The sequence below is a fragment of the Palaemon carinicauda genome, chromosome 15 (assembly GCF_036898095.1).
Source record: "Palaemon carinicauda isolate YSFRI2023 chromosome 15, ASM3689809v2, whole genome shotgun sequence".
Lineage (NCBI taxonomy): Eukaryota > Metazoa > Arthropoda > Malacostraca > Decapoda > Palaemonidae > Palaemon > Palaemon carinicauda.
In genome coordinates, this window is record NC_090739.1 from 16,534,090 (window position 1) to 16,678,268 (window position 144,179).

Consider the following 144,179-nt stretch of genomic DNA (forward strand, 5'->3'; position numbering starts at 1 on the left):
TAAATGTTTTAGCTTGGATATAATTTTACCTATGTTGTGTTACAGACCATACTAGGGGGAGAGTGGCTTGTATCAGAGGATGATAATTCAAAACTAGTTAGTTAGTCAACTGGAGTTGTAACTGCTTTCAGATGGCATGCACACAAAATTAATTTTGTTAATTTGCTAGAACTGTATGTTGTGTAATTTTAAGGTGAGGTGCTAATCTAAAACTCTTGAAGCTGATTCCTCGGATACGAGTTGTCTTTTATGTATTATGCTTATGACAAATGGGTAGTAAGTACTGTATAGGTCTCATTACTTTTTGTCCATCAGAGGTTAGGAGCTTGACATTGGGATAAAAACTTGGCTCTATCCTAAGATAAGCTTGACAATTTTGTCTCAATCATAAAGCACCAACCCTTCAGATAATCTTGAGTTCTTTACTAAATCACTTATCAGTTTTCAAGGAACTAATGAGCCTTTGAGTAATATTATGAAAGGACTTAGCCTCACAGGAGCTGTATTAAAGCTTTGTGCTTATTATCTGATGAAAACTTGAACTCGACAAACTAGTTTTTATTCAGATTGAAGTTATATATGTAACTTTAATCTTTAAATTTCTGCTCTGCATTAAACACATGGGACAAAATGATGAAATAGAATGACAAGTGATGAAAAATTATAGTGATGCTTTGTTTTAAATACAAGATGTTATATTGATTACAAGGGTGTTACTGTCATGTTGGCTCTATTATAGGGTATTCATTACTTATCAGGAAACCAGCCCTATCAACTGCCCATCAAATTGAGGCACTAGTACTAATGAATTGCTATTTTTACCATCCATACTTACATTCATTGCTCCAAATTCCTAATTTAAATGTACCCAAAGACCATTCCTCTTGATAAAATTTACTCTAATTTGTGTTGTGCAAACATTTTCTCAAGTAATAGGTAGAAAACTAACAACCGTTTGAAACTAGTTATGGAAGTAATATTACACAATCAAATATGTAATGAACATTTGATCTCATGAAGTCTAGTGTGTTTGCTATTAGCTATTGCTGTTTACTCTCATGCCTTTGTTTTCAACATAGTGCTGTTTGTTCATGAATGACTTGAAGTTATATAAAGCCACTTTTTTTATAGATTTGTTAAAGATTTAAACCCATAAGAATCTTATTTTTGTTTACTTATTTTACTATAGAAACCAATATATTTTATTGTAATAATACTTTCAAGGACAGTACATAGCATTTTAGAAGGTAAACTATTACGAAGTCTGCTGTGGTACAAATTTTGTTTGCATCAGTATCAACTGCTCTCGTAATATGTATGAGAGCATTTACTTTTTATTAGGAATTATTTTTTGTAACTATACATATCTTATCTTTTCTTTTAGGTCTCCTTAACTCCTCATGAGCCTCCTCAACCTTACATACCACCACCTGTCCAACGATATCCTTTGAATCTCCAAGAACGTCCATTTCGACAGCCCTCGCCTGGTCCACAGGCATGGAAACAGTCCTATCCACAACAAGTTAGTCTTGACAGGGATATACCTACTAGTCCTCGACATCGTGTAGGACACTCGACAACACCCAGTACATGTAGAGTTCCCTTTCATCCAAGATATGCGAATACCATCCCTCAGTCCTCTCCAAGAATTCTTCGAAAGAACCTTCATGAGAGAGTCGGCAAGCCAGACTTTACTATGAATGGGATTGGTACGCAAAGTCATGACTCCTCATTGTTTTCCAAATATAGCTCTGTGATAAGTACTGAATCAGTAGTTGTAGATGTACCTGTCATAAATGAGAAAATTGCACATAAAAGAAAGTCACCCACCCCAGATATGACTCCTCAAAAGCTTGAAAATGCAAGTAAAGCTGAAAAGAATGTAGTTTACAAAAGCTCTTCTAGCATTCCTGTTTTCTCTCCTGGGAAAGATGTGACAAGGCGTATAATACGCAGCACTGTCGATAGCAGAAATTTGAATAGTGTTTTACCACAAATTCTTTACCAAGATAATTTTTCTTCCAATGATAGTCAGGCTTATAGAAGCAAAGGCCTTAATACTGGAAGAGAGCCAGCCAATAATAGTCCATTGCCTCAGGATAATTCTGAAAAAGAGGCTTCTTCTAATACTTTTACATTCAATGTGAAGCATTCATCTGATTATGAGAATACCAAGGCATCCACAATGGCCAATGATTCTCAACTACAGAATAAAGACCAAGGTACAGAGAAAGTTCAAGAAGAAAGGTTGGACGGTGCTACCCATTTACCATCCAAAATCAACACAAGTATAGACAAAGATATTACTAAGGAGCCTCAATCAAAAATCCCTTCTTTACCAGCTTCTGGACCATCCGCTGTAAATGTAAGACCCAATTCCTGTCTCAAAGTACCTGGCAGTCCATCTTTGAGGGCAAAACATGTAACATTTGCTAATAGATTAATACAACAGAAAGGGGCAGATATCAAAACTGGAACACATTCCCTCCAAGATAGAATTAATCGTAGCCCATCCTCACTGCCCAGGCTTGCTCATAGCAGTACTCTTCTCCCATCTCCTAATGTAAATTCTCATGGTCAAAGAGCAGAAGATAATGCAAGCAGTTCTCATCGTAGTAAAACACCTTCAGAAAACCGATATGCAGATGGATCAGATTTACAAGTTGTGCCATGCCGAGAAGGCGATATGCAGGTTGTTACAACCACTGTGAGTGTTCCAGGTAGCAAGACAAAATATTCTGTATCTGGAGATAGTAACAGAGGATCAAGTGCTTCGCAGTTGTCATATGATAAAAGTAGGTCTGATCTTATCATGTCATTTTCATGGATGAATGAGACTCAAGAATGTGACACTCCCTGTGTCTCCTATATCGAATCAAAACATGCTGTACATGGTGCAGTTGGAGCATCCGAAAATGGAGATCTGAATACAGTTCACAGAAAGAAGGACAAAGGATTTAGTGAGAAGTCGCGTAAACTTCGAAGCAGACTAGCAGCAAACTTTCCTCTAAAATGAGAACTAAATATTAAGTGTAAGTATTTTATAAAAAAGAAATTCTGTAGTCCAGATTTATTGTGCAATAGACTTGTGTTTTATAGTGATCACACCAGAAACATGAAAGATAAAATCAGCTCGTTGCCTTAGCCTGAGAACTGAAAACTAATTATTTACTGAAACCTCATGTCCTGTAATGTCATCTTAGACTTACTGTAGTATTACATTTTGAAATTTTTGTGTCATGTCAGGAATTACTTTAAAAAAGCACTTTCTTTATTCACCATCTGTAAAAATTAAAAACTACAGTAGTTAGAAATTTTATAGCACAGTTTATGGATATTGCCTTAGTCGTGTGGGTTATTAAATCTGTGGTAAGTTTAATGGCAACATTCCTCTTTAAATTGCTAGTTTAAGTAATAACTATTGAAATGTGTTGGCAATTTTTTTAACATATTGGTACTGTATTATAGCAATTATAGGATAATTTTATCCATGTTTAACTGTGCTGTCAGAAACCATTTGTTTTCTGCTTGTTATTGGATGCAATCCTATTTAGCCCTCTGAGGATCTGATGATGTACTTTGCCATCATCTGTTTGTGTAACCATAAGTGCTTTATAGAAAATTTATTCTGCTTTCCATTTAATTTCAGTTTCTTTGTAACTTTATTCCTTTGTTAGTTACACTACAAAATGTCATCACATAAAGTCACTGATCCCTGGCCATAAGTCATGAGTCTGACAGCAATTTTGTCATGGCTGGGATCACCAGAGGGTTAATGTCTTTTCCTTAAAATTGTGTGATTATGATATATTCTTCAAATTTAAGTACAAATTAATGTAATATTTTCCATTAATTAACCTCTTGAGAGGTTAGGGTTATGAAGCCCTCAAGAGGTTAAACATAGCAACTTTTCTTTTTCAATATAGTTTTGATATATTTTGCCATGGTGCTTTTCTGTGAGTACTATCACAGATTTGATATTCGTACAAGACAGTTTACTCTAAAAGCTGTTTTTTTTTTAAATGTAACAATGATAGCGGGAGGTTAGTACTGTTGTGAGGTGCACTGTAGGCATTACTAAAGTGGGTCTTTGCAGTGTCTGTCTGGCCTGTAGCTGCACCCACTTTTTAGCCTTCTATTTTATACACATTCCAGCTTCCTTTCTTCCAACTTGCTGTCCAACCCCTTTTAACTTTCGTTTCATAGTACAACTTAAGGGTTTTCTGCCAGGTTGCTCCTTATTGCTGAATAGCTTCCCTGGTCCCAGTGCTGGGGATATGTTCTAAATACAATACAGTAAATCAATAATAGGAACACATTCCATCTCAAGGAATACTATATTATGTAACTTAACAGTGCTTTTGTGATTAGTCACATGCAAATATTTTCCTGTAACCTTAGTATGTACTCCCCCCATTATGTAGCCAAAAATTTCACATCCTAACATACTTTGCATGTACTGTACAGTACTGTTGAATAACAAATCTAGAAAGTTATGAATGTTGATGCATGATCTATTGTATTAACCATGCACTCTAGCATGGATGTATTGTGAACACTAGACAAGCAATGATAGCCTAATTTAAAATTGTTTTGTATCACTGCCAACTAGGCCATTAATATTTTTATCTAGACTTGGCGCTTTGAATATTGTGTAATGTCGAGCAGCTGCATTTTGCGATGACATTACAGTTTATTACTGCACTAAGAAGTAATTGAAGTAAAATAAGCACTTTCCTAAAATGAGAAACTGTCAGTATTATTCTCTTTTCTTGTTCAAGTTTGTTGTATTGCTCAATTAAGAGTGGAGGTAGGTAGAGTACAAAAAATAGCTGCCTCTTGCAATGAGATTGAAGTTTCCAAGGTAAGGTTGTAAATGTGAAAATGCTTTTTCATGTTTTTGTGATATATACTGTACATATATATCTTTATTAATGGAATTTTAATAATAAAATTTATTTCTATACTTATCTGATGTTCATATTGCTTCTTCTCTAGAATACTGGTTTACTGTATTACCATTTACCCATAAAATTTTAGAATTTAAAAAAATTCCCACTTTCCATTCATGCATGTCTACACTAAAATAATGAGACACACTAGTAGTTTGTGGCAGGAAGAGATATACCAGGAGCTCTGTTATTTCAGTCTCGAATTCAAAACTATTCCTTATCCTCTTGATATCACAAGTATGTGAGAAAGAGGGTGAGCATATCTAATTTTATTTTCTAAATTTTATTTGTTTGATGATGATGATTTATTTGTATGAATCTACCCTGATGTTCATATTGCTGATTCCCTCACTCTGATGGAGGTGGGACACTAGTGAAGGAAAGAAATAGGTCATTTATATAATTGAAATACAAAGTATTAAAATTATCTTGGTCTCAAAATCCTTTTTTTTTTCCTGAAGGAACACAACACAATCATCTTATGCTCCAAAAACCCTTCCTTAAAAAAGTAGTACTTAAGGGATATTATGCATTTAGCTGAAGCCTGTCAATAGGAATAGGGTTTTAGCCATGAAATCTATTTTAAGTGAAAGATTTTCAAAAGGTTCAAAAGCTGAACCTTTTAAATAATGTAAAACCACATGAAATTTTCAAAATATTGACCTTAGTACTGATGGCCCCTTAAATACTAAATACATCTGCTATAATACACTACCTGAAACTGATACAGTACATCTAATCCCAGATGCTTGATTCATATTCCGCAATGAAATTGAAAGGTCCTTTTCATAATAAAAGAGGCGTAAAGATTTAACAATATTGTCTTAGCTAGTTCTTGTCATTTATTCATTTGTAGACTGGCACCACTAAAAATAATTATTCCAGTGTCTTTGATAGAGGATAATGGTAGACTATCTTTCATAACCTATTAAAGACAATCTAGAGGGCTGTGAAAAAACCCTTTGTTTCTGAGAATACAATGGATAGTTCCATGTGGCTAATTGTAGCATGGATGTGTTTAGATGAATCACCTTTGAAATTGGTTATCTGAGATATCCCAACAAGGTTATTGAATGAACGTGTGTCGCTACCTAGAAATCCCAAACAGACAAATATAATACTCAACTTGGGAGCATGGATCTCCAAAACGCCTGACATCTTCAAAGCACAAAATAACACAGACCTACGAAAAACACGACCGAACGTTCACGGGTGCTAACAAGGAATGATAAGAGGTTAGGTAGTGGTTGGGGGGGGCAGTAGCTGTAGTGAACAACACCTTGTAGTAACGGGGGACTTTGAGGAGGGAGAAGTCTAATTGGAAAGGGATCTCTGGTAGTGGTATCACTCGCCCCAGTTTTAATACCGACACCCTTTTAGGGGTGAGCGAGCTGGATATATTCCTAGCATTCCATGCAACTTTTTTCTCTGGTATATTTAGCAGCATTTATACCTTTGAAATGGTGCTTTAAGGAGCATTTCACGGAGCGACACAGGTTGAGTCCAGAAATAGATTTTTCCTTCGTCAAAATCCCTTTTATATGGCAACCTTATCGGAACATCCAACAAGACGCCACAGATCGTACACCATTCCCTTTGTGGCCAGAACTGGGCTGTTAAGAGTTATCTTGTTTGTAGAGATCCTGTAATTGCTTCACATCTGCCGAATCAGGGTAATCGATAGGAATGCATAAAGATCTACATATGGCCAGAACAACTTTATTCTTTTTCAATGACATAAACATGTCTACAAATGGGTAGTCCCATTTTACAATTCATAGATATACTGTACTTACGGATGTGGTGACCAATAATTTCTGCTTAGCTAATATCCCATACAGTTAGGGAAGGTGACCTTGTAACTCCTTGATTCCAGATGCAGGTTTAAAAAAAAACACTGCCATGGTCTTCCCTACCATCAATGGTTCCTGGTCCGGAAGAGTTTTGAATATTGCAGATGATGCTACATTTTTTTTTTTGCCTCAATTCCATCTCCTTAATGTAGATCTATGGTTGCTGAATCCCTTATAGAGATGTAGCTAAAATTAGTGCATGGTGCAAATTATGGGGCATGAAGTTGAACCCTAACAAAGGATAGTGGCTCCTCAACATCCAGATCTCTGCATTGATAATATTTTAGGTGTGATTCATGAATGCAGATTTACTTTTGAGAAAGACATTTTCTGTTTCTTTTTCAATTGCACGAAAAAATCTTTTATTTTTGTTGATCAATCTGTTCAGAAGTGTTTTAATTCTTTCTTTCTACCATGTTCTCCAGTCTGGTCTAAAGCTGCTAAATGTCATCTTAATTTGTTGGACAAGAACTTGCAGTCTATTAAATTTCTTATTCCTGATCTAGATATTAATCTCTGGCAGAGTCGTTCAGTTAGTTCTAAGTTTTATTCCAGCTGTGATCAGATATTGGAATGATCCTCCTAATCAACCAAATAAAATAGTGGAACCTCAGAGGTTCAAACTTGTAGCAAATGATTTTGTTGAACAGGCTGACATAGGTCTTTCTTCAAAGTTTACATGTAACAGATTTATTTTAACGTTACTTATTACTTCTCGTAGTTTATTTCCATTCCTCACTGGGCTATTTTTCCCTGTTGGAGGCCCTGGTCTTGCTTTACCAACTAGGTTGTAGTTTAGCAAGAAATATGTACGGTTGACAGATTTAAATGATCCGAAGTTACTCTTCAACAAACCTGTGAAGCATCTGCAAACAGATAAAGGTCTGTGATTTATTATATCAATTCTGTGAGCTAATTGCCTGCCCCCTGTGGCCGCGGGGGCAGCCCCCTGTGGCCGCGGGGGCATAAAACAATTAGAATAGCGCCAACGTTATCCCTGCGTGTCGTAAGAGGCGACTAAAAGGGACGGGACGAGGGGGCTGGGAACCCCCTCTCCTGTAAAGGTATCCTGTGAGACAGCAACAAAGAGATGGAGCTGGGGGGAGAGTGACTGCTCCCCGCACTCTAGTTTTGGGGTGTTTGAATGTGCGTGGATGTAGTACGATAGAGAGTAAAAGATGTGAGATTGGAAGTATGTTTAGAAGTAGAAGGATGGATGTATTGGCCTTGTGTGAGACAAAGATGAAAGGAAAGGGTGAAGTGATGTTTGGTGAAATGTCTGGTAGAGTGTCTGGGATTGAAAGGGGAAGAGCGAGAGAGGGTGTGGCTTTATTGTTGAGTGAATGGATGACAGGTAAAGTAGTGGAATGGAAGGAGATATCATCTAGGTTAATGTGGGTAAGGGTTAGGTTGGGTAGGGAATGTTGGGCGTTTGTCAGTGCGTATGGGCCAGGTAGTGAGAAAAGTGAAGAAGAGCGGAATGAGTTCTGGAATGAATTAACTAGGTGTGTAGAAGGACTGGGTAGAAGGAATTATGTAGTTGTTATGGGTGACTTAAATGCTAGAGTGGGTGCTGGAGAGGTAGAAGGTGTCATTGGGAAATATGGCGTACCAGGTGAAAATGAGAGTGGTGAGAGACTGGTAGATATGTGTGTTGAACAAGAGATGGTAATAAGTGCTAGCTTTTTTAAAAAGAAAGATAAAAATAAGTATACATGGGTAAGAGTGGCAAATGGAAGAGTAGTAGAAAGGGCATTAATGGATTATGTGTTGATAGCTAAAAGAATGTTTGGAAGATTGAAAGACGTGCACGTGTTTAGGGGTATGGCTAACGGTATGTCTGATCATTTTTTGGTGGAAGGAAAATTAGTTGTAGCAAAAGAGTGGGGGAATAGAGTAGGTGGATGTAAAAGGGAGCTAGTGAGGGTTGAAGAGCTAATAAAACCGGGGGTAAAAAGTAAATATCAGGAAAGGTTGAAAATGGCATATGACGAGGTGAGAGTAAGAGAAACTGGTAATTTAGAGGAGGAGTGGAAGTTAGCAAAAGAAAATTTTGTTGGGATTGCAAGTGATGTATGTGGCAAGAAGGTTGTTGGAGGCAGCATGAGGAAGGGCAGTGAATGGTGGAATGAAGGAGTGAAGGTAAAAGTGGAAGAGAAAAAGAGGGCTTTTGAAGAATGGCTGCAGAGTAATAGTATAGAGAAGTATGAAAAATATAGAGAGCAAAAGGTGGAAGTAAAGCGCAAGGTACGTGAGGCAAAGAGGGCAGCTGACCTGAGGTGGGGTCAGGGACTGGGTCAGTCATATGAAGAGAATAAGAAGAAGTTTTGGAAAGAAGTGAAGAGAGTAAGGAAGGCCGGCGCAAGAATTGAAGAGACAGTGAAAGATGGAAATGGAAGGTTGTTAAAAGGAGAGGAGGCAAGGAAAAGGTGGGCGGAATATTTTGAAAGTTTGCTGAATGTTGAGGATGATAGGGAGGCAGATATAATTGCGGTTCCAGGTGTTGAGGTGCCAGTGATGGGAGATGAGAATGAGAGAGAGATTACAATAGAGGAAGTGAGAAGTGAGGAGAGCACTAGATGAAACGAGAGTAGGAAAAGCATCGGGTATGGATGGTGTGAAAGCTGAGATGTTGAAGGAAGGGGGTGTGACTGTACTTGAATGGTTGGTGAGATTGTTTAATGTGTGTTTTGTGTTGTCAATGGTACCAGTAGATTGGGTCTGTGCATGTATTGTACCACTATATAAGGGTAAGGGAGATGTGCATGAGTGTTGTAATTCAAGAGGTATTAGTTTGTTGAGTGTAGTTGGAAAAGTGTATGGTAGAATACTGATTAATAGGATTAAGGATAAAACAGAGAATGCAATCTTGGAGGTACAGGGTGGTTTTAGAAGAGGTAGGGGTTGTATGAATCAGATTTTTACAGTTAGGCAGATATGCGAGAAATATTTAGCAAAAGGTAAGGAGGTGTATGTTGCGTTTATGGATCTGGAGAAAGCATATGATAGAGTTGATAGGGAAGCAATGTGGAATGTGATGAGGTTATATGGAGTTGGTGGAAGGTTGTTGCAAGCAGTGAAAAGTTTTTACACAGGTAGTAAAGCATGTGTTAGAATAGGAAATGAGGTGAGCGATTGGTTTCCGGTGAGAGTGGGGCTGAGACAGGGATGTGTGATGTCGCCGTGGTTGTTTAACTTGTATGTTGATGGAGTGGTGAGAGAGGTGAATGCTAGAGTGCTTGGACGAGGATTAAAACTGGTAGGCGAGAATGATCATGAATGGGAGGTAAATCAGTTGTTGTTGCGGATGATACTGTACTGGTAGCAGACACAGAAGAGAAGCTTGACCGACTAGTGACAGAATTTGGAAGGGTGTGTGAGAGAAGGAAGTTGAGAGTTAATGTGGGTAAGAGTAAGGTTATGAGATGTACGAGAAGGGAAGGTGGTGCAAGGTTGAATGTCATGTTGAATGGAGAGTTACTTGAGGAGGTGGATCAGTTTAAGTACTTGGGGTCTGTTGTTGCAGCAAATGGTGGAGTGGAAGCAGATGTACGTCAGAGAGTGAATGAAGGTTGCAAAGTGTTGGGGGCAGTTAAGGGAGTAGTAAAAAATAGAGGATTGGGCATGAATGTAAAGAGAGTTCTATATGAGAAAGTGATTGTACCAACTGTGATGTATGGATCGGAGTTGTGGGGAATGAAAGTGATGGAGAGACAGAAATTGAATGTGTTTGAGATGAAGTGTCTGAGGAGTATGGCTGGTGTATCTCGAGTAGATAGGGTTAGGAACGAAGTGGTGAGGGTGAGAACAGGTGTAAGAAATGAGTTAGCGGCTAGAGTGGATATGAATGTGTTGAGGTGGTTTGGCCATGTTGAGAGAATGGAAAATGGCTGTCTGCTAAAGAAGGTGATGAATGCAAGAGTTGATGGGAGAAGTACAAGAGGAAGGCCAAGGTTTGGGTGGATGGATGGTGTGAAGAAAGCTCTGGGTGATAGGAGGATAGATGTGAGAGAGGCAAGAGAGCGTGCTAGAAATAGGAATGAATGGCGAGCGATTGTGACGCAGTTCCGGTAGGCCCTGCTGCTTCCTCCGGTGCCTTAGATGACCGTGGAGGTAGCAGCAGTAGGGGACTCAGCAGTATGAAGCTTCATCTGTGGTGGAAATGTGGGAGGTTGGGCTGTGGCACCCTAGCAGTACCAGCTGAACTCGGCTGAGTCCCTGGTTAGGCTGGAGGAACGTAGAGAGTAGAGGTCCCCTTTTTGTTTTGTTTCTTGTTGTTGTCGGCTACCCCCCAAAATTGGGGGAAGTGCCTTTGGTATATGTATGTATGTATGTAATTGCCTGCAATAATCTCACCAATTTGACAGTTGAACTTGGTTTTTCATCTCTGGAAGTTAGATTGTCTAGATCAGATATTTGGTTCCAGTGTACATTGAGATGAAATCTTAAAACACTTCTCTTTAAGAGGTCTTATTTTAATGAATTTCTCTTAGGAACCCATGGTACACTTAAACCATACAATCTGGATGCTGGGGAACCGATGTTTGTCCATACAATATGACAGGCACCGAAATAACAAAGAGTCCCTGTCATCTCTTTTCTTTGCTTCTTGCCATTAACCGTTAGAGAGTATCTCAATACTTTACTAGAGGTTGTCTCTATTAAAAGGAAAAATAAGAATTATAGTTTTATGAGTAATGTCAATAAACCAAGCTTCTAGAGAAGAAGCAATATGAACGTAGGGGAAGTTTATAGAAATAATACATACATATTTAGTTTACCAATAACTTTTATCCCAGTCTCTGCTGAGAAAAAAGTTAATGCACAAACAGGTGAAATTCCGAGTTTCCATAAAAGAACCAAAAGTTCAGTAAAATATAGTATATGTGTTGGGGAAAGAATGTTTAACTAAATGGCATGAAAATTGTACCGATCCAGTATTAGGTCAAGGGGTTTCTCCCTTACACTAAGGCTCGTGGTTGTATGGAGTAAGGATAAAATGTTAGTTTATTAAGGTTAGAACTTAGGCCTTTGGAAGTTCCAGAATACAGATCCATTTTATTTTGTTACTTTTTTGTTTAATATTACGGTTTTGTTTTTTCGGTTATCCATTACACTTCATTATACCTTATTTTTCTTTCACAGAGAAATTAGGAGAAAAGCAGGAAATTCACCATGTGAAAAGCCAATTATTAAAGTAGTTGATCATACGGATAAGTTATAATTCAAGTGAATTTTAGTTTGTTGTTCAAAATATAAATGGCTGGTTTTTTGTTGTTTAAAATATAAATTGAAAAATTTCCAAGTAGTAGCTGTAGGTTCAGAGTTTTGGTTAGTAACAAGCATAGTGATTGCCAATTATTTTGTAAGTGCAGCATATATTTGAGAAAAGAATTAACTACAAACTATTGTTTAAATTTTCTGCATATTTCATATATCTTTCGGGAGAATTAGTTGCATCCAAATGGGAAATTTCAAGAATGTTAGTTGAAGGTCAAGTAATATCCTAAAGAGGAAGGATACTGGAAAGATATAGATGCAATATTAGGTATTCCTTGCCTTGATTAACAAATCCTATTACATGAAAAATTCTACTGTGGCATTTGAGCATACGTCAAATCAAGATTATTTTTGAGATTGAATGCTGCCAGTATTTACATATGGTATTGGAATACAAAATACTTTCACGATTTTCATTAGTGTGTGGAGTAGTCTTTATGATGGTAGGTTTCATGAGATGCCTTAAAACTTGAGCTTAAAGAGTAGTAGCATTGAAGTCATACCTTAATGTTGTGATTTGCATTTGTCCTGTTAGCTTAGGTTTTAGAAAAGGTCAGTGGAAACCACTCAAGTTGCTCTGATGTTACAAATTCACACTCCCATAGTATTGTTTTGAGAATTACTCTGTTGCATCGTTACACTCCCATAGCATTAAGAGACATTTAACCACAAAAATGTTATTGATCTCACACCTCTTTACACATTTGCATGTAGTCATGTCTTCCTACTTCTGTGCTTACATCTCTGATGGTGCTCTTTCCCTATTCTTGGGCTTATAAAACAGTAATGCGTAATTTCTTATTGTATATAGTCCACAGTAGAACAATTTTAATTTCGTATGAGCTGGGTTCATTGCTTATACACTGAGTAAAAGAATTAATGGTTTAATATGTTTTATTAAGTGAGCAGATTGAAAATATTTAATTTTGGTACAGATTTTTATAATGTCTTCCTTGTGTTGTAAACATTGTGTAATGTTAAATAAATATGTCTAGTCCACCTTATTTTACTAAACTCCAGACGAAAGTTGAAAAAAAAATAATTGGTTCTTATTCTAAATTTACTTGTACATTGTCTATGGAAATAGGAAGGTATCTAAATAAAAACATATGCTTCAATTGAGGTTCCTAAAATAAAAAGATAAAAGACAAATTTAAATAACAGTAAGCTTCAATATTTAGTAGCACTAACACCTTTGTTACCCAAAATCCAACATATAAAACTTTCCACACTATATCAATTTCTATTTGAAAATAACAGTGTCAAGCATAGCACCAAGACACTGTACAATATTCGACGTCATCAGAACTTCAACTTTATCTTCTAAATGCCTCTTGGGGTCCAATTTACCCACATTCTTGATGGCTAGTTGTTCTGGTGTCATTTTCTCTTCTTCCTCCAAACTCTGAAATAAAAAGAAAGTATACAGTAAATAGACAATATAGTAGTCTAGAAAATAGGAATTATTGTACACTGTTTTGAAAAATTCCACATGTAAATCACCTAACAGTTTTTATACTTTTTAAGGTCATAAATGAGCAGTAGAGGCAAAGGCACATCATTGTCCTAAAGGACTAAACAGGCACACAAGATCAGAAACCAAAACCCTTCACACACATACTGAGGAAGAAGGGCATTGAGGTTTCCAGTTTCCTCTCTAGTCTTGAGACCAGTCCTGGACAATATCCTGAGGAAGTCAAAGCAGATGCTTAAGTGCTTGTTTCTCCTTAGCCCTAGAGGTGCCTTTTGTTCTGCATGCCTTTGATGACAGGCTAAAAGGCTGTACCACTGAAGGGATCATGGGATAACAACCGCATGTATGTCTGAAGAGGTGAGAAGACCTTCTTGTCTTTTCCAACTGAGAAGACAATAATTGTCTTCCTTGCCTGTTTATTGTTGATCTCCCTGTCACTCCAATGAGTACCTAGGGACACAAGACAAAGGAGTCCACCCCTTAACTCGACATGGTCTACGAGTTCTGTCTCGTGCCAAGTGACTACTGCAGGTTCTCACTAACAGAAGTCGAACAATCGTATGATGATTGGTCATAATATGCCCTAATGCGAATTGGCCTAACTGGAGGAACAAGAGCAGAACTTTCGAGGACTGTCTAAGATCTAGCACCTGGGCACCCAGTGTGTATGGCTTTGGTTTGTGTAGATCTAGCACATAGGGATAGTTAGTAAGGTTCTAGTTCATGAAGATGTAACATGTACGGTCTTGCTTGAGGAGATATAACACACTTTCCTCTTGGTAAGGGTAGAAGAGACTCTTCAGCTATGGTAAGCAGCTCTTCTAGGAGAAGGACACTCCAAAATCAAACCATTGTTCTCTAGTCTTTGGCAGTGCCATAACCTCTGTACCATGGTCTTCCACCGTCCTGGGTTAGAGTTCTCTTGCTTGAGGGTACACTCGGGCACACTTCTATCTAGTTTCTCTTCCTCTTGTTTTGTTAAAGTTTTTTTTATAGTTTTTATAGGAAATATTTATTTTAATGTTGTTACTATACTTAAAATATTTTACTTTTCTTTATTTCCTTTCCTCACTGGGCTATTTTCCCTGTTGGGGCCCCTGGGCTTATAGCATCCTGCTTTTCCAACTAGGGTTGTAGCTTAGCATTTAATAATAATAATAATAATAATAATAATAATATGAAGTCTCAAGACATGAGGTTTTTTTGTGTCTAGATTGTTGAGACCTAGTTCAAGATGGAGCTACGTATGGACTTACTACCTGTGCGTGGGGATTGCTCACGCAAATCTCTTGTATGCAGGGATCTTGCACATGAGGATTTGGGAGCAAGAAGCTCTAAAGTATGTATAACCTTACTAGAGATCATGTGTGTAGAGGTGAATGTGGGTATCGAGACCTTGCGTGTGAACTCGTAAAACGTTCACAAGACAATCGTGAATGCGTATGGTTATCCTCAAAAGATTGTGCGCTTAAGGTACTCTTGTAAGTGAAGAATCCTCACAAGAGGATCTTAGGCATACACAGGTTATGCCTGAGAGTGAAGATTTAATGAACAGCAATCCCTTTGGGCATTGTGATCAGGTTTCTCTCATCCTCGGCGATAAGAATCACTCAAGTCTCATCGTCTGACTAAGGAAGTGCAAGGTGTGTGTTTGAAGCTTGGGGAACAATGCCATCCCTATTACCATTACGTAAAGGGGAAACAGAAGCAGGCTGGCCACATGCAAATATATGTACTTTCTTCACTTTTTGGAGACAGGAGAGGTCAAGGTTAAAGGATTAGGCTGGGAAGAGAGGCAGGGAGAGGTCATTTCCTTTTGTCACAGATTTCCTTGCCAAAGGCAATGAGGTGAGGCCACAGAAGGTGAGAGTCGACAATCAACTACACCTTCAGTACGCTGAGCCTGAATGGAGGGAGACCACATCAGGTCTTCTGCAGGGATGGCAGAGGAAGAGGGTGAAGCAGCAAGAGACTTTGGTGTCCTAGCACAGTTAGAGTTTACAACAACCTTCTCTGTTGACAGAATCCCCTACACTCCTAAGGAAGGCCTTAAGGTCCTTAGAAGTGTCGCCTTTGTCGATTACCAGGCCAGACTTACTACAAGAAAGGTGATAAATACAGTACCTCCTTAGCTGAGGGAAGGAGATAAATCTGCCTTAGCTTCAGCTTGCCCTAAGGGCAGGTCTGAGTTATCATCCTTCATGGGGTTCAGTGCTGAGGAAAATGGAGGAGCAGAAGCTTGAGTACCAGAGGGTGAGAAGTGAGAGCAAGTGGACCTCTTCCAATTTGAGGAAGACCCTGAAGGCAAATGATCCTGCTTAGACAATGTTTTCCTCTTTCAACACTCATCACATGGAGATAACTGCACAGTCATGCCCCTGGAAAAAGGGCACAAAGAATTGGGATGACCTCAGTTCTCCTCATGAACCTGGGCAGGATTACATGGTCAGTCAAGCACAATAAGTCTGAATGAGAAAAAAATTAAGGTAGACAGCCAAACTATAGTCAAAAGTGCCTACTCAAGTGTGCTTGCAGGAGCTGCAACTGCCAGTAGCTACCAACACCTTGTTCTAAATTTTAAAAGCAGGGTTGCAGCTTTATTGAAATCATAATCCTGATAGGGAACGAGGGTTTATATTCGTGTGGAAACAAATTATATATGTAACAAATAGTTAATAAGTAATGCCTTACATACCTTATTATAAGCAGTAGCCAAGTTCAGAATTTCTTTAACAGTATCTTCATTCAGACTACTGTGTTCATGATAATTTTGCAGCATAAGCCCCTCCATCCAAGATTTCTTATGTAGATTTAAGAGCATTTGTTGTTCTCTGGAAAGTAAATGTAGTATTCATTGGATAAATCATGGTACTAGAGACACTAATTAAAGAGGTATACTGTATGTTCTAGATATAAATTATCAAAACCTTTATATTATCGTTATTTACTTCTGACAAATTACCTAATTCCAATCTTAAGAGGGGTGGAAAATAGAAACAAGACAATATTATGTAATTAAAGGCTAAAGTTTACAGCTTCTTGAGAGAATGCACTACAGATTTGGTAAAAGGGATACTGCAAAGAACCTTCACTATTGAGTACAATATACAATGCACAGCACGAGTAGACAGTGTACAGTACATCAAGGCAGTCGAAAACACACAGAAAATATAAGAGGCTATACAAGAGATGATACGTGGAGGGACTAGCATTTTAATGGTTGTACTTCAGTCAAATCCTCAAATCTGAACTTTTAAAGTATCTGAAGACCGGATGCAATCACAGTTTGCAATTTGGGCTGTACAATAATTGATGTCGGTGCACCCCACGTAGTGCTCTGTGGACATAATTGAAGGGCTTTAGCAAAGTCCATTTGGCCCCTACCTGCACCCACATTTTAGCCATCTACTTTACCTACGTCCCTATTTTCTTCCAATTGTAGAACCTCTGTGCCCCCCCCCCCCCTATTAAATAACTTCCCAGTTCATATCATAAATGTTGAGAGATCAGTAATACTGCAAGTACTGTATCCTGCACATGAATCCAACATAATCACATAGTAAAATTTATATGACAATAAAACATAAAAAAAAACAAAAATATATAGAAAAGGGGATATACGTAAATCTCCAAAAGAACCAAAACTGTCAGCAAGTATTTATGAATAAATAAGGAAAACCAAATGGAAAACAAAGATACTGTAGTTGTAAAAGTAAAATGAATGGAGATAAAAGATGAAAACCACCTGCAATATCATCCCTACTAATGAACTAACCTTTCATTCATTCTGTATTTAATCGGGATAGAATAATAGTGACGATTCAAACCATGGATCAGTGCCTGTAAAATAAAAGATTTTGGATTGGGTTTCCCAAAAATTACAGTAGCTAAAAGCATTGTAACACACTAACTGATAATTCAAAATAGGTATGCAAAACTTTTTATCCATATAAATCATATATAAAAGTCATATGGGCAAGTAATCAAAACGTCTGTAAAAGTAAAGACAAAATATACCTGAATCGAAGGCTTTTGTAAATGGCCAAGGTTTGACGTGGTCTGTCTAGGCTCTTGGCCCAATACCATCATATTTGGATTAATGAGGCGGAAAGCGTCAATAACAACCTTACCTGAAAAATATTAAGTGTCATCCATGAGAACCAAAGTTTGATTATTATTCTTATTCAAATAATGAGAGCATACCCAACCAACTTCAGCTAAAGGACATAACACTACTATATATACAGAATATTTGCAATAAACTTGGCTTTCTGCTACATGTTTCTCCTTATTCCAGTGAATCATCAATTTCAATAAAATACCCAACAAGAAACATTAATAAAGAAAACAATTAGACAGTAAAAAAATCTACTGGAAAGAATCAAAACAATGGCCAAGTTAATGCCGGGATTTTAGTGCCGAGTCTGTAGTTATTAGAAATCTAAAGTGGATAAAAAAGATTACAGGAGCTTATCTAGCTCAGTGTAGTAATCATTGGCAATGTGTGGGAGATGGAAATTCTGGATATAACATAAGCAATAAAGAGGTATGCAGATTTCAATAAAAAAAAAAAAAAAAAAAAAGATCAGTAATACAATCCTTGTTAAGGGCTAAGACCAGTAAATAATTCCAGAGAATTCATGGCTCTGCAATCTGTAGCCGAGCACTTTAATTCATTTTTACATAAATAGATGTATACAATATAAGTTTTAAAAAACTATGCTAAAATAAAATGAAATATAAAGCAACTAACTTACAAATATACAAAATACGATATAATATACACCACTTAAAATCAAGCAACATGAAACATACCTTTAACAGACTGAATAGGATCAACTACAACAGCTACAGCTCTTTCTGATAGAGCCTCAAAACTCTGCTGTGTATTGATGTCAACACCTGACAACCAGCATCCAAAACCAGGATGTGAATGATACCAACCAACAACCATTTCTGGACGACCGACTTGTTTCAACATATCCAACATCTTGGCTTGAAAAACTGGATCAACAGCTTCTACTGAAACACCCTACAAAGAAAATTATGAGGATTGTAATATAGTATTGATGTGCAATAAGTTCCGTTGGAAAGAGATTCATTTCAAGAGAGGGTTTTCTAAATTCGATATACTGTATTTGGCATAAGCATCCAGCTCATAATTCCAAACTCAATATTGATAGTGAGCTAACCTAGATATGTACTGTATCACAAATTTTTACAGATACCAATCCATAATAAAATGCTCTTATAAAAGACACTCATTGATTTGCTATGTATTCTGGACTGCAATCATGTTTAATTTTTTCCACACAGGTTTTGATCTTAAGAGTTTTCAAGTAGGGGACTTTATACAATTTAGAAGGAGGAAAACTTACACCATCCAGATTAAATTAAACTGTTGTAGTGCTGTATACCAAGTGTGTCTGATTTTGTGAAAATGAGCTAAATTCCTATGAAAAACATACCATGTAATTCAATTAAAACTAGCAAGTCATCCAGCTGTTCAAAAAAAATAATCTACATTGTTAATAAACGAGCTTTTAAGTCCTCCTCCTACTATTTAAAAATTCTGAAGGCCAGGAAAAAACAGCAAATTACGACTGGTAAAGATATTCTGAACATCGTTTTGTCCTCAAGTCAACAGACATCATAAAAAAAGTTTTTTTTTTCTTTTAACTGAAAGAAGTTACAAATAAGGGACTATTTTCAATTAACACTGATCCATCAAAGCAGAATAAACAACCTAAACAATATCAACAAGAAAATAAAGAATTATTGTGTAAAAACCTTTAGTATTTATAGTAAGATAAGGGTACTCACAGCTACAATATAAATGAGCTGTTATGGCAATACTGTAAAGGGTATTTAATGAATTATTTCTTAGTTTTACTGCACTTCAACACATTATCTGTTCCTTTACTCTACTCATTCTATGTTGAAGATGATTAATAAACAAAATTCAATTTTTCTTTTACCGTTCTATAATTTATAAACATAATCAGTGATATTAACCAACCAAATAAAATTATGCAACAAATTATTACAATATTCCAAATTACAAACATTACAAAACAGTATTTAATAACTACTGTTTTCTATACAATTTAGCAAATATGAATTTCCATAATAAATAACAGTTCAGTATTTGAGCATTTAGCTATCCAACTAATTGGCCTCAACATTTTTTAAAGATATCATGATCTAATTTTCCTTCCTGTGATACAAATTACTCACTGCAACCAACTTTACCTTACACAAATCATGTGTTGCACAAACAAATACATACAATAAAAATAGCAAAAACGTACGTACCGTTCCGCTCTGAGGCATGGCAAACACATCTATTACCCGAACCGTATAGTCATCGACAAATTCACCAAGCATGAGACCCATTACCTCCATTGGTACACCAGCTCTCCCATGCTTCAACATTTTCAAGAGAGCTAGGGATGAAATATAAACCTGAAAAAGATAATCACAAAGATTTGTAATCACCTTTACTGAAAGTTCAGTTAAACATTTTACTAATAAATTTTACTTTACTACCTATGATGTGTAAATAATAAAAGCATAAGACTTCTGTATAAATTTTATTCTTTAGTGAGAGAATACTTTATGAGAAAATGTAATTCAATAGAAACTCTACATTATCCACTATTTTATAAAATTATACATTTCATAAATGATTACCTGTTCTGCTGTGTCAGGAACTGGGGCATCATTTGGCGGAGGACCTTGGCCGAGGTTAGGTAACCCTCCACCGAGCCTTAGTAGACGATCCATTTTCAAGCTTCAACTGCGGAAAAGAAAGGATAATGAAAATAGGAAGGTATGAAAATTCAGCGTAAAAATAAATTTAAATAAAAACAGCAAAATATAAGGTTCACTGATAAAATAGTTTTCCAAAATACAAACTTTTGTTTGCCAACATTTCATTATTTGTACCTGTTAGGCATATAACATACCAAATCCTGAAATCAGCATCATATATGATTTTACTTTGCACACAATTGTCAACTGGTAAAACTTCTGCCGGGACATGATTTTCGACAGATAGTAGTATTCAACAGGATTGGCAGACAAAGACATATTATTTAAATAGAAGGGTAAGTTTGGAAAGCATAAATAAAACAAAGGTCATAGGGTTAAAGGTTCTTGGGTGTTTGGAAGGTTGAGACTGACCAGGACACACAAGACCTTTTTTTCATGGTTGTTAAAATAGTTTGGCAGAGATATTGATCCCTTTAATATTATTCTTTAATCCCAAACCTACTGTAATTTTGGACTGTTAGAAGTCAAATAATAATACATTATATCAAGAATAAATTTCTCCGACATTGCACTGTTAATCATAGTATTAAGTTTGCAAGACAATACAAACTTAAAGTATAAACTAAGTCATCATAGTATCACATACAAAGAAGTGGGCTCCCAAAAATATTTTACAACGGCTATTTTTCCATGTACCATATAGGGTAGAGGACAGACAGGGGGCATTAATGGAATTACATAATCATGTGTCTACACGCTCAAAATTCTTCAACGCCACCAAAAGCAGTCTTTCCACCCTATTCCTCGCCACCAAATCTTCCTCATCCTAATCCTTCATCTCTTCATCCTTACCCTCCAAAAATTCTCAAACTCATCCCCCAATAGTTCATCATGTTTCCCTATCTATTCAACCATTTACTACTCTAGTTAATTCCACGGTAAAATTATAGAACAAGGAACTACATTTCAGAGAGAAAAGACAACTATTCCTTCATCATATAACATGCTTTCAACGAATTTGGCATTCATTTCCACCACAAATAAGCCGTTCTCCCATTATCTCCCCCTTCCCGACAGACACATGTGGGAACATGGGACTTTGGGTGGGCAAATACAGTAAAAAAAAATGTGATTTAAGACTTGAGATTTGTAGAAGGCCACAGAACCTAACAAACCTACCTAACCTAACCTAGTAGTTTCCACGTCACAGACCTAGTCGGAGGACATGAGCCTCGGACCATCTTCCCGGTCATAGACATAGCCATGGGGGGGGAGACCCCCTGGACCCCCCTTTTCCAGATCACAAACTTTCCCAGATCACAGACCTAGACAGGGGCAAGCCCCCGGACCCCCTTTGCAAGTTACAAACCTATCCAAATCACAGACCTATCCTGGGAGCAAGACCCTAATACCCAGGTCACAAACTCAAGGTAAATCACAAATAATTATGATTGACACCTATGTGTCTTTTTATGTCTTGGCAATCTTTACAATCGAGTTACAATAGAAAATGTGCTGGTCTCCCCGATAAGCTAACTTAGAATCGCACTTAGAACACTTTAAACTTTGGGGGATAACACAGAGACCTTTTAAAAATTTCCTACACTAGGTGTACCGTAATAATCAATGTGAAACTTGGCTAAGGCATCCACATAGCCACAATGGCAGCCATTACACTTTGTTACATTGGGTTCCATAATGCACAACTAACACGTAACAAAACTACAAAGGAACTGAGGATTCGTCCTATAAAACGGGGCGTGCCAAAGAACTGCTTACGTCACTCAAGCATACAAACATGTCTAAATATAGTAAACTTGTCACATGGTAAAGGAAGGTAGGGGGAGGAGCTAATATAAATGATGGAACAGGAGTAATTTCATTGGTAGAAAGTGAAAGGAGGGCTATTATGCAGGAAGTATAAAGTCGTTATTGTGCAACAAGCTATGCACAAAAGAATAAACAAGAGCAAATACCTGTGGTTTGTAAAATATAAACAAAAGAGTGAAATAAATATTTCAGGGGAAGAGATGCCCATATTTTGTGTAATTTTTTGTGGATTTATTATGCGTCCCAGAGAATAATGTAGAGAGAAGAAAAAATTTAGTTTTACCATTATTCACAGATTCCCCAGTGAAATTTTCTGCACCCAAAACACCCTGTTCTCACTAGGTGGCCCCCATTACTGTAGGATATATTACGGCATATCTTATTAACCATTTATTTGTGATGGAAATAAGGGTAATTTTTGAAGAAAACAGAAGTTTATCTATACAGTATAAATATGAATCCCTTTATTAGTAGAGCTTGTATATCTTTTACTATAATAATACAAATTCCACTTCATCAAGTTATGATCCATTCAGTTCTATTTATTTCTCTTCACCAAGAAAAAATTGTCCTTTCAATAGAAGATATTGCAACCACAAGATTATGAATTCAACAACTTTCAATCCTGTAAGTACTCTAATACAGCATTATCTATAAACAGTCATTGTAAATAAACTACCTTTTAAATATTGTAGGCAGGTTGATTTTAATGTTTCTCATATGTGAATTCTCATTTCTAATTGTAAATAATTCTGACCTAAATGTTTCTAACGTGCACATTTGTTTTCTCATGTAAATAAATGTTTTAAATATTGAAGCAGTCATTGTGTGGAACTGAATATTTACACATAGAAAATAATAAAGATAAAATAGAATAAAATCAGTGGAGTTGTCTTGAAGGGACGAGTTGTCTCGATGTGGGCTGAATTGCCTTTGGGAGGTATTGTTATTGTAGCATCCTGCTTTTCCAACTAGGGTTGTGGCTTAGCTAATAATAATAATTATACTCAGAAAATGTCGATTCTTATGCCTAGCCAAACTGGTTTTATTTTAAATCTGAAGAAATTTCCCAAAATGATTTTAACCCGTATATTTCAATATGTAAATTAGTTTGAACCCCATACCAATAATTTGTCGGGTAATAATAACCAAGATAATGTTGAATTGCAAGCAAATTGAGGTATGACTGAGCAATACCTAGTGATTAATTTAAATAACTGAAGTAACATGTAAACACATTATGCGCTTACTTTAGTGAGTGACGACCGACACAGCTAGGAAGGATCCTTAGAAAACGGGATGGAATTTCCATCTTCAATGATAGCGGCTGCTTGATTACGCAAATCTAAAAAGGCTGCATGCATCTTTTTTTGGCCTTAGTATAGTTCGGTAACCTATAGTTCCGGTTGGGATAACGAGGTGTATGTACGATAACGGCTGGCTAAGAATATGACAGTCTGAGGGAGGGGGTTGTCGAAGTCCCCACTAATAAGTTGGTAAGGACACGGCTTGTGGGTTAGGTTAGGTAGGGATGTTTAAGTTAGGCGGTGTTCTTGTGTAAAAAAAAAAAATTAAAATTTTTTTTTTTACAGCAGCCACGTCTTATGAACGACTAGAATAAGGGAAGAAAATTCCCATTTTCTATGTAAGAGGGAGGAACTGGCTGCTGATATACAAAGGCTCCGGGATAACATTCTCTATTTTTTCCGCACTATATCACATGCCTATGACTCACTATCATACACAGGATATACTTCTCATTTAAAAGAATTAAAAGTAAGGGTCTTTAGCAGACCAAGGGATACTTGGAATATGAGGAATGATACGTGAAAGGGACTTACTGTGCTACCAGGTGTTCAGAAGCAGAGATAGAAACTTAAAACTGTAAGATTGTTATCTTGGATCGAGTATAGGATGTGGATACCCCAAAATTTGGAGGTACCCAAATAAAAGGAATCCAACAAACAAGGAGATAATACGGTCCATTATTGTAGGGTATTTTTGTAGTGAATTACAGGGCAATGTGTAATTTTTCCTATAAAAAAAAGTAGTAGTTTTCCTAAGATACATTGCCCTGTAATACACTACAATGAAACCTCGATCCCCGCCCGGGACCGTGAGTTTAAGCTGTTTACTGGGGAGGCCACTGATGTGGTTGGGCTAGTCCGGCTGACGTTCTGGTGAGTATCTATCGTGATGAAATTGTAACTGAAACCAGACACCTTTACCGATAGCCTAACTCTACAATACACTCCATGGTCCTGACAAAGGTAAGATATCGTTACGAATATCCAAATGTATATGTTTACCGTAGCAGTAACTAAATAAAGACATTTTAAGTCTAATATCCCAATAAGTTTAAGCTTACACATACCAACCGGTGTAAATAAAGCTATAAAACCGAGTTTTAACAGCTTAAGAAAGCATAATTACAGCTAACCTTACCCTATACTAACATACAAAGAGTGAAGGTTAGTCTAGATTTTAAGTAATTTTCGAATGCTATGCTTGCTTAGACTGGTCTCAATCAGTTTATAAAGTGATCTGACAAAAGAAAATTAATTTAATTCATCACAAAGAATGTATTACTTACAAAAACGAGAAGTAATGCTCACACAACAACCAGAAAACTTCTTTCAAAACTAATGTACGAAATCTGAGTTTCAGAAATCTGTCAACTGTGTTGGACTCTCGACTTAATAATATTTATTAGTTAATTTGCAGTCAATAAAATCTTCTGAATGTTTTATATAGTTATTATTTAACACAAAATTAAAACATATTGACTTTCTAATATTAAGACTCTTTGCTGAGATAGATAAATGTATAAGTCGAGTTTTTACACAAACTTTATGGCCCCTTCCCAGATGACATCATTTTTAGAAGAGTACAAAAAGCCACATCGAAGGGCAAAATTATTATTATTATTATTATTATTATTATTATTATTATTATTATTATCATCATTATTATTATTATTATCCAAGTTACAACCCTAATTGGAAAAGGAAGATGCTATAAGCCCAAAGGCTTCAACAGGGAAAAATAGACCATTGAGGAAAGGAAACCAGGTAATAAATAAATGATGAAAACAAATTAACAATAAATCCTTCTACAAACATTAACAACGTCAAAACAGATATGTCATATATATAAACTATAAAACGACTTATGTTTATATTTAGCATATTACCCAAAGGCGAGCAGGTTAGGATCTTTACACACATTTAATTTATTTCGTCATTTATTTTTATTTTTTATAAATCTGTCTTAACGTGAACTATTTTCATCTCTCATAATAAACTCTTTCGTGCCTTATAGAAACCAACCATTCAAGACGAATGAAACAAAAAAAAGAAATCTGCAAGTTAATTAATTGATACCCTTTGGTCTTATATGATATTACGTGGGGTTTTTTCAATTATTTAGCTTAAGCCTAAAACACTCTTGTAGTATATGGGGTTTCAAACTGCATTGGTTCTGAAGAAAACTTCCTTTCTATACTTGGAAATCTTATAACATCAAACAATAAATTGACTTAACATTTATTGTGCTAACAAAAAATATAATTCTAGTTTTCTTTAATTTTTCATAAATAAAAACAAGTACTAAGGAATTGAAGCCTTTGTCCTTTAGCATTATATTTCTTGTTTTCGTTAATGGAAGTATAAAGGTGTGACAAAACTATATTAAGCCAGTAAACAAAATGCTAATCCCGAAGACATCTTTACATGTGATTTGAATTCAAGATGAAATCGTTTGATACTAATATTCAATGTCATAAACTAGGTCTACATTATAGTCAGACTGCCTTGCATCTCCCATACACAGTTGAGTATTGAACTTTATTTTTCATAGAGCTGGTCCTAATAAATTCGGAAGGAAATAATGTGATGTCAACAAAATATAAAATCTATGTAATTCAAAATAAATTTGTGATCAAAATCGGCTATAAAGGGAAGTTTAAATGTTATTTAATAAATGCGTGCCTCTTAAAAACGTTAATATCTTGAAAAGAGACACCCAGAATTCGATAAAATATCAGTTTTCTGACCACCACGGATTTCTTTGTCTTCTAACAAATGCAATCGTAATAAATATCTTAAGGTTAAAATCCTGTCACATTCAGTACATTCAGTATGTGCACATTAAAAACCCATGGGGTTCGTCAGTAACTTCGAGAAATTTATAATTTTCTTGAATGGTGTGTTCTGTGTACTGTCTCATTTTCTGCTGAAGTAAGCATATCGTCTTAGTTCCCTGTGCAACTTGCTATTCTGGTTACCGTGCATTTAAATATGATTTCACCGTTGACTTTGTTACGCCATGACCATTTCAATCTACATTATTTTTGTCCTTGATCTTATTTGTGCTGTCACTATATTTCTGAAGGATTTTTTCATTCTTAGGATAGTTCAAATTGTTAAGATTTGATATAATACGCCGCCAGTGCAGTTCAATAACGGTTTTTAGTTTTTTTTTTTTTTTCATTATTGATATGGCTGCTATTTTCATAGAACCAAAAATGTTTTTTAGTAAATCATCCATGAGACCATTATAGTGACTTTTATAGCAACCATAACTAGTGATTACAACGTTTTGTACAATTATTTTTAATTTAACCATGTTTAGGAATCAAGCATTTCTTGGCGTAGGCTTGATTTCATGCTCCATTTTCTCACACAATCTGTCACACTTGTATTGATACTATAAAGTTTCTTATTCTTTTTATGATTTGTTCTTTTGCATGAATAATCTTTACAGGCTTAATATCAAGATTTTTGTTGTGTGCCTGTCTAGCGTATTAATATGCAATCTCATTATTATTATTATTATTATTATTATTATTATTATTATTATTATTATTATTATTATTATTATTATTATTATTATTATTATCATTATTAAAAGATCAACAACATATAAATTTATGTTTAAAAGTATGTTTAAGATGATGAAACTATATGTCCAGTTAAGATGATAAAATCTTGATTCACGCGCTTATCAATATGGACAGAGAGAGAGAGAGAGAGAGAGAGAGAGAGAGAGAGAGAGAGAGAGAGAGAGAGAGATTTGATCAACGGCATAAAATGTTAAGAGAATCATTATTAACATGATTGAGCAATGAAAAAATATGAAGACGTGTACCGTATGACATTACATGATGAAACCGTACGAGAATGAACCATATCCGTCAAGTTATGGTCAATATTTTACAGAATTGCTTGAAATAAAATTAGCTTACCTTACGAGAGCGTATAATCAGAAAAATAATTATCAAGAATATAATGAGTTACCACTGATAATATGAACACGTCATGTAGCCTATAAGTAAGTAGCCTACACCTGGTATCACGGACTCCATATTTGTAGCTGCTACCAAAGTCTTGGCTCCAACCGTATACATTGAATGACAATCTGACAGATCATGTTTCAGCAATATTATCCACAAGAATGATTGGAAGCTGAATCAATTATGATGAAAATGGATTTCAACTTCCAAAAAATCGAGGTAGCCCAAATCAAAATAAATAAGTGAAGGCATTAAAGGTAAAAGAGATGCTGATAAAAACAGACGAAAAATTTTGTCATGGCCTAATGAAACAAATCAATTCTTAAAAGTATTGAGAGAACATCAGTATAGGCTTCCTGGTCTTAATGTAAGTAATATGGCTAGTTCCATTTACTCCACCTTTCAAGTTGAAGACTTTTGTGCTTCGATAATGTGAATTTGACAAATAGCGCGGATTAAGCTGTGTGATACTCAAGAATGAATATGACAAACAAATCTTGTAAGACACAGAAATTTAACGCGTGCGACGGGACAAAAAACAATTGAAATACAGTCACGTAGGATTTGGGAATAATTTATGTAGTAAGATAATTTTAATTGTTTGACTTTCTATCGAAAATTCGACATGATATGATTCAACTCATGGACATTGTAAATCTACAAGACTTTACACCGTAGTCTTAAACATAATAAAAGACGATATATAATCTAATCTCACCCTTTTTAAGAAAATGTATAATACGATATCACGTCATTTCACATAAAGACGAAATGCGTGGGGTTTACCAAATTACTTTCCTCACTACTTGCACAGTTAACTATTTCTTTTATTCGGTACTTTATATATAAAATATGAAAATGTGTCATTTCATTGGAGCATATTCGTTATCAAAGTCTTTGTTATCCAAGAGTTTTTATTGTGTAGAGGGAGAGAACAAGCATGCTTTCCTCCAACATTCTCGGGATAAAAAGTAAGAAGTGGCTTTTCATGGTCATCACAATATGCCATCCTTCAAAATTAGATTCTTAGCCAGAACGGTGACCCGTTCTTTGATTTTTATATCCCTCATTATAAGAATAGTCGGTACAAGTTGATAATATAATTAAAACGATAGCTCAAAATTTTTTTTAAGTTAGAGGAATTTCAATGTATGATCCGTTAGTGATTATTGTGGACAATTCGCATTAAATAAAAGTTGAGAGTCATTACTACTAGAAGCTGTCTCCTGTCTCCTCAGTTGACAACATGGGCGATACCGAGGTATGGATGGTGTGTTATACTCATGTCATTTAATGTTATAATGAGTTGTCAGGACTGTAATCTTCATTACTCCCCGAAATCTTGATTTTTTCTTCAGGTAATTGAGAAGTTGAAAGGCCTTCCACAGCTGTTAGGCTCTACGCATCGAGCAAGCAGAACTGCCGGTATCAACACAGTTCTTGAGGTTGTCAACAGAGATGGTTAGTAAAACGTTGATTAGCTTTCTTATTCAATTATATTCTCGACCAGTCAAGGGGAAATAAAATTGTGTCTAACACCACACAAATGAATTAATTATTGCCACTAAAACTAGGACTATTTACCAATATTTTGGAAGAAAAGCATTTGGCGATCTACTAGGCAGGTTTAAACTTAACCGAACACGGGAAAAGTCGAATAATATACATAAATCTATATATTTTTATTTTAAATATATATTTTAAAGTTAATTGGCGTAATTGGTATATATCCAGTACAGCTATAAATGAATGCAAATTCCTTTTAAAGAAAGTGATATTTATATTCTTAAATGTGTTACTTCGTGTTATTTTATACCTTTTATCTTGTAAAGGCCAACTAGTTTGGTACTCTTAATTTTTACGTGAAGAAGTTCAATTTTCAACAGTTCCATTTTAATGCAAGAAATTATATTGATTTTTATAACAAATATTAACACAAAGATTTGGGTATATGTGAGTATTTTGCCATGTCATAATATTTCAGTCACTTATATATTATTATTACTAACCAAACTACAACCCTAGTTGGAAAAGCTAGATGCTATAGGCCCAAGGGCTCCTACAGGGAAAAATAGTCCAGTGAGGAAAAGAAGGAAATAAATAAGCGATGAGAAAAAATTAACAATAAATTATTCTAAAAACAGTAACTTCAATACAGATATGTTAAATATAAACTATAAAAAGACTTAAATCAGCCTGTTCAACATTATAACATTTCCTGCAAGTTTGAACTTTTGAAGTTCTACTGATTCAACTACCTGATTAGGAAGATCATCCCACAAATTGGTGACAGCTGGAATAAAACTTCCAGAATACTGTGTAGTATCGAGCTTCATGATGGAGAAGGCCTGGCTAATAGAATTAAATGACTGCCTGGTATTACGAACAGGCTGGAACTGTCCGGTGTGACGGTCTGAACGATCCCCCGGTCTCAGAATTCTCCTTGATAATCTGCGCATGCGGGAACATTACCGTTTGCAAGTGCATACAAGGTTGATGTTTTATTTTATGTAATGTTAGCGTGCGCAGCTCAACATTACCGCTTGCCAGTACATACGAGCTTGATGTTTTATTTTCATGCGAGCGAAGCGAGCTAATGGCGGAAAAGAACCATTATACAATGTCAAGGAGAATTCTGAGACTGGGGGATCGTTCAGACCGTCACACCGGGAAGGTCTGAATGTAAAGGATGGTCAGAATTATGAAAAATCTTATGCAACATGCATAATGAACTAATTGAACGACGGTGCCAAAGATTAATATCTAGATCAGGAATAAGAAATTTAATAGACCGTAAGTTTCTGTCCAACAAATTAAGATGAGAATCAATAGCGGAAGAACAATACTCGAAACATGGTAGAATGAAAGAATTAAAACAATTTTTCAGAATAGATTGATCACCAAAAATCTTCTAAGACTCTCAATAAGCCTATTTTTTTGTGCAATTGAAGAAGACAGACCTGATGTGTTTCTCAAAAGTAAATTTGATAATAATACCTACCTGAAATGATGCATGATATAAAAAGATGCAGTAACAGCTTATAGTGGAGTATCTTTAAAAACGTAAGTACAGTATATCGTTTGCGTTCATTTTTTAGATGGTACAGATATAAGTGTCCGCAGTTTTTGATGCAGTCCAAAAATTCAAGGAATCCAGGGCACCAGCCACCATTGAGATACTACCGCTAGAGAGTTACGGGGTCCTTTGACTGGCCAGAGAGTACTACGTTGGATCCTTCTCTCTGGTTACGGTTAATTTTCACATTGCCTACACATACACCGAATTGTCTGGCATATTCTTAACAGATTCTCCTCTGTTCTCATGCACCTGACAACACTGATCATCAAACAATTCTTCTTCACCCAAGTGGTTAACTACTCTACTCTAATTGTTCCTCTTGGTAAGGGTGGAAGAGACTCTTTAGCTATGGTAAGCAGCTCTTCTAGGAGAAGGACACTGCAAAATCAAACTATTGTTTTCTAGTCTTGGATAGTGCCATAGCCTCTGTACCATGGTCTTCCACTGACTTGGGTTAGAGTTCTTTTACTTGAGGGTACACTCTGGCACACTATGCTATCTGGTTTCTCTCTCTTTTTTTTAAAGTTTTTATAGTTTATGTAGGAAATATTTATTTATATGATGTAACTGTTCTTAGAATTTTATTTTTAAACGTAAGACTTACCCGGTAGTTATATATATAGCTTACGTCCCTGACGTCACGGCAGAAAATTCAAAAGTTGCGCCAATCGCCGATTGGATAGCCAGGTGTACCACCCCTGCGCTCTAGCGAGGTACCTAGGAACCATTCCAGGAACTCTCATATATTCCCTGCCGTCGCTAGCGGCAACGTGAATATTCTGCTCGTCAATTTATTGATTTACTTTGGTGAAGTACAAAACTTTGGTTGTTGACTCCCACTTGTTTGATTTTGCTATTGGATATTCTTTGATACGATTGGATTTAGAAATTTTTGACCCTTGCTTGTTGATTTCTCTCTAAAATTTTTCAAAATGGCCACCCCCCCTATAACTTTTAGGATGTGTGTGAGTGGGTGTAAGACCCGATTGGCTGAAGCTTCTCTTGATCCCCATTCTCTCTGCGTTAATTGCAGAGGTAAAGATTGTGATTTGGGTGATCGATGTGATGAGTGTGTTCTTTTGTCAGAGCATGAATGGATTGAGTTTGATCGCTATAAGCGTAAACTTAAGGGATAGATTAAGACGAAGTTCTTCTCGTTCTTCAAAAGACTTTTCCTCTTCCCATGTCACTGACCCTATTCCTTCCCCTGTAGTGGTAGATCCTGATCCTGCTACTGTAACTGCTAATGAGCCTACGCTCAAGGACATGTTAGTAGCAATTCAAGCGCTGGGTGCTAAAGTGGAATCACTTGTGGTGGACAGAACGCAGCTTATGTCCGACGTTAAACAGTTAAAGGGTGAAAGTGCAAAAAGTGCAGTGAAGTTAAGTGTTGTGGAGGGTGCGCCTGCTCGCGTCTGTCGTTCTCCTAGTCTTAGACCTCTTCCAAGCTCCCCAATCCCTGGGAGAAGGAATGTCGAACGGCGAAAGGAGACGAGAGGCTTTAAAACACGATCAGACGTTCCCTCGAACGTACCTTTTTAAATATTAAACTTAGCCGGTGAATATATAATAGCTGACGTCTCGGACGGCTCGACAGATTCCAAAAACTCGCGAGCGATCGTCGTGAAGGATGCGGGTGTGACCACCAGCGCCGACTATCGGCCAGATACCGCATATACTTGTCAATTTCTCCAGTTCTTCTCTGTCGGTCTTGTCGACAAGTTGGTTCCGCTCGCTTATGACCTTGAGTTTTCGACCGATTTGGTGAAGTTCTTTATTTTGGTTGTTTATTGGCTTTCGCTGTGTCGGGTGTTTTCTTCAATTAAACTCTTGAAACCCTTTTTTTGGCTGGTGTTCATTGTTGATGAATTTGGTTTTGACTTGGATTTTCTCTGATTGTTCAAAATGGCTGACCCTTCTCCTGTATATCGCAAGTGTGCGAGGGATTGCAATAAACGTCTTCCCAAGGCCTCTATCGACCCTCATACTGTTTGTTCTAATTGCCGGGGTAAATCCTGCCAATTAGGAGATCGGTGTGAGGAGTGCGTGGTCTTGTCGGAATTCGACTGGCTTGCGTATGACAAATATACTCGTAAGCTTGAGAGAGATAGGGTGAGGAGAAGCTCCTCTAGATCTTTGGAATTTTCCTCCTCCCATGCCCCTGAACCTAATCCTTCCCCTGTAGTAGTTGTTCCTGAACCCCCTACTAGCACTCATGAACCGTCCATGCGGGATATGTTTTTAGCGATTCAAGCTTTAGGCGAAAAAGTTGAGTCCTTAGCATCGGACAGAAAACAACTCATGTCAGATGTTTAGTTGTTGAAGTGTCAGAGTGGTAAAACAGAAAATCTTAGTGATAAAGTGATAAGTGCGCAAAGTGTGTTTAGTGTTGCGACCGAGGGTTCGTCTGTTCGTGCTTGTCGCTCCCCTAGTCCGAGACCTCTTTCAGGCTCCCCTGCACCAGGGAGAAGTAATGTCGTAATACTTAAGGGGGCGAGAGGCGTAAACCAACGTACAGACGTTCCCTCTTTGGTATCGGACGTTTCTCGTCAAGATCGTCCTTACCATAAGACGGGTGAGACTATGTTCTCCTCGTCCTCCGAAGACTTATCGCACAAGAAACCTTGGCGCAAGGTTTCTAGACCCTTGAAGCGAAAGTCAGTCCCTTCAGGACGGGTCCAGCGTCCTGGCTGTAGCCATTGGGGCAGCTCTGACCTTTTGCAGTCGTCGGATGACTGTTCGCCTGTTAAGCGCAAGCGTAACACGGGGTCCGAGGGTCGCGGTAGAGGCAATGTTTTGCCAACGCAGACGTTACCGACGTCACGGCCCGTTCCGACTCCCGTTGATCCGAAGTGGGTTGTCCTGCGGGACATGCAGTCTAAGCTTGCCTCCCTTATGGAAGAGTATGACTTTGAGCAGGTTCGCGATGATCCTTTGCTTACGAGTCGCCAGTGCGCTGAACGTGACTCTAGCCTTCAGCCGCCCAAACGAGTGTTCACTCGTCCGTTTGACGTTAGTGCTGACGTTTCTAGTGCTTTGAAACGCGATGCTAGTCGTGTGCCTAGTCTTTCACGTCAGTCACGTGACATGGATCCTCCTTTGCTGCAGTCTCGGACTGACGTTCAGCTGCTGCCGCCGCAGCCCCGCACTGACGTTCGCCGACCGGCTCCGTTGCCTCGACGTCAGTCACCGCAGTCGGAGGTTGTTTTGCCTGCTCAGACTCTGCAGTCAATGCAGGTCCGACATGACGTCGAGGGTCAATCAACTTCAGCTGTTGTTGTTGGTCAGTCACAGGACTTTCAGTCCTTTCAGCAGCGTCGTGACGTCGCTTCCTCTTCTGCTGCTGCTGCTCCGTTGCTTGTTGACATTGCCTGTCAAGCGTTGCCTCCTCGGCATGTCTCTCCGTATCATGAGACTCGGCAGTTGTCGGACGAGGTTCCGTCGGATGAGGAAGTCGCTGATCCCCTTCCAACTGATATTCCTTTGGGGACTTTGTCAGACGGAGAGGAGCCTAGAGCTGCTCAGCCCTCTCTTGATTTTAAAAAGATCATGCTGATTTTTAAGGAACTGTTTCCTGACCATTTTGTAACTGCTGCTCCTCGTTCGCCTCCGTCAGAGTTTACGCTAGGCCTAGCTACTTCGACGCCGTCGTTTACTAAGCTAGTGCTCTCTCGCTCTTCTAAGAGAGCTTTGCGTTTACTAGGCGATTGGTTGATCACCAGGAGGAGTTTGGGGAAGACAGCCTTTGCTTTCCCCCCTTTTAAACTGGCTTCTAGAGCGAGCGTCTGGTATGACACGGGAGAAGTTCTCGGCTTGGGAGTTCCTGCCTCTGCCCAGGGAGACTTCTCAAGCCTCGTAGACTCTCCCCGTCGCCTGGCCATGAGACGCTCTAAAGTTTGCTGGTCCTCTTCGGACCTTGATCATCTCCTCAAAGGGGTTTACAGGGCCTTCGAAGTTTTTAACTTCTTGGATTGGTCGCTGGGAGCCTTGAGCAGGAAGATCTCTTCGGCCGACCGTGATGTATCCGTGCTAATTATGTCCTGCATGGACAAAGCTATCCGTGATGGCTCTAATGAGCTCGCTGCTACCTTTACGGCAGGAGTCCTTAAGAAGAGGGAGACTCTTTGCTCGTTCCTTTCGGCAGGAGTAACTCCCTGCCAAAGGTCAGAGCTTCTCTTTGCCCCGTTGTCATTTGCCTTGTTTCCTCAGCAGTTGATTAAGGATATTGGAGCTTCTCTGGTGCAGAAGGATACCCACGACCTGATGGCTACGTCGGCGCGTAAGGCTGCTCCTTCATCATCTTATGTCGTAAGACCCAAGCTCGATACTCCAGCAACGAGGTTTATCCCGCCCTTTCGTGGCAGAGCCCCCAGTAAGGGAGGCGCTCGTGCCGATAGTAAGAGAGGCAAGAGGAGAGGATCCAAGTCCTCCCGTGGCAGAGTCTGACTGCCCACGTCCTCAGACAGCGGTAGGGGCCAGACTGAACAACTTCTGGCAGGCCTGGGAGAAGAGGGGTGCAGACCGAGAGTCTGTGTTGTTGCTAAAGGAGGGGTACAAAATACCTTTTGTACGGAGACCTCCTCTGGTAAAAGTTCCTATAGACCTCTCTCCCAGGTATCTAGAGGAGTCAAGGAGACAGGCACTACAGCTGCAGGTGTCTCAGTTGCTAGAGAAGGGAGCGGTGGTGAAAGTCTCGGACCTTCAATCACCGGGATTTTACAACCGTCTCTTCCTAGTCCCAAAGCATACAGGAGGTTGGAGGCCGGTGCTGGATGTCAGTGCGCTCAACGTTTTTGTTGTCAAAACATAATTTACGATGAAGACCACGAAGTCCGTCTTAGCAGCGGTTAGAGAGGGAGACTGGATGGTCTCTCTCGACCTGCAGGATGCGTACTTCCACATTCCTTTACACCCGGATTCTCAACCGTATCTGAGGTTTGTATACAGGAATGTGGTGTACCAATTCCAAGCACTGTGCTTCGGCCTCAGCCCTGCTCCTCTTGTTTTTACGAGGCTCATGAGAAATGTGGCAAAATTTCTACATTTATTGGGGATTCGAGCCTCCCTGTACCTGGACGACTGGCTGCTCAGAGCGTCGTCCCGTCATCGCTGTCTGCAGGACCTTCAATGGACGTTGGATCTTGCAAAGGAGTTGGGACTGTTGGTGAACTTAGAGAAGTCTCAGCTGACTCCCTCCCAAACGATTCTCTATTTGGGGATGGAGATTCACAGTCTAGCTTTTCGGGCTTTTCCGTCTGCCACCAGGATAGATCAAGCCTTGCTCAAAGTCCGCCTCATGCTGAGAAAAGACCGTTGCTCTGTGAGAAGTTGGATGAGCCTCCTAGGGATGCTGTCATCCCTGGAACAATTTATCTCTCTAGGGAGACTTCACCTTCGCCCTCTCCAGTTCCATCTAGACTCCCATTGGAACAAGAACAAGACTTTGGAGGCTGTCTCAATCCCGATCTCCGAACCAGTAAAGACGTGCCTGAACTGGTGGGACAGCAATATAGGTCTTCGAGAGGGTCTGTCCCTGGCGGTCAAGAACCCAAACCACGTGTTATTTTCAGACGCGTCGGATTTGGGTTGGGGAGCGACTCTGGACGGTCTGGAATGTTCGGGTCTTTGGACGTCGGATCAGAGGAGCCTTCACATCAACTGCAAGGAGCTGTTGGCTGTTCACTTGGCCTTGACGAGTTTCGAGAGTCTTCTCCGAAACAAAGTGGTAGAAGTGAATGCGGACAACACCACAGCCTTGGCGTACATCTCCAAGCAAGGAGGCACTCACTCTCACACACTGTTCGTCATCGCAAGGGACCTCCTCATCTGGTCAAAAGATCGAGGCATCTCACTGTTGACGAGGTTCGTCCAGGGAAAATTGAACGTCTTGGCGGACTGTCTCAGTCGGAGAGGTCAGGTGATCCCTACAGAATGGACCCTCCACAAGGACGTGTGCAAGAGTCTTTGGATGACTTGAGGTCAGCCCACCATAGACCTCTTTGCGACCTCATTGACCAAAAGGCTCCCGACCTATTGCTCTCCAGTCCCAGATCCAGAGGCGGCCCACATAGATGCCTTTCTGTTGGACTGGTCTCACATGGACGCTTACGCATTTCCGCCGTTCAAGATCATCAACAAGGTTTTGCAGAAGTTCGCCTCTCACGAAGGGACAAGGTTGACGTTGGTTGCTCCCCTCTGGCCCGCGAGAGTGTGGTTCACAGAGGTACTTCAATGGCTGGTAGACGTTCCAAGGAGTCTACCTTTACGGATGGATCTCTTACGGCAGCCCCACGTAAGGAGTCTTCATCAAAGCCTCCCCGCGCTTCGTCTGACTGCCTTCAGACTATCGAAAGACTCTCAAGAGCTCGAGGATTTTCGAAGGAGGCAGCCAGAGCGATCGCGAGGGCTAGGAGATCATCTACTATCAAGGTCTACCAGTCGAAGTGGGAGGTCTTTAGAGAGTGGTGCAAGTCATCCTCTATTTCCTCTTCCAGTACCTCTGTAGCCCAAATTGCAGACTTTCTCCTGCATCTGAGAAATGTTCGCTCCCTCTCTGCTCCCACTATTAAGGGCTACAGGAGTATGTTGGCGTCTGTGTTCAGACATAGAGGCTTGGATCTGTCAAATAATAAAGATCTCCAAGATCTCCTTAAGTCCTTCGAGACCTCTAAGGAGCGTCGTATGTCAACTCCTGCTTGGAACTTAGACGTGGTCCTAAGGTTCCTAATGTCCGACAGGTTTGAGCCATTGCATTCAGCCTCCCTGAAGGATCTCACCCTCATGACGCTTTTTTTGGTGTGCTTGGCTTCGGCTAAAAGGGTCAGTGAGATCCATGCCTTTAGTAAGAACATCGGCTTCTCTACAAATAAAGCCACATGTTCGCTTCAACTTGGTTTTTTGGCCAAGAATGAACTGCCTTCTCGTCCTTGGCCTAAATCTTTTGAAATACCTTGTCTGTCAGAAATCGTAGGCAACGAGGTTGAAAGAGTACTGTGCCCAGTTAGAGCTCTTAAGTTTTATTTGGCTCGTACTAAACCATTACGAGGTGGTTCTGAGGCCTTATGGTGCTCCGTTAAGAAGCCCTCATTGCCCATGTCTAAAAATGCTTTATCGTACTTTATTAGATTTTTAATCCGGGAGGCACATTCTCATTTAAATGAGAAAGATCGTTGTTTGCTTAAGGTCAAGACGCACGAAGTGAGAGCGATAGCAACTTCGGTGGCTTTTAAGCAAAACAGGTCTCTGCGAAGTATTATGGACGCGACCTTTTGGAGGAGCAAGTCGGTGTTCGCTTCATTTTACTTAAAAGACGTCCAGACTCTTTATGAGGACTGCTACACCCTGGGTCCATTCGTTGCAGCGCACAGGACATTAATCCACTACGCACCAGCATCGATAATGCAGTGACTATTTAATGTGCTGCCAGCTCATCTAAGAAACATACCAGGAGTGAGCGTAGATGTGTTTAAGAATAAGCTCGATAAATACCTAAGATGCATCCCAGACCATCCAAGACTGGAAGATGCAAAATGCACCGGAAGATGCATTAGCAACTCTCTGGTGGATATACGAGGTGCCTCACACTGAGGGACCTGGGGGAACCCAAACACAGAATAAGGCAATAAGGTAAGCCCTTTCGAGGAAGGTCTTCCAGCAGGGGTAGCTCCAGACCCGATGCAAGAAGAAATAAGAGGAGAGGCTTCAGATCAGGGCGAAGCAGAGTCTGACTGCTTTCGCCTTCAGGCAGTAGGAGCCAGACTACTCAAATTCTGGCAAGCGTGGGAGAAGAGAGGAGCAGACCGTGGTCAATACAGATCTTGGAGGGTTACAAAATCCCCTTTATAGGGAATCCTCCTTTGGTCCTAGCTCCAGTGGATCTCTCCCAGATACAGAGGAGGCAAAGAGACAAGCATTAATTATTCAAGAGTCTCTCATGTTGGAAAAGGGGGCCACAGAAAGAGTACAGGATGTTCTCCAGGCTTTTACAACCAACTGTTCCTGGTACCCAAGAACTCGGGGGGGATGGCGTCCAGTCCTGGACGTAAGTGCATTGAAAAAGTTCGTCCAGAAGACGAAGTTCTCAATGGAGACTTCGAAATCAGTTCTTGCTGCAGTAAGGAAAGGCGACTGGTTGGTCTCATTAGACCTCCAGGACGCCTATTTACACATCCCAATTATCCGTGCTTCAGGCCTTATTTAAGATTCGTATTCAAGGTCCCGCAGAAGACACTCCCATTCTCGCTCCCGCTCCAGGTCCCGCCACGTGGTTAGACGGTCCCGATCCCCCAGAAGAAAATATAGGAGAAGTGGCTCCCCGGGGGAAGGGTGGTCATCCCACGCAGCAAGCTCATCGAGTTTTTGGCACTGCCGGGCTCCTCAAGTTGGCACCCTAGGACTCGTTCGACGGAGGGAGTCGTCGCTTCAGGTCCCAGCGGACAGGCATAAGCCCGCGAGGGTTCCGGCATCATCCGCCCAGCGGAGAGAGTCGCCCCCTCGGTCTGGCAGCCTCGTCCCGACCCCCAAGTTATCTTCGAATCGGCAGGATCGTGAGAAGTGACCCCTCGTTGAGTAGATCCGTGGATGCCTGGACCTCCGCGAGGAAGGATAGACCTAGTACGGAGGCCCCCGTCTTGATGGCGATGCCCGCTGTACGTCCAGAGCCACAGCAGTTGGAGCGGATCAAGTCGCCTCCTTCCCCCCGTACGGAGGCCTCCGCCGGAGGGACCTCATCTCAAGCAGTTGGGCGTCCTACGGAGGAGCTGGACGACCATGCAGAGGGTTCGGCAGCGGAGGTGTCAGCCTACAGGAGGGTGATAGGGCTCATCAGGAGACATCATAGGTTGGACGAGCCCGAGCCTTCTTCCGAGGAGTTCTGGCAATCGAGTCTCAGCAGGCTAGTGGATGCCCCCGTCCAGCAGAGACCCTCTCTAGCTCTCCCGTTAGCCAGGGACGTTAGGCTAGGTAGGGCCCACGTGAATAAAATCGTGGCCAACCATGCCGAAGCCCCCAAGACCCAGAGTTCCTCCAAGCTGCTTCAGGGCCTGAAGTCGCAGAGCAAGTTCTACCTGCCGGAAGGACATCATGCAGGGGCTTGTACGGTGGAGCCGGCAGTCGCTGTTTTAGGCCAAGGAGCAGCGGAAGAAAGGGCCTCTACAGCACCAGTCTGTTTCTCTCCGTCAGAAGCGACCATGATGGAGGAGATAGCTAAGGACCTTGTAAACGTATCTTCTTGGCTGGACTGGTGGGCTTCCACGCTAGTAGGCGTCCAGTCCTCCTATAACCTTACTATCCCGGAGAACCAGGCCTTACTGAAGGAGTTGATTAGTTCTGGAGGTAAGGCCCTGAAGTTCTTGTCATACTAGTCCCTCGCACAGGCCGCCAACTGGGTTCTACGGAGGAGAGACACAGTCCTCAATAAGCTCACCAGGCGCCTCCCCGACAGGGAAGCGAGGTCTCTGAGGAGCCTACCCCTGTGGGACGATTCAATTTTCCCCCTGAAGGCGGCAGAAGAAACAATCGAACGGGTCAGGAAACTGAAGGACATGGGAGATTCCAGACCCCCTCCAGCGAGAAGACCCACCCACAGAAGAACCACCTCCGACGTTCCCCGCCCTCCTTGGGCTTTGCCTAGCCAGCCCAGGAGAGATGTCCCTACTACGGCCTGGTCGCAGCCACTGCAGGCCGCGCCTCTAGAAGAAGATAGGGGGAGAGGCCCCCTACTCCTGCCGAAGCCTCAGGTGGGGGGATGCCTCAGACATTCTTGGCAAGCATGGAAGGACCACGGGGCGGACCTGTGGACCGTAGCAGTCTTGAAAGAGGGGTACAGGTTACCCTTCCTAGCAGACCCCCCCACCCCTAATGCCAGATCAACAGGCAGAGTGGTTGGCTCCCAAAGACCCCTTGAGAAGGGCAGCCCTGCAAGAGGAGGTCTCAGCGATGATGGCGAAAGGGGCAGTAGAGCCAATCAAGGATCCAGGCCCGGGGTTCTACAGCAGGCTGTTCCTGGTGGAGAAAGCCACAGGGGGTTGGAGACCGGTCATAGACCTCTCAGCCCTCAACAAGTTTGTGTACAAGACCGACTTCAAGATGGACACCACGAAGTCAGTCCTAGCATCCTTGAGGGAAGGGAACTTCATGATGTCCATAGACCTTAAGGACGCATACTTCCAGATTCCAGTTCACCCCTCCAGCAGGAAATACCTAAGGGTGAAATGGGGTTCCCAGAAGTTGCAGTTCAAGACCCTCTGCTTCGGGTTGTCAACGGCACCTCAGGTCTTCGAGTGTCTTCACAAGGGTCTCAGCCTGGGCACACGAACAGGGTATCCGCCTGATTCGGTACCTGGACGACTGGTTGCTACTTTCAGCCTCAGGGGAAGTACTGAGGGAGCAAGGCGCGAAGATACTGCGGTTTTGCAACGTCCTGGGTATCATCATCAACCTGGAGAAGTCCCAATTGATACCCTCCACCAGGATGACCTACCTCGGAATGGTCCTAGACTCCCGGTTGGCGAGAGCGTTGGCGAGAGCCTTCCCTTCCGAGGAGAGACTAGGCAACTTAGACCAGATCCTCCGTCCCTTCCTGTCGGGCCAGCCCAGGAGAGCGAAGGACTGGCAGAGACTGATAGGCCACCTAGTGTCATTGGAGAAACTGGTCGCCCAGGGGAGACTCAAACTCAGGGGTGTCCTGTGGAATCTGAAAGAGCTCTGGAACCAGAGAGACTCCCCCCACAAAGTGATTCCAGTTTTCTCGGAGACGAAAGGAACCCTGGAGTGGTGGTGCGTCAGATTGAACACCCTCAAGGGGATGCCCTTCGCAGCCGACCCTCCGGATATGCTCCTGTTCACAGACGCATCCAAGGAGGGTTGGGGTGCCCATCTCCTCGGAAGATCAGCAAGAGGAAGTTGGACGGACGAGGAGAAAATCCAACACATGAACGTTTTAGAAATAAGGGCAGTACAAAGGGCATGCCTGGAGTTCGCCCATCTACTCCGGGGGAACACAGTAGCACTGATGTGTGACAACGCCACGGTGGTGGCCTACATATAGAAGCAGGGAGGACTAAAATCGAAGGAGTTGTGCATCCTCACGTTGGAACTTCTGGAATGGGCCGAAGGGGAGCAGATCAGAATTTCAGCAAGGTTAATTCCAAGAAAGAGGAACGTCCTGGCCGACGGTCTCAGCAGGATGGGACAAATAGTAGGGTCCGAATGGTCTCTACACCCGAAAGTGGCCAAAGCCATCATTCAGAAATGGGGATCGCCAGTGATGGATCTCTTCACAACGAGACTGAACGCACAGCTCCCCGTGTTTTGTTCTCCTGTGCCAGACCCAGAAGCGGCGTCCGAGGATGCCTTCCAACACCCTTGGGACAACCTCGACGTGTACGCCTTCCCTCCCTTCGGGATGCTCAGACAGGTCCTCAACAGAGTACGGCGGGCAGACAACCTGTGGATGACTTTGGTAGCGCCCTGGTGGCTGGAGAGAGAATGGATCGTGGATCTAAAGGACCTGGCGCGCCTTCCACCTTGGCCCCTTCCGGACAGACCAGACCTTCTCCGGCAGCCCCACTTTTAAAGGTTCCACGAGAACGCTCGGTCCCTCCGTCTTCACGCGTGGAGGTTATCGAGCGTCTCCTGAGGAAGGAAGGCTATTCGTCGGGAACGGCAGCAAGGATGTCAGGCTATCTGAGATCATTGGCAGCGGTCTACCAAGCAGTGGGCCACTTTTACTAAATGGTGCGTCTCTAAGAACATCAAACCACTGAGGGCCTCTATCCCAGAGATAGCGGACTTCCTGGTCTATCTCAGGGTCGTGGTTAACATGTCCATCCCGGCCATCAAAGGGGTCCGGGCTGCGCTGGGCCAAGTCTTCCTCCTGAAGGGCATCAACCTGGTTGCTTCTAGACACATCTCGATGCTCATCAAGAGCTTTGAGCAGTCGTGCCCCCCTCAAGCCGTTAGGGTGTCACAGTGGGACGTGGCCAGAGTCCTGAAGATGTTGTCAGAACCGCCCTTCGAACCCCTAAAAGACATCGTGGACAAGGACCTCACCCTCAAAACAGTTTTTCTGCTGGCGTTGGCCTCAGCAAAACGAGTAGGGGAGATTCATGGACTGTCTTACGAGGTCTCGCACTCGAAGGGTTGGCGAGAAGCTACCTTCAGGTTCGTGCCATCCTTCGTAGCAAAGACCCAAAATGCAGCCATGTGGATCCCATGTTTGAGGGCTTCTCAGTGCCAGCAATCCCTCGGTCGGACAACCCGAGGGACTTGCGGCTGTGCCCGGTCAGGGCAATAAGGAAGTACTTGGAGAGGACAGCCAGACTTCGACCCGGGATCAAAAGTTTTTGTTTCCACGGGCCCAGTGAAGAAGCCAGTCTCGAAAAACACCATCTCCTTCTGGTTGCGGCAGGTGATTATCAGAGCCTACAGTAGCGCAGGAATTCCACTGCCGGGCAAACCCAGACCCCACGACATTAGGGGCCTAAGTACGTCGTTGGCATTCGAGAAGATTATGGCAGTGGGCCAAATCCTGAGAGCAGGCACCTGGGTTAACCAATCAACCTTCACAGCTCACAACTTGAAGGACTTTTCGAGGAGGTCCCTGGACGGGTTCTCAATAGGTACCGTCATTTCCGCGCTCCAAGCGATTTAAAGGTACTGTATAGCCTCAGTGATAACCGCGGGTAGTAAGTCCAAGAGACACAGGTTCGTTTCCTAACCCCCTTGTTCTTCCTTCCCCTGTTTCCGCTCAAAAATTGACTCCGATAGCCCCCTGAGTCGGCTACAAGATATACTGTCATTGGAATGACATGTCTCTGAGGATTTCTTGCAGAGGAGAGTTACTTAGACAGTAATTTAAGGTTTTTGTGTAGTTTTACCTTTTTCTCGTGTTTATTGGGGTCAACAGAACCTAGCCTCCTATCTAGGTTCCTTGGATATGCTTCAGCACGGTCTCTAGGTCTGGAAGGCCACTCCCACCTCCTAAAGTATAAGTCTCCTAAGAAAGTAGTTTGAGGTAAGTACTCCGTGTTGGAACAAATCACAAATTTTAAGTACAGTAATTTGTATTTTTCCTAACAGTACTTACCTCGAACTACTTTCGGGTAATGGCCCACCCTTCCTTCCCCAAGTGCCTTACTGGACTTCTTAGAAACCTAAGCAGCCAAGAACTTACTGGAGGTCGAGACCTGAGCAAGCATGCTCTCTGACCCGGGGTTAGCCTAAGGGCGCGTATCCCTCCGCCTGAGGTTACCCCTCATAGAAAACGGGAATAGGGCAAACCACACAAAACTCTGGTTGGATGGGAGGAGATCCCAGATACTCCTAAGAAAGTAGTTCGAGGTAAGAACTGTTAGGAAAAATACAAATTACTTAAAATTTGTGATTTCTTCGCTTTGCTTCAAAATCCGTTTGTTCCGACACAGATACAAACCTTCGCTATTTATAGGGTATTACTTTCGGCAATGCTGAAAACCAGCCAAGACAATTTTAGTGAGGGATAATTACCCCATCCGCTAGTTAGCGGGAGGGGGTTGGGGTAGACTAGCTACCTGGCGCGTATAAGGTTGCTCGTGCGCATGGCGCGCAGTGTGTTGTTTGCGCGCAACAGGATGTTCGCGCGCATGGCGAGCAACAGGATGTTCGCGCGCATGGCGAGCAACAGGATGTTCGCGCGCATGGCGAGCAACAGGATGTTCGCGCGCATGGCGAGCAACAGGATGTTCGCGCGCATGGCGAGCAACAGGATGTTCGCGCGCATGGCGAGCAACAGGATGTTCGCGCGCATGGCGAGCAACAGGATGTTCGCGCGCATGGCGAGCAACAGGATGTTCGCGCGCATGGCGAGCAACAGGATGTTCGCGCGCATGGCGAGCAACAGGATGTTCGCGCGCATGGCGAGCAACAGGATGTTCGCGCGCATGGCGAGCAACAGGATGTTCGCGCGCATGGTGCGCCATAGGATGAACCGCGCGCCATGTTTGCCATTTTGTTCGTGCGCGCGAGAGCTCTCAGGTTGGTGAGAGAACTCACTGCTACGCTTACCCGAAGGTTCACAATAGCTTGTGTTGTGTGAGCGCGAACGATCAACACAACGAGAGTTTGAAAACACTCTTGTCATAAAAAGAATGACTCTGGTCACGAGAACCCGAAAGTTCAGCGTGAACTGTGTTGCGCAAACCTGAAGGATCAACGCAACGAGAAACCGGTGTTTCTCTGTTACGATACACCAAAGTGTTAGCGCGACTAAAGTTACGAGAGCCCAAGGGTTCAGCGTAACTCAGGTTACGAGAGCCCAAGGGTTCAGCGTAACTCGGGTTACGAGACCCCGAAGAGTTCGGCGTAACTCAGGTTACGAGATCCCGAAGGGTCAACGTAACGAGGAATCGAGGTTCCTTTGACACGAGATCCTGAAGGATCAACGTGACTGACGGTACGAGAACCCGGAGGTTCAACGTTACCGTCGTTATGAGAGCCCGAGGGTTCAGTGTAACAGAAACCCAAAGTTGCCATCTTGCAGTAGAGATACTCAGATGGGTAGAGGACAACTCGGTGACTCTATCAGCTCGCTTGCCTGTGCTAGCAGACAAGCTGAGCAGAGCGACTCTGATAGCCAACAAAGTCCTAACTTTGTGGGGTTCCCCGACTGTGGATCTGTTTGCAACGGCCCTGAATTTCAGGCTCTTTGGCAAGATGCTTTTCAACAGCGGTGGATAAACCTGGATGCTTACGCGTTTCCCCCGTTCTGTCTAATGAGAAAAGTCCTCAACCAGGTACGAGCAAGCAACAACTTGCAAATGACCCTCATAGCTCCGCTATGGCATCACGCAGAATGGTTCCCGGACCTTCTGCATCTCCTCACGGAGATCCCGAGGGAGCTTCCTCCACAGCACGACCTCCTCAAACAACCACATGCCAACATCTTCCACAAAGCCGCAGCCTTGCTTCGACTTCACGCCTGGAGACTATTCAGCACCTCCTTACACAGAGAGGCTTTTCGCAACCGGTTGCGAAAAGAATGGCTGGACACCTCAGGAGATCCACAGAGGCAGGCTACCAGGCGAAGGTAGGTGTCGTGGAAGGAGTATCTCTCCCCTCGATGCCTCTGTTCCAACTATAGCGGAGTTTCTTGTATACCTACGGGAAGAAATGCTTCTCTCGGTATCGGCAGTCAAAGGCTACCGCTCAGCCTTGAGTCTTGCCTTTAGACTGAAAGGAGTCGATATTTCCTCCTCGAAACTTTCTTTACTCATACGCAGTTACGAGCTTACTTTTCCCCAGGCAGAGCTAAGACTTCCCCCTTGGAACGTGGTTCAGGTCCTCAGGTCTCTGAAGGGCTTCCCCTATGAACCACTACGCCAGGCCTCCGATCGCCACCTCACGTGGAAGACGGTGTTCCTGCTTGCTCTGGCTTCGGCCAAGAGAGTCGGCGAACTTCATGGTCTATCTGCTGATGTCTCCCACTCTAGGAGGGGGGGGGGGGGGTAATCCTCAACTACATCCCTGAGTTTGTAGCCAAGACTCAAAATCCGAGTGTGCCGGACTCCAGGTTTGGCTCATTTCGGATAGAGAGTCTTCGTTCTGTAACCGATGATCCAGACCAACTGTTACTATGTCCAGTAAGGAGTCTGAGGTGTTAGTTAAAAAGAATAGCAAAAGCTTGCCCCCATGTACGAGCACTTTTTGTCAGCATGGGGAAGGTGAAAAGGGGGGTGTCACGAGGAATTCTATTTCCTCCTGGCTAAGGAAAGTAATCGAATACGCTCTATATCCAGATCCTCCTCTGTCCAACCAACCCAGAGCTCATGACGTCAGAGGCATTGCAACGTCTCTGGCGTTCAAGAAGAATTTTTCTGTGGCACAGGTATTGTAAGCGGGCGTGTGGAAGCGTCAGACGACCTTCACAGCCCACTACCTGAAAGACGTAACCCACAGGGGCATGGCCTTGGTGGCCGCACAACAAGTGATCTAATGCCTTAGGCTCCTTGATGGACAAGTAGCAGAGGGTTGAGGGCTGAGGTTACCCGGGTTAGTCTGGGGTGAATGAAAAGAATGTCTGGCTCACTTCTTTCTTTCTCCTTCTCCCCCCTGGGGAAACAGCTCCGCAAGACCGAAGCATAGCTGACCTCACCCCTCTGCAGGCAAGATTCATTTCCCTTGTGCATCCTGAGTATGAATGAATACTTTGTTACATCACTAATACCTCGTGAGGGAGGGTATTGGATATGTTTTAGAATCCTCGAGTTCCTACGTAAAGACAAGCCATAAGTCTCTCTCACACAAGCTTCTGCAGGCCGCTATCATCGAGTTACCTTGTAACTACAGTACTTTGATTTTAGCGAGGGTAGGGTTCCTACTAATTAGATCATAATCAATTAGAAGGAACCCCAGGTCATGACCAAGGCCAGTTGGTAGAACTTCCTCCCTCCTAAGAGTAAGTCACCCTATAGATAGCGAAGGTTTGTATCTGTGTTGGAACAAATAACAATTTTTGGAAATAATTTGTATTTTTCCTAACATACAAACCTGGAGCTATTTAAACAAATTGGCAAGCCACCCTGTCCCCCGAGAAGTCCTACCAGAAAGCAAAAGTTGTTACTCAACCGACAGGTGTGAGTGAGCGGGGTAGCTAGTCTACCCCAACCCCCTCCCGCTAACTAGCGGATGGGGTAATTATCCCTCACTAAAATTGTCTTGGCTGGTTTTCAGCGTTGCCGAAAGTAATACCCTATAAATAGTTCCAGGTTTGTATGTTAGGAAAAATACAAATTATTTCCAAATTTGTTATTTTTTGGGCTCAGTCATGTCGTCCTGATGGAAGCTTACCAGAGAATTACTTGAAAGTACTATATCTGTGGGTTTGTATAAGTGCCTTAACCTTGAGTCAGCTTCTATATGGTCACCCAGACCACATAAATATATGACGGTACCTTTATTCGTCATATCCGCTAAGCTTGGAACAATCTTAGGGCTTCCTGCCCCTTGCAGGGAAACTTTCAACTCTGACTGTAGAAGCGAAAAGGTTTGTATATGTGTCGGAACAAATGTAATTAACTTGCCATAATTATGTTCACACGTATAGGTACCTTCAAGTGTTTACCTTATTTTTAGGAAAAATAAGTAAGAAACTCTGTCTAGTTTTATTCAGCTACTTATGGGGCGAATAAGATGCAAATACATTTTTTATATTTGTATATACAACATAAATATAACTACGAATGTATTAAAATAGAATCATATCCATTACAGTCAACATTCTAAAGGTACATATATATTTATCACCTGTAAGGGAAGAAATATATTATTAAAACATTGCCACTCGAAATCATTGTAAAATTATTAAGATAATTTCACTGTAAATGTTGGATGAGTTTCAACACTGCGTACGAGTGTACACATGGCTTTGGTGTTATTGGTTTGATTCTACACCTATAAAGAACAGTCCCAGGGGCACCAGGGTGACCCTTAATAAAAGGCATTACACTGAAAGGTGTTAACACCTTTACACCCAAACTGAAAAGTCCCAAACAGTTCACTGTTCATTGCAGCACTAGACGACAGGTTTTATAACACTACCTGCCGCCACCGCAATGTGTTTCAGCTCGTGCACTTGTTTCGCATAATGTTTATAGAAGACTCTAGAGGATTTCCAACCCGTGGATGAGCGGAGTATATCAAAGTCCATATACTGAAAAAAGTTCAGCGAGGAAGCAATCTTTTTCGGATCATGACATGCGGGTGTACTGTCAGGATCCGCTCTGCAAATAAAGTAGGTGAGTTTCGCCCTCAGTTGTTTCAGGGATAAGTTTGATCCTGAGGTTTCGCCTATGAAAAGCTGTCCTCCCTTGAAGTCTGGAGTTCTTCGAAGATAGACTTTAAGACACTCTACTGGACATAGAGAGACATCTTCCTTCAGAGGGCAGATTCTTTTGGTGGGTAGCTTGTTTTTGGCGAGAAAGGTAGGATCGGGAAAGAGATTCAGTTCTCCCACTTCTGTGACCTGAATTTGGCCCTCGTCTCTTGATAGGGCTACTATTTCACTAACTCTAGCCCCTGAGGCTATAGCGAACAAAAATATAACTTTTTGTGTTAGATCCTTTAGAGAGCAATCTTCATTGTTCAAGTTTGAAGCATAGTGCAAGACTTTGTCCAAAGACCATGAATTGGGCTTCGGAAGGGCTGCTGGTTTAAGTCTAGCGCCTGCCTTCAGAATCTTGTTGAAGATTTCGTTCGACAGGTCCACCTGGAAGGCGTATAGAAGAGGTCTAGTCAAAGCTGACTTACACGTAGTTATCGTGGTGGAAGCCAAGCCTTGTTCGTTAAGGTTGCTGAAGAAATACAGGCAGAAGTTTATCGAGATTTCCGTCGGCTTTTTTGCTTTAACAAAGGCGACCCACTTCTTCCAAGACGATTCATATTGTCTTCTGATTGATTTTGACTTGTATTCTATAAAGTCGATACTGTATTTCGAGATCCCAAATCTTTTCTTGACTGCTAAGGCGAGAAAATCATGAGATGAAGGCTTTAGGTTCTCAGTGATGAAGCGAAGACAGTCGACTTATGAACCAGTTGGGATAGAACTGGGTTCGGTAGAGGAAACAGCCTCAACTTCAGTTCTATCACCAGAGGGAACCAATTGCTCTTGGGCCATTTAAGGGCCACCACTGCTGCTGTTCCATTGAAGGATCTCAGCTTATTGAGGACCTTCAGCAGGAGATTTATTGGCGGGAACAGGTAGATGTGAGTCCATCTGTTCCAATCGAGGGACATGGCGTCCGTCGCTTCTGCCCGAGGGTCCTCGTATGGGGCTACGTATCGAGGTAGTTTCTTGTTGTCGCCCGTTGCGAAGAGGTCGATCTGCAGTTCTGGGACTTTTTCCAAGATGAAGAAGAATGAGTCTGTGTCTAGGGACCATTCTGACTCTATCGGCTTTAGCCTGGATAGAGCGTCCGCCGTCACATTGCGGAACCCTTGTAGGTGAACTGCTGATAAGTGCCATATTCTCTTTCTTGCCAAGCGAAAGATGGCCAACATCACTTGATTGATGTAGGGCGATCTCGAGCCTTGTCGGTTCAGACATCTCAATATTACTTCCCTGTCCAAGACCAGCGTGATGTGGGCTGATCTGTGAGGGGATAGCTTCTTCAATGTCAGGAGGACTGCCATGGCCTCCAGAATGTTGATGTGAAAGGTCTTGAACAGGGATGACCAGGTCCCTTGAGCTTTCCTTTGATGGGAATGACCTCCCATCCTTCCGTTGAGGCATCCGTGTGGATGATTACCGATAGTTGAGGTGGTTGTAAGGGAATAGTCCGTGCTAGGCTCTTGACCTTCGACCACGGCTTCAGAAGCGATCGCAGTAAGGTCGGTATCGGTCTCTGTAGATCTCTTCGAGCGTTTGATGCGTATCTTCTCCAGACTCCTGACACATCTTTCAGCTGTGCTCTTAGCATTGGGTCTGTTACTGCTGCAAACTGGAGAGAGCCCAGTACTCTTTCCTGTTGGCATCTTGAGATCCTTTTGGATTTCAGCAGTCTCTTGACAGAACCCGCGATCTCTCTCCTCTTCTTTGGTGGAATGGAGAGGCGGTGTGACTGCAAGTTCCAATGAATTCCCAACCATTGAAACTCTTGAGCTGGAGAGAGGCGAGACTTCTTGTAGTTGATCTTGAATCCCAGATGTTCCAGGAACTGGATCACTTTCGTGGTTGCCTGCAGACAAGCAGTCTTGGATGCTGCCCACACCAGCCAGTCATCCAGGTATGCAACTACCTGAACGCCTTCCAAGCGTAGCTGTTGTACGACTGCGTCCGCAAGTTTCGTGAAGATCCTTAGGGCTATGCTTAGTCCAAAGGGCATGGCTCTGAAGACATACTTTGTCTTTTGTAGCTTGAATCCAAGGTAGGAGGAGAGGGGGCGACTGACTGGAAGGTGCCAGTAAGCATCTGCCAGGTCTATTGAGACTGTGTACGCCCCTTTCGGTAACAGGGTCCTTATGTGTTGTAGGTTTAACATCCGGAACTTGTTGTTCTCGATGAACTTGTTGAGTGGAGACAAGTCTAGAATGACTCTGAGTTTGTCCGAGTCCTTCTTGGGAACACAAAACAGCCTTCCCTGGAATTTGATGAACTTTGCTTTCCTTATAACCTTTTTGTTCAAGAGTTCTAAGGTATATTCTTCCAGTAAGGGGGTGGAGTATTGGAAGAACTGAGGAAATAAAGATGGAGATCTGTTCTATTTCCATCCTAGTCCATTCTTAATTAGGCTGTGGGCCCAGGGATCGAAGGTCCAACGATCCTGAAAGTGGAGGAGTCTCCCTCCTACCTGGAGCATCTCATTGTTTGGATGATCCGTAGGGTTTGACACCCTGACCACGTCCTCCCCTACCTCGTGAGGGGTTTCTTGAGGAGCCCCGTCTAGATCCTCTTCCTTTCGGTCAAAAGGTAGTGGTTTGCCTCTCAAAACCTGGGTTGAAGGTTGGTGACTGGGCTACCAGCTGTTGAGGCACCACTTGGAAGGTGGTTTATGGTTGAGCAACCAAACACGGTGACCGTGGGATGTTGCACAGGTCGAGAAGGTAGTCTTGGCTTCTTCGTCTTCCTCTTAGGTTGGGGACCAGCATCAGGGGAAGATTTTCTCTTGGTAGACATGCCCCACTTTTGGAGAAAATTCCTATTCTCCGTGGCGGCTTTGTCGACTACTTCTTGGACTACTTCCTTTGGGAAGAGGTCCTTGTCTCAGATACAAGAAGTGATCAGCTTCCTGGGTTCGTGTTTGACCGTTGCATTGGCAAACACAAACTCCCTGCAGGCCCTTCTAGCCTTCACAAAAACGTACAAGTCCTTAACTAGGGTGGCCATGTGCATCTTGGCCAGGACTGTGTACATGTCTGGGGTGCTAGCAATGCCTGCGCACATGTCCATGCAGTTCTGGAGGGAAAGAGAGGCGGCTAGTCTCTCCTTTGTCTCCTGTTCTCTTCTCAGGAGAAAGTTCAACAGCTTCGGGAGGTTCACACTGAACTGCTGTCCTGCGATGTCTGCGTAGAGCTTCGAGACTGAGAAGGTTAGGTGGCCCTTTTTCCAATCCTTCTCATCCGTGGGCAAGGACAGAGATAATGGCCTACACTCCTCTAGCGTAGGACATGGTTTGCCTGCATCAATTGCCTTCAGCACACTATGGAGAGCTTTCGACGAGAAGGGGAAAGCTCTTGATGAAGGTGCAAGAAAAGTAGGGTGTTTCTTGCTCAGCACAGAAACTCTAGAGTTGGTATACCCTGCCTTCTTCAGGCTACTCGTCCAGAGAGTCTGTGCCTTTTCGTGGTCGAAAACCATGACTTCCTAGGGTTCCGTCTCTTCCTTAGACGCCGGCTCACTCTTCCGCCGGGTGAAACATTCCGGGTAAGCTGCCAGGTTTGGCCAGAATTGGATGTCGTCCAGGGGGATGGCCCCCATCTTCTCTGAAATGTAGAGTTTCCCATTCATCATGGGCATGAACTTTGCACACCTCCAGGGATTGGTTTCGGAGCATTTTGGCAGGTCAGACACTTAGGTCGCTTGTAAGACCTACGAGAAGTGACTAGGGCGGGTTGCTTCACGGAATTCCTTTCGCATATCTACGTTTTCCTTACGTAGAGAGTCCACTAGCATCGTGATCTGGGCCATAACTGCTTGGCCCAGCGGGTCTAGTGGAGGGGTAGGAGCCAAAGACGTTAACGGCACAGGCTGGAATGCTGACATAGACAGAAGGGGATCCTCCGCTTCCGTCGACTCGAGATCTTCGTCTCCTCCAGGTGGTTGGGCCTCCTCTTCGTTAGGATCCTCTTGAAGGAGATCCTTTTCGGTGTCCGAGGACACTTCAGACATCCTCCCGTGATGGATGTCCATGCCTTTTAAAGCCTCGTTGATATCGGCCTCAATTGCAAGATGTACGCAAGGAGGCCAGGGTCATGCCTGAGGTATGACGGCATCAGCTGTTGCCTTCGGGAACAGCAGGCTTCTCATTAGCTCGCTTGGTAGGTACGGTCCCGGAGAGTTCTTCTGGAACCCTCGTACCCACTTCCGAAGCTTTTCCCTCACAGCATCCCTCGACTCCGTCGACTTGGGATCACCGAAACCCTCGGTCATCAAGGCCGAGCAGACGTTGCAATCCTTGGGATCCCAATATCTCAAGGTTTCAGTTGCGATGGAGCAGGGGCCATGAGACCTACACATGGAGTGACCACAAAAGTTCTTACTCTTGTGGTTGCAGTAGATGACCTCACATTTCACCTTGGTCTCCTCGTGTAAAGAAAGGAAAAGTGAAATGAGTATGGGGTAATTTATCACACTGATAGATTTATGTTTATGTATAAAATTAGCACTACTATTATCATTATAGCTTAGGATAGTAAACTAGAAAGAAAATAGGAAAGACACATATCTGCGTCTCCTGTCCAGACAATTGCTGTGACTTCCCTCGATATTAATATTTAGAATTTCCTTATTAGGGAAAACTATGGTGGAAGAGCTCTAATCTCTAGAGCTAAAGTTAGTGTATACTAGCACTAACCCTTCTATAATGAAATATTAATATTGTAGGGTAAGAAAATCAAGTTCTGATGACCTATCGCTTATCAGGATATTGAAGGAATACTTCACTTCAACATTATAATTGGTCTCAACAATGGACTGTGAAAGGACACACAGAATATGTTGGAAAATATAAACTACTGTATATTATATACTATAGTTTTCTAACTTCAGTATGTACTATACTGCAGAAATACTGGCTACTGTATAATCTTATACTGTAGTTCTGCCGCAGCATGCCGGCTAGGCTAGTACCTGACGGCACTAGCCGACAGAGAGAGGGAAAGCATGGAGAGAAGGGCTACTTTATTATTATAGTTTAGTACAATAAATAAAGTTGTAGGGACTACTATCCCTACTGCCTTCTTCCGGAATGAGGATTCAAATGGAAGGGGGGGAATGTAATCATTTTAGCTTCCATCCAGCCACAGAATCTGTTGCCGGCTGCTCTGCTGGTTCCAGGGTCTGTGGATGGCAGTCCAAGAGAGGACTGAAGAACACTCAAAGTCATAAGGGTCTCCCACTGGCAGCCGTCATGGCCGGCACAACCTTTCCCGGAGCCTTGCGTCCGTTGGGGGAAGGTCGAAGCGGCAATCAAATCGCCTTTGTAGGAGCCCGGCCGGCATCACAATCCACTTGGCAAGCGGTGAGATTGTAGTATACCGGCCAAAGATAATGCGGCGGCTAGGCCATCACTAAAAGACAGAGAGGGGAAGGGAAAAGGGTCTTATATTTTGTGTCGGAAGAAGGCGGCACATTTGCCTCCCACTTTCGGTCACAAACGCAGAAACGTAGTTTCTATACTGGCGCCGTCTTGGGCAGCAGAAGAATATCAATTCCTCAGCCCAAGACCTTGCCGGATATAAGACATGTCTTCTAGACCACAAGGGAGAAGGTGGTGGTAATTGTACTACCACTTTCGGTTGTGGACTAGGGAAGCCGGGCTTCCTATGTCTGCAACTGTAAACCGGCAGGGTAGTGACTAGTCCCCCGTCAGTAGAGTTGCCGACATCAAGACTGAATAATCTGAGTTATTGTCGTAATTCAAAACCGGGATACTCACCGGCAAAGAGGGAAGACAGAAAACACTAGCCTAGTCAAGCTGGAGTACAGTGAGCCCTCGTTTATCGCGGTAGATAGGTTCCAGACCCGACTGCGATAGGTGAAAATCCGCGAAGTAGTCACACCATATTTACGTATTTATTTAACATGTATATTCAGACTTTTAAAACCTTCCCTTGTACATAGTACTGTTAACAAACTACCCTTTAATGTACAGAACACTTAATGCATGTACTACAGTACCCTAAACTAAAACAGGCACAAATATTAAAGGAGATTTTATATCATGGGTTTCCTAAACACGTTAAAAAGCACGATAAAAAATGGCAACCAATGTTTTGTTTACGTTTATCTCTGATCATAATGAAGAAACAAATGCATTTAGTGTACACATCTGTGTATAGGTTAGTTTTTGCATCGATTATATTGATTATACAGTATGTTGATTTTGTTATTACCAATGTTTTACTTAATTTTTCTCAGGACTTCCAAATGAAAGGTTTTTCTTTATGGGCGGTGTCATAAAGTCCGCTCCATCTTCGATCGTAATAAACAAATGAAGGCATTTAACGCGCATGATGAAAGTGATAAATAATGATATTACAGTAAAAGCTTTTAGAAAATATATTACAAATATTATTTACCGTATCTATATAAAATCATACATACATAGCAAAGCAGGAAAACAATGAGAGAGAGAGAGAGAGAGAGAGAGAGAGAGAGAGAGAGTGTGAGTGTGTGTGAGTGTTGTTTTACGTACGTAAATGTAAATTTTAAACAAAAAAATAGCCCCATTTCATATAAAATAGGTTATTACAAATATTTTACTTTATCATATTACAGTAGTCTGTATAGTACTGTAAAGTTCAGTACAGTATGTTGTTGTTAGTCGTGGCGATGAAATTCTCACGAAACAAAAACACGGCATTCGATTACAACAGCTGATTCATTCTCTCTCTCTCTCTCTCTCTCTCTCTCTCTCTCTCTCTTTCTCTCTCTCTTTTCTCTCTCTCTCTCTCTCTCTCTCTCTCTTTGTGTTATACAATACTTACATATAGATGAAGAAACTGAAATTAGTTTTCTTAGTGTCAATTAGATACGAAACAAAAAAATTATGCCGAGTTTACATCCATTTCAATCGTTGCTAAAAATACGGCATCCGATTTCATCAGCAAACCACTATTTTTTGGGAAACGTCATTTTATTCTAGAAAATTGCTACTCTTTAAATAGTTAATTGTACATTAAGAAAGCGTGTACTTTTGTTTTTAAATTTCGGGTGTGTTTTAAAAATCGAGTATTGTTGACTTCTTTTTGTTTTACCTTTGGCTGTGATCAGATCAGCTGACGTCTAGCTGCCGCTCTTGAGAGCGTACGAATACACTAACAAAGTATCGTTAATACCATTTCTTAACTTATTCAAACCGTTTATACAGTTGATATTACATAAGCACTAATGTGTTATAACCTATCAAATTTTTTTGTTTATTACATTTAAAACAACACACACACACACACTCTCTCTCTCTCTCTCTCTCTCTCTCTCTCTCTCTCTCTCTTTTTATACAATACTTACTTATAGATGAAGAAACTAAAATTAGTTTTCTTAGTGTCAATTAAATACGAAACGAAAAAATTATGCCTAGTCTACATCCATTTCAATCGTAGCTAAAAATACGGCATCCGATTTCATCAGCAAACCACTATTTTTTGGGAAACATCATTTTATTCTAGAAAATTGCTACTCTTTAGATAGTTAATTGCATATTAAGAAAGCGTGTACTTTTGTTTTTAAGTTTCGGGTGTGTTTTAAAAATCGAGTATTGTTGACTTCTTTTTGTATTACTTTTGGCTGTGATCAGATCAGCTGACGTCTAGCTGCCGCTCTTGAGAGCGTACGAATACACTAACAAAGTATCGTTTATACCATTTCTTAACTTATTCAAACCGTCTATACAGTTGATATTACATAAGCACCAATGTGTTATAACCTATCAAATTTTTTTGTTTATTACATTTAAAACAACACACTCTCTCTCTCTCTCTCTCTCTCTCTCTCTCTCTCTCTCTCTGGGCTATTTTTCTCTACCTCCCATTCCTTACCTCTCTCTATCTCTCTAACAAATGATATCTTTGTTGCTCCTCACAGTTTCATTTATATTGAAAATCAATCATGATTCAATTTTCCTTACTTTCTCCAATCTCGCACTATCGGTCACATCGCGGTATTTTCGAAATTTCCGGAAAATTCGCGATACATGTATATACATGCGTTATGAAAAAAATCCGCGAAGTGGTGAATCCGCGATGGTCGAACCGCGAAGTAGCGAGGGATCACTGTACACTACTCTATGGCAAGACCAAGATAGGGTTGTCGCCTAATGGCGACACTCGAGGGAAGGTAGGGTTTACCCTTAAATCTCGAAAAGAGACGAGTATCGAATTATATAAGTAATTCTAGGAGACTATCTCCTACTGAATTGATAAAACGATACTAGAGGGTAAACGGGGATAATGTACGAAAGTATACTAAAACGCATTAGGCTAGCCTAGCGCGAGTCGAGATCTCAGCTACGCTACATCACTGAGAGACTATCGTATACGATCGAAACATTTCATAGAAGAGAAAATATACGTGCATGATCTTATCTTCACTAGTATAATTTTGCCTAAATAGCTATAATTCATTAAAGCTAAATACCAGGAACGTCGTTCTACTGACTAAATAAGGCATATATGGTGAACGACAGTGTCCAAAATGGCGCCTTCGGTGGACAGCTATGCTCCGATAAACACATCTAAATTATGCTAATTCAAGTGTGAGAAGGGAGCTAAAAATTATACACAGGAAAGATTAAATGCTCAACTTTCCAGAGGCTGAAGATGCTGGAGAATGCATGATAAATCCCAAATATTAGTAACACAACACCGAGAGCAAGCGGGAGATACACCGTGCTTAATTCGCTACTAACAAAGGAATGGGTCGCCATGTTGGGCGCTGTAGTAGTACGGGAAGGGGATCCACCGGGTAACTTTGATGAACGAAAACTCTATTCGGGGTGAAGATTGCCATGTGTCGTATCAAGAAATACGTCCCCTAATATTATGCGATATCCTTAAGAATTTTCTTAAAGGATACAGTACTCGCGCGAGGAGTTAGAATTCTGGAGACCTAATGATCACTGTAGCTAAATATCTCTTAGGAAGCTACCTAAAGGAACCTCCCATCAGGACGACATGGCTGAGCCCAAAAACCTTAGCTATATTTATACAAACTTGCCCCCCAGCCGTATCCCCCTTGAAGTCCTACCTCCAAGCAAGCTGAGCTAAATCACTGGTGTGTGAGTGGGAGTGGTAGCAAGCTACTCCCCCTACCCCTACTAACTAGTGGTATGGGCAGTTATCCCTTGCTAAATTTTAATGGCTCGTTATTTCTGCTACGTAGAAAGTAATACCCCTAAATAAATAGCTAAGGTTTGTATCGTTAGGAAAATACAAATTATCTACGAATTTGTCATTTTTATTTTCAGTGTAGAGTATTCGAGTGATAGAATACTGCATGTTTTCATTACACTGGTACTTATATGTAAATTTATTTGTATTTCAGAATTACCTGAATTGGTCGTGAAAGGTGTATCCAGACTGGTGGTTCAGGTTGTGCAAATTTACACTGACAACTCATCAAAGAGCAAGTTACGAGATGTCATCATTAAATTATCTAAGAAGCACCCAGCTTCCATTTCTCCACTTGCTGCTGCTTTTGCCCTCCATGCCCAGCCTCATGCGAATTCTCCACATTCCTCGTAAGTTTTTTGTAGTGATGCTTTGGTGAAGCAATTGTTATTGTATGACTATTGAGATCAGTCATATTCTTCTCTATGACCCCCTGCTGGCAAGACCTTTGAATCTGAATATGTAGTTCTGTGGTGAAGTTGAAATTTTTATAGTAAATTTTTATAGTAAATAAACTATCACTCATTTGCTTTTCTAAATTACTTAGAATAAATTGACCACTAAAGTGTACCTTGTGTGGTGAACCGTGGGCAGCACTAATTATTGGTTTTAACTCTCAGGGTGTTGCTATGTTTATTCACCTTATAAGAATTTAAGGGAAAAATATATTTGGATACCCTGAGGATAGAAATTATTACAGCACTACATATTGATAGCAGTCATTTTATGTGCTATTTTGGAAATTAACCCTTTTAATCCCCCCCTTGCACAAATTTATTTGTCACTCAAGTCCTTTTTTTTGGAATGTTAACTGTACGTATCTCATCTTGATATAAAAACTAGTAGTGTTAATAATTTAATTTGTTTTTAATCAAGTAGCTGAATACATTTCCTTTCCATTGGTATTCTATACAGTATAGTTTTACATGTTTTGTAAAATGTTTATTTGCACAAATGATAAAAAAAAAAAAAACTCCTATGGGGCTGAAGGGGGTAAAAATCACTGGACGTAGAATAAGTCCTTTGAAATTCAAAGGGTTAATCTCTTGTACTTCAAGATTCGATTGAATTGAAATACTACACAGCCCTACAGATGAAGAAGAGAACCAAGAGCTTTAACAATTTATTGTGGTACTGTATATCTTTATAGGGAAGTCACTTTTTTTCAATACTTGGTTTACTTTTATTAGATAATTCAGGTTTTGTATGTGAAACAAAATGCTTACTCAAGTTTTTAGTTTCTGTGTATGTATATAGTAGTGGAATGATTTTAATGCAATTGCTTGTTAAAATTTCAGCCGCGCTCTTGCTCGGATCCATTGCTATCCAGCAGAACTGGCAGCCAGAATCTGGTGCATAGCTGTAACATCACAATACCCCATTGGTTCTAAAGAAGCTACAGCCCTGACTGAAGCAATGGCCATTCATTTTACTCTGACTGTAGCAGCAAAGGATGCCGTAATGACCAGGAGAATGGATAACGCTTTAAAATCCATACTGAAAGATGAGAGGATCCTTAAGGAAGTGTGTCAGGTAAGCTGCTGTTTACTTAATGGCATTGATAGGATGAGATTACAAAGTATGAAGACCAACAGGCGAAGGTTTAGCCTTGAAATCTAATGCAACGTTCCCTCCCTGGATGGCTCTCTTGATTGGAAAGTACTGTGTAGGTTGTTTAGAGATAAAATTTTGAATTTCTATTTTAAGGCCAAGAAGCTCACACTTAGTAGATACTGTGTTTAATGCTCATTAATACCGTAAGTATAAAAGTAATGTGTTTTATGATTGAAGTTTGGTTGTTGGTGCAATTGATCATGTGAAATTATTTGAACGATAAGCATGCGTAAATGTACTCCCAGTAATTAATTTGAAAAATGTAGTGATTCATATGATAGATTTTGCTTGTTCAATATAGCAGATCATATGTTCTTAGGAAATTACTATGCTTATTAATTGCTGAATGTTTAACGTGAATGTCAATATGTTGAAAGAAATAAAATTAGAAAATATAAAATAGTTCATAGATGAAATACCTAGTTGCGTATTTCCTGTAATAATGAGTTAAGTGTGACATGTCACCTAGGTATAGAACTAAAAGTTTATCATTATTATTCAAGAATATTTTATAATTACTGTATGTATGTGCCAATGATATTTACACTTCAAAGACTTTTTAAGGAAACTTATAATCTGCGTTTGTTCCAACACGGAGTACTTACCTTGAACTACTTTCTTAGGAGTATCTGGGATCTCCTCCCAACCAACCAGAGTTTTGTGTAGTCTACCCTATACCCATTTTCTATGAGGGGTAACCTCAGGCGGAGTGATACGCGCCCTGAGGCTAACCCTGGGTCAGAGAGCATGCTTGCTCAGGTCTCGACCTCCAGTAAGTTCTCTGGTCGCGTCGCGATATCATCTTGCCGCTCTCCTTAATCCCAGTGTGACTCTTTGTGCCCCGACCCCTTTGTGTCTCACGTGGTTCCTTTGTTCTTTTCCCTTTGCTTTCCCTGTGCGTTCTTGTGTCTCGTAGTGCTTCCTACTGCGTTAAGGAGCATCTCCGCTGTTGTCCTTGGCCTATGGCTGGTAAATCGTGTGGAGCGTTTCTATCGAAACCGGAAGTAGACCCGCACTCCTTGTGTTCTTCGTGTAGGGGCAGTGTGTGTTCCCCTACCGCCACGTGTCCGGAGTGCGTGTCCTGGAACGAGGTGTAGTGGGTGCGTTATGGCACCAAAAAGAAGAAGGCAACGAAGAAGTCGCCTAGGAAGTCGAGCATCGCTTCTCCCCTTGCTTCGCCGGGCGTGTCGTTGGGCTGAGCTTCCCTGCCACCCTCCCCTACCCAGAGTAGGGGACGAGGTAAGTCCGTTGCGGGGAAGAGGCCCGTGGCCCTTCCCCAGGAGTCTGATCTGCAGGATAGTGGGGTTGTGGCGTCTTTCCAGGCAAGTGTGGGGCCTGAGGGAGGGTCGGGAGTGTGTGGGAGACGGAGTCCTGGTGCAAGCAGGGCACATCTCCTCTGATGAACCTATGTGGGGGAAAAATGTCCCTAATTCTTCTCCAGCCTCCTGGGCTTGTTTTTCAGGAACTTCTGCAGCCGAAGGTACCGCTGAGAAGGAACACTCGCCGACATCAGACCCCTTGCGTGGGTACCCCCGAAGAACACCCTTCAGGTCCCCGCTGAGAATGGAAGAGGGCTTCGGTTCCTGGTCCCCCACTGAAGAGCGTCCGCGCTCCCCTCCAGCGCCATCTGCTACGTTTCCGGATGTCTTCTTACAGGCCCCGCCGTCGGTCGAGCGTCGAGGGATCCCTCCTACGTCTTCACGTGAGTCGGGCCCGCCTAAACGGGCCTACAAGTCCTCAGGTTCGTCAGTCGAAGCTTTTTCCTGCTCCTTGGAGGACGAAGCCCGTAGAAAACACAGAAGACATTGAGAGAAGTCCCGCAGGAGGCACTCCCGTTCGCGCTCCCGCTCCAGGTCTCGCCACGGGAGAAGACGTTCCGGATCCCCTAGAAGGAAATGGAGGAGAAATGGCTCCCCAGACGAAGAGTGGGTGGTTATCCCTCGCAGCAGACTGTTGTATTTAGCAGCGGTCCCAGGATCTTCAGGTTGGCGCCCTAGAGCCCTTTTCACCGAGAGATACTCTTCCAGTAGCAGATTCGACCAATAGAGGGAGTCGTCGTTCCAGCTCCCAGCAGACAGGCATAAGTCCGCGAAGGTTCCGGCTCCATCTGGCCAGTGGAGAGAGTCGCCCCTTCGGTCTGGCAGCCGCGTCCAGACCTCCAAGACATCCCTGAGCCATCAGGATCGTGAAGGACGGCTCCCCTCGTCGAGTAGACCCGCAGACACGTGGTCCTCCGTGAGGAAGGATAGACCGAGGACGGAGGCCTCCGTCTCGACGGCTATGCCCGTTCTTCAACCAGAACCCCAGTAGATGGAGAGGACCAAGGCCTTGGCTTCTCCCCGTACGAAGGCCTCCGACGGAGGTGCCCCGTCGCATGCAGCAGTTCGTCCTGCGGAGGAGCTGGACGATCAGGGGGAGGGCTCAGTAGTGAAGGTATCAGCCTATCGCAGAGTGATAGGCCTCATCCGGAGACACCACAGGCTAGACGAGCCCGAGCCCTCCTCTGAGGAATTCTGGTAGTCCAGTCTCAACAGACTGGTAGATGCCCCCGTCCAGCAGAGACCCTTCCTGGCCCTTCCCCTAGCCAGGGATGTGAAGCTAGGTAGAGCCCACGTAGACAAGATTGTGGCCAACCACGCCGAGGCTCCCAAGAACCAGAGTTCCTCCAAACTACTACAGGGCCTGAAGTCCCAGAGCAAGTTTTACCTACCGGAGGGCCACCGTGCTGGCGCATGTACCCTGGAGCCTGCACTCGCCGTTTTGGGACGAGGAGCTGTGGAAGAGAGAGCCTCGTCAGCACCAATCTGTTTTTCTCGTCAGCACCAATCTGTTTTTCTCCTGCGGAAGCCACCATGATGGAGGAGATTGCGAAGGACCTGGTGAACGTCTCCTCGTGGCTGGATTGGTGGTCTTCTACCCTGGTGGGCGTCCAGGCATCGTACGACCTCACAATCCCAGAAAATCAGCACAGGCCGCCAACTGGGTCCTACGGAGGAGGGACACGGTCCTTAACAAGATAACCAGACGGCTCCCCGACCTCTAGAGAGGCGAGGTCCCTAAGAAGCCTAACCCTGTGGGATGACTCGATTTTCCCCCTGAAGGCAGCTGAGGAGTTGATTGAAAGGGTCAGAAAACTCAAGGACCAGGGCGATCCCAGACCTCCCCCAGTGAGGAGGCCCGCGCACAGAAGGTCGACCTCCGATGTTCCTCCGCCATCTTACTTTTCGGATATACTGTATCTCAGCACGGTCTCAGAAGGTTTAAGGCCACTACCACCTCCTAAAGTATAAGTCTCCTAAGAAAGTAGTTCGAAGTAAGTACTCCGTGTTGGAACAAATCACAAATTTTTAAGTAATTTGTATTTTTCCTAACAGTACTTACCTCGAACTACTTTTGGGTAACGGCCCGCCCTTCCTTCCCCGAGTGCCTTATGGAATTTTTAGAGACCTAAAATTACCAAGAACTTACTGGAGGTCGAGACCTAAGCAAGCATGCTCTCTGACCCAGGGTTACTCTCAGGGGGCGTATCACTCCGCCTGAGGTTACCCCTCATAGAAAATGGGTATAGGGTAGATTACATAAAACTCTGGTCGGTTGGGAGGAGATCCCAGATACTCCTAAGAAAGTAATTCGAGGTAAGTACTGTTAGGAAAAATACAAATTACTTAAAAATTTGTGATGTTTGTATGACAATACATCCTTGTGGTGTAAGTGCTGTCATTGCACCTCACACGGTGTACTGTAGGCATTACATAAAGGTTTTTGCAGTGTCCTTTTAGTCCCAAGTTTTAGTCTTTGCCTAAGTTTCAGTTTTTGTTCTTCCATCTTGCTGTGTAACCTCTCAATTTTTACTTCTTTGCAACTGCTGGAATTTTCCCCTATTGTATAACAATACTGAATTTCCTCCTTTATGGCCCAAAGTCACATATTCATCCCATCATTTCCCCTTAACTAGATGAGATTACTTATTAAAAAGTAAGCTCATGATTCGCAAAATCATATAAGTTTCTTGATTTTTACCTCTGCCAATGAAGTTGGAGGGAGGTTATGTTTTACACCCGGTGTGTGTGTTTGTTTAGGAAATTCGTGGCCACAATTTTAATAGTAATGAAACTTGCAGGGATTAAAAGTTATGCAAAAAGCTGGAAATTATGAAATTTTGGAAGGTCAACGTCACAGTCAAGCAAAATGTCCAATTCACGTAATCAGCCATAAGTTTGGACATGATTGTCACAGAGACTTCAAACTTGGTTCATATTTGAATTTATGAAAATCCACCCCAATTAATAAATGGTAAGGTCAAAGGTCAAGGTCAAGCAAAAGGTCAAGTTTTGGTCATTAACTATACGGCCACAATTTTAATCGTAAATGAAACTTGCAAGGATTTTGAAATGTTTTGTAAAGAGCTGGAAATTATTAAATTTTGGAAGGTCAAAGGTTAAGGTCACAGATGAGCTAAACATCCAAAATCAGTCCAAAAGGTCGAGAAATAAGCTGCCCTGGCAGAGGTCTGCGCTCTACTGAGTGCCCCATAGTTTTTTCTTTAATGCATTACTGTGCATTATCTGTTTCAAATAGTATTAACCTGTATCATGGAAAATGTTAAAAGATATATTCACAGCCAGGACTTCACTTTTTTTTTCCAGCAAAGTAAAGAAATTTATTTTACTTCTTTGATATGCATCTGTAAAGTTTGACTACTTTAAAAGGATATCAACATATGTAAACTAAAGAAAATTACTGGACAAACAGCAACCAGTTGAAAGTACATAAACAAATCTGAGTGTTTGGATGTGGTATGCCTCAGACTCGTTTCTCTTGAGGCCAAGAATTTCAAATGGTTAACTGTACAGTATAAAGGCATGTTATACCATTTCAAGTTTTTGAAGAATTGTCAGTACAGTGTTTTCAGTTGCAAATTAGGATGAGTGGATGAGTGGTTTTAACATATGCTGATGCTGCTGCTGCTGTTTTTTTTTTTTTTTTTTTTTGTTTTTTTTTTTTTTTTTTGTACAGTTTTAGAAAACAAGAGGTTTAATTTGGAGAAAAGTATGAAAAACCAAGCCTTGCAAGTTTGGTTGAAAACAATATAATTTTGTAAAAGTAAGTCAAGGTGAAAACCATACAATATTACAATAAAATATTTTTTAAGATTAAAGTTTTTAGTTTTGAAAATTTAGTCCATTAAATGTGCATATCTCCAATCCATGTTTATTGTTGGGTACAATACTGAAAAATGAAGTGTATGATAAAATTTGAAGAAAAGATAATGCTCAGGAATTTTGTAGGTGTGTTGAGAAAATTCTCTAGGTTTTACTCAATATGAAATAATGTTAAGATATTGATAGTTGTGGCATTATATTTTCTTCCTATTTTTTCAGTCTGTTGTTAGAGGAGAAATAAGCCTTCATTGCATGATTCTTGGAGGCCATTTGCTACAGAAGATGGCTGAAGCCAAATGTTCCCCACCAGTGGAAAACTTCAAGCAAGCTCTAACAGAAGCCTATGTCAAGCATATTCTCCAGTCTAAAATAAAGGTAAATAGATCGAGGACAGTGGCTCCTCAACATCCAGATATCTGCATTGAGGTTTCTTTAACTATATACAACTTTGAAATTTTAGGTATGATTCTTGATTGCAAATTTGCTTTTGAGAAACATATTGGGCCTATTTCTTCTTCAATAGCCCCCAAAATTGTGTATTGAGAATGTTTTCAAGATTTTTGGTGATTAATCTATTCTGAAGACATTTTTTATTGTTTTGACTATTGTTTTCCTGTCTGTTCTTCAGCTGTTGACTTTCATCTTAATTTGTTTGACAGAAAGTTATGGTCTGTTGAGTTCTTATTCCGGATTTTGTAATTAATCTCTGGCACTATTGTTAAGTTGGTTTTTTATTCATGTTACATAAGATTTTTCATATTTCCCACCATCATTTTGCATTTAAATCTTCCTAGACAAAGTAATACTAGGTATGCAGTTAATTCTAACAGTCATGCCTTCTTCATTATAAGGCTCAACTCTAGTCCGTATTCTAGAAGTTTTATTCCAGCTGTAGCCAGATTGTGGAATGATCTTCCTAATTAGGCAGTTAAATCAGGGAACTTTAGAAGTTTAAACTTGAACTGAGGGATTTTATGTTGAACATGCTGACATAAGTCTCTCTTCATAGTTTATATATGATGGATATATTTTGACATTGTTACTGATCTTAAAATATGTTATCGTCTTTATTCATTACTTCTCATGTAGTTTATATCCTTATTTCCTTTCCTCACTTGGCTATTTTTCCCAGTTTGAGCCCTTGGGCTTAGCATCCTGCTTTTTCAACTATGTTTGTAGTTTAGCTAGTAATAATGATAATAATAATAATGATAATTTTAGGATTGAATACCTTTTAAACTTTTAAATTGATTTAGAACCTGGACTATTGTGTTCTATATTAAAACTAAATTTTGAGTCAAAGTAGGTATTCTAATTTAGGGGTAATTGCACATACTATTCTCCAATTGCTGTAGTAGCCAGTACTTTGCTGATTAAATAGAAACTGTTTAGTTCTTCTAATATTAAGTTGATGCACTATTGATACAGGATTGACAAGAATTTTAGTTTTCATTGTTTTCAATATAGTTGGATAATAGAAAATGATATTGACTAAAAAGTGTACAGTATACAATACTTTAGTTTCAAAAAATGAAGCAGATGCATTGGGCTATCCCTCCCTCTCATCCCTGTAAATGGGGGAACCGCTTCTACAAAGCTGTAGCCACTGTAGATTGTGCAAAAGGTTCTTAGCAATATCTCTTTGCCCCCAGCTTTATTACTTATACGTTTCATCTTACTTTAATTTTACCTTGCTTCAATTTTTAAATCCCATTTAGGAAACAATCTTTCAGCCTATCCTTGTGAGAGAATATTAATGGGACACAATGTTCATGTTACATTAATTTATAATAAAGTACAGGAATGTTTTTTCCTTGGAATGTAGTTACTAATGCTATCCATCTTTTGTCTTTACTCTGTTTTGTTTCTTAAAAGAAAATCATGCTTTTTGGTATGCTCCCCCAGGGGTTATGTTGGTTTTGAATAAGTGATCTTCCTTTTCAGCCCCGACCTTTCGCACTGGAACAGACACGGCCACTTCTTCGACAGTTAACTCATGAAGACTTCTCAGAGATATTACTACCAGCAGCCAAGAAATTCTTATTAAGAAATCCGGAGGTCATCTTGTGCGCTGTAGCCCATTTGTGTTCTGGACTCAATCTTGACCTTAGTAAATATGTTACTGAAATTATCAAGACACTTGCAAGTAAGTATAATTTTTTATACTTTGTTGATTTCTGTATTTACCAGAAAAAATAGTATTGTAAAGGTTTGCAGTTTCTTTAAGGCAGTCAATGCATTGACAGTTATAGTTTGCATTTCTGAAGTAAAGTTAGTTTTATACTGGATTTTAGTCAATATTTGGATGTAATATAAATTTACTGTATTTTTTCTTGCAAAGCATGTTTGTTTTATGAGGTATTTACATTTGTTAAAGTTATATTTATTAAACAGTAGGTAAGATTTGCGAGTTATATTTATTTGTAAAGAGCATTGCATGCAGTGCTTTTAGGAGGATCAAGTTATGTAGAAAAGAGCACCAAGAGGGCATTGTGACCAGAGACCCTTGATCTCTCTCTGTTATCATCTCATTTTCAGCTAATTAGTACTTAGTTTAAGGAACAACATGTATTCTCCTCGATCATTAGAACCAAGAAACATTCTTTCAGATGCTTTTAACCATGGCAAAGCTTGTTCATCATTGGACATCTCATGTTTTTCTTTATTTATCACAGAAAGACAACTAACATTTTTGATTTTCGGGTTCTCTCAGAGTTCATTTTCAATTTAGTTATCTTGTCATTGTAACTCCTGCATGGTAGCAGGAATTTTGGTAAAAATTGATATAAAGTAGACCTTCATGTTTAGATTTACATATTTCTGTCTTTGGATGGTCTTATCATGCTTACATTATCATCACAACTTCTATGTGGTTGAAGAGGTTTCATTCGTACTAGGTACAAAGGTAGACCATTATGCATAATGTGCATAAAAGGAAGTCATTTTCTTGTCCATTAGTGTGGCTTGTCACTTGCACCTTGCCATTGCAACTCTTACATAGTCATTGGGGTTTCAAGTCAAACTTGATAGTACAAAGTTATGTCATAATGTATAGATTATTTGCTTGAATAGGTGTCATCTCCATTGATTCTTAATGGTTGAAGTGATATCAGTCCATGTTTTTAAGGGCTTTATCCAAATGTGTTGTTTTAGTTAAAAAAAATCACTAATGAAGTTCTAATGGCAGGTAACAAAGTAAGTGACTTTGATCATCACTTTTCTATTAAAAATAACTCCTAGTGGAGTCGGTTACAATTTCTTTTTTATTTTTTGCAGGCCCACTTCATGCCAAGGAGGACCAAGTGCGTGATGATACTGTTGAAGTATGTCGCCAGCTTGCTAAGCAGTGTAGTGAAGCTTCTGCAATAGATACATTTATTAAACTTCTATTTGACGTATTTTTTGGGTCTGATGGAAAACTCACTGTAACTACACACAAAATGTCTGTTTTGCAGGTACAGTAATAGAATGTTTTGAAAAGTTTTTATTTGAATCTTTATGCAAACTTAAATCTTGTTAGGTTCTTTGTACCTTAGATAAGGTTTCCTTTTATGGTTTTACATAGGTAATGAATTCTCTTCTGCCTTGGCCCAGTTGGGGCTTATTTGCAAGCCACATATTGATGTATCTAAAGGGTCTTTGCAACATCCCTTCAGTCCAGGTGCACTATTTTCTACTCTTATTTTCCCATCTCATCCTTTTGTTATTTTCTGAGTTAGTGATAAAATTTCTTTCAACCTTATAAAAATAGAGCAATGTGACATATTTTTAAACAAAATTCTAGTAAGATGATAATAGTAATTACTATTGTTCTGCCTTGTGCATTTTTGGCAAATATTTCTACCCGGTCAAAGTGTTCTTTCAAACCTATTTCCATGATTTTCTAACCCTTCCACTGGTTTTGGTACTGCTGTTTTTTATCAACTGACTTCTGGCTAGCTATTCTCCCTTTTTCTTCATATGTCCAAATTAGCTCAGTTTATTTTTGGTACAACACTTCTCTCCCACAAGTGTGTTACTGCTGTCAGAGTGACTGGTCTGTCACTCTGGATGTGACACTAAGGTTCTTTGTGCCTATGTGTATACAAGCCTTTTGTCCTATAAAATAGGAAATGTGTCCTCAGTGAAGCTGGAACGGAATTTGAGATTATTAATGAGGTAGTTAATGACAGGTGATGAACGTGTGAGTAGCCCTTCCCCAACTTGTCGGAAGCTCTTCACTTCTGTCTTTGGCTGAAACGAGTAAGGATGTACTGTTGCAGCCTTTTTAAAGTGAATGCTGGTCTAGTTCTCAATTATTGATTTGAAACAGGAAATTTATACTTGCTGGAGAAATGATGGACATTGCAACCTATTTACGGCTAAAATAGCTCTAGATCGGAGACTGTGCTCCTCGTAGGGGCCATGCTTGTTTGCGATCATCCCCTTGTGCTCATTGTAGGTCGTAGCCACTTCTGCGGTGGTAGGCGTATGCCTTGAAACAGGAGCAAATGAGCTAAGTCTTCTCCGGATTTTGTCTTGGCAACGCTCAAGAAAGCAACATCGAAGTCATTTGCCTCTTCTGTTCTCTCATTGAGTGCATCTGCTACCGCTGCTTTTGGCCATACCCACCTTGAATAATCCTTGGGAAGTACTGTATGTGTCAGGAGCAAAGAACCCTCAGATCTATGTTGGCGGGCTTTTCAGGTTCTGCACCCCTTTGGAAGTTGGAGGCTATTCTCTAGTTGCCATGAATACTACTAAAGACTAGTTTGACCTAAGGAAGGCTTGGTTCTCCTTAGGTCTATCAGATAGGTACTGTATGTATGACCTTGTTGAGGGAGCTGGTAGCAAAGGCTACCTGGTCCCCTGTTTCCCTAATGCCAGTGTCTCCTTCGGTGATGCCAGAGCTGAAAGGCATGGTTGGTGTGTCCCCTGTGTCAGTGTCCTCAGTGATTTTCCCAGTGGTGCTCCCTCCTAAGCCTAAAAGAACTGTTAAAGTTTGTCCTTGACACCAGTGTTGGTGAGAAAAGCTAAGCTTCAGGCCCAGATGTGCTGGTTGCTCCAGCGCTGGGTGTTGCCCTCTTCTTACATCACCCCTGACCCAGTCACCCTGTGTATGTCACCCCTACCCCTCTGCTCATCACCCCAACCCTTGTGTTTGTGGTTTCGGGGTTATTTGTTCCTGCGCTTGTGTCACAACCCACTGTGAGTGTGACCACTACATCTCCTGGACTGTGTTAGCCAGTGTTGTGGTTCTTTTTGGAGAAAATTGCAAGGTTTCTCCCCTCAGGAGCTTTATCACCATTGCCTGCTCAGATCTTAATTCCTCTGCTTGGAGAGCTGGAAACAAGGTTGTGAAAGAGGAAGAAACGTGCTTCTTCCTTTTCTGACTCCTCTTTGACTTCTGACTCGGATTCTGACGCTTCTTTTGAGAAGAAGAAAAGGAGGAAGAGGTTGAAGTCCAGGAAGAACATTCACAGTATTATTATTATTATTACTTGCTAAACTACAACCCTAGTTGGAAAAGCAGAATTCTGTAAGCTCATTAGTATGGAAATGGCTCCTTATGACACGATCTCTCTTTCTGGGATGGGGAGGTGATCAACACTGATGCAAGGTTCCCATGTTCTGTCCCCCATGGGGATGTGCACAGGGTGTTGGGGCCATGGTTCATGTTACCCTGGTATAGGCTATGGCTACCATATATTTTCTGTTCCTCAATTGATGGAGGAACTTTGCTGCCCTTGAGTGCTTCCTATCTGGACGATGGACTTCTGCTCCTCCATCAAGTTGCGATATTCTAGTAGAATGGATTGAGAGGATAGCACCACTCAATGCAATAAAAAACAAAGAATTGGGGGCTGAAGGACCTTTTTCCAGGGCCTCGGGGCATGGGGCCCTTTGGGTTCTATCCCCAATCACCAGATGAAAGGGTGCGAGTTACTCGTGCCAGGAATTCTTCCCCTGCTGCTGTTGGATTTCCTGGGCCTTCTTCAGCCCTCGATTACATAGCTGGTTTTATCCTTAGGGTAGAGCGATCGTACTTGTGGGAGGAAGTGAATCTCAGGAACAACTTTCTGTACTCATTACCCCAGCTGGGTATGAGGGTTCTTGGGATTTGTCTGCCCCTAAGAATGATCTTGGACCGGTGCTGATATAGGCAGACAGTTGTGAGGTAGAGTGTTCTTTCGTGAATGTCCTTGCACTCGTTTGATAGTGTAAGTTTGGGAGACGTGACATTGGCTGCGCCTTCTTGGAAAACTTTGGTGCCCCTCAAGGGCTGAGGCCCTCCCTGGAGTTCGTCTGGTCAGATGTGGCTAGTTTGGCCTTGACGATCAGGTCGATGTATCTGAGAACACACTAGCTTCCATCCGGTTAAACAAGATCTTGCTCCCACCTACTCCCAGGGCAGAAAAGGTTCTATGCACCAGAGCTTGCTGCGTCATCACCTCTTCAGGTTGACCTGTCAGTGTGTGGACTGATAATAGGACTATCCTTGGAGAGACTCAAGGCAGAAGGCTTGTATTCCATGGCCTCCCTTCAAGATGTCTCTTGTTTTGACCAGTGGTTAGGTTTAGTGATGTCTACTGCCAAGTTGATGGCATTATCAACCCTGGAGTATCTTGCTGTCCGGTGGGAAGGAAGTGACCTTCCTGACACACCATACAGCAAATCATTGGGCCAACTGAGTTTTGAAGGGGAGAGATGCTTTCGTGTCCCAATTCTCAAAGTAAGTTGGCTCAGAGATAGCTCTGACACTGAAGAACAAGTTGGTGCAGCAACCACAACTCTCCTTCCAGGGTGTCGATGCAGGCTGGGGTTCAGAAGTGGAGACTACTTCGTAGGACGCAGTGATCAAGCATGCAGTCTCTTTTAATGGCCCAGCCCTTTGAAGGGAGCATTGCCAAACCCTCAGGTTCGGCCATGCTTGAGAGACCGAATGCAAGGAAGGCCTCAGGAACTTTTCCTAGATAGGTCCTAATCAGGACTGCTTGCAGCCTCTTCTGAAAGGAGTACATGCACAACCCTTTTGAACCACCCAACCTGGTCTTTCCAGGAAGGGGGCCAGCAAGAAGAAGGAAGGGAGAGAGAAATGCTGATGCCAGTGTTCCCTCTCTCCCGCTGCTGAGGTTAGGTGATGCTTGTCGTGTCATTGGGCACCCTGGCAGAGATGCGGGGCCGAATGTTGGGTACCAAGTGTCTATCAAGACAGTTACTTATTACTCTTTTAGGACCATCTGCCTCCCTATCTCTGGCCATGCTGACAGAAGTAGAGGAATGTTGAAGACTGCACTCAAAGTCGTTCGTGAAGTCTCTTAGCTTCTATAGTCAACTCTTCCTGGTATAGAAGTAATCTGGGTGCTGGAGACCTGTCATTGACCTTCCTCTAAACAAGTTTGTGCGTCAAACGAAGTTCAGATGTAAACCGTTCTCTCTGTGGCAAGTTTCAGGAGAGAGGGAGACTTCATCCTTTCGATGGACCTGAGGGATATGTAGTTTCAAGTACCCATGCATCAATCCTCTCATAAGCCCTTTATGAAGTGTACTGTTGGGTTTTCTTGCGTGCGCTCACCATCTGTTGTCAGCTACCTTGTTAATGATTTCAACTGCTGTTCCAGCTCTTCTGAGTTCATGTTCCTTATTTTAGATTATGCTGGTTTTGTATAGCTATAAAAAATAAAAATTTCTTTTAATTTATTTTTTTTTAGTAATTAATAATGTTTTACCTTATGTTCATAGGAATTGGTTTTCAGTGTCCAAACTCTTAAGCTAGTTTTGATTAATGAAATATTGTTATTGTTTGATTACAGCTTTATTGCTAATATTTCTGATATATATTTTCACTTGCAGGGTGTAGAAGCTGTAAGTGAACACAGTGTTACTGGTAACAGTGCATATGGATTGTCTGTCACTGTAGTTGAGAAGATGATTAAAGTTCTTGAGACTGAGAGTCATGAAGGGTCTCTTATCCAAGCGCTGTCTGCCCTTACTGCTTGGTCAACAAAATTCACAAATGACATACCCCAAAAACTTTTAGATTTCATTCCTGTGAGTATGACTAAATTGACTTGGTTCCTTAGATTTAGGTTTATGAGTAAATTCATTTGGTTCCTTAGATAAAGGTTTACTGTAAACTACCTTGTAGTGTGACACACAGTTGTATGAGTGATACACACAGTTGTATGAGTGGCACACACTGTGCTATATGAGTGACAATTCTGTGAGTGATGCACATACACAGTTATATGATGGACACACATTCAGTTATATAAGTGACACAGTTATATTAGTGATACACAGTTAGAGGAGCAACACACAGGCAGTTATAGTAGTGACAGTTATATACAGTTTATACTTTCGGGAAGAAAATATTTACTTTAAATAAACAACAGAGCTTAAAGGCGTTGGAAATATTGAGTATTTTTATTGTAAAATTAGGAAGGAGAGGAAAAGGCAAAAACAGGTTTGGGAATAATAATTGCCCAAGAAAAATTATTTGAAAAGAATATATGAGGACATTATAAAAGAGTAGAATTATAATTCATTGAAAGAAAAAATTAAGTGATGGTGGCTGGGTATATGTGAAGCTTCCAAAATGTCCTCTGATATCTGTGGCTTGGCACCTACAGTACAACCAGAGTGTAGAGTACTGTACCTTGTATTATGCCTGAGAGATAATGTCCGAGCTGTTAAAGAAATGAACTAGTGTTGTTTTGTCATTTCAGAAAGGCATTTCTTTAAAAACATCTACAACTGCTGTTAGAGCAGCCTACGTCCGTTGTCTACAGGGCTGCATAACCACATCCAATGCTCATAAAGCTGCTGCATTAATTCCAAGTCTTCTTACCAGCGTAGAGAAAGCCCTGACCCAGAGTACCCAGGTAGGTGGTAGTGCTCTTTCTTTAAATTAGTGTCCATTGATGAAAGATGAAGATGGCTCATATGCAGTCATAGTAGTAGCATGCCTTGTTATGCCTTGTGATACTCTTTTAATAAAAAAGGTAGAAGATTTTCTAATAACCACATCCATACATAATGTTTCTGTATTATGATTGTAGTAGGGGGTATTGGAAAGTTCATTATATTAACTTGATTCAACTTTTAATTTATAGTGTACAGTACTTTTATCATCTGAGCTGGATGAAGATTTTGCTTATGTATTAATGATATATTTCTCTTCCAATGTCAGATTCCAATGTTGATGGAAGCTTTGACATCATCTGTGTTGCTTTTAAAACTGGGTTCAGCAGATGTCTCCTTAGAGGATAAAGTTGCTCCGGTATGGAACACAGGTCTTGATCTTCAAAAAGGACATTTCACGGGAGAAAAGTTTTTCACACAATCGTCAGAAGATGGTAAAATGTTTTAGATAATTAAGATTTTATTCATTGGCTATATTAGAATGTTTTTCATGAAAGAATGGATCATTGTTTTAGTGTTCATTTTGCCAGTCAAGATATATTTAAATTAGAAATTAGTCATTAATGGTTCAATAACTAGTTGAATAATGCTGTGTTCCTGCTGGTGAATGCACTCCCTAGGATTTGAAGTTTTGTATTGTTTTCTGCTTGGTCCAGAATTTACTTATACTATTTGATCTTTCTTATTGTATCAATATGTTTAGTTTGGTCCACTCTTTAAACTTATTGCTGCTCTATATTTTGTCAACATAGTTGAGCCTTTTTTAGGGGTTTTAGGATGTCTTCACTAAATGAATATACATTTACAAAAAAATCATCAGAAGTTGATGTTGTAAGTAGCTGTGTTTAGAACATAACCAGTACATGATTAAGGTAAACCATTTTGTTTAGTGTTTAATTTTTGTCATAACAAACCAATTTAGGGTTGAAAATTGTTTCAATCCATGCAGATTTGATAGATAGTAGTTAAGTCAGTTACAGAGACTTATGAAAACACATTGTTATTTTTTTTCAGGTTTATTACAGTTGGTGACCTGGTCTGAGCTACTGTTATCACAGCATGTGGGACAATTAGGTAACGAAGCTTCTAGTGTACAACAGGCGTTAGTTTGGTGTCTTGTATGTCCACATTCCAAAGTTAGATTAGCAGCTCAGGCATCAACCAAGAAACTTGTGTCTTCGTTAGGCGGAGCTAAACTGGCATCCGAGATGCTGACGACCTTGGCAAATATGATGCAAGTCTGCAAAGTTCAAGTGAGTTGCAATTTATATTGGTTTTGTAAGGTAGTTTATTGTGAACTTTTACATTTCAAGGGACATTATGTTGATGCTATTAGTGTGTAAACGTGTATTTAAATTTTTAAGTGTGGCTTTCATTTTTTAAAAGAAACTTCATGAAGTGTTTCACTTTAAGAAAATGGGCACTCAACTACAGTGGTACATGGTTTATGAGTTTAATCCATTTTGAGAGTGAGCTCACAACTCAAAATGTTTTTAAATCAAAACAGCTTTTCCCCATAGGAAATAAAGGAAATACACTTTGTGTTCCATATGTCCATAAATATACATGTAGTACTCATTTTTAAAGGGTTGTAATATTATTTAAGGAACAAATTATAACCCCTAACATCAGAAATTAATGATTCACAAAAAACAGGAAAAATATTGACAAATTAACTCTCATTTTACCTTTAAGGCGAGTTGTCGCTTGTGTTAGGGAAATAGAGAAGAGGTGGTACTGCTTGAATGGAGAATCTCTCTCTCTATGAGAACTGGTAAAAGATATCAGCAGCTCTCTCGCTTGAATGGCTTTTACTATCACTAACTGAATCACAATTTATGCTTTTTGGACACTGTTGTCTGATTTTACACGCTTGTTCAACTTTCAAAAAACCTTTCTAAAGACGACTGCTTTTATTCTAAATTGTTTTGAAATGCCTGATCACAGTAGATCAATAGATTTGTTGCTCGCTTTGTCAAAGCCTTATCTGGGTGATGCGTTTCTACAAAATTTTGCAGGGTTTCCCACATCTCCCTCATTTTACTTGAAGCAAGATATTTGTTACTCTTTCCCTCCTCCTTAGATGAAATCTCTACAATCTCTTGTTGCTACTCCTTATGCAACTCCACTAGCTTCTTAGTTATCAACTGTTCACTATGCTTGTCTAGAAGATCGTTGACGTCATCGTTGTCCACTTCCAACCCCATAGTCTTGCCTAAGGGCATAATTTCATCATTAACTGCCCACGGGATACTGGATAGGTTGGAATCCATTGAAATTGCGTTCAGGAACGCATTCATGCCACAGTGTCCTCTATGCAGATATGAGGGTTCTGTTGGTGACCCCTTCCCAGTCTTTATCAATCATTTTGAGGCAGCTGATAATGTGGAAATGTTCTTTCCAAAACTCTTCGTTGACCTCAAAACATTGCTGGAACATTGCCTTTTGTGTAAAGCTTCTTGAAGTTCGAGATCACCTGCTGATCCATGGGTTGGAGGGGTGTTAGGCAATTTAAACTGCTCCATTAGGTAATTTTCAATGGTTGGAGGATGGGCAGAAGCATTATCTATAAATGACAAATCTTGGAGTGGGACGTTCTGCATAAAGAACTTTTTAATCTCAGGACCTAAAACCTCATTGACCCATTCCACAATCAAAATATAAGTCACCCAAACCATCATAGCCAAGTTAAGGCAGTTATCTACAATGTGAACAGGTTTTTCTTGGAAGAAAAAGCAAATAGAGAGAGAAATAATTTTGGAAATAAAATACCAGTTTATATAGAAACAGATAGAAAGAAATATAGAGACAGAGAGTAAGAGGAAGGGGTTGGAGAGCGGACCTGCGACGACGTTGCATCAGTGGTGAAATCTGCTTAAAATCATGAGTCTCTCCTATCGGCTCTTTATCTCTGTGTTGAGCTTAGTTACCAAAATAGAACTATTAAAAGATTATAATTGGAGCAGACTTGATAATGTATTTTACCAGATAAGGAGGAATTTATACTTATTTTATATACAGAGCCCTAAAGTTTATGATTTTGAATCAAACCGTTGTCAAAAAAATTCAAAAGCTCATGAAAATACACCAGAGTAATCAGGATTTTGCGCTGTTAGCCACACACTATGAATTTTATCCCTGTTAATTTTTTATGAACACAGAAACATAAAGGAAATGTTTATAAATTATTATTCAGTATAAAAGTACTGTTATAGATAAACATGAAATAATGTTTAGTTCTGTTAGGTGCTCTGTTAACCCTTTTACCCCCAAAGGATGTACTGGTACGTTTCACAAAAGCCATCCCTTTACCCCCATGGACGTACCGGTACGTCCTTGCAATAAAATGCTATAAAAATTTTTTTTTCATATTTTTGATAATTTTTTGAGAAAATTCAGGCATTTTCCAAGAGAATGAGACCAACCTGACCTCTCTATGACAAAAATTAAGCCTGTTAGAGCAATTTAAAAAAAGTATACTGCAAAATGTGATGGGATAAAAATAACCCCTTGGGGGTTAAGGGTTGGAAATTTCCAAATAGCCCGGGGGTAAAAGGGTTAAGAGTTTCTTACTTTTTGTTTATGGGGTTTCCCCTCATTATGCAATTTAAAGGCCTTTTGACTGTAAAAAAGTGTGTACAGTATAGTAGTTGGGTAAGGAAGTAAAAGATAAATTTTCATGGTGGTATTAATTTACAGAAAGCCGATGACCAAGATGGCGGGGGTGGAAGTGGAGGAGGAGAGCTGAGCCCTGCTGGGGTGGCTCAAGCTCTCATTGTCATTTGCTCTCCCAGCAACATTGATCAGCAGCAGAAGGAGAGTTTAGCTGTGCAGGCATTGTATTGTGCTTTCCATCCATCGTTAGGTGAGACATTGTTGATGAGTATGCTAATTTATAAAAATGGATACAAAACCATATTAGTGTACTTCCAATAGCTTCATTATATTGTTTATGATTTAGTTGTATCAGTCTTAACCAAGTTCTCTCCTTTCTGACATCATGGAATGAGCTCATTACAATACTCTAGTAGTTTTGACATCTTAACAGTTGGTCTCTTAAAGATCATTACATTTACATACTGTAGTTAATTTTCATAGACTGGTGTGAGCGTCTTGATATTCCAAAGTTTCTTCAGCAATTGATATTTCAATTTGGCCATTTGGAGTTAGGAATTTTAGCTTGGTGATTTTATTAAATTATCCCCTATACAGTAACTATCATCATAAAATGTTTCAAGTTAAAAAGTGGGTTCGAGTGAAAATGTAATCGAACTGTTACCTTCCAAACATCAGCACATGACCTCATGCTAAGATATTTATAAATTCAGGTTCTACATAAGTTGTCACAATTTGAATTTTGTTACCTTATTAAGCTTTTCTTTATTAGAGCCTATGGACTTGAAACTACATGTTTGTGTTAGTCCTCACATTCTTGTGACATTTGTATTTATTCATTTGAATTGTTAAGGAAATTTGAGGTATTGAATTTTTTTTTTTTTGTATTTCACAGCAGTTGAGATGCCCAATTTGTGGGAGCAGGTCTGTCGATCTCAAGGCCTTGTTGCTTCACAGGTCATTTCATCTCAGAAGGAGAAATTAGTCCAACAGTTTACCATAAACTACACGCCTTCATCTCATAACGAGCAGGTATTGTTTGTTGTTGTCGTTTTTTTCTAAAATCGTGACACACTGCAGTCAAACAGTTGGATAAAAATCTGTAATACCTTGGTGCATGTGTCACCTGAGCCACAGATACCTGTTATTTACATACCTTACTCTTATAATGTGTCTGCAATGCCGTTAGTATTGAAACAAAATTCCCCAGTCCACCATATTTTGTTTATTCTAGTGTACTATAATGTATTTATTACTTTATTTTTTAAAATCCCTTTTATTCCTTTTTTTCACTTCTCAGTGATGAAAATTATTTATTGCTTGTTTCTATTGTCTGGGTTGCCATCTTTGAGGCAGGTCTTAGTTTTAGGTAATATATGATTTAAAATAAACTTCCCGGGTTTTCTTTATGCTTTAACTATCGAAGCCACAGGTTTCTTGACTTATAACAGAGAAAAATTTTCTACTCTGCTCTTACCCATATCCCTCTCCATTTTGATGCCCTAAACCCAATAGGAGCCACTGAGCAAATACTTAACTGGTCACTACATCTAAAGACATTCAAATAATTGTCATCCGTTCTCACCATCAGGTTCAGCTTCTTGCTCCAATTTATTTTTAGATTGAAATTGGTAATTTCTTAATAGAATCTAAAGACTTTGAAGGCTATCTCTTAAGTCTCAAGATTATGTATAGTGTGCCAAAGTGTTACAAAAAACATATGGCAGAAGTTAAGATACTACAAGTTAGTAATTAGAGCCAAGTGAATTGGTAACTAATGGGAACAACAATGGAGTCTTTAATAAGGTAGTTGGTTAGTGGCGTTTTGTAAAAGAGGTAAGCTTCACCTTTAAAGCTGCTTAGGCACTTTGGCATTTAGTCTAGTGAGTTAGGGTTTGAAACAGTTCCCTAACTTAATGCTAAACCGAATTGTTAATTGCAATTCATAGTGATATTTTTCCTTGATCTTTTTGTTAAGAAAGCATGGAAATGTTAAGTGATTTTTTGGTTCTTTACCAGTCATCATAGTTCCACCCGCTACTACATAGCCAAATGACTACTTGTCAATATTATTTATACTTTTTTAATATCAACATTGGTAATAATTGTAGCTACTTCTTCTAGTGATAGCTCTCTTATGTTTTTGCTAAGTGGGTCATACTTTTTATTCTTGTATTTATAATGCTTCTCTGACTGCATTAATTAAAGTTGAAAAGCTTTTGGTATTTTGGTAATTATTCCTTTATTATTTTAGAGCCATAAAACTCATAGTTATGGTTATAATTACGGAATATTTTTTTTATGTTTGTGATATTCATGCTATGAAAAATCTGTTCCCAGGTCTTTTCTGGACTTGCCAGGCTTGGCAGTAATTTCATCCTGCCTTCAGTTATAGCATTTGTTTTGGAGAAATTGAATGACCCAAGGCTAGTGCAAATTACTGATGAAGAGTATGCCATATTTCAAACACCCAGGGGCACCTTGTATAACCAATCAGTGGTTGAAAAGTAAGTACAATATTAATGTGATGGTGATTTTTTTGCTTATTAATTTTCAATTGTTACGTATATATATGTTAGTGTTCATCAATTTTTAATGCTTTAGATGAATTGGAAGTTAATTATAGCAACATTGAAGTTAAGTATTTAGCAGTTCATATAGTCTTTAATCCACAACCTGTTGCAACATCCAAGTTTGCATATATTCATGAGTTTTGAAAGCTTCACCCATTTGCTTCAGAATGCCAGAAAACTTTCAATCAATCAATCAATCACCCATTTGCTGTTTTTGTAATTGTGTATTCACATCCTTATGTGTATCCCCACATTTTTTAAAATTTTAATTAGGTAAATGATAATTTATCAACTCCCATAGGTTTAGGATTTGCACCCATGTCATATGATAAACTTTAGGAAAGGAGGCATTATATGTAGCTATTACTGCTCTATATATTGTAATATATTTTTTATAACTACAATAACCTCCTCTTAATTCCTCACATTTATCACATATGCTTATTACCACATACAGTATACTCATCATCACAAGCCTGAAATCCAATTGAATAAATATTAGTATGCAAATCAACATCCAAATTTGTTATGTGTTTTATGTCTTGATAACTACTAGAAAGTGTTTAATGTCATTTATATTCAGAAATATTTCTTGATTAATCTTTGTCTGATGTCAATTTTAAAATTCTGGTTAGTATGATTTTCACAAAATCCCATATTCTCTCTGTTACAGAGCTTTTGAAGACCACTTGAACTTGAAAAATGTTAAAAAGTCAAACAAAGTCTACAGCCACAAAGAGCAACTTTTGATGCTGGAAGAGAAAAAGAAAGATTTGGAGAAAAGAAGAAAAGAGGGGACATTGGAACTAACACCTAAACAGAAGGAGGTGTTTAAAGCACAAATGGATAAGGAAAATGCTATTAGAGACAGGTAAGGAGGAATAAAAAAGTTGCCAACATGGCAGTGTGTAAGTTATATCAACAAGTCATTGAGTTTTAATTGTGTTGATGTAATTTAGGTTGCAATATACCACAAGATTCTATTAAAGGAAACATTTCTATAAGTTGCTACAATATTAAGTTCAATTTTCTGGTTAATTTGCCCATGGTTAGGGAAGTGATAGGACTTGATATCTTAGAGAGGAAGGAGGATCAACAGTGAAAAGAGGATTAAGAAATTGAATCAAAGGAAGAAAGACTGACAGTAAACAGAGGATTAAGCCATTGAATAAAAAAAAAAATCATGTCTGACCTTTATGATATTAGAAACACTTTGAAAAGTATGGAGATTAATTTTACTAAAAGAAAATAGAAATGTAATCAAATTGATGAAGTATTTTTATGTATTGATGACTGAATTGAAGATTTTTTTTTTTGAAGAAAATTATACAACTTATATTGGGTAAGATGGGAACTGCTGTGAAAGAATGTAATATAATGCAGGGAAGGGGAATGGTTAACTGACAAAGCCACAAACTATAAGCACCTGTGTCCTTGCCATACAGACTAATGATTTTTAGTGATTTTCCCAAACTTATCATCTTGAACCATCACTGATTTCCATTTTAGTGTTAAGAAATGTATAAAAAGCAAACTTCAGTTAAGGAGTATACACATAATTTAGGAGTTGATAGAGTACATGCGATTGCCAATAAATGGTTTTGGTGAAATGAACTTAAATAATTTTTAATGATTTTAATTGATAAAGTACCCTTTTCATTTCTTACAGAATTGAAGAAATTGCAAGGGAAGTGAACATTGCAGTTTCACTGTTAGAAGCTGCCGTTGCGGGAAATGTCGATAGCCTCAGTCTGTATTTTACAAAATTGATACCTCTTCTGACCTGGGCCCTCTCCTCTCCTTTGGTTTCTCAGCAGATGTGCAACTTATTTGTCAGTTTAAGAAAATCAGTATTTGATGACGAGGATGATGTGTTCGGTAAGTATTATTGTAATGCTTGTTGAATTTATGGTTGCTAAAGAGAGGCGAAATTTTCCATAAAAATGTGACATTTATTTTTGTGTCATTCTGGCTGTGGTTCGGAGAATTAAACTTAGTAAGAAGTGATAAACAAATGGATTGTTCCAAGAGAAAGCACCATACAAAAAGTTGTCACATCAGTAAGAACACCAAAGAATCCTGCTTTTTGTAAAATTGACTACTGTTACTAAGGAAAAAATTCCAACACTTATTGCAGAAATTAATTTTGCTCTGAAAATGAAGGAAAGTGAAGATATAAGTAGTAAATTAAAAATAATTTGAAACATCTGTTGAACAAAATTAGGGAGAGTCCTGTTGCTAGTATTATACACACACCAAACTGATAATGACTAGTTTCAAAAGGAGGTTGCATTACTGCAAATTAAGGCTATTGTAGAGTAATGGTCCATTGAAAAAATTTTTCTTTGGTGACATTCCAATGTTGGACTTGAATATGTTACAAGATCAGATCAAGAATAATTTTTCTGAAAACTTAAAGTTGTATTGTGAAATGGCTCTTCCTAAAGTAGAAATTCATTGTTTCCTTGCAGCTTATACTTTGGCTCGTACTACTGTTAGAGTTTGTGAACCAGCCATGAGCATTCCCCAAGACTGGATTGGAGAATCCATTGAAAATGCTGCCATCAGAACACTGAAGATGCTTCACACGCTAACTGTTCCCAAAAAGTAAGTTTTAGTGACAGAAAACAAATATGGTTCAATTAATTCAATTAATGACAAAAATCTTGATTATATATGATAGTGAGTTGAAATTAAAATAATCTTGATTATGAAATATTATTATATTGAGATTAGCAGTTACAATTATTTATTATTTTTTTAATTTTTAAGGGGAGCCAGAGACGATGATATAGAGAAATATTTTTGTGCGCCTGGATTTGTCTACTGCTTCCCATTTTTGGAGTGGGTTTTAAACAAGAGACTTGGAGGTGCAGATATGTTTGAAACTGTTGCTGGTCAGGCTTTACAGATTATAAGTGAGCACATGGCAATGCGAGGAGCTGATGAAGAAGACCTGTACCACCCTCGTTTCCTCCCTCGCAAAAGATTACTTTCTCTTGTCATCAATGTAATAAGTAAGTAAAACTTAGTTCTAAAACTTTCATCTGGATATTATAACCAGACACCACATTTTTAGAAAGAAAGTAGCATGTACAGAAAGTCCTCAACTTACAAACTAAGTAGGGTCCAAGAAGCTGTTTTTAAGTTAAACTTTGTTAAATTTTGTCCCTATGGTAGGCTTCACCTAGCTTACATGCCTACAATTTTCAGCTGGAAAAGGTCAACAAATAGTCTCATTTCATATTGTAAATGTCGTCTTGCTTTCTGTATTAAATTGTTAAATATTGTATTATTACAGTATTTCATTATGAACTTTTGATACAGTATCTGAGATTTTTTATTTCAGTTAGATTTGTCTGTACGTCCGAATATTTTAAAGTTGAGGACCTTCTAAAGTGATGGATATTTGTTTCTGTTTTGATCAAAGGGGTGTGCAATTGAACATTATAACAAAATTTAAAATCATAAATCCTGAAATTAAATAGTTCATTATTTAGATTATCTCCTAATATTTATAGGCAGCAGCACAGGCAGAACCCAACAGACAGCCTGTGCCGTTTTACAAGATGTGTGCCGATGTGGATCAGGTGATATTGGTTGTGACATAGCTACATCTGAAGAGATTAGTGTTCTTCTGGATAAACTTCAGGCTCCTGCAGTTTCTGTTAGGGATGCTGCTTTGAGGGTAGGTTATTGTCAAAATTTTTGTAACACTCTTATTAAAGAGACCATTTGTTTATAAGACATCTAATCTACCAAACCCTTATCAGGAATAGCTTGTACAGTAGTGGTCCATTTCAGGTATGAATCGTCATTATTATTCTTAATAATGATTTAGTGTAACTAGAATGCTGAGTCAAAGAGACCATAGAAAATGGATGACATATTAAAAGTTCAGTGCAGTAGGATGTTAATTCTCAAATCAGATTACTTTAACTTTGCCTAGAGATAGATTTTCTTTGACAGGGGCTTGACAAATGTGCACACACAATTAAAGTGTGCTGGCAAATTTGAAATATAAGAAAAAAAAAAAAAAGAATCTTTGTGGTCAATTGTGAAAAATAAAAAGATGAAAATATTCATAATAGGGGATTTTATTATTAAAAGTGAATAATTGAATTTGCCCCTTTTTATGGTACAGTGTATTGTTTAAAACTCAATGTAATTGTGTTTTAACTATCATGATGGCTGAATATTGGAGGAAGATCAAATTAATAATTGAGTGAATAAAACTAAAATGTTAATTTGTTCCGTAACCGAAATACAAACCACGCTATTTACAAAGGGTTATTACTTTTAGCGTAGCTGAAATGGCGAGCCATTAGAATTTAACGAGGGTGTATTACCCCCGCGCTAGTTAGCGGGGGGGGTAGGGGAGTGGTAGCTAGCTACCCCTCCTCCCCCTCACACACAGGTGAATACTCACTTTCACTTTTGGCTCGGACTGTGACAGACGTCTCTGTCTTGGTCCTCGCTTGGCAGCCATTGTCTGTTTTGTCTTTACTTAATCGCTTACTTTTCTTTTACTCAATATATATGTAAACATGTTTTCATGTTTGTATATATATTTGAGTATAGAAATAAGTAAGTTTCCTTTTCAGATGTGTGTGTGTAGTGTACGATATCTACGTGGAGGCCTCGGCAGTTAGGCCACCACGGCCTAATTTTATGGGTTGCGATCGAGTTTGACTTCGGTCTTTCTCTCTCTCTCTCTCTCTTGAGGTCGTTCACCCTTTTACTATGTTTTACTACGCCCTTGTAGCTTCCTTCCCGTGTGGGTGGGGTTGCTACGCCGTACATTTTGTCTCAATTAGTTTATGAATCTAATTGTAGTTGTTAATTTTTCAGCTTGTAGAACGATTCCTTTCGGGGTTTTCGTTTTTTCTTTAGTGTTCATTCATTTTTAAATTACATAATTACATAGTTACATAATTATAATTGTTATAATTCTGTTTTGGTTACAGCTCTCCTTCCGCGAGTGTAAGTGGTTGTGAGGGCACGTGCCTGTTGTGTAATTCTTGTTCCTTTTCCTCGGGATTCCTCTTCGGAGCCTTCCCGGGGGAATGAATGTGTACTAATATTATTTGTTTTATTTTTTTACAGTTACCGATCTAGTTCGTTTCTGTAATATAGCAACGGTGTGAGCTGTCTGGTTGAGTCCTGGGGATTCGGCTGTTGCTGCCTCCCCCCTTGTATTGTCGTCAGGGGCGTGTCTCCTACTGGTAGTACTCCCGTGTCGACGGACAGCTCTCCAGTTCATTTTAGAACAGTCAGGAGGCTTGCCTCCTTGGGCGGATAACTTTCCTTCCGAGGGAAGTTTTTTCCTGTCCAGGCTTGAGCTTTTCCTCTTTTGGGGGGTTCTTCTCTTGCCTTTTTTTTCGTGCGACTATGCTCTTGGTGCTGAGCGGTCGCACCTGCAGTTTCGCTCAAGGGGCTGGGCAACTGCAGGAGCTCCTCTTCGGAGGATTGCCCCTTTTAGGTCACTGGCTGACCAGTCTCTTCCACGAAGTGTTTCTCTTTCGTTCGCGAGAGAGTACACTCATAGAGACTCCTCTTCGGAGGTTTCTTCTGTTGCTGTTGCTGTTGGCCTCCCTCGCCGTAAGGCCCTCCGTCCGCCTCGTCGTAAGGGCCTCTCATCTCCCTATAAGGGTGCTTGAGGCGCCTTTTTGAATCTCCGTTTGCAGCCTACAACTTCTTTTTCTCGATCTTCCGTCTTGGTGCAGATGGACAGCAGTCTAATCTCGTCTTCCGACGGGCAACGGTCTTCCCGACGGACAACGGTCTTCCCGACGGACAGCGGTCTTCCGACGGACATCAGTCTCCCGGCGGACAACGATCCCTTCGGGGCAAAGGGTTGCCCCCACGGGGGTTCTTCCCTTGCGTGTCAGGGTTTCCCTGCGCGCCCTTCTGTTCGTCAGCACTCTCCTGTTCGTCAGCGCTTTCAAGATGATCTTCCCTGCGGTTCCTGTTACGTGCCCTGTGCGCCCACGTTCGCCCTCGCGATCTAGAACTTCGGTTCAGGTCGGGGTCAAGGACTCTTCTTCTTTGCGCAGGCTTCCACGCGTAGCCTTCTGCTCGTCAGCGATCATCAGCTCGTCAGCGATCATCAGCTCGTCAGCGATCATCAGCTCGCCAGCGATCGTCAGCTCGTCAGCGATCATCAGCTCGCCAGCGATCTCCGGATCGCCCACGTGTGTTACAGCTGGCACGCCAACGTTCTCCAACACTTCTGAAGGAACATGGTTCGCCAGCTACTAGCTCAACTGCGGATGCTGATCGCCATCGCGCGACCCTCAACTGCGGATGCTGATCGCCATCGCGCGACCCTCAACTGCGGATGCTGATCGCCATCGCGCGACCCTCAACTGCGGATGCTGATCGCCATCGCGCGACCCTCAACTGCGGATGCTGATCGCCATCGCGCGACCCTCAACTGCGGATGCTGATCGCCATCGCGCGACCCTCAACTGCGGATGCTGATCGCCATCGCGCGACCCTCAACTGCGGATGCTGATCGCCATCGCGCGACCCTCAACTGCGGATGCTGATCGCCATCGCGCGACCCTCAACTGCGGATGCTGATCGCCATCGCGCGACCCTCAACTGCGGATGCTGATCGCCATCGCGCGACCCTCAACTGCGGATGCTGATCGCCATCGCGCGACCCTCAACTGCGGATGCTGCTCGCCATCGCACAACCCTGAACGATTGCCCGCTTACGCATGCTGCTCCTCATCGCACAACCCTGAACGATCGCCCTCTTGCGGATGCTGATCACCATCGCACCCTTTCACGCGATCATTCACCTGCGCATGCTGCTCGCCATCGCACAACCCTGAACGATTGCCCGCTTACGCATGCTGCTCCTCATCGCACCACCCTGAACGATCGCCCTCTTGCGGATGCTGATCACCATCGCACCCTTTCACGCGATCATTCACCTGCGCATGCTGCTCGCCATCGCACAACCCTGCACGATTGCCCGCTTACGCATGCTGCTCCTCATCGCACAACCCTGAACGCTCGCCCTCTTGCGGATGCTGATCACCATCGCACCCTATCACGCGATCATTCACCTACACATGCTGCTCGCCATCGCTTACCGCCAGCGATCTTCTTCACCTACGCGGCAGCACGATCCCTCGCCGTCACGCCCATTCGCCTGCGCGCCCGCGCGATCGCTCGCCACCGCGATCGCTCGCCTGCGCGATCGCTCGCCTGCGCGCCCGTGCGATCGCTCGCCTGCGCGCCCTCGCGACCGCTCGCCTGCGCGCCCTCGCGACCGCTCGCCTGCGCGCCCGCGCGACCATTCGCCTTTGCGCGACCGTTCGCCCTCGCGCGACCGTTCGCCCTCGCGCGACCGTTCGCCCTCGCGCGACCGTTCGCCCTCGCGCGACCGTTCGCCCTCGCGCGACCATAGTTCGCGGCGAATTCCACAGCCGGTGGTAGTAGCAGGGACGCGTGCTCCTAGGCGGCACTCGGGATCACCTCCATCCAAGCACAGGTTGGTAGTGCAGGACGAAGACAGGTCAGTACAGCATTCTTCCCACCTTCTTTTCAGGCAGGAACCGTCGTGTCCTCTCCAAAGGATCGCCCGATCCCTTTCACCTTAGCGAGGATTTCGGACTCTGTGTCCTTGGAGCAGCAGACATGGTTTGATCCGCTGGCACGGGCGTTAATGAGGTTTATGAAACCAGCACTCACCGGCCAGGGTAACAAACCAGCGGCTGTCTCTCCTACGCTGAAGAGAAAGAGAGGAGTGGACTTCGTGGTGACTTCCCCCAGGGCGAAGTTGGTTCCCAAGAGGTCGGTCTCGAGGGTCCCCTCTCCTGCACGAGTACTCTCTCCTTCTCCCGCCCTGGAAGGATTTTTGGCGGGGGGGGCTTTCCGTTGAAGATTTCTCCATCGGACAAGGGGTGACTGCTTACCTCTTCCTCTGGGAGCTTACCAGGTTCTTTCCCTCCTCGGTTACGGCCCGAGGTTTGGTTCAAGGAAGCTACAGGAAGATCAAGGGTACTTTCCTCCTCTCGAGCTCAGGCACCTTGGCCTTTCGTCGTTAAGTATCTACTTGCGGACAAGCTCGATGTTGTACCATCTGGACGCACTGACTGAAGGCTTCCTTCGGGTGTCTCATCTGTGGAGGTCAACGACCTCAGACACCCTTCCATCCTTGAGAAGAGTTTTGTCTTTGCCCAAGGACAGAGACTTAAACATCTGCTGTGCGGAGTAAATCGACTTCCGGTTTCACTCCTCCAAGGCGCTTTCTTCCAGACTCTGCAGGGCTCCAGCTCCCTTTTCTTTCAACCACGTCGGCCTAAGTTATCGGCTACGACAACTGGGACAAGGTGTCCAATTGCAGTTTCCTCCTGTCAGGAACAGATGGCACGGGAGACTCCCCCGGGGGGGGCATAGTCCTAAAAGGAGTTCACGAACTCTAGGATTGCAGGTTTTTTCGCTGGGAGGATGCTTAAGGTTACTCATCCGAATGACAGCTTCCCGATGCCCATTCCCGCACAATCTCTGTGAGTAGCCAAGGATATCGCGCCTGCTGTCTCTGTCAGCGAATTCAGTGTCTCTGAACCTCTATGCCATAGCATCAGCAGAGTTGCCCGGTTGGGCAGAATGATCCATACCTTAGGCGAAGGTCTTCCTTAGGATCATCGACGGCTTCACCCCCGGCCCCCTCAGTCGATCCTTTCTTGTAAGGAAGGATCTGAGAGGGGATGTCCATAGTCGACCTCTCAGCCCTGATCAAGTTTGTCGAACAAACTTCGGCCAGCGTAGACCAGCAGAATCGATCAGACTGGTAACGAGGCGACAGGACTCCTTTAACCCTGGATCGGAAGGACGGGTACTTTCAGTTTCCATTCCATCCATCTTCCAGGGTGCTCGTCGAATTCAGCCTAAACTGCAAGTATTCCTGCTTATGATGCAGTGTGGCTATCCCGCCGTGGCATAGCAGGTTTGTTTCCCCAGAGAACTCTCCCTGCCTTCCTCTTGGCCGCTCAGGTGCAGACTTCCGCCTCCTCTGCTGTTTGGAGGGCTGGTCAACTCCGGTAGGCTCGGGTTTCGACCTTCTTCAGCGCCGGGAAAAGCTTCCGAATGCTAACCATGAGTGTGGGCTCATGGTATTTTGCTTGGAGCCTTCTCTTCCTCTGCCTCAACATCTGGAGTATCTGGCCATGATATTGAGTCAACCGCCTTACCACGTTGGAAACCCCGCTTCTCGTCCGTCCAGCGAGGTTAAGCAACGTCGGTACTTGGATGGGTGACCACCTGGGGACGCCAGATTCTGTTACCACATCCTCCGAGCCTTCCTTTCGGTTCACCGTGGCAAGACTGAGGAGAGTCGCAGTACCTGTTCTCAGTCAAGCAGAGTTTTCAGCCCTACCTTGGAACGTTTCCTAGTTCTTCTTTCCTCATTGACCCGTTTATAGTCCGAACGGTCGCCTCAGGATAAGTTCCATGTGGGGCGATCCAAGTTCCGGTGGCTTCAGGCAATGTTTAACCGGACTCCCTGGCCCTATGGGACCAGCGGAACTATTAAACCTGCAATGGGTGTTGACCTATGGAGCCTTTTGATGGTAGTGGATATTCTCGTCCTTTCCCCACATTCTTGATGCGGTTCTCGGACTCGTCAAAGGAAAGGGGGGGGGGGGGGGGGCATGTTCCGGTCCAGGCCTATGGTCAAGACCTGAAGGATACCTCTCCATCATTCAGGCAGGCTTAAGGGCCTTAGTCTGGCCCCTCTTCAGATCCTACCGCTCCTGCCAAGTCGCCCCGTTGCGTGTCGACTTCATGCTAACCAGCAGGGGACGCATTTTCACACCTTCACATCTTGCAGTAGAGATATCGGGATGATTGAGATTCTCTCAATTCCACCATCGGCTCTCTCATTCCAGGCAGGGGAATGTGTCTCTCAGACTATCCGAGCAGAGCCTCATAGAGAGAGTGTACCTAGGGGTCTTTGACCTTGGGTAACCAGCAAGTGCTGGTCTGGGGGACCTGATCGCGACAGCTTGGAACCTCAAGCTTCCGCTAGTTTTCCCCCCAGTCTCAGACCCCGAGACTCTGGCAAGATGCATTCCGGTGATGGTGGGACAACTTCGACGCCTGCGTCTTCCCTCCTTTTTGTCTGCGGACAATGGGTCTCAACAAAACCAGGTTGTCTGTCAACCTTTCAATGGGAGAGCTCCACTGGGACTATGTGCAGAACGGTTTCTGGACCCTCTGCTTCCCCTGACGGAACTCCCGGGAGAGCTTCTCCCACGGCGCAGACTACTCAAGCAACCACACTGCGACATCTCTCCCGAACCGGGGCGTCGCTTCGGCTTCATGCCTGGAGACACTACGCTTCCTCCTCTAGAAAAGACAACCCGCTACAATCGCGGTACGGAGGTCGCGTCATCTGCGATAGTCATCCACAGGGGTCTCCCAGGCAAAGTGAAGAGTCTAAGGTGGTTGGTGCCGTGGGAGATATACCTCTTCCCGTGAGGCCTCTTCTCCAGCAATAACGGTCTTATTGCCTTTCGGCGGGAGGAAACTCCTTTCTGCTCTTGGCAATGAAGCCTGTCGCTCAGCCTTTCCCTGACCTTCAGGCTTAAAGGAATAACTTTTTCCTGCCCGCTGGATCTATCCTCGCTCATGCGAAGCTACGATCGTCCCTGCCCTAGTCGGAGGAAGACCTCCAACTTGGAGCATGGCTCGGACTTTTAGTCCTTTAAGAGATCTTCTCAAGACCCTTTTACGACAGGCCTCGGATTGTATTCCGCCCTGGGTCTTCTGCTCACTCTGGCCACGGCCAGTGTGTAAGCAATCTTCTTGGTCTCTTACTACTCCCCCCCTTTCTAAGGAAGAGGGGAAGGCAACATTCAGGCTCGCTCCTGAGTTGTTGGCTAGACTCAGAATCTGAGGGTCCCGACCCTTCGGTCCGATTCATTCAAGATTTTGAGTCTCCATTCTGTGTCTGATGTCCCAAGACCTTCTCTTTCTTGCCAGTACAGGAATCGAGAGGTTAGCGCTGGGAACAGCTGCAGTTTGGCCTCAGTTGCAGCCGATTTGGGAACACAAGGAGGACATGGGGGGAGAGTCACCAGTATACCTCTTCAGCCCGGACTCAAGGACATTCATCTCGACCTGTCTTCAGACCCTCCCCCGTCACGTCGCCCTACAGCACGATGTTAAATACATCGCAACGTCCCTCGCCTTCGAGTAATACTACTCTGTGACGCAGGTGCTACAAGCTGGAGTCTGGAAGCGTCTGATGACCTTCGCAGCCCGCTTCCTGCAGGGCGTGACCCACAGGAGTCTCGATACGTTTTCTATCGCTCTGTGGTGGCTACACAACAGCTGGTCTAACCTCAGGCTCCTTTTTGGACAGGTAGCAGAAGGTTGAGGGCATTGTTATCAGGTTTTAGTCTGCATGAACGAAAGAAGTATGTCTGGCCCTTACTTCTTTCTTCATCATCCCCTCTACGGGGAAGCAGCATCCTGGTCTCTGCATAGCTGACCTCGAACCTCTGCAGGTAAACCATGCTTCCTTGTGTTCCGAGTATTGAGTCAATACTGTCGCGTCCCCCATACCCTGACGAGGTGGTATTGGGAACGTCTTAACCCAGAGTTCCTTCTGGAACTCCAGGTCAACTGCCTAAGACGGGTCACACTTCTTCCTTCACACACAAGCTTACGTAGGCCACATGGTTCCTTGCGGTGCAAGGAACTTGTGAGGTGCAGGGACTCCTTTTCTCGAGTGCGACTCACTCGGATTCTGAGTCCCCGGGTAAAGCCAAAGCCAGTATGGCTGGGGACTTTCCACCCTTCCTAAGGGATAAGTCACCCTTTGTAAATAGCGTGGTTTGTATTTCGGTTACGGAACAAATGACAAATTCGAAGACAATTTGTATTTTTCCTAACCATACAAACCTTAGCTATTTACACATATTTGCCCGCCAGCCCTGTCCCCCAAGACAAGTCCTACCTCTAAGTGAAAGTGAGTATTCACCTGTGTGTGAGGGGGAGGAGGGGTAGCTAGCTACCACTCCCCTACCCCCCCGCTAACTAGCGCGGGGGTAATACACCCTCGTTAAATTCTAATGGCTCGCCATTTCAGCTACGCTAAAAGTAATAACCCTTTGTAAATAGCTAAGGTTTGTATGGTTAGGAAAAATACAAATTGTCTTCGAATTTGTCATTTTTAAACAAACTAACAACTAAACCTCAGGGCTGAATGGCTTCTCTGACCCCAGTGCCATGTTGTATGAAGTTCAAAATTCCACTCCTCAAAAACCTTTTCATGTAAGCTCTTCTTCCCCTGTGAGTGGTTGAAAATGAAATGGGTTTTCTCCATTCTATTGTGTCCTGTGTACCGTCTCCTGTTGAGAATTGAAAAGTAAAATACTCTTTTACACAATATGAAAATTAATCGGATTTATATCTTTTTCAGGGTTTACTTGTACTTGTTAAGTCTCTTCCTAAACCTGATGCTGACAACGAAAGTTGGTTAAGGGTTTCACACAGACTTTGGGTTGCCAAATATGATGTATCTGAGGATGTGGCAGGACTTGCTGAACAACTGTGGAATGATGGAAAGTTGGAGGTGTGTAGAAAAAACATTGTAATCATTTAAAATGTTTGGTCTGTTTAAGAGTAGAATTTTTCCATTAAATATTTGTTGCATTGTATGGTTCATGTCATGTGTAGTAATTTACTAAGATTTCATGTTATAAAATCAAGTTGTTTATAAGTGTGTTAGGTTCTTCAGTATCATTCTTCAAAGGGTGTGTAACATTGCATTTAACCATGCCGGTTAGTCATAGATTAAAAAAAATGTGTAAAGTCATTTTTTTTGGTTCTCTTAAACACAGAAAATCTAAATTAATATTGATTTTTCCTTGACTTGCCTAATTAGTATTAATTTGTTTTTTCTTGACTTGTATTAAAAATATTTGACCTATATTTCAGGAAGAAGCTATTACAATATTGCACTCATTATATTAGTAAGAAAACCTTAATTTCTGAATAACTTGGTTAAGTTAAAGTTACACTTTTAGGGACAAAATTTAATAGAACTTTTCGATAAAGACTTTCCTGGTATTTTAGTTGAGGAGATAATACTTTAAGTACTTGTTTATGGTGCGAATACTTTAAGTACTTGTTTATGGTGCGAACCTTCAAAAACCTTCAAAAGTTTTGACTCCAATAATGTGGATGGTTTCTTTATATATATACCTTGTTTTATTTTGAGTTTGTAGGTTTGGTGCCTGTTACTTTGGTGTTTATTCATTTCTTGTTGATCCATTCGTGTTAATATCTGCATTAATTGAATTGTTCCCAGGCTGATGAAGCTATGAACCAAGGAATTCTTGAAGATCTTGTACATCCAGTTGAAGATGTCAGAGCTGCTGGTGCTGCAGCCTTGGCTGCCTTAGCAAAGGATTACCCTGATTTTGTAGCTCCTGTTACTTTACAATTGATTGAAATATTCAATTCCAAGTTGGAGGTGAGATAATGAGTTTTCCTTTTTGAATTTTTAAATGATATTTGTGCAAATGTCAATAAGAAAGAAGTGATTAGGAAATGAAGAATTTTTAAATGTGTAAATTATTGATTTTATATTCTCAAACTGTGTTTGGAACTTCAAATTTATTGTATTTTATTATCATCAAATATTTATTCTGTGCACACAGATTGAAAAGATACTTTCAGCTCAACACCTATTATTCAGATCTAAATTTTTTACATATGATTTATGGATTAGTTTTGGTATTTTAAAACTTTCACCTTCTCTGAATTGTCTTATTTATCCTGACCTGCAGATGACTCCAGCTGTACGAGATCAGTATGATCGCATTGTGTCTGAAGCAATTGATCTTTGGGAGGGGAGAGAAGGTGTAGCTTTGGCTATCAAACAGATTGCCCCTTCGCTAGATGCTGAGACAGCAGTTACCCTCGCTAATTTCTTTGTACCAGATGCCCTTGGTGATCGTAATCCAGAAGTCCGAAACAAGATGCTGGATGCTGCTATGGCAGTTGTCAACTCTCATGGAAAAGTGAGTACTTTTAAAAAGTGTACAGTATTGTAAAATTTCACAGTAATTGACCATCATTACTTGATATTACATGATAATGAGCAGTGATACCTGTTTTATGAGTTGTAAACTGGAGTTGATAAGATTCTTCCTTTAACTGATCTTGTAAATATGGGTGCAAAGGTCATCAGAAAATCTGATAGTTAATTATCAGGACTAAAGTGGTAGAACAGTAAATGAGTAAGCTCCTTAACTGAAACAAGACAGTAATATCACTATAATTTACATCTCTTACCAATTATGATAATTTAGTTAACATATATAACAATTGAGTGAGGTGTTGATGCCTCTTTAGTTTCCCCTTATTTTTAATGTAGTGGTTTGATTTAGATATAGAATAACAAAGAGCTGAGCAGTTATATAACTTAAGGTCTTTCATATTTTCTATTAATTTTTTGCTATTGTTTGAAACTTAGTTTTCAAAGTCACAAATGTACAATAGTTGCTTGATCTTAATAGATGATATGCCTTTTAACCAAATTCTGGAGGCATCTGTAATTATTACATTCCTTTTGATTACTTTCTTGAGGTACTATAGGTTAATTATATTTGTTGGTGATATGGAATTGAACTATTATTCAAATCATGATAGTTTTGTTATTTATATGTTTTTTATACTTCTGCTATACAAGAATCATCACTTTTAAGTTTTTTTAAGATTGTACTCTAATGAAAAAAAAAAATTTCTTCCTTCCCAAGGAAACCGTGAACAGCCTTCTTCCAGTATTTGAGAAGTTCCTAAATACAGCACCCAATCATGCCAGCTATGATTCGGTACGCCAGAGTGTGATCATTTTGATGGGGTCTCTGGCCAAGCATTTAGACCCAACTGATCCAAAGATTAAACCTATCGTGGCAAAATTGGTGGAAGCCCTTCATACACCGTCGCAGCAAGTGAGTTCTATTTACAGTATTCCTTATGCAATATGTAGCCTACATATTTCAAAACTTCCCCTGATATTCGTATTGCTTCTCCAGAAGCTCAGTTTATGGATGTTTACTTGAAAAATTCCAATTTTCTTTCCTTTCAAAAGATACATGCCCCTAGTAAAGCAATGAAACAATCTAGCGGTTAATGGTAAGGAATGCCATCAGTTGCATGGTATTCTGTTTTTCTGTTGCTGCAGTTACATCAAGACGTATCCCACTTCCAGATTGTGATTAGTGTCTTGTGTTTTAAGTTGTCTTCCCTGCTGGATTTGTAAGCATTTCTACTCTGGGAAAGCACTGTTTAAATAATCATTGTGAGGAGTGTGATGTCTCAAGGTATTTCTCAGGGAAAGAATGTTTCAAGTTTAAATGTTTATGGAACTGGAGAGCATACATGGCACAGTGGTAAAGCTTCAACGTTGTAAATAAAAGAAACCGATGCCGAGGAGAGAAAGTAATTTTTAGTTAAAGGGGAATTATACCCAGTATCAGTATTGTTTCTTTTAAAAAGAAAGAAAACTGGAAAATGTTGAATAAATTTTTTAAAGTTAACATCCATAAACTGAGCTTTTTTAGAAGCAGCAATGTGAACATCAGATAAGTAAAATAATAAATTTATTTTTAAAATTCCATCATTTTGCCATACTCTGTGTATTTGGATATTAGATTAATCATAAATGTTAATAAATTTTCTGAATTTTTTTGCTGCTTGATAGCATTTCATTCTATATTCCTTTCTCTTTCAGGTACAAGAAGCTGTGGCAAATTGTTTATATCCCCTTGTATCTGCAATACGAGAGGATTGTCCAAAAATGGTCACTAAACTTATGAAAGTATTACTCGAGTCTGAAAATTATGGAGAGCGCAAGGGTGCTTCATATGGCCTTGCCTCTTTGGTCAAGGGTATGGGCATTTTGGCACTCAAGCAGTTAGACATCATGACTCAGTTGACAACTGCCATTCAGGTACTATTTTGTTCATGAGTTAAGGTTATAATGTTTATGAACTATGGGGATTACACCATCTTTTTTATACTTTTCAATAGTATTTACTCTATATTGTAAAAAGGAAAAGGTGAGGAAGAAGGGATAGAATAACTCACTTTAAAACTGTGAATTGTGACAACAAAAGAATGTTTAACTGATTTTTTATTTTGGGTAGTATTCCGTAGATTTTCGATTTTATGAATAATTTTCTTTATATGATTAGTTTTTAGAATATATATTTTTTTTAAAGTTACTGTTATACTAAAATTTTCTTTTGGTTTCATGAAGTAACATTGTCTTAAAACTAGTCTTATCTTTTTTTCCAGGACAAAAAGAATTACCGAAATCGAGAAGGTGCTTTGTTTGCTCTTGAACAGTTATGTAACATGCTGGGAAAATTATTTGAACCCTACATTGTCCACATACTCCCACATTTACTCCTATGCTTTGGAGATACAAACCAGTACGTACGGGAAGCAACTGATGACACAGCTAAGGCCGTTATGAGCAAGCTCTCAGCCCATGGTGTTAAGTTAGTGCTACCATCTCTTCTTTCTGCGCTGGAAGAAGATTCGTGGAGGACTAAAACTGGTGAGTGTAACTTTTCAGAATACTTGTATGTAATGAATAAGTAATGCACCATGCAACTTATTTGGTGCTTTCACGTCTGCAATTATCATGATTTAATTATATTTACCGGACTGTTAAACATATATCTGCTGGATCTGTTCATGCTCACGTACAGCTACAAAAAGAGCTGCACTTCATAAGTACATATGAAAATAATTCCAGTAATTCATTATATATTTTTCAAAGATACTATTCGATCAATATACTATATAATGAATTTTTCAGGCTCTGTGGAATTACTGGGTAACATGGCTTATTGTGCTCCCAAACAACTATCTTCGTGCCTTCCATCTATCGTGCCTCGACTAATAGAAGTGTTAAGTGATTCTCATATGAAGGTACAGAAAGCAGGATCCCAAGCTCTCAAGCTGATTGGGTCTGTTATTAGGAACCCAGAAATTCAAGGTTTGTTCCATTTTGTTAATATTGTTTTTTTAAATTTTCTAAATTCACTTTGACAAAACATGTTTGATTAGATCTTAAATCACCAAGGAGCTTTATTTCACTGTTTCTTTGAGGTTGGGTGATGACAAAGCTGGCACTCCTGTAATACTCTCTGTTGTACTGTATCTGGTTTCTTTTTATTGTTGGTTTACTGTAATCACTTCATACATTCAGTGAAGTGCAACTTGGTATGAAATTATTTTGACTTATGTTTGCAATTAATCTCACAAATTTGGTTGCAGTTGATGCTGTTAAAAATTTTCACTATGTTAATCATGTTATGTACTGTTTCTAGTATAAATTGTCACAATTCACATGACCATATTTGCATGTCAGTATACTGTATGTTAATTATATTCAGGTGTCATAGTATTCTCTTTGGATTATACTTAAGTGGTTGTATTATAGCAAGAATTTGGTATACATTGATTATTATTTAAAATTTCAGAATTCCTTTCAGTGCAATTAATTCCTTTTTATATTGTTAACCTCTGTGTCCAAGATGGGTGATAAGTTTTTAGGAATGAATCAAGGTATTGTGCTGGGAGTGATTGTCCTATATGTGAGGTTACTTTTAGTAGTTTTGACAATTCTCCCACAACCTTTACCTACTTACTGTAGCCAAAATTTTTATGAAATCATTTGCTGTGACAAATTAGTTAATTGAAAAATTAACATTTGTTTCTATTTTTTTTTTTAGCAATTGTACCCGTGTTACTGGCGGCTCTTCAAGATCCTACAAAGAATACCTCAAACTGCCTCCAGACTCTGCTAGAGACTAAATTTGTTCATTTCATTGATGCTCCATCTCTTGCCTTGATCATGCCTGTTGTGCAACGTGCTTTCCAGGATCGTTCCACTGAGGTAATTAAATATTCATTGTATTATAACATTGGTGTTGTCAGGATGATTTATTTTTAGAAGCATTATTGCTTTTAGTTTTTTCTGATATGCTGATGTGATGCAAATTTTTTTATATGTAAAATCTTTCAACACTATTGATTTGACTTAGTACTACCTAGCTTGATTGGGTTTTCTTCTGGGTAAGGGCTGATTAATCTATTTTATAATAATTATAACATAGATTAACCAGATTGCAGATTCATATTCATAGTACTTTCCCATGATTTTGCCTTTGAACAAGTGAAAATTGGTATAACAAAATACATTGGCTGGTCTGTTTAGAAGACCAAAGGAATGGAGGAGAAAGAAAAGGCACTAAACTCTGTGCCTGATCAAAATGGAAAGCAAAATTAATCTTATTACTGTCTGTAGTATACTTTGGATTAGTGAAATTTCTTGTGCAATGTTGAGTTTTTAATAAATAGGAATGTGTGTGAAATTTCCTTATAACTTCAATGAAAGTACAGTAGTAATGTTTCTGATAGTTTCCATTCATCCTAAGTGAAACTAGGAGTGTTTCTGATTTTTATTTAATGTTACAGGTTCGTAAAATGGCTGCTCAGATTATTGGGAACATGTACTCTCTCACAGACCAAAAGGACTTGCAGCCATATCTTCCAGCTATCATTCCTGGTCTCAAAGCTTCTCTTCTGGATCCTGTTCCCAAAGTAAGTATGGAGTTCTTGAATGAGTGCACCATTGATATATAATGATACTGATAATTCAGTACATTAAGTTAATTTCGATACTGTATCTTATGTCATAATTTTTAGAATAGGTCAGAATTGATTTATATATGAATTTTTCTCTTTAGAAGCATAGTTTCTTTCCTACATATTATGCACTTTAAAAGATGTCAACAATGGGTGTTAGCTTTAAATGGTATGCAGAAGCTTAAGTGAAGTAAGTATATCGTTGTTTTTGAATGACTGAATAAATTAATATGGATAAAGATGCCTTATGTTTTTCTGATTTTGTGGAGTATAAATGAATTTTTTTCCAATCAGGTTCGCTCAGTGTCATCAAGGGCATTAGGAGCAATGGTTAAGGGAATGGGCGAGTCTAGCTTTGATGACTTGCTACCTTGGCTTATGCAGACTCTTACCTCTGAATCATCAAGTGTTGACCGTTCTGGTGCTGCTCAAGGTTTGGCTGAGGTAAGTGTAGCAGAAGAGCTAAATGTTTTTATTGAGTATCTGTCACATTAGTGTGATTGATATGAAATTAAAAAATCAGTGAAATGAAGATTAGTAGCTTCTAACAGGACTTGGATCAAGTTGTACAGAATCTTAACTCTTCCAGTATTTTTTTTAAATCTAACTTTAATTTTCATAAGATTTTTAAGAAGACAATTTTTTGCAGGTGGTTGGAGGCTTGGGACCTGAGAAACTTCATCGTCTTATGCCAGATATAATTGCCACAGCTGAACGTTCTGACATTGCTCCCCATGTCAAAGATGGTTACATCATGATGTTCATCTTTTTGCCCACTGTGTTCCAGGATGAATTCACTCCATACATTGGACAGATCATTCCTCCAATATTGAAGGTGAACCATTGTAGACAACTTTTAAATGGTTACGTGATTTGATTGTGTACAATACTCGTGTTTTGTGTTGCATTACTCTAGATTGTGAGGGGAGGTTGTTTCACCCCAATTCTATCAATCAGATAATGCCCACATTTAAGGTAATTAAATAAAAATGATGAAGGGAAGGAAAATTAATTGAAGGGATAGAAAATTAGAATTTAATGTTATGAAAGGGTAGAGGGAAATCAAAATAAAGTAAAATTTATAACTAAATTATATAATGAGTTTAAAAATAGAAATGAATAGTTAATGATTTGGAATTGCAAATAAAATAGAATTAAATTCAGATATAATTTATTTATTGTTATAGATGGTTTAGGAATTTAATAAGGAAAGGATGTAAAAATAGGGATTTGTACAGTACTGTACTTTGTGCTATTACTGTAGTAAAACCTACAGTACAATTAGTGGACTATGTGAAAACAATGTAGTGTGTTGTTTGTAGTGTTGAGAGACTGCACATAGGCAGTGGTTAGTTGGTTAGGGGAGCTATAGACCCAAGGCACCAATATTACCCGGTTTTACGCTCTTCGTTGGTGTGTCTGTTACCTAACCCCTGTGATGATGCAGGGCTGACAATATTGCAAAAGTGAAGCATAAATAACTTGATAGAAATAACAGAAGGTGAGGAAAACAAATTACATATTCTTGAAGACATAGATTTGGTTACCAGAGGTTCCGAATTTTCATGCTCTTAGTTTATTGTTAGTTAGAAGATCTTCCTTGAAAATTAAAGACAATACCTGTCAGGAGAAGAAAGCAAACAAAGTGAGGATTAGGTTACATAAGTGTATTAATGTGGCACAAATTTCAAATTTTCATTTATGTTTGAAATTAGATATTTTTTTCTCATTTTGAAATGACAATTATTTCATGCAAGAGATTTTGATTTTATGTGGATGGTTTTGGTTCAAGATAATTAGGTAGCAGTGTCAGATTATGCTTCTGGATTAGTTTAGAGATTTTTTTACATCAATGTGCTAATACTTAAAAGCAGTGATTTGTGATTTTTAACTAGGAAAATCTTTGCAGGCTCTTGCAGATGAAAATGAGTTTGTCCGAGAAACGGCTCTAAAAGCAGGTCAACGTATAGTCAACACTTACGCAGAATCAGCCATTACTCTACTCTTACCAGAATTAGAAGCTGGTCTGTTTCATGACAATTGGCGTATTCGTTACAGGTATGGTGTTTTATATTTAATGTTAGCACTTCACCATTTACTTGTATTTTCCCTGAGCCTTGTCTAAGTACGTAACATTGTAATAGGAAATTTGCCTTTTGTAAACTATGATTAAATTTGTCCTGAGATTTCCCTGTATGATTTTTCTTTGCACTCTTCCTCTGTCTCGCTGGTATATCGTAATAAGTGTTATTGTACTACGTTAGAGATTTAAGTTGTAGCCCAATGTATTAATTTGTCTATTTTACAGTTCAGTGCAGTTGCTTGGCGATCTGCTTTTCAAGGTGTCTGGAGTTTCTGGTAAAATGACAACAGATACAGCCCATGAAGATGACAACTTTGGTACTGAACATTCCCAAAAGGTATTCCTATTTTGTTTTAGATGTTTGTTGTTATCTCTGAAATTAGTGATTGAATATTTATGCACTGCAATTTATTTATAATTTTCAATTTGTTCTCATTCATTTCCACAAAGTTTTCATTTTGTTTTTAATGTTTTATCAGGCTATCATAGACATCTTGGGTGAAGAGAGACGTAATCGTGTCCTGGCTGGATTGTACATGGGACGTTCAGATGTTGCTGTGTTGGTAAGGCAAGCTGCCCTTCATGTTTGGAAGGTAGTAGTCACCAACACACCAAAGACACTGCGCGAGATTCTCCCAACATTATTCTCTCTCCTTCTTGGTCATCTTGCATCCACCAGTTTTGATAAAAGACAGGTAAGTGTTATGATAACCCAACTTAGTTTAGCTAGAAAGTATTTCAGCAATTTTTTAAGAATATGTTAGGATTTTAGTTTTCAGTGTTTTTGTGTGCAAGTGTAACTGCTACTAGGTTTATCTAATTTGAAAAGGGTCCTTAGTAAGGAAGATGGTAGAATAAATCATTCAAGTGTTTGACATATTCATTGATTCATATGTATTTTATTGTTAATGTAATTTCTCGGATGTTTCGGGCTATATTGCCAATGACCTTTGCATTACATTTTTACAAAACAATTTTTTTTATCAGTGGCTTTGCTTTTTATTTTATTTTTATAATCTAGTTCTCTCAAAAGTAAAGCTCAGCTGTTTTGATTATTTTCATGAACAATAGTTGCCCTGATTCTTGTATAGTCATAGTTTCTAGGAGAATGTAGAAGTACTAGTACTTTATGTATTTTCATAAAAAAAAACCACTGGGTGATTTTCAGTAAAATTTTTGTCATTATTGCTTAAGATAGTCTTGTAAGCAGTGTAGACTATCTAGGTTTATGAATGATTTAATCATTTCAACATTCATTGTTTTATTTACAGATAGTGTCACTTTTGTGTGTCACTTTCGTTAGTCTTAGAAGCTTTAGGTCCTGTCACAGTCATTGCTTTACATTCCTATGGGTTGAGAAAAGATATATAAGTGAATTTAGAAAATCTGCAAATATATGCAATCCCTTTCAGTAACATTCTCAGAGAGAAGAATTCATCTCAAAAATATCTCACCAACAATGAAATATGAAAAAAAATTCTTGAAATCATAGACATTAGATTACCGAATAAAGTGTAATGATAGCAATTGCATGATTTGAAATGTAAAGAAACCCTCATGACTGTTTTGGTTTTATGGTATAATTTAGCATCTTATTTTAAGTTCATGTGAATAATATTATTACTGGAAGGATATGCATGATACTTTATTATTGTTTTTAGGTTGCAGCACGTACCCTAGGGGATCTGGTTCGTAAATTGGGTGAACGTGTTTTACCAGAAATTATCCCAATTCTTGAAAAGGGATTGAGTTCTCCTGAAGCAGATCAGCGACAGGGTGTGTGCATTGGGCTTTCTGAAATCATGGCTTCAACGAGTAAAGATATGGTTTTGTGCTTTGCTGACAACCTGGTCCCAACAGTCAGGTAATTTCTTTATTGGTTTTGTTGTAAATTTTCTTGAATTTAGCATTTTCAATGTACAGTTTAATTATCAACTCCTTAATAGGTTATACATAGTAAGAAATATATGTAAATGAACACTACTGTACTATTATGACTTGGTGGTTTGGTTAAACTGTTTACTAACCCTCTGGCGATCCCGGCTGTGGCAAAATCGCTGTTAGGCTCAGGACTTTTGGCCAATGAGCAATGACAGCATTTCAACCTACTTGTGTTAATGTTTCATAGTGTAACTAACAATGGAATAAAGATAAAAGGAACCTGAAAATTGCATTAGAAAGCTGAATAAACTCTATAAAAGGAACCTGAAAATTGCATCAGAAAGCTGAATAAACTCAATAAGGAACCTGAAAATTGCATTAGAAAGCTGAATAAACTCTATAAAGCACTTTGGTTTTATGAATGGATGGTGCCAAAGTGCTTCATCAGATCCTCTGGGATAATGACGATAATTATTTGTTGATGCATAGATGATATTTCTGCAATATTGTCTTTTAATACAGTATATAATTTTAGGTACAGTACTTTTTAGGATGTAATTTTGTTATTCCAATATATTGTTCAGTAAGGGGGGGTCCTATCTGCTGTGGATAACATAGTGCACAAGAAGTTATAGGCTATCCCCTTCTTTTTACCATATGTTTTGAAATATCAGCAATTTTATTTATATAAGCTCACACTGAGTGCTGAAAATTTTTTATATGTTATTTCAGACGTGCCCTCTGTGATCCCCTGTCTTCTGTACGACAAGCTGCAGCTCAGACATTTGATTCTTTGCATTCAACTGTAGGATTTAGAGCATTAGAGGACATCTTGCCCCACCTTTTGGTTCAATTAGAAAATAATGATGAAACTAGAGAATATGCATTAGATGGCTTGAAACAGGTCATGGTTATTAAGAGTCGTGTTGTTTTACCCTACCTGGTGCCACAAGTAAGATGCCTTAATATTATTTTGTGTATTGAAATATTCTTGATATTTGTAAATTTGCTAATTATAATTATTAATGATAAAAACTATTTGTGTGGGTAACTTATCATTTTATTCAGTTGAATTTTCAATAAATTCATTAACATCACAGAAAAATTGATCAATGAGTACTGTATTGCATTTTCTTGCATACAGTATGTGAGCTATATTAATTGTTATTCATAACAGCAGTGTATATAATTATTTTGTAAACTTGTTTCCTAGCTTAATATACAATCATCTGTCAGTGAATATTGCTTGTCCAAAAATGTAATTTGCTGTTTTTTTTTTTTTCTTTCCTTTTTAGCTTACTACACCACCAGTCAACACTCAGGCTCTGTGCATTCTGGCTTCAGTAGCAGGAGATACCTTGACTCGACATCTTAGTAAGATCTTAACTGCATTGCTTGGAGCTCTTAGCGATACTGCTGGCACACCAGAGTATGATGAGGCATTAACTCATTGCCAGGGTGTTGTTCTTGCTGTTATAGATGAAGCTGGCGTTAATACTATTGTAGATGAGCTTCTTCAGCAATCAAAGTAAGTTATCATTTACATATTTGAAATGTTTTAATATTACTAAAATGGTTATTTATGAAATTTTCTTGTAAATAATTTTGCTTTTTAGGTAAGGATTTTTTAAAGTTACCACTAACCTTATTGTATATTAGGTTATTTGTTTATTCTCTTTATGAGACCCTCCAGGTAAGTTAGAAGTCATTGACCTGTTTATGTAACGATTTTCCTGTTTAGAGCCATTAAAAAAGTCTATGGAAGTGGTTAGGTACTCACAGAATTCTTGAAGCTTTAACTTTGGCCGAAGCCTTGAAGTTTTCAGCCTGCGTGTTTGAAAATATCAAGTTAATTCATTCATAGTCCTTTTCAAAAGATTATTCATAGAAAGTTGATCAACTATTATTTAAGGATATATGCCATAATTGATTTAAAACTTGCCAATTGATCTCGCTAAATGGTTCACTAAATGGTTAGGGATAATGCTTACTCTATTACTCATAAAGTATAAAGAAAAATATAATTGTTTTTATCACTAACCCATTAATCATATACTCTATACTTTATACCTGAAGTTGCTGCTGAAGGAAAGTTCCTATGCTGCTGGAAAGGGATTTAGACTGGAGGGGAGTCATTGACTTCTGATTCATTTGCTGGAAAGAGCTTGGTCTGCACTTGGATTTGAAATTTTCATTTGCTGGAAAGAGCTTGGTCTGCACTGGGGTTGGAAATTATGGAAAATAAGAGCTTACGATGATATTTGGAGTGCCTGCCTGTCGAAGATAGCTGCTCTTTGGTTGAGCTGTGGGCCTTCTCTTTTATGGGGAAATCCCATCAGTGTATTCCACATGGTGCATTGTAAGCATTGATAAAGGAATTTTGCAGTGTCCCTTTAACTCCTAGCTGCACATTAATTTTAGACTTTTACTATATACAGTACAACAAGTCCTGGGTTTATTTACAGCTATATACAGTACAACAAGTCCTGGGTTTATTTACAGTATGGAGATAAATTGGTAGGATTTTAGATATAATTGTTTGATTGAATTAGATTGAAACAGCAGCACTCGAGAACTTGCATGACTGATGTCTTTGGTGGTGTCGTAGGTGGGTGGCAGGCTGAGGGAGAGAGCTGGGGGTTGTGGAGAGTGACACAGCTTTAGAGAATACTTCATGTTACCATAGAAATACATGAAAATAGACCTTCCCTTATTATGAATAAAGACTAGAATCACAAATGTCTCCGTTGGTGGCAGAGTGACATTTCAGGATAGTTAGGTCTCAAAGCGGGAGATGTTAGGAGTGGAGAGAAATGCTTAACGTTGGAAATGTCACCATTGGCTAAAGAAAGTGGTGTGATAACAAAAGAAAAAATAAACACAAAAATAGACCTTACATAATCAGGAATGGTTAAAATCTCTAAAGTCTTTGTTGCTTGGCTGAAGGAACGTGGGGCTAAAATCAAGGGGGAACTTATTTTAGTAAAATATCCAGAGGTATAATATATGACCATGTATTGTACTATTTGGTAGGGTAAATAAATGATTTTAACTTCCATATGGTTTATGTTTGTAAATAACGTATCTAGTATGTCAAACCATTATACCTGGCATGTTTTGATATACGTACACTGTATGTCATGATAATGAAGGAGTTAGTTTTTTAATGTCCCCTCTCTTTGGGGACAACCGGTTGAAACGTTACATACTGGATCTGACTTGATACTGGTGAATTACACTCCTGAGTTCCATTCTTTTAATTGTAAAGAAGTCTCCCCCATCCTCCCTAATGAGGAAGTAGATGGTGGAATTTATAACAATGCATTGATCATCATACACTGGGCATATTATTCCAGACTGATTTCCCCTTTGGGGGAAGGATCTTCAGTTGACCATGTATAATTCATCTGGACAGGCAAGGCCATTCCAGTCTTCTCTACCCCCTGAGAGGCAGATAGGAGGTTGCTTGAGTAATCTCCTTTTCTCTTGTATGGGACCAGGCAGTCTGACATTTTCAGGCAAGAAAAATAACCAACCAGTTCTGCTCTAGGGGTGATTTCTGACTCGCCAACCAGTGAATCTCCCTATTCAAACGATGAGGGTTTGTGTAGGAACAAATTACAAATTTTTAAGTAATATGTATATTTTTTTTAGCTAAAGAAGTTAAACTTCCCTCCCCGACCACTCTTCTCAATCCATAGTCAAAAGATGAAAGTGAGGCTCTTATGACAAGTGGTTGGGCTGGGCACCTGTTATTAACTGCCTCGTAAATAATTCAACAGCTGTTTTGGCTTGCCCAAATTCATCTTCCTATTTAAAGGACAGGTTTGTATAGCTAGGAAAAATAGAAATTACTCTAAAGTTTGTGATGTTTAGTAGGAGGACTATACCAAATCTGCCTCAATAACTAATGTTAGGACTGCAATGAAAAAGTTATATTTTTGAAATACAAAAAAGTTTATATATAACACCATTATTCAGAATTAGGACACGCATTCAGTCCCTTGATAGTCGCATTCAGTCCCTTGATAGTGGAGCACAATAGAATGAATATGAAATTCGAGTTACCCAGCTGGGTGCACAGTTTTTAGAGGTAATTGTGAATTTTTACAGATGCTTATGGAGATCTCACGACAGATAAGGTAAATTATGATTAAATGGCTTGTATAGAAAAATTTGTGGATTTTGTATAAAAACTTTACAGTACTATTGTTAGTTGAAGATTTGTATAAATTGATACTGACATTTTATTTTCAGGAATAATAACTTGGGTGTATCAAGAGCTGCAGTTGCCCTACTCCTTGCATTTTGCTCCAACACCCGGGCAGATTATAGTAATTATGTGCCCCAGCTATTGCGTGGCCTTATTCAACTTTTCATCCACACTGATGAAGAAATGCTTAAAACATCATGGAATACCCTTAACGCTGTTACCAAGGTATGATTTTTACTTGTTTGATATTGGAAGAAGATTGATATTTCAGAAATTATTGTTTTTACCATTTTCATTCATTATTTACACAGATCTATGCTTTCCAGAGTTTAGATCCAACTGATCAACGGGCGCTTGTGTCTGATGTCCGTCAAGCTGTTAAGTTTGCTGCATCCGACCTTAAAGGTGACCAGTTGATGCCTGGATTTTGCTTGCCAAAAGGTAAGGTTGATTGAGGGTTTTCATATCACATAGACTGAAAGACGAGTTAGATAATCATGATATATACTCTAATCTAATAATGATATTTGACACATTCTTTGCTGATGTAGTTTCAACAATTTTTCTTGATTCATTATAGGAATTCAGCCAATTCTGCCAATATTCCGTGAAGCTGTTTTGAATGGTGAACCGGAACTTAAAGAAGCAGCATCCAATGGTTTAACTGAAGTCATCAGACTCACAAGTTCAGATGCCTTGAAACCATCTGTTGTTCATGTGACTGGGCCTCTTATTCGAATTCTTGGAGACAGATTTGCTTGGAACGTTAAAGTAGCTGTCCTTGATACTTTAGCATTGCTGTTAGCAAAGGTAAGTTGGGTGATATTATTTCTTTGAGGTTGATATACCGTATTCATGTTAGTGATTATTGTTATAAGAGATTTCTTCCTTTTTTGTTATGATAATCTATCACTCATAACACAAAATTGATTTGACAAAGCAGATATTGCATCTTTCACTAAGAATTGCCTTCTAGTCATATCTTTCCCTTCTTACCATATAACATGACCATCGTGCCTGGGAACTTCTTTTCTCATAAGTTTGGATTCAAGCAGTGTATGGTTATTGGAATTGTAAAGAACAAAAAGATTTTGTTATAAAAATGATTTACATAGAAAATTGTTAATCATACTCTAGTGTCCTTCTGCCTTTCCTTTGCACTCTTGTTGTTTGGTGGGGACAGAAAATAGTCATAAGAGGTGTGGACTTGCTAGGTAGGTATAGGTTGGTTTAACTGGTATTCATTTTAAAGATGAAAAGCATTACAGTATATGATTAAACCTTGAATTGAGCATCCTAAAATTGCCATTTATGAAGAGAGTAGTGAGCAGTGTTATTTATTCCTCATCTTGAATTATTTTCATGGTCATGGTATTTAGCTGTTTATGGTTTCATTTTTCAGCTGAATACGTTATCTTTTCGAAGCCTATTAAAAATGGATTTCTCTCAAAGCAATCACAAGATTAATTAAGTCTGAGGGACACTTGTTGATGAGATTTCTTTTATGAGTGACGTCGTTAGAAAATCACGAAGGTGTAATTGGTTTTGATGGAAAATTTGTTTTGGCATATAGAAAGTCTTTGTATTTGTTTCAAGTTGCATTTCATTTTCAAGAATAATTTATCTGGAAATTCTGTTTGTTTATTCATTTTGTGGCACTTTTAGTAGTTTTATTATTATTACTAGCTAAGATACAACCTTAATTGGAAAAACAGGATGCTCTAAGGCCTAGGGTTCCAACAGGAAAAATAGTCCAGCGAGAAAAGGAAATAAGGAAACTGCAAGAGAAGTAATTAACAATTAAAATATTTCAAGAACAGTAACAACATTAAAATAAATCTGATATATTAACTATAAAACCTTTAAAAAACAAGAGGATGAGAGATAAGATAGAATAGTGTACCCGAGTGTACCCTCAAGATAGAGAACACCCCAAGACAGTGAAAGACTATGGTACAGAAGCTATGGCACTATCCAAGACCAGAGAACAATGGTTTGGTTTTGGAGTGTCCCTCTCCTTAAAGGGATAGTTACCATACCTAATGCGTCTCTTCTACCCTTACCAAGAGAAAAGTAGCCACTGAACAATTGCATTGGAGTAGTTAACCCCTTGAGCAAGGGAGAATTGTTTGGTAATGTCAGTGTTGTCAGTTATATGAGGACAGAGGAGAATATGTAAAGAATAGGCCAGACTATTGGTGTATGTGTAGGAAAAGGAAAATTATCCTTAACCAGAGAGAAGGATCCAATGAAGTACTTTCTGGCCAATCAAAGGATCCAATAACTCGAGCAGTAATATCCCAATGGGTGGCTTGTGCCCTGGCCAACCTACTAGGTTATAATGTAGAGGACCCTTCTTGTTTATTAGGTTTGCACAAAATGTATTTGCTCAGATATGAACTTCAGTGAGACTTTTTTTTTCTATATATATATATTTTATATTATATATATATATATATATATATATATATATATATATATATATATATATATATATATATATATATATATATATATATATATATATATATATATATATATATATATAATAATAATAATTATCGTTATTTTTAACTTTAGGCCAATACGTAAATGGTAATTATAACAGTTACCTACTTTTTAAAGAATTTTCATAACTGCTTCTTGCTATAAATGTATGTATGTCTTTTTATTTATGTCAGTTTTATATAATTTGTATTTTCAGACTGGGGTAATGCTTAAACCATTCCTGCCACAACTCCAGACAACCTTTGTCAAGGCTGTACATGATCCTCATAGAGGTGTTAGGTTACGAGCAGGTGCAGCGTTGGCTCACCTAATTACAATTCATACAAAACCTGATCCACTTTTCACAGAACTTCATAATGCTGTAAAAACTGCTGATGATACTGCTGTTAGGTAAGTACTGTAATCTCCAAAAAATATTTTGTTGCATAAGATATTTGTTCATGAAGACCAAGATATACTATGTTTCTTGTATCCTGTTCAGCACCACTTTCAACATGGTTAACTATGATATTTTTCCATCAGAGCCAATTGTACTTATTTGATGTAATTTTACCTTATTAACTCTTTGACAACCGATGGACGTAATATACGCACTCAAAGTCTTCACCCCATAGAAGACTGATAGACTTAGTACTGTATATGTCCTCAAGTAGATATTGTTTTCAAATATTCCTTCAAAATAAAAATTTTGCGTCTAAGCGAATAGTAGCTCTATGCTAGTGTAGAGCCTATGTTGAATATCATCCTTTATGGGTTTGGAATAACAAATCTACTAGCATATTGGATACACGTGACAAATGCTATAGTTGGATAATTTCTCTTAACTTTACTAAGAATGGGAATCATAAGTGCATATATTTTGGTTGAATACACTCCTTTGATCATTATATTTTGTTATACCAAACGCTGCATAAAAGACTGGGAACATTTAGTGATGTCAGGAAGAATGTTGTATGGTTCTAAGGACCATGCTGATGACTTGGATTTTCTCAGGAAAGGTAAGATGTTGCAATTGTAATTTTTGCTTCAACATCTCAGCAGAACTGAATTATAAAAGTTTGTTTTAGAATCGTGTAACAAACCTGTTGCCAAGAGAAATCCAGTTCAACTTCCTGAGAGACAATTCAGATGAAAATATAAGAGCAGATGTTAGTATCAAATTCGGGATCTGAATATTTGCCAAGTGATGAGAGGGGGAATTTCAGTGACCCATAGTGACAACATCCTTGGGAAAGGTGAAAGTGATAGTGAAGCAGTTCAAGAAACCTGCAAGTATTGGTGTAAGGGAGTCTTATGTAAGGAGGCCTCTTTGGTGTTGGCAGAGGTTAGGTTATGGCTAACTTTTAAGTATTGTTTCATATGGTTATAATTACAATACTGTACTTTATTCTGTCATAAAATGTACCATTTGGGGAAAAAAATGATGTTATAGCTCAAATAGTATGGTCACTAGAGTTATTTGAAAAAAAAAAAAAAAATCTCTTCCTAGAATTCAGGAGCGAACGATTGCACGGCCGTCAAAGAGTTAAGAAAGGTTTGTGGATTTTATGATTATTGATGGTACTGTATTACTGTTATCTGCAAAGTCTACAAAACTGTTTTGTTTCTTTCCATAAAAGGGATACAATGATTCAAGCATTGAGGTGTGTTGTACAGCCAGCTGGAGACAAGATGAGTGACAGTGTAAGGAAAGGCATGGTCGTCACATTAGGGTCCCTCCTTTCACATGACGATGATTCAACAAGACTTTGTGCAGCTGGAGCAATGGGAGTCCTATTACCATGGTTAACTAGTGATGAACTGCGATCAGTTCTTTCACAACATGTATTAGGTAAGACTAGTTTTCACAGGAAAATAAGTACAAATAATCTGGTAGCAAGGATTAACTTAGTACTACGTCAGTGGCAAGCCATGGCTATTCTAAGGCACACTTACGGGCACATCAAAAACAGGTTTAAGCATATCAAACTATTTAAAAGTTATGACTCATGTTCTTCAAGACCCAAATTCTACTACTTTGAGTAACATAAATCAAATATGAATGTTGACACAACTTAAATTGTTTTCTTTTGAGAGTATAACATTGGCAGCTTTTATAGGTCAACTTTTCAGTCCTTGAATTAACATATTACAGCATCTTCAGTATTAAAGGTTTTACATGGTTACCCAAGTCTTCAGAATCATTTCTGCTAACCCTTGTTTAATGTGTATCATAATTGTATTTATGTAAAACGTAGGAAGCAAGAAATTATTAAATTTAGATATCACTGAATTTATATTTCTTTTTGTCAGAAAAGTTCTCTAAAAAAAAAAGTGGAAAATTGTAATAAAACTACTACTGTATATTATCATTATTATTATCATTATTAATAGCTAAGCTACAACCCTAGTTGGATAAGCAGGATGCTACTTAGCACAAGGGTTCCAAAGTAAAATAGCCCAGTGAGGAAAGGAAATGGATAATATACTCTTGAGTTATACTCCCAAAGAAAACTTGTAAATCAGTTATGCTATCAGATTGTAGTACATTCAACATTGGCCAATGTATGTATTTATTGCAATATATTAAGGAATTCTTGAAACCTATTGAGAATAGCTTACTAACATTAGAAAAACTAGTTGATTGAAAACAATAGAGATTAGGGGTTAAAGGCTATGATCTGGATCAATGAGTTAAATCATGTCAAAGTTAAGAAACCACTCTTAGAGCATACCTCATTAATACACTACTTCACATCATCAATTTTGGGTTTTTATGGTGAACGAGTTTGGTAAATGGGCTAAAATCTGTAAATCAGATCCAACATTGTACTTTAGTACACCTTAAATGTTAGGGGATTCATTACTCATTCATTAGCTAGGTTGTGCGCTTTTATTTTAGCTTGTGAGCATACTTTAATATTAAACGAAAAATATTTGTACTTTTGTACTTGGTGTTTGATAAATTTCAACCCATCTCCTACATTCAATATATTTTGCGGGGTGCAGTTTGTATTTTTTCGTTTACTTTTAGATGATAATTCCAATGCTGACTGGACCATTCGTCATGGAAGATCGGCAGCTCTTTTCTCGGCACTAAAGTCTTCCCCATCAAAGGTCTTTGATTTGGCAACCATTGACCAGATATCTTCAACACTGTTGTCCTACTTGTCATCTGACAGAGTTGCTCTTGTTGAAAATGGTATGGCTGGTGTCGGGTTCTTCATGTGCCATCAATTTACAAAAGGGGAAGGAGTTCCTCCTTCACTTGTTCAGCAGTTTGCAAAAGTAAGGATTATTTTACTTGATAATTTTAACCTACCTATCCTAGTTAGGTGAATGAATTTAATTAAATTAAACACATAGAGTTGAAAACATGGTTGCATAACTTTGAAAAATTATTTTACTGTAATTTACTTTGTAAGGTACTGTATGTTCAAACTTTGCTAGTTGAATCCAAAAGCATAATTTAAACAACTATATGATTTAAAACCAAGCATCACAACATTTTTGAGGTAACTATGCCTAAATTTGTTAAAATTATAATTGTCAGTACTGTACGACTAATTTTTAAAATAATACACAAGATGTTCATAGTGCACATGAAATATAGTATAGCAAAGAAATTTTTAGTTCATATGAAATATATAAAAGCAGAAAATGTTGGTCCACATTAATCACATTACAAACCTTGTAAAACAAATTTTTTTTCTTTTCAGCTCATTAATCACAATGCAAATGAAGTAAAGCAGGCGATGTGTCGTGCCTGTCAGTTTACTGCTGAATCTTTATCAAAATCTAATGGCAGTCAACTCCCTCCTGAAGTAGCACGGCTTGTTCTTCCCATGTTAGTTAATGGCACAAAGGAGAAGAACCAAGTGGTTAGATCTTCAGCTGAAATGGCTCTAATTGCTATCTTATTGCTGAAGGAGGGAGATCAAGGCACACAGGTATGGTATTTTTAATCTTACATACATATACCTAGGCATTTGCCCCAATTTTGGGGGGTAGCCGACATCAAACAAATAAAGATATCAATAATTAATTCAAAATCCCATGTAAAAGATTATATTGCTTAATAATACTACTGTAATTAATAATGTAATACAAACCTTTGACCTTTAATAGTAGTATGATTACAGCGAATATGGAAAAAGTCGTTTAAACTTTTAAAACGAGGTAGTGGTAGCTAGTTGTAGTAGCTGGAGGGCAGTCAGGTTGTGTAACCTTCACTTTGACTTTGGCTGCCAATGAGTACCGATATACTTTCTTTCAGCTTGAATCTAGGTCTTGCAGCTGTTGTCCAATGGATATTACTATTGGAATTGCAGTGTTCGATGGTAACTGTAATGGTGTTATAGTTTTTGTGCTACTTGCCGCTATGCAGTGTATTTATTTCTTTCGGGCGGCATGTCTGTTATTGATATCCATCGTGTGTGTGGCTGGTAATGTGTGCCTAAGGAAGGTTTATCCTTCGATATCGCTGGTGCTCCATCGACAAACTGGGAGTCAGTAAGAACGTATCATTTGACTGTTAGGTATTTACCTACGAGAATGTCGTCTTCTGCCTACACAACTTCAGAGAATATCAACTTCAAGTTCTCCCTTCTTATATTGTCTTCACTGGGACTTATGAGAAGTTTGAGTAGAAGACGTCATCGCCTAGTCCAGGAAGTACAATCAATAGGAGTTAAGTTCGCTTATCTCTTACCATTTGTCTCCTTGTGAGAGATGGTGCTATATGCACTGCCAGTCGAGATAAAGGGCTCCGCCGTTCCAGAGATGACAACCAAATCTCCGGAGGTGTTGCCTACTGAGGAATTAATTACCAAAGCGCAGGATGACCGATTAGTCTAACTCCTGAATTTATTTGGTTCCTCTGCATGGTTTTATGGGAGGAGTAGCATTGTTGTGGTGGCTGATTTGGTAACGTCCCTGACTGGTGGACACCAGACTGGGGAAAGAGTCCCGCTCAGACTCGTTAATTTCTTTGGTCGCTACAACTTCAGCATCCTTGTGAGCTAAGGATGAGGGGGTTTAGGGGAGCCTATAGGTCTATCTGCTGAGTCATCAGCAGCCATTGCTTGCCCCTTCTTGGTCCTAGCTTGGTTGGAGAGGGGTGGTTGGGCACTGATCATATGTATATTATATGGTCAGTCTAGGACATTGTCCTACTTAGGGAAGTATCACTATCCCTTGCCCCTGCCATTCATGAGCGGCCTTTAAAACCTTTAAACCATTCCCATTGGAAGCATTGAGGTACAAGGTTCAAGGGCGCTTACCTCAAGATTTAAGTCTTACAAGAGACCTGTAACAGGTGCTACGGGTCAGAACAAAGACTTAAGCTCTAGTCCCTCTGCTGCGAGGAATGCTCCTGACATATGGGTGATCTCTGCACACGCACGAACTCATGCCAACTCTCACAAGAGACCTGTCACAGGTGCTACTGGTCAGGACGAGACTTGCGCTCTAGTCCCTCTACTGCCAGAGATGCTCCCCGGACGCATGGGTGATCGCTTCGTGTGCACAAACTCCCAGACTACCTTGATCTACCTTGACAAGTTCTTAGCAGATGTTTGTGTCCTCAGACCCATAGCCTGGTTTTCACAAGCACCTCCCTCACGTGTAAGCATGAGGGCTGTTTGATTGTAGATGAACATCTCCATGTGCAAGAGAGATGGCATGAAAACAATCTTTGCCACGAGTATGATCGTTGATAAGTGCTATAGTTAAACATGGTACACTCCAGTTCAGCTTCTAGCCCAGCACAATTTAATCTCATTTAGTGGGGTGCAGAATGACACTGTCTTTTGAGAACATGGTGTCGTGGGTTAAAGATTTTAGGTACCCCTTATGGAGCACCAAAAGACGCTTTTCCCACACCAAAAGGGTGGATAGATATCAAAGAACTTTGCTTCACCTGACTCGTGCACCCTCAGCTGTGCTGATAGTGTGAGATTATTATTATAAGCTAGGCTATAACCCTAGTGGGGAAAGCAAGATGCTATAAGCCCAAGGGCTCCAACAAGGAAAAATAGCCCAGTGAGGAAAGGAAACAAGGAAATAAACTAGAGAAGAATGAATGATCAAAATAAAAATTTTCAAGAACAATAACAAGATTAAATTAGATCCTTCACATATAAACTCTAAAAACTTCAAAAAAATAAGTGGAAGAGAAATAAGGTAGAACAGTATAATGCTCTCGAGTGTACCCCCGAGCAAGAGAACTCTTTTACTAGACAGTGGAAGACCATGATACAGAGGCTATGGCTATTGCACTACCCAAGACCAGAGAACAGTGGTTTGAATTTGGAGTGTTCTTCTCTACCCTTCCCAAGAGGTAAGTTGCTACTGAACAATTACATTGCAGTAGTTAACTCCTTGAGCGAAGAAGAATTGTTTGGTAATCTCAGTGTTGTCAGACTACTGAACAATTACATTGCAGTAGTTGACCCCTTGAGCAAATAAGAATTTTTTGGTAATCTCAGTGTTGTCAGGTGTATGAGGACAGAGGAGAATGTGGTAAGAATAGGCCAGACTATTCGGTGTATGTGCAGGCAAAGACAAAATGAGCCATAACCAGAGAAAGGGATCCAATGTAATACTGTCTGGCCAGTCAAAGGACCCAATAACTTTCTAGCAGTAGTATCTCAATGGCTGGCAATTACCCTGGACAACCTACTACCTACAGTATCCTCCCATTTCAAGTGCATCAAGTTAGGGATTCACCCTAACCTTCAGGAAGAACCTTTCAGTAGTGCTAGTCATGAAGGCAGGTGTTTGGTACAACAGACTACTCTTGCTGCTCAGTAGCCTACCCATGCGAGTTTACCCACAGGCCCCAGGATAATCTCATCTAAGATGATGGTTATGACTTGAGTCTACAAGAAGATAGAATGTCTGGCAGTTCTCCTTTTCCCTGTTGGGTCGAAGCAGTTGCTCCCTTATCTGCGGGATTGGACACTAGATGCAGGCAAGCCTTAAGATCTAGTAAGTTTTTCTTTACAGACTAGTTCTGTAATTAAAATTATTCCCCATGCTTCCAGATGTGAGGTGAAGATGGATGGAATGTATGCTCCCATTCCTCACATTATTATACTCAGTTTGTTAGGAAGTTGACTGGCGTAATCACTTTCTTCTCGAAGAGTAAAGTCCATTGATATTTCCTATGTCAGTTAATCAGCCAGATTGGTTATAGGGACTTCTTTCCTTAAGGATGAGTCTCCTATTAAAGGTCAAAGTTTTGTATTATGTTAAGGAACAAATAGCAAATTTTTAAATCGAACCTGAGACCTTTAATTTACATTGGCTGCTTCAACCACCTCACTAAAGTCCTAGGTTAAGGTGAAGGTTACACTACCTGGTGGATGGTCCTACCCTCTAGCTACTACTACCACTACCTCATTTAAAGTCAAACGACAGTTTCCAGCTTTGCTGAAGTTATGCTCATTAAAGGTCTCAAGTATGTATAGTTAGGAAAAATACAAATTGATTGAAAAATATGGGATTTTTTATTCAAATTAAAACCCACAACTAAAGGAGAGTGATGTGGTTCTGAAAATTTAATTTCTTCATTACAAGTGATATATTGGTTTTCAAGAGTTAAGATGAAATAATAGCTGAATAATACTGTACTTTTATTTTTGGAAAGCAAGTAATTTTTTTTTAAATTAATTAATCTTTATTTCCTATTGTATAGCCAATGTTGAATGCTTTGGATGGTAGTCCAAGAGATGTCTTGAAAGAGGTAATAAACAAAAATCTACGGCGAGCAACATATATACCAGTGACACCCACAGAAATGGATACCACTCTGCTTACCTGATCAGACAGCCTTCTTCGAGATGCAAGATCACGCTGGTGCTCCAAACTTCATCTGGCCTTTATTTGGGAGGGCAGTGATGTTTATTTGTTGAAATTTCTCATGGTTTCTTCAGTTCATTCTGTTTTTTTTTTTTTTTTTAATATGCTCAGATTTATTAACTTTCATTATTGTTAAAAACATTTTTCACAGAACTTTAAAGTGGGAAACAAAACCAGTGCCTGTCATTTAGGTTACTCCTCTCACTATGCAGTGTGCTCTTTATATTATGACAGGGTGTGTTGAATTGGTGAAACTGCTCACTCTCGGATGATGTATATAGTCATCATCTAATATTTGAAAATTATAACATTTGTGCCTATACAGTATAACAGCATTTCAAATTCATTCACTTGTGCTTTTGAAGTGGAACAGCACTTAACTATATTATTTTTTCTTATTCACTAAAAGATTATATCCTGGTTTGGCAGGTTTAATTGTTTCCAGTCTTTCATTTATCTAATTGTGGTGAAAAGTTTATAAAATAGGATGTTAAAAATGTATGGGTAGTTGTGTAAAGGAGGCAACTACGCAAGTAAGCAGTGGGTCATCACTAGATCTGCATACTGTACTTCCTTTTTATGCAAGCAACCTTAGCTTTGAAATGGGATCAGCATTGTTTCAAGATATGGAGGGCAAAATAAAAAAAAATATGCTGGTTTTGAAAATTGTTCATATTGTTAGTATGTTACGTTAAGAACTGTCATTAAATTTTATTGAAGTTAAAATGTTGGCGTATATTACAGTATTCCAATTGAGTAGATAAGCAGAGGTGGCCAATTTACTAAATAAGTTAGTTAATAAATTTCATTATATTAATGCAGCATTTTTTATGAAAGATAAAATTTTTGAACGAATATATATATTTCAGTTATTGAAGATAATCAGAAACTGGCTCAGGCAACCCTTTTTTTTCCTCAATTTTCTTTTATGAAACTTGTTAAATTAACACCCAGTAATAAAAAAGGATGAATAAATACCAGAAATTATCTCTATTCCAACCATTGTTTGTAAATAACTCAAATTATGAAGTTAAAGCAGTGACGAGCTAATTAAAGTAGTAAATCTTATTAATGTATTCAAGTATGCTATATTTTGGTTTTAATTTGTTGGTTACATCTATTTCATACCAAAAATATTTGTAGTGATCTTCACAACAGTACTTTCCATGATCTTGAATTTGCAATAGTTTTTAATAGGGTAACATCCATGTACATTTGTATATTCAATGCTGTTGAAACTTAGATATTGCTTGTTGTACTTCTAAGATTTAAATAATAATTGGAATACAGAAAATTTTAAGGAATAAAATTTTGTGTTTAAAAGTTTTAGGGAAATAATTGAATGATATAAGTGAAGGTGGGGTTTCTTGTTATTGAAATGCTAAAATCATTTTTGCAATTGTGGGAATATTCATCCTTATCCTAATGAATACAGAGATTATATTTTATGCAATTTACATGGAGAAATTTTTTGATCTTTTTCTACAGATGACTTTTATACTGTCTCTACATTTTCCAATATAACTTGCTGTAAAAGGCTAAAATTGCAAGAAAGGGTTTAAACTCTTCTGCCTTTGTATTTGAGTACCTCGTGAGTTGGTATGGCCAATGGGTGTCTAAGGAAAGTGTTTGAGTTTCTTTATAGCAACCAAACAGGGTAAACTCTCATCCCTTGAAAAAAGGTAAAGGTTAAAATGGAGTGAGAGAAATTGTGTACTCCATATTAGATACAATCTTTTTTTGAAGTATCATAATTAAATAAACAGATTTATTTATGTGTACTGTAGTTTTATTTTGGCCCATATGAAAAGATTCTAGTAGGTTTACTGAATCTTCCTTTCCTGTTAAGTACTGTAGGTGTACAAGCCTTGAATGTAGTGACCTAGTCGTAGTCCACATCTGAGCGTACACGACTACTATACACAATAAACTAATATAAAACAAATATATGACTGCTACTCTACAAAATATATTAATATTAAGGGTTATTAATGTAGAAGGAATTTTACTTTAAATAAAATTATGTTTATTCCAACACGGAGTACTTACCTCGAACTACCTTCTTAAGAGTATCTGGGATTCTCCTTCCAACCGACCAGAATTTTGTGTAGTTTCCCCTATCTCCGTTTTCCCTAGTGGGGTCCCTCTGTGGCGGATGGATACTCGCCCTGAGGTGACCCAGGTCAGCGTGCGAGAGCAAGGAGCTAGTTCTCGGTCGCCAGTAAGCTTCTGGTCGCGGCGTAGTTCACATCTCGCCGCTCTCACATCCCGTCCGACCCTTTGTGTTACCACGTGGTTACCGCGTGTTATACCCATTTCCTTTTGCCCTTTCATTCACCTCCTTTCCCAGTATTCTTGTGTTGCTTGGTGTTTAGTGCTTCATTATGGAATCTCGACGCCGTTGCCCCGGGCCTAAGGCCGGTAAGTCTTGTGGCGCATGGCTGTCGAAGCCAGAGGTAGACCCGCATTCGTTGTGCTCCTAGTGCAGGGGTAGTGTTTGTTCCCCGTCTTCCACGTGTCCAGAGTGCGAGTCCTGGCCAGAAATCCAGTGGGGCTTGTACGCCACCAAGAAGAAGAAGGCTCCGAAGAGGACCCCTAAGAAGGCTGGTGCCGCGTCGCCTGCCACTCCATCGGAGAAAGGTTCCCCGTCACCTTCCCCTACCCAGAGTAGGGGACGAGGTAAGTCCGTTGCGGGGAAGCGGCCCATTGCCGCTCCCCATGAGTCCGATGTAACTGATGTGGGGGCTGCTGTTGCTTCGCAGGAGTGTGGGGGGGTGGGAGTGTGTTCGGGAGACGAGGTTCTGGTGCCCGTAGGACCTGTCTCGACCGAAGACCCGGTGTGGGGGAAGGCTGGATCCGCTCCTTCCCCTGCATCGTGGCAGTGCATTTCAGGTATTTCAGCACCCGAGGGAGAGGTAGACAGAGAGGCATCCTACAGGTTCGTCAGACCCCGATTCCATCGTCTGGACGGCTCCTAGGACACCCTTCAGATCACCGATGCATCAAGAAGAGGAGTTCGATGGTTGGTTCGCATCTAGGAGGGCGCTGCGGACTCCCCCGGCGCCGTTGTCGACGCTCCCGCCTGACTTCATGCAGCCCTTCCCGCCGGTGGAACAACACCAAGATCCTACATCATCGTCGGAGGACTCGGCTAGCTCTTCTTCCGTCTCTTCCTCCTCTTCCTCATCGTCATCTTCAGAGGACTCCGACCCCCGGGAGGTGAGAAGGAAACGGAAGAGATCTCGTAGGAGGAAGTCTCGCTCCCGTTCAGGCCCTTCCAGGAAACGATCGAAGACCTCCAAGAAGAAGAGCAAGAAGAGGCGCTCGTCCGGAAACAAGTGGGCGCGAGTGGCTTTCCCCCATAGCGGGTCGATCAGGGCCTCCGCCGCTCCAGTGTCTACCACACTGGCCTCAGGAGCCGCCCCTCTGCCCTTGCCATGTGTGTCGTCCGCTCGATCCGCCCATCGGTCGAAGTTTCAGACGCACGTCGGCTTCACCATGCAATTACCCGCCAAGTCACCGGCTCCATCCGCCCAGCGGAGAGAGCCGCTGTTCCGGTCGGTATCATGGCTGCATCCCCGGTGCCACGGGAGCTCTGACAAAGCGCCCTGGCCAACTGGTGGTTCACCGTGGGCCCCATGCCACACGGATCTTCCCGGGAGGAGGTAGACCCATGACGGCTACCTCCAGCTCGGCGGATCCACCCGTGACGGAAGTATCCCCGCCATTGGATCGACCGGAAAGAGAGGACGTAGCCTCCCACATGGATCCATCCGTGCTCGTCGATGCACCCGACACGGAGGACCAGGTGGTGGAAGGCTTGATGGACGTCGGAGAATGTTCAGGGGACGAGGTGTCGTCCTATAAAAAAAGAACTGGCCCTAATTAGACGCCATCACCGGCTAGTTGATCCTAAGCTGTCGACAGAGTAAGCTTGGCTCGGGTTTGGGAAGGATGGTGGATAACCCTGTCCAACAGAAGCCATCACTGACTCTCCCGTTGGCTCCGGACATAAAATTGGGGATGGAGCACGTAGACAGGTACGTCGCAGGGCAGGTAAATTCACTCAGAGCCCAAGGGTCCTTCAAGCTACTGCCGGGGATAAGGACCCAGAAAAGATTTTATGTTCCTGACGGACGGCACTCGGGACCCCGCGCGGTGGAAGCGGTGATATCCACCCTCAACCAGGGCAGCTCAGAAGACAGGACCTCCTCTGCCCCATTGTGCTTTTCGCCACCTGAGGCTTCCATGATGGAAGATACGGCACAGGATATCGTGAACGTGACATCGTGGTTAGACTGGTGGGCATGCACCTTGGTGGGCTTTCAGCTGTCCCACGACCTGACGGTACCCGAAAACCAGACTCTGCTCCAAGGACTGATCCGCTCAGGGGGAAGGCCATGAAGTTCCTTACCTTCCAGTCCCTCACACAGAGGGGCAAACTGGATCTTGCGGAGGAGAGATACGGTCCTCAACAGGTTGGGCCGTAAGCTCCCCGAACGAGAGGCGAAGTGTCTAAGGAACTCGCCGCTGTGGGGTGACTTCGTCCTCCCCCTAAAGGCAGTGGAAGAAGCCATGGAGAGGGTCCGGAAGCTCAAGGAGACAGGAGATCCCAGACCCCCTACAGTAAGATGTCCCACTCATAGAGGGGTTGCGCTGGACGGCCCCCACCCTTCTACAGCACAGACTAGAAGAGAGACCCCTTCTTCGTCCTGACGTCAAGCGTCACAGGCCCACCGTAGGGGAAGTACTACGCCTCAGGCCTCCTTTAGACCGAGTTACTCCGGCTCAAGGAGAGGCCGTTCTAGCCGCGCCTCCAGGAGGAGGTAGGGAGAGAGGCCCCCACTTCTGCCGAAGCCTCAGGTAGGGGGATGCCTCAAACATTTTTGGCAAGCATGGAGGGACAACGGGGCGGATCCGTGGTCCGTGGCAGTCCCGAGAGAAGGATACAGAGTGCCCTTCCTGGAGGATCCGCCCTCTCTGATCCCCGATCAACGAGAAGAATGGCTGGCACCCAAGGACCCCTTAAAGAAGGCAGCACTACAAGAGGAGGTGTCAGCCATGCTGAGCAAAGGAGCTCTAGAACTAGTCAAGGACTCGTCACCGGGGTTCTACAGCAGGCTCTTCCAGGTCGAGAAGGCGTCAGGGGGTTGGAGGCTGGTCATCGACCTCTCGACCTTCAACAAGTTCATAAGCAAGACAGACTTCAAGATGGACACATCTTAGTCAGTGCTGGCAGCCTTGAGGGAAGGGGATTTCATGATGTCCCTAAACCTCAAGGATGCATACTTTCAGATCCCTGTCCACCCCTCCAGCAGGAAGTTCCTCAGAGTGAAGTGGGGTTCCCAGTCTCTGCAATTCAGGACCCTATGCTTCGGCCTGTCGACAGCTCCGCAGGTGTTCACAAGGGTGTTCACCAGTGTCAGTATGGGCACACGAGCAAGGGATCCGCCTGACCGCTACCTAGACGACTGGTTGCTTCTTTCATCCTCAGAGGCAGCACTGAAGGAGCAAGGTGCGAAACTGTTAAAGTTCTGCAGGGACTTGGGGATCACCATCAACATGGAAAAGTCGCAGTTAGTCCCCTCCACCAGGATGACATACCTGGTGATGGTCCTAGACTCCAAGTTGGGAAAAGCATTCCCCTCCGCGGAGAGGCTCGAGAAGTCAGATCAGGTACTCTACCCCTTCCTAACGGACATGCCAAGGACTGGCTGAGACTAGTGGGCCGCCTGGTATCGTTGGAGAAGTTGGTCCCTCGGGGAAGACTCAGACTAAGAATGGTTCAGTGGAACCTAAAGGAACTCTGGTCCCCGGGAGAATCTCCGCACAAGACGGTCGACGTGTCTCCAGAGACAAAAGAGACACTGAAGTGGTGGTCCGACAGGTCGAACACCCTGAAGGGGATGCCATTCGCGACCGCCCCTCCAGAGATGTTGCTCTACACAGACGCGTCGAAGGAGGGGTAGGGAGCCCATCTCCTTGAAGAAACAGCAAGAGGGAAATGGTCCCCGGAGGAGAGGGCCTTACACATAAGCATACTCGAGCTGTTAGCGGTCCAGAGAGCATGCATAAAGTTCGTTCATCATCTCCGAGGGAACACGGTGGCGCTCATGTGCGACAACGCCACAGTGGTAGCCTACGTGAAGAAACAAGGAGGACTAAAATCAAGGTAGTTATGCGGCCTCACAGCAAGGATCCTGGAATGGGCCAAGAAAGAGCACATCGAGTTAACGGCCAGATTCATTCCAAAGAAGAAGAATGTCTTAGCCGACGGCCTCAGCAGGGTAGGTCAAGTAGTAGGGTCAGAATGGTCCCTACACCCGAAGGTGGCCCAGACAGTCCTCCACAAGTGGGGGTCGCCGGTGATAGACCTGTTCGCCATGAGGCTCAACGCCCAGCTCCCCGTGTTCTGTTCTCCAGCACCCGTGGGACGGACTCGACGTGTACGCCTTCCCACCCTTCGGGACCCTCAGACAGGTCCTCAACAGAGTCAGACGGTCAAAGAACTTGCAGATGACTTTGGTAGCGCCCTGGTAGCTGGAGAGAGAGTGGTTCGCAGACCTAAAGGAGTTAGCGGTCCTCCCGCCATGGCCGCTGCCGGACAGAGAAGACCTTTTCCGTCAGCCTCACTTCAGAAAGTTCCACGAAAATCCTCGGTCCCTCCGGCTACACGCGTGGAGGTTATCGAGCGTCTGCTGAGGAAGGAAGGATTCTCGTCGAAGACCGCCGCGAGGATGACTGGTTATCTGAGGAGATCCTCAGTCATGGCGAAATGGGCCACATTTCCCAAAGTGGTGTGCCTCCCAGAACCTGAGACCGTTGGATGCATCTATTCACAAGGTAGCAGACTTCCTGGTTCACCTGAGAGACGACCTAGGGATGTCTATCTCAGCTATCAAGGGAGTTCGAGCCGCGCTGGGCCAAGTCTTCCTTCTCAAGGGACTGGACCTAGGAGCCTCTCATCAAATCTCTATGCTCATAAGGAGTTTTGAGCAGTCATGTTCTCCCCGCGCCTCTAGAGTACCGCAATGGGACGTAGCCAGAGTCCTTAAGGTCCTATCTAAACCACCCTTCGAACTGCTCAGGAATATTCATGATAAGGCCCTTACCCTTAAAACGGTCTTCCTCCTAGCTTTGGCCTCCGCTAAACGAGTCAGTGAGCTCCACGGCTTGTCATACGAGGTCTCACACTCGAAGGGTTGGAAAGACCTAAGTTTTAAGTTTCTTCCGGACTTTGTAGCCAAGACTCAAAATCCTGCTTCCTGGGACCCCAAGTTCGGGGGTTTTTCGGTCCCAGCAATCCCACGTTCAGACAATCCCGAAGACTTGTCGATGTGCCCGGTCAGATCAGTCAGAAAATACCTTGAAAGGACATCTAGGCTTCGGCCGGGGATTAAAAACTGTTTGTTTCCTCAGGTCGGGTAAAGAAAGCGGTGTCTAGAACACCATCTCTTTCTGGTTGCGGCAAGTCATAAAGAGGGCTTATGACAGCGACGGAGCCCCGGTGCCGGGAAAACTGGCCCCCATGACATTAGAGGTCTAAGCACGTCTTTGGCCTTCGACAAGAACATGGCAGTGGGCCAAATTCTGAGAGCGGGTATGTGGTCCAGACAGTCTACATTTACGGCACATTACCTGAAAGACTGTACATACAAGGCATTACCTGAAAGACTGTACATACAAGGAAGTCTCTGGACTCCTTCTCCATCGGCCCAGTCATTTCCGCGCTACAACAGGTTTAAGGTTGACGGCCCGGGGAAGCCCGTGGGAAGTAATTCCAAGCAACACAAGTTCCTCCTTACTACCCCCTTTCTTGCTTCCCCTCTGTTCCCTTTCCCATGGGAGAGTTGATCGTTGGAGACGCCCATGTTCGGATGTTTTTCATAGAGGTGAGTTACATAGGCATTAGAAGTTTTTTGCGTAGTTCTCCCTAAGTCTCCTACCCTGTTTTTGTTGTCAGCTAAAACTTAGCCTCCTATCTAGGTTCAATAGAATGGTATCTATCGCGTCTCCCGGCCTGTAAGTTCACCCCCACCTCCTAAAGTATAAGTCTCCTAAGAAAGTAGTTCGAGGTGAGTACTGTACTCCGTGTTGGAACAAATCACAAATTTTAAGTAATTTGTATTTATTCCGTAACCTAATACAAACCACGCTATTTACATGAGGTATTATTTTGGCGGAGCTGAAATGACGAGCCATTAAATTTTAACAAGGGTTAACTACCCCCTCGCTAGTTAGCGGGGGTTAGGGAAGGGGTAGCTAGCTACCCCTCCCCCCCTCACACACTATGAATAGCTCAATTCACTTTTAGCTCGGGTGATGATCAGACGTTTCTGCTCTCACACTCGCTTGACAGCCTTTAATCTTTTTCTGCTTTCTCTTTAAACAGTTTGTGTGTGAAGTTGGCCTCGACTCTATAACAATCGCCCGTGCGGGACTTTTATGTCCTCTATGCTCTATGGATACGGATCCTCACGCCCTTTGCCCCCTTTGCCGAGGTCAACGGTGTGACAAGGAAAATGTGTGCAGGGAGTGGTCTGCCTCCCAGTGGGAGAAGTTCGGCCGTAGGCGCAAGAAGAAGTCCAAGAGAGACCGATCTCCTTCGAAGATGACTTTGAAGAAGGAGGTCTCTAAGGACTCCTCTTGCGCCGCCCGAATCTCCTCCGAAGGTCTCCCTCGTCCGGCTTCACCTGTGAAACCGCCGAGTGAGATCGCAGGCCCTAGTGGTTTTTGCCAACCTCGGGGTGGTGGAGAGGGCGTGGCCTCCCTTAGCGAGGTTGTTCCCTCTCCTCCCCCGGGGGAGGATATTTTATATTTTGATGAATTTGACTGTACGGTATCTAACCATGGTTTATTTCAGCTTTGGGCTTCCTTGGGGCTTAAGGGCACTCCCTCCAAGGAAGGCCTGTTTGACTTGTTGCAGCTAGGGGCTGCAGTCAAACAGTCGCCGGTAATTCCGGAGGTTTATCCTTCGGACATTGTCGACGCTGTTTTGACTGTCCCTTCTGACGTGACAAGTCAAACCCTTGATCCTGCTGCCTCGGATGTTGCTGAAGACTCACCTCTCCCTTCCGCGCAGCCCGGGTGGAGAGGGCGTGGCCTCCCTTAGCGAGGTTGTTCCCTCTCCTCCCCCGGGGGAGGATATTTTATATTTTGATGAATTTGACTGTACGGTATCTAACCATGGTTTATTTCAGCTTTGGGCTTCCTTGGGGCTTAAGGGCACTCCCTCCAAGGAAGGCCTGTTTGACTTGTTGCAGCTAGGGGCTGCAGTCAAACAGTCGCCGGTAATTCCGGAGGTTTATCCTTCGGACATTGTCGACGCTGTTTTGACTGTCCCTTCTGACGTGACAAGTCAAACCCTTGATCCTGCTGCCTCAGATGTTGCTGAAGACTCACCTCTCCCTTCCGCGCAGCCTTCGAAGGGGAAGGTGGGTCCTCCGGTCTCTCCTGCGAGCTCGTCTCCCCCCCGGGGGAGCGCGCTTTCAGAGGCACCTCTTCGAAGGACCGATGACCCTGACTCCTTACCCAAGGGTCGCATTCGACGTAAGGCCCATAGGCCTCTTCGAGAGAGGGGGTCCCTTCTCCCTATAAAGGGGTGAAGAGGCGCCTCTTTGGGTCTCCTTCTCCTCCCCCTGCGGAGGAACTACCTCGTCAGGAGAAGGTCATACCTGCAACATCCCTTGACCTCTCTGCGGATCGTTCACGATCCCCTACTCCTGCTAGATCTAAAGTGCTGCCGTCATCTGTAATCCTACAGGCACCGTCCCCTTCGGGGGAAAAGGACTCTGGGGTTAAGTCCCTGGCACCTGCGCGCTTGCGTGCAGTTGAGCGTAGGTCATCTTCGTCACTTACTCGTCAACGATCTCCTGTTCCCCAGCGATCTCCTGTGCGCCAGCGCGCTCTTCATCTTGAGGATGATCAACGCTCCCCAACGCGCCAATGATCTCCTGCTCGCCAGCGCCTTTCTGGGCGCGCTCTTCAGCCTGTGAAGGACCAACACTCCCTAACGCGCCAGCGATCTCCTGCGCGCCAGCGCTCTCCTGGACATCCAGAGAAGGTACAACACCCTCCAACGCGCCAGCGATCTCCTACTCGCCAGAGCTCCCCTGCTCGCCAGCGCTCCTTAGGACGCCCCCAGCCTGAGAAGCAACAACTTCCTGATGGGCGCACAGCGCCATCACTCTCCTGCGCGCGCAAGCACGCACTAGTGCCTGTGCCTGTTGCACGCCCTGCGCACCCACGCTCGCTAGCGCCCTCAAGAGCTTCTGATTCAGACGCTCGCAAGGGTTCACCTTTGCCTCACTCGTCGATTCCTGCACTCCCAGTTGCTCCTGCGTGCCCTTCGATTACTGAGCGCCTCTAAAGTTTGGCGCACCCACGCCCACGATCTCCTATAGCTCGCCCTTCACGCCAACACGCTGTGGGGTCTGCAGGCTCTAAAGAAGGGGCCTCTCCTTCATGCGCCCCAATCACTGACAGATCTGCGCACCACCAGTTGAGGGAGACCAAGTCTTCTAGGAGACATCTCTCTCCCTCCCACCATCACCAGCGCTCTCCTAAGAGGTCACGCGCCCACTCGCCAGCTCGTTCTCTGGAACGTTTTCCTACGCGTTCATATGCACGCTCTCCTACACGACCTCGTGCATACCCTCCTGCGCGCCATTCACCTGCGCGCCCCCACGCGCATTCACCTGCGCGCCACCACGCGCGGTCCTATGGTCGCCATGCTCCTACGCGCGAACGCTCACCCACAGGACGCTCGCCATCGCGCTACCTCACCAGCGCGCTCTATCGCCACGCTCACGTGCGCCCTCGCGCGCGAACCTTCGCCCGCGCGCGAAACTTCTTTCACGAGCTCTCCCGTGCTCGGCATCGTACCCGCCCGTGTGGGTCATACGGATCGCAAGGATCATCAGCAGGACGCTCCTCCTGGGAGGCGTTCCCAGGATTCACCTCCGCGCAAGAGGAGGACAACGGCAGAACAAGAAAGATCGGCAGAGAGATCTAGGTTATCATCTTTTTCTTTTCAGGAAGGCACCGTGGTGTCCACTCCTAAGGGTCGCGAGATCCCCTTTTCTCCAGCGGGGATTGCTGACACAGCGTCAGTTACCCGTCTACATGGTTCCGCCACATGATAAATGCTGTGGTCCAGGCTATTAAGCCTTCCAGCACTGATCAGGGACGGGACCCTGTGACGGGTTCTCCACCGTTGAAGAAAAGGAAAGGAGTGGGCTTCGTGGTGACTCCTCCCCGGGAAAAGCTGGTTTCCAGGAACCCCATCAGGCGGACCCCTTCTTCTCCAACCTCTGCAGCTCCACCCCCTCCTGTAGATGAGTTTATCTCGTCCTCGGGGGATTCCTCTAACTCGGAGAATTCTCCCTTGGCACCAAGGGGAGAATTTTCTCCGGATAGAGGAGGGGTTGCACGTGAGGAGGGTCCTCTTCGGGCGTCTTTGTTGGAGTCCTACTTCCCTCCCAGGAGGGAATCGAAGGACACCAAGACTGTTCCAAAATCTTCATCGAGGATTCGTCAAGAGCCAGCTATCCCTGGGGAGGACGTCCACGTTTCTCCCCAAGAAGACCTCTTGAGGATGGGAGACTTAGCTGTCAGTCTACCAAGAGGAGAGCACAGCGAGTCAGAACATGCGTTCTGGCAGGTCCTTGGATTGACGAGGGAGCTCAACAAAATCAAGGACCCGGAGACAGCCCCTCGCGAGGGGAAAGACACCGTGCTTGACGAGGTCTTTGGTGTCCAGAAGCCCCCAAGACTAGTGCGGCTTTGCCCTGGTCTAAAGGGGTGAAAGGCGCCAGAGACAAGGTCAAAGCTCAACTCTCCGGTCTGGCCTCCTCAGGACGTTCTTCTGCCGGGTTCAAACTCCTCCCACCTCTAGTCCAACAGAGGAGGTATTTCGAGATCGACGGGGAGTCTTGCATGTCTCTTCCACTCCATCATTCCGTGGAAGAACTAGCAAAGTAACTTCTTTCGAGAAGCTCTCTACCCGGCAGGTGACGTTTGCAGCGTCAGAGACCCAAAACCTGGAAAAAGTCACGAAGAGTGCCATGCAGGCAACTTCGTGGCTTGATCTCTGTCTTGGGTCTCTGGGCATCCTATTACGATCCAAGGATCTGTCCAAGGAGAGCAATAGGAAAGCTTTGGAGACCTTCCTCCTCTCGGGCACTCGCTCTATTAAGTTTCTAGCCCACCAGGTCACTAACCTGTGGGCCAACATGATCCTCAAAAGACGCGATTCAGTGTCCGAGAGGTTCCATCCGAAGATCCCCACTGCAGACGTCAGCAGGCTCAGGCACTCCTCTATTTTTGGAGGGGAGTTACTGGAGCCTCGTGACATTGAGCAGACGGCTGAGAGGTGGAGGAGATCGAACCAGGACTCTCTCCTCCAAAGGGCCCTGACATCTCGGCCCTATAAACCTCCAGCCCCTCAACAACAACGTCAACAGCAGCCTCGCAAGACACCTAAGCAGGCTCCGGCAGCTAAGACAAGCGTGTCTAAGCCGCAGTCCTTTCAGCCGAAAGACAAGAAACGCGGCAAGTCCTCTAACATATTGAAACAATATGATCCAATAGACTGGAACAAATCTGCGGAAAACATCAGTAAAATAATTGAAGAAATTCCAAAGAAAATCCAAGTGTTAAAGAGACTTATAAAGAAAGTCTACATCAATCAACACATTCCATCAAAGAACAATAACAAGTCCAATATGGTAAATATGCTGATTGATGCATTGGGAAAAAGAATGCCAAAATGGTGTAATACATGTAAGATATGGTATTCCATTAATAATCCTCAACAACTGATTAGAAAATGTAATGCCTGTAATGTTCCAACACACCCCACATGTGCTGAAATACAGCAAAAAATAAAAAATAGAGACACAAAGGTATTCTGCTCAACATGCTTAGTCTGGATAGAAAATATAATTAAGTCGAGACTAAAGCTGCAATTAGTTGAAGAAGAAGAAGAAGAAGAAGAAGAAGAAGAGAAAAATGAACAAGATATGTGTAAGGATGCAGAGGAAATCATTGATATAACTTATGATGCCATCCAACAACATACTTATGAAGAAATAAATTATCAGATGGAAACAAATAATAGACCCAAGAGACTCTACCCGGACCTACATACTTTTAGGGAAGAGCAAGAACAAGAAAAAAAAGAAAAGAAAGATATAGTCTGTAATAGGCTGAAAAGAGGGAATTGCAAATTTGGCGAAAGATGCTACTACAAGCATCCAAAGATATGCCATAATTATGAAATATATGGTAAATGTGCGTATTTAGACGGATATGGAGACGAATGCAGAGATCTCCATCCAAAAATATGCAAAACCCCAAAAGAAGGAAAAGGATGCAGTTTCAACAAAAAATGTCGATATATGCATCCTGCAACTATGAATGAGAGTAAGAAAACTCAGCAAACTGAAAAGAAAAACAAAAATGAAACAAAAAAAGAAACAAAAAAGCAGACCGCGTATATACCGCACTATGCACCAAAAAAGGCCTTTCAACCTAAAGCTCCACAAATAGAGCCCAACTACCAAGAATGCATATATAATGCCAGGGGTTGGTGCAGATATGGAGATAATTGCAGGTTTACACACAAAAATAAGTATGAAGGCGAAAGAACAAATATTATGGAAAAGTTGGATTTTTTAATGGCAGAATTCCGAGAAATGAAGAAAAGAACATCATATCAGAACAGGAAGGAAGCATGGGAGAATCCATATTATTACCAATATTAAATAATGGAAATGAGACACAAACCATAATAGTGATGAATGCACAGGGTTTAGTCACGAGTAACTCTAAAAGGAAAATAGAGTTCCTAGAAGAACTAACCCAAATTGAAAAAATAGATATATTAAATATAAGTGAAACATGGTATTCCCAAGAGACTGGCAGTGATGACCAGATAAAGGGTTTCCAAACTTATAGATCAGACAGAAAAAATAGGAATCAAGGGGGAACCGCAATATATGGAAGAGACATAAATCAAGGAAAAGTCTGTGAAAAATACAGCAACACAGAATGTGAATTGATTGCGGTAGAATTTGAATTTGAAAAACTAGTGAATATTGTAGTTTACAGACCCCCAAATACTAAGGAGTTTGACATAATAATAGAAAAAATAGATGATATATGTAGAAACCATAAAGACTGGAATATACTCCTATCCGGAGATTTTAACTTTCCTTTCGTGGATTGGAAAGAACGGATAGAAGAAAGTGGTTGTATGTATACATATAAAAAAGAGAGTAATAGTAGCGCAGAAGATAAGAGGCAATTTGAAAAGCTTCAAGATATGCTATTAGAACATAATATGCAACAAATAAACCACATTCCAACAAGAAAGGAAAATGTCCTAGATCTAGTATTTGTGAATGAGGTGAATTATGTTAAAGAAATAATAGTGTATAACACGGGAATTTCAGACCACAATGTCATAGAATTGATAGTTCATTCCAAAGCAAGTGATCACAGAATTAATAAAAGCACAAAACTTTGGGAAGGATATGGAAAATATAACTTTTACAGTAAGAATATAAAATGGTCAGAAATAAATGAAGAACTGAATAAAGAATGGAAAAATGTATTTATAAGTGATAATATACAGGTAAATACGGATATACTGTACAAAATACTGGAGAAAATTGTTGAAAAATATGTACCGAAAAAAAACAATAAACAAAAGACGTGCATACCAAGAGACAGAAGGATCTTATTTCAGAAAATTAAAAAGTGGAAGAAAAATCTTGCAAAAGAAAAAAATGTGTGGAAAATGAGGGAAATAAAATGTAAGATAGAAAATGCAGAACAAAACATTATGCAGTCGAAAGAAAATGAAAAAAGGGACTTAGAAGAAAGGACACTTCAAAATATAAAAAGAAACCCCAAAGTACTTTACTCCTATGCAAAAAAGATGAATAAAAGGAGAATAGAAATAGGCCCTCTAAGAATTGAAGGACGGCTAACGAATGAAAAAAAGGAAATATGCAACATATTAGCAGAAAAATATAAGAGTGAGTTCACGCCAAGAATTGCGAATGAGAATAATGAAACAGAAATGAGAGAAGAAAATGTTGAATATCTAACGGATATAGATATTAATGAAGCAGATATTGTCACGGCTATAAACGAAATTAAAAATGGATCGGCAGCCGGACCAGATGGAGTTCCAGCGATTTTGTTAAAAAAAACTGCAAACACTATCGCGAAGCCACTTGCAATACTGCTAAGACAGAGTATAGATATGAGCGAGATATATGTTAAACATAAATTAGCTTATATAACCCCTATCTTCAAAGGTGGATCAAGACTAGAGGCAAGCAATTATAGACCTGTTAGTCTAACATCACATATTATGAAAGTGTATGAGAGGGTATTAAAAAAGAAAATAATGAACCATTTGGTCAAAAATAATTTGTTTAATATGGGTCAACACGGTTTCGTACCTGGAAAAAGTACACAGACCCAACTGATAGCTCACTATGAAAACATATACAATAATATGATAAATGAAAAAGACACAGATGTGATCTATCTAGATTTTGCAAAAGCCTTTGACAAGGTAGACCATAACATATTGGAGAAAAAAATGAGAAAGCATAATATTGTGGGAAAGATAGGAAAATGGGTAAAAGAATTCCTGCAAAACAGAAAACAGATAGTGGTTGCAAATGACGAGAAATCAGATGAAGCCCAGGTAATATCTGGTGTGCCTCAAGGTACGGTATTAGCTGCACTGCTATTTGTTATTATGATCTCAGACATAGACTGTGATGTTGAAAACTCCGTAGTGAGAAGTTTCGCCGATGACACAAGAATAAGTAGAGAAATTACTTGTGATGAAGATAGGAACTCACTACAAAGAGATCTAAACAAAATATATGAATGGGCGGAGATAAATAGGATGGTATTTAACTCCGATAAATTCGAATCAATAAATTATGGAAACAGAGAAGGAATGGTGTATGCATACAAGGGACCTAATAATGAGACAATCACAAACAAGGAAGCAATTAAAGACCTTGGTGTAATTTTAAATAGGAATATGTTATGCAACGACCAAATAGCAACACTGTTGGCTAAATGTAAAGCAAAAATGGGAATGTTATTCAGAAACTTTAAAACAAGAAAAGCTGAACACATGATTATGCTTTACAAAACTTATGTGCGTAGTACACTCGAGTACTGCAATGTGATATGGTACCCACACTACCAAAAGGATATTGCGCAAATAGAGAGTGTACAAAGGTCCTATACTGCTAGAATAGAAGAAGTTAAGGACCTTGATTACTGGGAAAGACTGCAATTTTTAAAACTATACAGTCTAGAAAGGAGAAGAGAACGCTACATGATAATACAAGCATGGAAGCAAATAGAAGGAATTGCTGAAAACATCATGGAGCTTAAAGTATCAGAAAGAGCAAGCCGAGGTAGATTAATAGTACCAAAAAGCATTCCAGGTAAACTGAGAAAGGCGCACAGGACATTAATCCACTACGCACCAGCATCGATAATGCAGCGACTATTTAATGTGCTGCCAGCTCATCTAAGAAACATATCAGGAGTGAGCGTAGATGCGTTTAAAAATCAGCTCGATAAATACCTAAGATGCATCCCAGACCATCCAAGACTGGAAGATGCAAAATACACCGGAAGATGTATTAGCAACTCTCTGGTGGATATACGAGGTGCCTCACACTGAGGGACCTGGGGGAACCCAAACAAAAAATAAGGCAATAAGGCAATAAGGGAGGTAGAACTCCTAGAGGAAGCGGCAAAGGTCGCAAACACTAGGAGTGGCAGTCCCCCCCGCGTGTCCACCTGTGGGGGGATGCCTAAAAAATTGCGTGCAGAGGTGGCAGCAACTCGGGGCCGACCCTTGGACGGTCTCTGTGATCGGTCAAGGGTATCGCGTCCCGTTCACAACATCTCTACCTCCCCTGACAGCGAATCCAGTGTCGTTGAACTCCTATGCCTTGGGCTCGGCAAAGGGGTTGGCCTTCCGGGCAGAAGTCGAGACCATGCTCAAGAAGGATGCTCTCCAGGAGGTCGACGACGGCTCCCCAGGCTTCTTCAGTCGACTCTTTCTTGTAAAGAAGGCGTCTGGAGGCTGGAGACCGGTCATCGACCTCTCAGCACTAAACAAGTTTGTCGTTCAAACTCGTTTCAGTATGGAGACAGCGGACACGGTCAGACTTGCAGTGAGACCACAAGACTTTATGTGCACTCTGGATCTGAAGGACGCGTACTTCCAGATCCCCATCCATCCGTCTTCCAGGAAGTACTTAAGATTCAGCCTAGACGGCAAGACCTACCAGTTCAAGGTGCTGTGTTTCGGTCTCTCCACGGCACCCCAGGTGTTCACCAAGGTGTTCACTCTGATCTCGTCGTGGGCTCCTTCGTTATCTAGACGACTGGCTAATCCTGGCAGACTCGGAGACAGGCTTCTGGAAGTTTGCCAAGATCTAGGGATCTTGGTAAATCTCGAGAAGTCCTCTCTGCGCCCTACGAAGAAACTGGTATACCTAGGCATGAAACTAGACACGATTCTCCACAAAGCCTTTCCATCAGACGAAAGGATAGCAAGGCTGAGGAAGGTAGCAGAACCTTTCCTCAGACGAGAAGAGCTTCCAGCCCAACTGTGGTTACGTCTCTTAGGCCATCTATCATCTTTGGTTCGTCTTGTTCCAAACGGCCGCCTCAGGATGAGATCCCTTCAGTGGCGGCTGAAGTCACGATGGAATCAGGGAAACGATTCCCCGGACTTCCTAGTTCCCATAGGACCTTCGGAACGGGCGGATCTTCGATGGTGGCTGGACGACGAGAACCTACGGAAGGGAGCAGATCTTCTTGTCCTCCCCCCAGATTTGACTCTGTTTACGGACGCGTCAAATCAAGGGTGGGGGCCCACATTCTGAACCAAAGAGCCTCAGGCCTTTGGCCAGAATCGGAAAGGTGCCTCCACATCAACCTGCTAGAATTGAAGGCCGTTTTTCTGGCTCTTCAACAGTTCCAACAAACCCTGGCGGGCCACTCCGTGGTGGTGATGAGCGACAACACCACAGTAGTGGCTTATATCAACAAGCAGGGAGGTACCTTCTCGCAACAGCAATCCCATCTTAAAGTAGAGATTCTGAGATGGTCCGAAACCCGCTCGATCTCACTGTCAGCTCGCTTCATTCCTGGCAAGAGGAATGTCCTCGCCGACAGCCTCAGCAGGGCGACGCAGATAGTGAGTACCAAGTGGTCTTTGGATCCTCGGATAGCCAACAAAGTCCTGACTTTGTGGGGTTCCCCGACTGTAGACCTGTTTGCGACAGCCTTGAATTTCAGGCTGCCCCTTTACTGCTCTCCAGTCCCGGACCCCAAGGCTCTCTGGCAGGATGCATTTCAACACAGGTGGGACAACATGGACGTTTACGCCTTCCCACCTTTTTGTCTGATGAGAAGGGTGCTCAACAAGGCCAACCTATCGGTCAACCTCTCCATGACTCTCATAGCTCCGCTATGGCATCATGCGGAATGGTTCCCGGACCTTCTGCAACTCCTAACGGAACCCCCAAGAGAACTCCCTCCACGTCACGAGCTACTCAGACAACCACATTGCAACATCTTCCACAAGGCCGTAGCTTTGCTTCGGCTTCACGCCTGGAGACTATCCAGCGACTCCTCACGGAGAGAGGATTTTCTCAACAGGTTGCGGACAGGATGTCTCGACACCTGCGAGAATCCTCTGCCAGCGTTTACCAGGCGAAGTGGAAAGTCTTTTGTGGTTGGTGTCGTGGAAGGGGTATCTCTCCGCTCGATGCCACTATTCCAACAATAGCGGAGTTCCTTGTATATCTTCGGGAGGAAATGCGCCTTTCGGTCTCGGCGGTGAAAGGCTATCGCTCAGCCTTAAGCTTAGCCTTCAGGCTGAAAGGAGTGGATATTTCCTCTTCGTTGGAACTTTCTCTACTCATACGCAACTACGAGCTTACTTGCCCCCAGTCGGAAGTCAGACCCCCTCCTTGGAACGTGGTTCAAGTGCTCAGGGCTCTGAAAAGAGCTCCCTTTGAACCATTACGCCAGGCGTCTGATCGCCACCTAACGTGGAAGACGGTGTTCCTACTCGCGTTGGCCTCGGCCAAGCGAGTCGGTGAACTTCATGGTCTCTCGTATGACATCACCCATTCAAGGGGATGGGGGGAGGTAACGTTCAAGTTCGTCCCTGAGTTCATTGCTAAGACTCAAAACCCTGGGGTGTCGGATCCAAGATTCGACTCCTTCAAGGTAACGAGTCTACGTTCTGTATCAAGTGACCCAGACCATCTGTTACTGTGCCCAGTCAGGAGTCTGAGGCGCTACCTCAAAAGAACAGCTGCAGCCCGTCCTCATGTGCAAGCTTTGTTTGTGAGCACAGGGAGGACAAAGAGGAGGGTCACCAAGAATTCCATCTCTTCATGGATTTGCAAGGTGATAAGCAGCACCTTGAATCCTGACTCTCCTCCGTCACGTCGTCCCAGAGCTCACGATGTCAGGGGTGTTGCTACTTCCCTGGACTTCAAGAGAAACTTCTCTGTGACGCAAGTTCTACAAGCTGCGGTCTGGAGACGCAAGTTCTACAAGCTGGGGTCTGGAAACGTCGGACGACGTTCACAGCCCACTACCTGCAGGAAGTGACACACAGGAACCTCGATACGTTTTCTATCGGTCCTGTGGTGGCTGCACAACAGCTGGTCTAACCTCAGGCTCCTTATTGGACAAGTAGCAGAAGGTTGAGGGCATTGTTACCCGGTTTTAGTCTGCGTGAATGAAAGAGTATGTCTGGCCCTTACTTGTTTCTTCATTCTCCCCTCTCTTGGGGATAGCAGCATCCAGGTCTTTGCGCAGCTGACCTCAACCTCTGCAGGTAAACCATGCTTCCTTGTGCTCCTAGTATTAGCCTTAATACTGTCGCGTCCCCCTTACCCTGACGAGGTGGTATTGGGAACGTCCTAGCCTAGAGTTCCACATAAAGAACTCCAGGTCAACTTCCTAGGACGAGTCATGTTATTCTCCTTCACACACATCCTAGTAGGCCGCACGATGGTCAAACATGACAACGTGTGAGGGTTAGGGACTCCCGTTCCTTGAGTTCTACAACTCGGAATTGGAGTCCCTGGGTAAAGCCGAAGCCAGAAGGCTGGGGACTTTCCGCCCTTCCTAAGGGTGTCACCCCATGTAAATAGCGTGGTTTGTATTAGGTTACGGAACAAATGACAAATTTCGTAGATAATTTGTATTTTTCCTACCATACAAACCTTAGTTATTTACATAAATGTTACCCGCCAGCCCTGACCCCCAAGTCAAGTCCTACCTTTAAGTGAATTGAGCTATTCACAGTGTGTGAGGGGGGGGAGGGGTAGCTAGCTACCCCTTCCCTACCCCCTGCTAACTAGCGAAGGGGTAGTTAACCCTCGTTAAAATTTAATGGCTCGTCATTTCAGCTCCGCCAAAATAATACCCCATGTAAATATCTAAGGTTTGTATGGTAGGAAAAATACAAATTATCTATGAAATTTGTCATTTTTCCTAACAGTACTTACCTCGAACTACTTTCGGGTTATTGCCCGCCCAGCCTTCCCCGAGTGTCTTACAGGAGTTCGAAATTATGGTTATCAAAAGCTTACTGGCGACCGAGACCTAGCTCCTTGCTCTCGCACGCTGACCTGGGTCACCTCAGGGCGAGTATCCATCTGCCAAAGAGGGACCCTACTAGGGAAAACGGAGATAGGGAAAACTACACAAAATTCTGGTCGATTGGGAGGAGAATCCAAGATACTCCTAAGAAAGTAGTTCGAGGTAAGTACTGTTAGGAAAAATACAAATTACTTAAAATTTGTGATATTTAATTGATGTTACAATATTATATCCACATGATTAAATAGATCAAGAAAAATTTATAGCTTTCTCAAAATCAGGGGAATATGTCTGACTGCTCTGTAATAAGCAAACCATCTAGAGAGCATTATTACCACTGAGTGGGCTGAGAAACTCTATTACAAGACAAAGGCACATCAGTTACTACTTACCGCTAGAATGTTCCTTCTTGAAAGGAAAGAAAATAGGAATTTTACAGGTGAATATCGATTAAACCCGGTTTCTGTGGAGAAAGCAATATGAATAACAAAGGTTCATAGAAATAATTCTGTACCTTCATCAACATTAGAGGCCAAGAGGTACAAGTCCAAATCTTAAAGTTGATATACTCCGAGGCCAAAGCCATGACAATCAAGAAGACTGACTAAAGACCACCAACAATGACCCACTATTGCAATGAAGCTGTTCCAAGTCAGACGTTCACTTTTAAAGTCCTCACGTGTTAAGACAAGCAAGAGCTTTGCCACTAGGGAGGAACTTCCAGTCCAAATACCATTGCAGAGCTTTGCCACTATGGAGGGACTGGCCTTCAAAATAACATTGCAGAATGATCGAATGGAAGAATGGAGGGAGACAAACCACCAACAATGCAGTGCAGGACCCAACTGAAGAAATTGCTGATGGGACACAACTAACCACACATGGTTGGTGTGCCCTCAACTGAGGTAGAATTAAGAGTGGTCAGAATAAGGGACAATCTGGTTAAAAGGGGCCTTAAAACTGATTAGTCCTGTGAATGTGGAGAAAATACCCAGATCATCAATATTCTCCAATCATGGCTGCCATTAAATGGTTGGCTGTTTGGTGTAAGCTATCATGAAAGTCCATAACTATTTTGTTCAATCATAATTTGCCCAGTCCTGCACTTTTTGTGAACACATTCAACATAAAGAAAACAACTCTAGTATGAAATGCAAACACATTAAACACAACTGTATAAACCTTTTACCCAACAACAATATTAGGTTGTAACACTGAAATATAGTGCAAGTACTTTGCTCAGGGCCCAGATTGTGAGAAGGGAAGAAAAGAATGAATTCTATAATAAACAAACAAGGTGAGTAGAAGGAATTATGTAGTTGTGATGGGTGACTTAAATGCCAGAGTGGGTGCTGGGGAGGTAGGTGTCACTGGGAAGTATGGTGGACCAGTTGAAAATGAGAGTGGTGAGAGGCTGCTAGATATGTACTGAACAAGAGCTGGTGGTAAGTTGTAGTTTAAAAAAAAAAAAATATATAAACAAGTTTATATGGGTAAGAGTGGCAGTAAGATTTTTTGGTTAATGGAAAATAAAGTTTATTCTGTAACTGAAATACAAACCAACGCTATTTATAGGGGGTATTACTTTTGGTGAAACTGAAAGGACAAGCCATTAAAATTTAGTGAGGGTCAACTATCCATCACGCTAGTTAGTGGGGGGGGGGGGGTGTTAGCCTGGTACCCCTCCCACTCGCACGACTGTGATTACACTCGCTTTGCTTTTCCTTGGATGGAGTACAGTTGTCACCGACCTTCATTCTCTCCAACTTTTGGACTGCCATTAATCATTTTTTTGCTTTTTCTTTCAGTGTGTGTGTGTGTCTGCTGTGTTCTACGGCCATGCGTACTTGTTCGGGAACTAAAGGCTGCACCTGCAGGAAGTTTATGTCTGCTGTGGAGATGCATCCACACAGCCATTGCCCCGTCTGCAGAAGACAGCGCTGCGACGAAGATAGTAAGTGTAGTGAGTGTCTGAAGTGGTCTTCCTCCCAGTGGGAAAGGTATGGGCGCAGGCGGAAGACGAAGTCTAGGCGGGATTCATTCCTCCCCTTCGAAGTGCGCTTTGATGCAGAAGAAACCCAAGGCTTCTTCCTCCACCTCCTGACCTTCCTCCGAAGCTCCTACTTGGACAGCTTTCCCCGGGGGGCCAATGAGTAGTAGCATAAGCCAGTTAACACCTGGCCAACCTCGGTCGTCGAGAGACGGTGCTGCCTCCCCTAGCGGAGTTGCCCCGAATCTCCCCCCGAGTGAGCCCGTTTCTCTCTCTCTCCTCTGTTTCAGCTCTGGCCATTGTTGGGTTTGCCCAGTGAACCTACCACGGAGGCGTTGCTGCAGTTTTTGCATCAGGGTGCTGACCTTCAGCACGCGTCAGCTTCAGATGTCAACCCTTTATCCGTCATTGACATTGTGGTGTCAGAGAGCTCTTCGGCTGCCCTGCCAGCTACTCCTGCAGCTGCGTCTGCTTTTTCATCTTTCGCCGCCAAGTTCTTCCCTTCTTCCCCTGACAAACATCCTTTGGGGGGAGAGCAAAGTCCGAAGCACGTCTCTTCGACAAGTATCTCCCTTTTGAGTAAAGGGCATCACATAAAGACTCCTCTTCGGAGGCCTGCCGTTGGTCAGTCTGCAGATCCTACGCTTCTACATCATCGCGTCAGCGGCAGCCAAACTCGCCGTGTCCGTCCTCCTCTTCGTGGTCAGGGTGCTCTTATCCCATCGGCCGAGAGACGTCTCTTCCCCTCCACTCTTGCTCAGTCTTCTTTTCGGAAGAAACTGTTTGACCTTTGCCTCTGTCTCCGATCTTGTCTCTTCACTTTATGTCTTGCTAGGCTCTTGCCGCCCAATGTTCTCCTGCTCAACAGACTCACCATTGTTCAGCAGAGAGTGAATCGCTTACGCAATCACTTCTTGAATCGCCTACGCATTCACCTCGTGAATCACCTACGCATTCACCTCGTAAACTGCCTACGCATTCACCTCGTAAATCGCTTAACCTTTGTCATCGAGCGACTTCTCGTGTACCAATTAAGGGGAGCATCCACTATGGGTATGATGTAAACTTTCAGATACCAAAAATTGAGATATTACTTCTATCTATGGCCAAACATGTTGTACGTGCCTTCAAGAAGTTTCTGGCAATAATTCTTATATATAAGATATAGTGGTTTTTAAATGGGTACGTCATCCTAATTGCGTCGTCTGCTAAAGCAGATTATGTAGGTTTGTCTTGCGCATTAATTTTGCATATACAGTACTGTATACACCAATTTTTTCATATTTTTTCGTTATCTTCATACGTCTGGCAAACATATATCTTTAAGTCACCCACGTGGTAATGGAACACTGAAGTGTGTATACGTTCCATTTTTACGTTGCTTACACTTCGAGTGGTTTTGTTTATTTTCCAATGATCGGGTACTTGATTAACTTTCCATAATGCCCAAACACAAAAGAAGGTTTTTAGCTGCCAGAAGGAGAAATGTGATAGTGGCATCTCAATTTAGATGGGCAAAAAAGCGTAAAGTAAACGAGAGTGATGGCGAGTCTGGCAGCAGTGAAGTGATGATGGTGACGAGTGATCAGTACCCCTAATGGGGGGTGGGGGGTGGGACTTGGGGCTATGCTTGCAGTAATGAGTAGAAATTGCATCAGGTAAGAAAGTTAGCTGTTCTTCAACTAATTAAGACTAGTTCTAAATAAGTATTGATAACGATATTTGCTAATGAAAGCTATAATGTTTTGCTTTCCTTCATACTCTTACAAAATCTCATAAAATAACTTTGAACGTCGATATCTAAAAAGTATACTTATTGACCTTCAAAACTAATTTTCTCCGCTATTTATCAACCAATTTCAAATCGAAATACATCGTTGTAAAGAGGAATAAATTTACAATATTTTGTACAGAGGAATTTTTTTCTAAAGTTTATTTTCCATTTCTTATATTTTTTCAAACTTTTAAAATATATAAATATTTATATAAACAAATTTACCAAAAATATGGAAAATTCCTACTGGCATTTTGTTTATATTGTAACAAACAAAATTCGTGGAAATTTTAATTTAATTGTATTCAGTACTTTTTGATAAAAATTGAATTGAATTTTTTTTTGTTTAATAGAGTTTTTATTCATTTAAAAAAAATTGTAGTCCAAATTCAGTGAAACTCCCACAGATTTATCTTTGCACTAGTAGGTATAAGATATATAAAAATTAGATTCATCCAGTGATAAATAACGGTTACGGGTTAAATGGCAGATGGCCCCCTTAAGCGGTTGGTTACTCGGGAATCATCTTCTCCATTACTTACAATGCGTGAATCGCCTAACATTCGACATCGAGCTACTTCTACACCACCGCGTCTGGATCGTGAATCGCCTGACCATCGTCATCGAGCGTTTTCTCGTGTACCACCAAAGCGTGTAGTAACTCGTGAATCGCCTACGTCGTTTCCAACGCGTTCATCCCCTGATCATCAACAACGAACGACGTCCCATGCTCCACCTAACCGATCGATCGCTCATGAATCGCCTACACGTTCAACTTCTCTCCATGCCACCACTTCGCGACAATCCCCGACAACGTGGGAATCCCTTCCATATCGGAATTTGCCTGCTAGTCTAGGATCGCTTGCTCGAGAGCGTTCGCCTGCTCGTCAGCATTTACCTGTCCATCAGCATTCACCTGCTCTACAGCGATCACTCGCTCATCAGCATTCGTTCGCTCGGCAGCATTCACCCACTCATCAGTGTTTGCCTGCTCTTCAGCGATCGGCTGCTCGTCAGCGTTCGTGTGGTTTATGGGGTTCTCTGACTGTGGATCTGTTCGCAACGGCACTGAACTTGAGGCTCCCGCTGTACTGCTCCCCAGTCCCAGATCCCAAGGCTCTCTGGCAAGATGCATTCCACTAACGGTGGGACAACATTAACATACGCATTCCCATTGTTCTGTCTGATGAGAAGAGTACTCAACAAGACCAGAACATCAGTCAATCTTTCAATGACACTCATACCTCTGCCATGGCATCATGCGGAATGGTTTCCCGGACCTTCTGCTGCTTCTGATGTAGCTCCAAAAAGAACTTCCTCCACAACACAATCTACTCAGACAACCATATATCAACATCTACCACAAGGCAGTAGCTTTGCTATGTCTTCATGCCTGGAGACTATCCAGCATCTCCTCACACAGAAAGGATTTTCGCAACAAGTTGCAAAAAAGGATGTCTGGATATCTGCAGAAATCTTCAGCCTCAGTCTATCAGGCGAAGTGGAGTGTCGTCTGTGGTTGGTGCCGTGGAAGGGGTCTCAATCCACTCGATGCCACTATGCCCTTAATAGCGAGTTCCTCATGTATTTGCGGGAAAAAATACGTCTTTCAGTTTCAGCGGTTAATGGCTATCGCTCAGCTTTGAGTCTCGCTTTTAAACTGAAAGGAATGGACATTCCCTCATCGCTGGAAATTTCCCTCCTCATACGAAGTTATGAACTTACCTGTCCCCAGTCGGAAGTGAGACCTCCCCCATGGAACATGGTTCGAGTTCTTCGGTTTATAAAGAGACTCCTGTAAGAACCATTACACCAGGCAACACATCACCACCTGACTTGAATGACGGTGTTCCTACTCACCTTGGCATCAGCCAAAGGAGTCCGCGAACTCCATGGTCACTCTTATGACATCACCCATTCAAGGGGATGGGGAAAGGTAAGCTTCAGCTTCGTTCCTGAGTTTGCTGCAAAGACTCAGAATCCGGGGGTTTTGGACCTTAGATTCAAATCCTTTCAGATAATGAGTCTCCGCTCTGTAACTGACGACCCAAATCATCTGTTACTTATGCCCAGTAAGGTGTTTGAGGCACTAGCTCAAGAGAACAGCAGCAGCTCGGCCCAGAGTGGCCTCGTTCTTCATAAGCACAGGCAGAATCAAGAGGAGGGTCAAGAAGAACACAAACTGCATGGATTTGCAAAGTTATTGACTTTGCCCTGAATTCCAACCCTCCTCCAACACGTCGTCCCAGAGCTCATGATGTCAGGGGCGTTGCTACGTCCCTAGCCTTAAAAAAAAACTACACTCTGATGCAGGTATTACAGTGTAAGCAGGTGTGTGGAAACGACAAATGACATTCAACGCCCACTACCTGCAAGACGTGACCCACAGGAACCTTGATATGTTCTCTATCGGTCCTGCGCTGCACAACAGCTCGTTTAGTACCTCAAGCTTCTTATTGGACAAGAAGCAGAAGGTTGAGGGTATTGGTTACCCAGGTTTTAGTCTGAGTGAATGAAAAGGAATGTTTGGCTCTTTTCCTTTCTTCATCCTACCCTCTCTTGGCGAAATCAGCATCCTGGAACCTCTGCACAAGCTGGCCTCAAACCTCTGCAGGTAAACCATCGCTCCCTTGTGTAACCTAGTATTATTCCAATACTGTTGCGTCCCCATACCCAGGCGAGGTGGTATTGGGAATGTCTCGGTCTCTTCAATTATTTCCTACAAGACTTGGAATAACGTTTACGTGGGGAGTCACACTGCTAGTTTATCACCACACACAACTTGGGTAGGCCGTTGACTAAGCTTAGCAGGTTTAGCGAGGTGCTAGGGTCTCCTTAATGTTGCACAAAACTCTGCACAATAGGGAGTACCCCAGGTAAAGCAAAAAAAGCCAGATTGGCAGGGACGTCCACCCTACTAATGGGTGAGTCACACCTATAAATAGCGTTGGTTTGTATTCCAGTTACGGAACAAATGACAAATTCAGAGGTAATTTGTATTTTTCCTTATGATACAAACC

General features: G+C 41.5%; 3 protein-coding genes across 5 annotated transcripts in view; 2 read left to right on the top strand and 1 right to left on the bottom strand.

Annotated features, from left to right (window-relative positions):
* Positions 1-12,830, top strand: part of LOC137654488 (uncharacterized) — a 121,311-nt gene extending 108,481 nt beyond the window's left edge. The window contains exons 11-12 of one of the 2 annotated variants that reach the window (XM_068388154.1): positions 1,385-3,032; positions 11,951-12,830. In XM_068388154.1, the coding sequence (XP_068244255.1) occupies positions 1,385-3,016 (1,632 nt within the window). In that variant the 3' untranslated portion in view covers positions 3,017-3,032; positions 11,951-12,830. Of the gene's footprint in view, positions 1-1,384; positions 5,318-11,950 lie in introns of those variants that run through there. The other variant, XM_068388153.1, reaches the window with a different exon arrangement.
* A 135-nt stretch (positions 12,831-12,965) lies between these two features.
* On the bottom strand, positions 12,966-24,899 carry Rpn11 (regulatory particle non-ATPase 11). Of its 2 annotated transcripts, none has more exons than XM_068388156.1 (8): positions 24,757-24,899; positions 20,253-20,358; positions 19,875-20,024; positions 18,375-18,591; positions 17,577-17,689; positions 17,335-17,399; positions 16,255-16,390; positions 12,966-13,490 (listed from the first exon to the last, which is right to left on the bottom strand). In XM_068388156.1, exons 2-8 carry the CDS (start codon positions 20,343-20,345, stop codon positions 13,329-13,331), a joined length of 936 nt encoding a protein of 311 aa, XP_068244257.1. In that variant the 5' UTR covers positions 20,346-20,358; positions 24,757-24,899; the 3' UTR covers positions 12,966-13,328. The 2 variants fall into 2 exon arrangements, with proteins under 2 accessions (XP_068244257.1, XP_068244258.1); XM_068388157.1 differs by having other exon boundaries at positions 20,253-20,352; positions 24,757-24,896.
* A 3,683-nt stretch (positions 24,900-28,582) lies between these two features.
* On the top strand, positions 28,583-118,483 carry l(3)80Fj (lethal (3) 80Fj). Its single transcript, XM_068388158.1, has 44 exons — positions 28,583-28,717; positions 28,815-28,917; positions 57,768-57,963; positions 58,912-59,146; positions 64,609-64,764; positions 66,334-66,535; positions 67,666-67,844; positions 72,223-72,420; positions 73,098-73,253; positions 73,562-73,727; positions 74,308-74,546; positions 76,993-77,158; positions 77,804-77,940; positions 79,249-79,415; positions 80,155-80,352; positions 81,151-81,359; positions 81,953-82,088; positions 82,254-82,498; positions 83,003-83,169; positions 91,927-92,079; positions 92,818-92,982; positions 93,299-93,532; positions 94,271-94,465; positions 95,248-95,466; positions 95,814-96,078; positions 96,343-96,522; positions 97,262-97,425; positions 98,007-98,132; positions 98,472-98,621; positions 98,827-99,012; positions 100,087-100,235; positions 100,486-100,597; positions 100,740-100,955; positions 101,922-102,124; positions 102,874-103,093; positions 103,437-103,669; positions 106,399-106,579; positions 106,681-106,795; positions 106,935-107,164; positions 109,059-109,252; positions 110,482-110,693; positions 111,876-112,129; positions 112,561-112,791; positions 116,541-118,483. Exons 1-44 carry the CDS (start codon positions 28,703-28,705, stop codon positions 116,664-116,666), a joined length of 7,983 nt encoding a protein of 2,660 aa, XP_068244259.1. The 5' UTR covers positions 28,583-28,702; the 3' UTR covers positions 116,667-118,483.
* Positions 118,484-144,179: the final 25,696 nt, after the last annotated feature.

Excerpts from the sequence above, each read along its gene's own strand:
- Rpn11 (XM_068388156.1), bottom strand. The coding sequence starts at position 20,345 with ATGGATCGTCTACTAAGGCTCGGTGGAGGGTTACCTAACCTCGGCCAA. Across the intron at positions 20,025-20,252 it reads TTCCTGACACAGCAGAACAG|GTTTATATTTCATCCCTAGC; the intron begins GTAATCATTTAT and ends TATCTTTTTCAG. Across the intron at positions 13,491-16,254 it reads TGGCTACTGCTTATAATAAG|AGTTTGGAGGAAGAAGAGAA; the intron begins GTATGTAAGGCA and ends TTTTTATTTCAG.